Source organism: Myotis daubentonii, chromosome X (genome assembly GCF_963259705.1).
Source record: "Myotis daubentonii chromosome X, mMyoDau2.1, whole genome shotgun sequence".
Lineage (NCBI taxonomy): Eukaryota > Metazoa > Chordata > Mammalia > Chiroptera > Vespertilionidae > Myotis > Myotis daubentonii.
Genome location: NC_081861.1, coordinates 7,288,863 through 7,411,011, shown reverse-complemented (window position 1 = coordinate 7,411,011; position 122,149 = coordinate 7,288,863). Strand labels below are relative to the sequence as shown.

Below are 122,149 nucleotides of genomic sequence, written 5' to 3'. Positions count from 1 at the left end.
GCTTTATTGTGATTGTTGCTCATCTGGCAAACATGGGGCCCAGGTTGGGTTAGAACTGACTCAGGGTCACACAGCAACTCCAGTGCTGACTTGAGATCACAACCCAGAGGCCTCGGGCCTCCCAGGCCTGGGTACTTCCTGAGGAAGTGGCATCTAGGGTTCACAGCTCAGAGAAGCGCTCACTGCCGACTTCAGGTAGGGCCTCCCAAGGTAAAATTGATTTGACTTCCTTGGCCTCTGACCCTCCTCAAAGTCAACAGGCATGTATTCAGGTCACATCATCCCTCCCCACACCCCTCTTTCTTTGCAAGTGTGTGTGTCCTCCTGCCCATGACAATGCTGTTGCACAAAGGATAGCCCAGCCTCACTCCACCCTGGACCAAACACACCTGCCACAGGTCTCCACCTTCAAATCACCCACAAGGCTAAGCACTTCCGGGACACACTTTTATGTGATTCACTCCTCACAATTATCATTCTCTGTCTCCCCATTTACCAGGTGGAAACCTGAAGGACCAGAGGGCCCAAGGTCACACAGCGAGTCTTAGCCTGAACCCGTCCACCTCCAGGATAGTGCTTCTGCCCCTTCTATCCCGCACTGGTTCCCAGCACTCAGAGTCATCCGCCCCCAGCCCCGCCATTATCTTTGCCTTCATCACCCCCTGGGCACTTGTGCGATAGTTTCCTCTGTGTCCTCTGCCTTATGTGCAGCCCAAACTCCCCTTCTCTCCTCCTAGCCAGTCCCTCACCAAGTGCAGCTGATTCCCCTTTCTGTCCCTCAAATCCAGCTTCTTTCCTCATCCTCTGCCATTGCCCTGTTCCAGCCTCAACACCCCTCACATGAACGACCCCAAGTCCCCTTGCTGGCAAGTCCCCTTCCTGGCTTCCGGCTTCTGGACTGGCCATCTTCAACCTACCCCTTTTGCACAGCAGCAGTGAGAGGGGAGTCACTTCCTTCTGTGACTGCCCCCCCCACACACACACACAAGGATAAAGTTCTACTACTTTTTGGCAATTAAGGCTGCCCATAGATTCGGCCTCACCAAACCTCTCCAACTGCATCTCTTGCCACACCTGGTCCAACACACTGTGCTCTGCCCACTGAACTAACCACAAGTGGTTCCTACAATCTGCCAGCTCTCTCTTGTCTAGGTGACTTTGCAAGGTGCTCTGCCCTTCACAACTCCCCAGACCTTGTGAACTCACCAAGTGGCACTTCATCCAAGTACTACCTTGATCTTGTCCTCTGGGCTCACAGCCCCTAGACCTTCCTGCCCCTCCCCATGTGGATTTCATGTCCAGGGTTCCCTCTCCTGTCAGATCAGAAGTTCCCTAAAGGCAGGGCCTCTGTCTCCAGCAAAGCCCAGCACCTGGCCAGTCCCAGAGGAAGGGTCAGCAAATATTCATTGCATGGATTCAGGTGCATGAATGATTGAATAAAGAATGAAATTTGGGTTCAGATCTGTCCTTGGGCACTCCTGCATGAAGTCAGTTGTTGTCTGGCAGGTTCTTACCTGCTCCCTGTGGTGCTTTCTCTGGGAGGGGCGTGGCTTGAGTCAGCTGACAGAGGGTGAGGCCCAACCAGCTGAGTTGAGAGCATGTAGGTGGATGAGAAGGGGTGCAGTGAGGGATAGAAAATGGGTGTGCCCACTGAGGTGGTGCTGTGCTTTTCCCTCCCCCTTATAGGTAAGTGACCTGAGGCACAGGGAGGCTTAGGTCACTTGCCAAAGCCACACAGCTAAGTAAGGTCGTGGTGGGACTCCAACTCTGATCAACTTCAAGGCACTTTCCACATTGTCCCAGCCTCTCTCACCTTCCCTTGGGATAACAGGCTTGTGGTAATTAATGGTGGAGTTATGCTTGGAACCAGGGTCTTAGAGTAACAATTGTCAAGGTAGAAGAGAGAGAGGGAAGGAATCACATTCTGAATTCGTACTATGACCTTGGGCTGTGGGGACCAAAGGATTAGTGGGGTGGGGGCAGGATATGGAGCTTAAACATTTAATAAACTGCCCTAGCCGGTTTGGCTCACTGGATAGAGCATTGGCCTGGTGACTGAGGGTGATTCCGGTCAAGGGCATGTACCTTGGTTGCGGGCACATCCCCAGTAGGGGATGTGCAAGAGGCAGCTGGTCGATGCTTCTCTCTCATCGATGTTTCTAACTCTCTATCCCTCTCCCTTCCTCTCTTTAAAATAATCAATAAAATATATATTTAAACATTTAATAAACTTCTTTCTGTTATTTGCTCAGGACTCTATACATAAACTTTCAACGCTCAAAGCAGTCCCTTTATGTGGAAATTATTAATATCCAGTTTCATCTCTGAACAACAGAGGCTCCTAGAAAGGAAGTGATTTACATAAGTTTAGGCACCTAATAAGCACCAAGGGCAGGACTTAAATAGATGTGTCAGGCTCCACAATGAAAGGGGAGAGCAAAGGCTCAGATGCAAATTGGATCTTGGCTTCTGCAAGGGGGTTGAACAAGAGTGGCTGGGGTGAGAGTGGCTTGGCTACAGGAGGGACCCATGGGGACATGTTTTGAAAGAAAGAGCTGTGTTTGGCCATGGAGAACCCAGAGCTAGAATGTCAGGCCCAGACAGGGCTCTCTGTATTAAAAATAAATATAAGACGTTAATATTTGGCATACATAAGTACATAGTTTTCTGTATGATAAAGTGAAGGGATACATTCTGAGAAATGTGTTAGGCAATTTCATTGTTGTGTGAACATCATAAAATGCACTTACACAAACTAGATGGTATAGCTTGCTACACACCTAGGCTTTATGGCAGTGATGGTGAACCTTTTGAGCTCGGCGTGTCAGCATTTTGAAAAACCCTAACTTAACTCTGGTGCCGTGTCACATATAGAAATTTTTTGATGTTTGCAACCATAGTAAAACAAAGACTTATATTTTGATATTTATTTTATATATTTAAATGCCATTTAACAAAGAAAAATCAACCAAAAAAATGAGTTCGCGTGTCACCTCTGACACGCGTGTCCTAGGTTCGCCATCACTGCTTTATGGTATAGTCTATTGCTCCTGTGCAACAAACCTATACAGCGTGTGACTGTATAAAACAACACAAAATTAAATCAAGCATAAGAGAAAATAATGTAATCAAGAAACGTGGTAAACACGAGATGTATGAGGCTGCTGCCTGAGTGACATGCATACTCTTTTATAGTAAACCTTTTTTAAAAATATTTTTTGATTGATTTCAGAGAGGAAGGGAGAGGGAAAGAGAGACAGAAACATCAATAATGAGAATCATCGATAGGCTGCCTCCTGCACATCCCTCACCAGGGACTGAGCTCACAACCTGGGCATGTGCCCTGACAGGAATCGAACTGTGACCTCCTGGTTCATAGGTCAACGCTCAACCACTGAGCCACACTGGCTGGGCCAGCAAACCTTTTTTAATAAGTAGAAAGAGTACACCATTGACAACCAAATGCTCTTTATTGGACTGTTTGGAGATGGGCAATGTCTGCCTGTAAAAGTTGTTGGGTATTTGTGTCTTTTGAAAGCAAGTTGCATCTTGGGATGTGGTACCACAGAGATTCATGGGAAGGAGCAGAATTGAAGATGAGTAGCAGTGAGGATGGCTTGGCAGAGGAGAAAGAATAATAACAGCTAATAGCTTCTGTTTAGTGAGAACTTACTGTGTGCCAAACAGTGGGCTGGGAGCTTTATGAGCATTATTTCTGACCCTACAGTAATTCTAGAAGGTACGGTGAGGTTGCCAGACTAACTACTAACTGAGCCACAGTGAGAACCCAGAGAGGGAGGAAAATGTTAAGAAAGGCCATTGAAGGGAAAAGCACTCTGGTGTAACAGGCTAGGAATCTGAAGACTGGGTCTCTGATCTCAGCTCTGCCACCCTTTGATTGTGAGATCTGAGGTGGCCACGTAACCTCTTTGAACCTTAGTTTCCTTGCCTGGCTGCCTCACAGGGTTGTTATTAGAATTAAATTAATGGCTCCAAAAGCAGATGTATAAACCCTGAAGTGCTATGCATATGAAAATGGTTATTATTTACCTGGTCTAATGAGTCTGGAGTCTACCCTTCCAACAGAGACCACAATTCTCTTGAAAACACCATTGATCTAGGTCACGGGTGGGCAACCCCTGGCACGCGTGCCAAACATGGCATGCCAGTAACTTTTGCTGGCACGCGAAACCCTCTCTTATAATCTTTCATTTACAATGTTTTTCTTAATATCGACTTTTTTATTTTTCAGATAAATTCAGTGTAGGTGCATCTTAGATAAATAATTTTACATAACAAGTTATCTTAAAGACCATAGACATGGCTGACTTTGAAATGCAGTTGATTGAATTTCAGAGTAGCTCAATTTGGAAGCAGAAATTTATTGACCTTAGAGTTGACTTGGAAAACATTGAAAAAAAGCGATTAGAGACAGGAGTACCAGAGAGAAGTGTAGAAAACGAACCATTGAGGACTTGGAATGCCATTCCAGAAAATTTTTTCTGTTTAAAAAACTTTGCAACAGCATTACTCTCCATGTTTTCATCCACGCTTGTGAATCTTTGTTCTCAGTGATGAATTTTGTTAAGTCTCATAATAGGAGTAGCCTGACAGATGAAAGTAGTAGCTCATGCATATCTCTGAAGGTCACGAAATATAAACCTGATGTAAAATCTCTGTCATCAGTGATGCAGCAGCAAAAGTCCCACTGATAATATCAAACGGAGTCATAAAGTTTTCTGTTGGACTATCAGTGTACATGTATACATTAAAAAATAAATGTATTTTTCATCATCATATACTGTGTTTTTGTCACTCGAATGAATTTTATTATTTTTTTATCTTTTATTTTTTTATTAAATCTTTATTGTTCAGATTATTACATTTGTTCCTCTTTTTTCCCACCATAACTCCCCTCCTCCCAGTTCCCACCCCACCCTCCGCCCTCACTCCCCACCCACTGTCCTCATCCATAGGTGCACGATTTTTGTCCAGTCTCTTTCCACATCTCCCACACCCCTTCCCCCCCCCCAAGAATAATCAGTCCATTCCCTTTCTATGTCCCTGATTCTATTATGATCACCAGATTATTTATTCACTTGATTCTTAGATTCACTTGTTGATAGATGCGTATTTGTTGTTCATAATTTGTATCTTTACCTTTTTCTTCTTCTTCCTCTTCTTAAAGGATACCTTTCAGCATTTCATATAATGCTGGTTTGGTGGTGATGAACTCCTTTAGCTTTTCCTTATCTGTGAAGCTCTTTATCTGACCTTCAGTTCTGAATGATAGCTTTGCTGGATAAAGTAATCTTGGTTGTAGGTTCTTGGTATTCATCACTTTGAATATTTCTTGCCATTCCCTTCTGGCCTGCAAAGTTTCTGTTGAGAAATCAGCTGACAGTCGTATCGGTATTCCCTTGTAGGTAACTGAGTTTCTTTCTCTTGTTGCTTTTAAGATTCTCTCTTTGTCTGTTGCTCTTGGCATTTTAATTATGATGTGTCTTGGTGTGGTCCTCTTTGGATTCCTTTTGTTTGGGGTTCTCTGCACTTCCTGGACCTGTAAGTCTATTTCTTTCACCAGGTGGGGGAAGTTTTCTGTCATTATTTCTTCAAATAGGTTTTCAATATCTTTTTTTATTATTATTTATTTATTTATTTATTTATTTTTTAATTAAATCTTTATTGTTCAGATTATTACATTTGTTCCTCTTTTTTCCCCCCCCATAACTCCCCTCCTCCCAGTTCCCACCCCACCCTCCGCCCTCACTCCCCACCCACTGTCCTCATCCATAGGTGCACGATTTTTGTCCAGTCTCTTCCCACATCTCCCACACCCCTTTCCCCCCAAAAAATAGTCAGTCCATTCCCTTTCTATGTCCCTGATTCTATTATAATCAACAGTTCATTCTGTTCATCAGATTATTTATTCACTTGATTCTTAGATTCACTTGTTGATAGATGCATATTTGTTGTTCATAATTTGTATCTTTACCTTTTTCTTCTTCTTCCTCTTCTTAAAGGATACCTTTCAGCATTTCATATAATCCTGGTTTGGTGGTGATGAACTCCTTTAGCTTTTCCTTATCTGTGAAGCTCTTTATCTGACCTTCAATTCTGAATGATAGCTTTGCTGGATAAAGTAATCTTGGTGGTAGGTTCTTGGTATTCATCACTTTGAATATTTCTTGCCACTCCCTTCTGGCCTGCAAAGTTTCTGTTGAGAAATCAGCTGACAGTCGTATGGGTATTCCCTTGTAGGTAACTGAGTTTCTTTCTCTTGCTGTTTTTAAGATTCTCTCTTTATCTTTTGCTCTTGGCATTTTAATTATGATGTGTCTTGGTGTGGTCCTCTTTGGATTCCTTTTGTTTGGGGTTCTCCGCGCTTCTTGGACCTGTAAGTCCATTTCTTTCACCAGGTGGGGGAAGTTTTCTGTCATTATTTCTTCAAATAGGTTTTCAATATCTTGCTCTCTCTCATCTTCTGGCACCCCTATAATTCTGATGTTGGTACGCTTGAAGCTGTCCCAGAGGCTCCTTACACTATCTTCATATTTTCAGATTATTTTTTCATTTTGCTTTTCCAGTTGGGTGTTTTTTGCTTCTTCGCATTTCAAATCTTTGCCTTGATTCTTGCGCTCCTCTGGTCTGCTGTTGGGAGTCTGTATAGTATTCGTTATTTCAGTCAGTGTATGCTTAATTTCTAGTTGGTTCTTTATCACAACATCGAGGGTCTCATTAGATTTCTTGAGGATCTCACTACATTTATCGACGGCTTCTAGACAGTTCTTAAGAGACCTTAAAAGTGTGGTTCTGAATTCAATATCCTCCATTGACAGTTTTGTCCTGTTTCTTTGTCTCCGCATTTTTTATGCTTTCTTGGTGCACCCCCTAGTGGTCTTTGTGCGCAGTCTTGTTGTATTTAAGCCTTGATTGTTGTCGGCAATACCGGGGGTGATTTGACCTCCAGGCTAACTGGCTATGAGAGTCCGCTGTGTCTGCAGTGGGAGGGCTTCTGTGCTGGATCTCTAGGGCGGTGCTAATCTAGCCTTTGCATGAGGCTATCTGGCAAATGGCTCTGCACAGGGCTTGGGCAGGGCAGGTTCCTGGGGATCTACAGGGCGGGCCAGAGCGAGCAGTTATGGCTGCTCTCAGTTCCGTCCCTAGGGGCTCTGCCTCACAGAGTCCCAGCAATCGCTGCAAACCTCAGAGAGAAAGCTGCCTTCGAGTTCCGACCGAAGCCAGACAGTCCCGCTTCTCCCGTTTGAGTCTTGATCCCCAGAGACTCGCCCGGATCTGGAGCTCAGAGTCTGAAACTCCCTCCCAATTGAAAACAACAACCGCGCCCTCCGCCGCCAGCCCGCTCTGCGCGCACTCCTCACCTCAGTATTTCACTTCAGCACTGTGCCTCCTCTGAGTCTGGGTATGGTATTCTCTTTCCTCCTAGTTGTAGAATTTCCACTCAGCCAGCCTTCCTGTGGTTCTGGATAATGTCCGTTCCGCCTTTTAGTTGTAGTTTTGATTGGTTGTTCGAGGCAGCAATCTCCAGCGTTAACCTATGCCGCCATCTTGGTTTCTCCGAATTTTATTATTTCTTCAAGGTTCTTCACATACGTACACCTTAAGAGATATCAAGTAGGCATAACATGTTCTCAAAAAATTAGGGTTGGCATGCAGAAGAATTTTGAATCAGAGATTTTGCTGGTTTTGGCACACACTCACAAAAAGGTTGCCCACCCCTGAACTAGTTTATAGGAAAACCCTGAAATCTGTGTCCCTCCTTATCCCCATGTGCCAGGGAGCTTCATTCCTTTGGCACACTTTGAGTTAGCAAATGCTACCAAACCTACCATAACCTACATTTCTTAATAACTGTGGCAGGTAGTCTCTAAGATGACCCTCCCCGCAATGATCCCTGACTCAGTATTCCCACCCTTGTGTAATTCCCTCCCTTTGAGTGTGGCTGACCTAGGGACTTATTTCTAAACAATAGAATGGGGAAAAGGTGATAAGATATCACTTAGGAAATTGGCTACATAAAGCTGTGACTTCCATGTTGCTAGTAGATTTTCTCTCTTGCTGGCTTTGATGAAGTAAGTTGCATGTTAGGAAAGTCCATGTGTCAAGTAAGTGAAGGCCAGCATCAAGCCAGGAACTGAGTCTCTCAGTCCAACAGTCCTTAATGAACTGAAAATCTGTCCAGCAACCAGTTGATCTTGGAAGTGCACCCTTCCTCTATCAAACCCTCAGATGAGACCCAGCCCTAGCCCTAGCCAACACCTTGATTGCAGCCTTTATGAGAGGATTCAGCAGAGGACCTGCACCCAGCTAAGCCCATGGAAAAACATGAGATGAATAAATATTTCGGGACACTAAGTGTGGTTTTAGCTTTTACTCAGCAATAGATAACTAGTACAGTACCCACCTTTTACATAAGCTCTTCTAATCCTCTATTCTCTCTTATATTTCATACAACTCTTCTTTTCCTACCTTGAGCCAACCTTAGCCTGCCTCTCTTCTTCCATAACCTTTCCACTGTACCCTCTGAAAACCTCATTCTGTAGTTAACAAGCTCCCCTATAGAATATAAAATATTTGAATAAAGAGATATATTTGGTTCCTGGATGGGCAGATTCAAATTAATTTGTCAATGCAACCAAAATAAATTTTAATTCACATTAAATTTCTAACTGGTATCCCTAAAGAACATAACTATTAGCATAGAAAGTATATAGATAAACATCCAGAAATAACTAGGACAATTCTGAAAAAGAAGAGTGATGAGTACCAACCGGTACATCACTCATTGAAACACATTTTATGGTTATAGGAATTAAAATACAGTACTACTGGTTCAAAACTGGCAACTAGATCAATGGAACACTATAGAGAGTTCGGAAAAAACAGTCTATGGAGAATTTAACATATTGAAAGACATTTTTTCTTTAAAACTTTATTTTTAAAAGAGAGAGAGGGGGGTAGAAAGAGAGAGAAGAGAAGAGAAATATCAATTTGTTGTTCCACTTTATTTATGCATTCATTGGTTGATTCTTGTATGATTCCTGTCCAGCGATCAAACCCGTAACGTTGGTGTATCAGGATGATGCTTTAACCAACTGAGATACCAGGCCAGGGCCTTGAAAGATGATATTTTAATTCCTTGGTGGAAGATGTATTATGCAATTAATACTGTTGAGATAATTGGCTTGTGATTTGGCAAGAAAAGTGAAGTTGGATCTCGATCTTATTTCTTACACCCAAATAAATTCTAGATGTATGAAAATATTAATGCTCAAAAAATACTCATAATTTATTCATAATCACAGAAAAGCTGGAAACAACTCAAATGCCCATTGATAAGTTGTACAATCAGAGGTTCTCAAGAAGAAATGAACTAAAAACTTGATGTGGACAAAAAAGAAGATGGCGGCATAGGTAAACACCGAAATTGCTGCCTCCTACAACAACTTCAAAAATACAACAAAAAGACAAAACGGACTTCATCCAGAACTACAGGAAGGCTGGCTGAGTGGAAATTCTAAAACTAGAAGGAAAGGGAAAAGCACACTGAGAATCAGGAGCTGCAGAAGTAAAGTGCAAAGGTACAGAGGCTCGAGCACGCGCGGAAAGGGGCTGGCTGGTACCTGAGGACGCGGCTGTCTTTTTGAATCGGGAGGGAGTCACAAGCTCCCAACTGCTCTGAACTCCAGTTCCAGGAAGTCTCTGGGGACCCAGGACTCATACGGGGAGAAACTGGACTGTCTGGCAGCGGGCAGAACTTGGAACTCAAGGGTGGCTTTCCCTCAGAGGTGCTTGCAGCAATTAAATTACCGGGACACTGAGACATGTGGCCCCTTAAGGCAGGGCTGAGGATCTGCCATAGTTGCTAGCTCCACCCTGTTGATTCCTTGAGACCCCGCCCCACCCAAGCTGCGGCAGAGGCTTTTGCATATGAATGCCCTGGCCCTTTGCAACCTGAAAATTACATAACAAATTACAGCTGGGCCAGACAGACCCAGAACTTCCAAGAGAAGGCCCAAGACCCCACAGCAGCTTGCATTGCTTCACAGCTGGGCCTCATCTGGGCACCTCCAAACTCCAAAAAAGGAAGGGGAATCTGCAGATCTTTTCGTAGCTCCTGCTGGGTAACCTCAGGCAGAGGCTAAATTAGCACCTCCTTAGATCCAAGAGCCAGTGTACCCAGTGGTCAGAGTGGGACCATACAGATTACAACTCTTCAGATCCATAAGGGACACACTCAGGGGGCAGACTCAGTGAGCACCAAAACCCCACTGAAGCAAGTCTTGCCCCAGAAGGGTGTCTCCAGCACAAAAGTTCTCCCACTGTAGACACAGCTGATGCTCACTGCCAATTGGCCTGGAGGTCAATTCCTCCCAGTGATACCTACAACAATCAAGGCATAACTACAACAAGACTGTGCACAAAGCCCACAAAAGGGTGCACCAAGAGTGTCCACCTCAGGTAACTGGGGAGGCTGAGCCACTGGGCCCTATAGGACACCTAGCACACAAAACCACTCTACCAACACAGGGAAGCATAAAAAATGCGGAGACAAAGAAACAGGTCACAAATGACAGAAATGGAGGAAAGCAAACCACTGGATATAGAGTTCAAAACCACGTTTATAAGGTTTTTCAAGAATTTTATGGAAACCGCTGATAAATTTAGTGAGACCCTGGAGGATATGAAAAAAGACCAACTAAAAATTAAGCATACACTGGCTGAAATAAAGAATAATATACAGAGATCCAACAGCAGACAAGAAGATCCCAAGAATCAAGTCAAAGATTTGAAATACGAAGAAACAAAAAATACCCAACCGAAGAAGCAAAAAGAAAAAAGAATCCAAAAATATGAAGATAGTGTAAGGAGCCTCTGGGACAACTTCAAGTGTACCAACATCCGAATTATAGGGGTGCCAGAAGAAGAGAGAGGGCAAGATATTGAAAACCTATTTGAAGAAATAATGACAGAAAACTTCCCTTACCTGGTGAAAGAAATAGACTTACAAGTCCAGGAAGCGCAGAGAACCCAAAACAAAAGGAATCCAAAGAGGACCACACCAAGACACATCATAATTAAAATGCCAAGAGCAGGACCGAAACCAAGATGGCGGCATAGGTTAACGCCAGAGATTGCTGCCTCGAACAACCAATCAAAAATACAACTAAAAGGCGGAACGGACATCATCCAGAACCACAGGAAGGCTGGCTGAGTGGAAATTCTACAACTAGGAGGAAAGAAAATATCATACCCAGACTCAGAGGAGGTGCAGTGCTGAAGTGAAATACTAAGGTGCGGAGTGCGCACGGAGTGGGCTGGCGGCGGAGGGCGCGGTTGTTGTTTTCAATCGGGAGGGAGTTTCAGACTCTGAGCTCCAGATCCGGGCGAGTCTCTGGGGATCAAGACTCAAACGGGAGAAGCGGGACTGTCTGGCTTCGGTCGGAACTCGAAGGCAGCTTTCTCTCTGAGGTTTGCAGCGATTGCTGGGACTCTGTGAGGCAGAGCCCCTAGGGACGGAACTGAGAGCAGCCATAACTGCTCGCTCTGGCCCGCCCTGTAGATCCCCTGGGACCCGCCCCGCCCAAGACCTGCACAGAGGCATTGCTGGATAACCTCAGGCAAACACTAGATTACCACCACCCTAGAGATCCAGCACAGAAGTTCTCCCACTGCAGACACAGCTGATTCTCATAGCCAGTTGGCCTGGAGGTCAAATCCCCGCCAGTATTACCTACAACAATCAAGGCTTAACTACAACAAGACTGCGCACAAAGACCACAAGGGGGTGCACCAAGAAAGCATAAAAAAGGTGGAGACAAAGAAACATGACAGAAATGGAGGATACAGAGCTCAAAACCACACTTTTAAGGTCTTTCAATAAGTTTCTAGAAACTGCTGATAAACTTAATGAGATCTACAAGAAATCTAATGAGACCCTCGATGTTGTGATAAAGAACCAACTAGAAATTAAGCATACACTGACTGAAATAAAGAATATTATACAGACACCCAACAGCAGACCAGAGGAGTGCAAGAATCAAGTCAAAGATTCGAAATGCAAAGAAGCAAAAAACACCCAACTGGAAAAGCAAAATGAAAAAATAATCTGAAAATATGAAGATAGTGTAAGGAGCCTCTGGGACAGCTTCAAGCGTACCAACATCAGAATTATAGGGGTGCCAGAAGATGAGAGAGAGCAAGATATTGAAAACCTATTTGAAGAAATAATGACAGAAAACTTCCCCCACCTGGTGAAAGAAATGGACTTACAGGTCCAAGAAGCGCGGAGAACCCCAAACAAAAGGAATCCAAAGAGGACCACACCAAGACACATCATAATTAAAATGCCAAGAGCAAAAGATAAAGAGAGAATCTTAAAAACAGCAAGAGAAAGAAACTCAGTTACCTACAAGGGAATACCCATACGACTGTCAGCTGATTTCTCAACAGAAACTTTGCAGGCCAGAAGGGAGTGGCAAGAAATATTCAAAGTGATGAATACCAAGAACCTACAACCAAGACTACTTTATCCAGCAAAGCTATCATTCAGAATTGAAGGTCAGATAAAGAGCTTCACAGATAAGGAAAAGCTAAAGGAGTTCATCACCACCAAACCAGGATTATATGAAATGCTGAAAGGTATCCTTTAAGAAGAGGAAGAAGAAGAAAAAGGTAAAGATACAAATTATGAACAACAAATATGCATCTATCAACAAGTGAATCTAAGAATCAAGTGAATAAATAATCTGATGAACAGAATGAACTGTTGATTATAATAGAATCAGGGACATAGAAAGGGAATGGACTGACTATTTTTTTGGGGGAAAGGGGTGTGGGAGATGTGGGAAGAGACTGGACAAAAATCGTGCACCTATGGATGAGGACAGTGGGTGGGGAGTGAGGGCGGAGGGTGGGGTGGGAACTGGGAGGAGGGAAGTTATGGGGGGGGAAAAAGAGGAACAAATGTAATAATCTGAACAATAAAGATTTAATTAAAAAATAAATAAATAAATAAATAAATAATAAATAAAAAAAGATATTGAAAACCTATTTGAAGAAATAATGACAGAAAACTTCCCCCACCTGGTGAAAGAAATAGACTTACAGGTCCAGGAAGTGCAGAGAACCCCAAACAAAAGGAATCCAAAGAGGACCACACCAAGACACATCATAATTAAAATGCCAAGAACAAAAGACAAAGAGAGAATCTTAAGAGCAGCAAGAGAAAGAAACTCAGTTACCTACAAGGGAATACCCATACAACTGTCAGCTGATTTCTCAACAGAAATTTTGCAGGCCAGAAAGGAATGGCAAGAAATATTCAAAGTGATGAATACCAAGAACCTACAACCAAGATTACTTTATCCAGCAAAGCTATCATTCAGAACTGAAGGTCAGATAAAGAGCTTCACAGATAAGGAAAAGCTAAAGGAGTTCATCACCACCAAACCAGCATTATATGAAATGCTGAAAGGTATCCTTTAAGAAGAGAAAGAAGAAGAAAAAGGTAAAGATACAAATTATGAACAACAAACATGCATCTATCAACAAGTGAATCTAAGAATCAAGTGAATAAATAATCTGGTGATCATAATAGAATCAGGGACATAGAAAGGGAATGGACTGATTATTCTTGGAGGGGGGGCAAGGGGTGTGGGAGATGCGGAAAGAGACTGGACAAAAATCGTGCACCTATGGATGAGGACAGTGGGTGGGGAGTGAGGGCGGAGGGTGGGGCGGGAACTGGGAGGAGGGGAGTTATGGGGGGAAAAAAGAGGAACAAATGTAATAATCTGAACAATAAAGATTTAATTTAAAAAAATGCCAAGAGCAAAAGACAAAGAGAGAATCTTAAAAGCAGCAAGAGAGAAAATGTCAGTTACCTACAAGGGAGTACCCATACGACTGTCAGCTGATTTCTCAACAGAAACCATGCAGGCCAGAAGAGAGTGGCAAGAAATATTCAAAGTGATGAATACCAAGAACCTACAACCAAGATTATTTTATCCAGCAAAGCTATCATTCAGAATTGAAGGTCAGATAAAGAGCTTCACAGATAAGAAAAAGCTAAAGGAGTTCATCACTACCAAACCAGCATTATATGAAATGCTGAAAGGTATTCTTTAAGAAGAGGAAGAAGCCGAAACTGGTTTGGCTCAGTGGATAGAGCGTTGGCCTGCGGACTGAGGGGTCCCAGGTTCGATTCTGGTCAAGGGCATGTACCTGGGTTGCGGGCACATCCCCAGTGGGAGGTGTGCAGGAGGCAGCTGATCGATGTTTCTCTCCCATCGATGTTTCTAACTATCTATCTCTCTCCCTTCCTCTCTGTAAAAAATCAATAAAATATATTTAAAAAAAAAAAAAGAAGAGGAAGAAGAAAAAGGAACTCTTAGCATTTGCCACATCATGGATGGAACTGGAGAGCATTAGGCTAAGTGAAATAAGCCAGTCAGAGAAGGATAAATACCACATGATCTCACTCATTTGTGGAATATAATGAACAACATAAAGTGATGAACAAGGACTGATCCAGAGACGGAGAGGCATTGATTGGACTGTCAGGCCTTGGCGGGAAGGTAGGGGAGGGTGGAGATAAGGGGGAAAGATCAACCAAAGGACTTATGCAAGCATATAGGCCTAACCAATGGACACAGACAACGGGGGGGGGGGCATGAGCGGGGGGGGGGGGTAGGGGGTAACATGGGGATAAGGACACATATGTAATATCTTAATCAATAAAAAATATATTTAAAAAAACTTGATGTGAAGAGATTATCCTGGTTATTTGGGTAGAACCAATGTAATTGCAAGGGAGAAAGGTGATCAGAATCAGAGAGGGAGATGTGACCACACACAGATCAGAGAGAGGGAGAGAGAGAGAGAGAGATTTAAAGATGCTTTGCGACTGGCCTTGTAGATGGAGAAGGGACCATGAGCTAAGGAATGCAGGTGGCTTCTCAAAGCTAAAAAAGGCAAGGAATTGAATTTTCCCCTAAAGTCTCCAGAAGGAACACAGTCTTTGATTTTAGCCCCTTAAGCCTCATTTTAGACTTTTGACTTCCAGAAGTATAAGATAATAAATTCCTGTTGTTTTAAGCCACTAAGTTTGTGGTTATATTTTATGACAGCAATAGGAAATCTAATGCATATAATTACAAAAATCAAAACTGTATAAATAGGTGTACACTGAGATATTTACACCCTGTCCCTATCTACCTGTTCCCCCTTGAGCCCTATATGTAACCAGTATTATTAACATTTTTGTTCACCCAATGTGTCTTTGTACCAGTATGAGCAAGTATATTTATTCCTATTCCCTCCTTTCTTACAAGGAGAGTAATATACTATATATTTTTTTCTGCCCCTTGCTTTCCCCCCAAGTAACAATATAGGGATGAATTTAACTGTATGAAAATTTAACTTCATTTTAGTGAATGACACTATAAATAGTCATATAAAATAATATAGTTTTACAGTTCTATAAATATGTTAAAATTAATTGAATTGTATACTTAAAGCAGGTGAATTTTATGCTATGTAATTATACTTCAATAAATCTGGCTTTTTAGAAAATAATAACAGCACAGAACATTCTTAGGATAGATCATATGTTAGGCCACAAAACAAGTTTTAATAAATGTAAAAAGATTGAAATCATATGAAGCATCTTTTCCAACCACAATTTTATGAAAGTAGAAAGCAAATGAAAGAAGAAAACTGGAAAATTCACATATGTGTGGAGATTAAACAACATGCTATTGAATGAGTAATGGGTTAAAGAAAAAATCAAAACAAATTTTAAAAATCTTGAGACAAATGAAAATGGAAGTACAACACACTAAAACTTATGGGATGTAGCAAAAGCACTTCTAAGAAGGAAATTCATAGCAATAAACACCTACATTAAAAAAAGAAAGATCTAAAATAAAACAACCAAACTTTGCACCCCAAGAAACTAGAAAAAGAAAACCAAACTAAGCCCAACGTTAGTTTTCTAAATAGCAAATATCAGACTGGAAGTAAGTGAAGTAGAGACTAAAAAAGTCAATACAAGAGATAAATAAAGGCTAGACTTAGCAAGAAAAAGGGAGGATCCAAATAAAATCAGAAACGAAAGAGGAGTCATTACAATTGATACCACAGAAATACAAAGGATCATAAGAGACTACTATGAACAATTCTGTGCCAAGAAATTGAACAATCTAGAAGAAATAGATAAATTCCTAGAAACATACAACCTACCAAGTCTGAATCATGAGAAAAATAGAAAAACAGAATAGACCAATTACCAATAAGAAGATTGGATTAGTAATCAAAAACCCCTCAATGAAGAAGAGTTTGGGACCAGAGGGCTTCACTGGAGAATTCTACAAAACATTTAAAGAATAAATACCATTCCTTCTCAAACTCTTCTAAAAAATTGAAGAGGGGGAAACACTTCCAATCTTAGGCCAGCATTACCCTGATGTCAAAACCAGATAAGAACACTATAAGAAAGAAAAAATTATAGGCCAATGTCCTGAATTCAACAATATATTAAAAAGATCATACAACGTGATCAAGTGGGATTTATTCCAGGAATGTAAAGATGGTTCAACATCCACAAACCAATCAATGTGACACACCACATTAACAAAATGAAGGATAAAAATTATGTGATCATCCTAATAGATGCAGAAAAAACATTTGACAAAATACAACATCTATTTTATTCATAAATAAAAAACTGTCAACAAACTGGGTGTAAAGGGAATGTACCTCAACATAATAAAGGCCATATATGACAAGCTCACAGCTAACATCATACTCAAAGGTGAAAAGTTGAAAGCTTTTCCTCTAAAATCAGGATCAAGACAAGAATGCCCATTCTTGCCACTTTTATTCAACATAGTACTAAAAGTCCTAGCTGGAGCAATTAGGCAAGAAAAAGAAATCAAAGGTATCCATATTGTAAAGGAAGAAGTAAATCTGTATCTATTTGCAGATGACATGATATTATATATAGCGATTCCTAACGAATCCACAAAAAAAACCTGTTAGAACTCATCAAGAAATTCTATACAGTTGCAGGATACAAAATCAATATACAAAAATCACTTGCATTTCTATACACTAACAATGAACTATTAGAAATAGAAATTAAAAAAAATTCTATTTATAATTACATAAAAAAGAATAAAATACTGAGGAATAAATTTAACCAAGGAAATGAAAATAAGACATTGATGAAAGAAATTCAAAAATACACAAATAAATGGAAAGATGTTCTGTGTTCATGGGTTGAAAGAATTAATATTATTAAAATGTCCATACTATCCAAAGCAATCTACAGATTCAATGCAATTGCTATAAAAATGTCAATGGCATTTTTTACAGAAATAGAGCAAACAATCTTAAAACTTGTTGGGACCATAAAAGACCCTAAATTTCCAAAGCAATCTTGAGAAAGAACAAAGCTGGAAGAGTCACACTTCTTGATTTCAAACTATATTACAAACCTGTTGTTATCAAAACAGTATGGTATTAGGTCATAAAAGTTCTTGTCACAAGGAAAAAAACAAATTTTTGTAACTATATGAGCTGATGGATATTAACTAAACTTATTGTAGTAATCTTTTTGCAATACATGTGTGTGAAGCCATTGTGCTGCATACCTTGAACTTGTACAGTGCTGCATGTCAATTATATCTCAATAAAACTAGGAAAACCAGTATGGATTTTGGCATAAATACAGACACATTGATCAATGGAAAAGAATAGAGAGACCAGCATGCATATAAGGTCAACTAATTTACCACAAAAGGGTGAAGCATATACCGGTTTCCTCTTGCTCACTCTCTTAACAACCACATACAATGTATTCAGTAATCATGTTGATTTTTACTTCCAAAATATTCTCTTATTCAGAGATTCTGCACAGGGGTTCTTGGACCCTGGAGGGTTTCAGAGAATCCATGAACATGCTAAGTTGTAGGCAAAATTTTATATAATTGTGCATATTAGCATTTTTCTGGGGAAAGTATGTAGGCCATAGCTTTATCACATTCTCAGTCATGTCTGTGACTCAACAAAAAGTTAAGCCCCGTTGTTCTAACTACATTAATTTCTCTTTATCTATCCTCCCACTCTGACCAGATGTAGTGACTACAGAGGACTATCTCTCCATGTAACAGTTTCTCTGCTCTCTTAGGGCTGAAAATAAGGAAGGATCTCGCTGAGGACATGAGCTGAGGGGACTCCTGTGTGCCATTGTGGCCTGCTTCTCTCCCCCCTTTCTGCCAATAGATCAGTTATTCTTCTTTTTCTCCCCTCCTCCATATCTCCTTCTTTGCCTTCTCCTTTTCTCTTTTCTTCATTCTCCTTCCCTTCTTCTTTCTCTGCCCCAGCTTCTCCCTCATGCTTCATGAACACACTAATTATAGGGTAATCAGATCTTTGACATACATAGCTTGAAGCCTCTTAAAATCAAGACTGGAGGCAGCATTCACCCAGATCATTGGCTCTCACTTGCAGAGAGTCCCTGATACCCCTCCACAGAAAAGGAAGGGGAAGTGGGGGGCCTGAGCTTAGAGGTGTGGGGTCATTAAGAAGGGAGATCCCAGCCCCAAGTATAGCTCTTGTGGATCAGAAGAAATATGTGGGTCATGTCAAGGAATCATAGACTTCACAAATTTTGTATTAAAACTTACAGTTGGGAAGAAATTTAACAAGGCATCTAACCTAATCTTTCTCTATTTCATACAGATAGTCTTTTTTGATTCCTTTCTTTTCCTCACCCTGTACATCCATCAATAAGTTCTGTTGGCTCTGCCTCGAAATATATCCCATTCTGTTCCATTGATCCCTGAATCTATTCTTTCTTTAATACCACTCTCTTGTGTACTGTAGCTTTATAGTTCCGAGGCTGTCTTGAAATCAGGTAGTGTAAATCCTCCAACTTTGTTCTTTTTTTTCCAGTATCATTTTGGTTGTGTGAGGTCTTTTGCTACTCCACATAAACTTTTTTTGGTGAGTGTCAATACTTTATTTTTGTGTGAAGATAGGAAGCTTGAAAATAAATACACTGTATTTAAACATTTGGCACATAAATTTTAGAATTGCTTTGTCTATATTTACAAAACAGCTTGGTGAGATTTTGACTAAAATTACATTGAATCTATACATCAGGTTGGGAAGAAATGACATTTTTACAATATAGAGTGTGGCAAAAGTAGGTTTATAGTTGTTCATATGGAAACGAATACAATAATTAATAAATAATAACAGAAGAATAAACTGTTTCGCATACTCACAACTGTAAACCTACTTTTGCCACACCTTATAGTGAGTATTCCTGACCATGAACATGGACTATCTCTCCATTTATTTAGAACTTCTTTGATATATTTCATTTGTGTTTTAGAGTTTTCCACATTTAGATCCTGTACATATTTTATTATATTTATACCTAAGTATTTCATTGCAGCTATTGTAAGTAGTACTGCTTTCTGAAAATTCAAATTTTAATTGTTCCTTGCTGTTATATAAAGGGTGTCCCAAAATTCACGCAAGAAGTAATTTTGATAGAAAACACAGGTTTATAATTAAAAATTGTAAATTTTTTATTGATTCATAAAGTATATAGTATAGGGTTATGTATGGAATAGCATATCGGGTAAATGGCCTCCACAGCTTTGCTGGCACAAAATTTGTTGAAATTTTCCTTGACCATTTTGCATAAATGTGGCTGAATTTCGATGAGGCTCATTTTCATCCTGATGGCTTGGTTAATCGACAAAATTGTCGCATTTGGGGCTCAGAAAATCCACGAGTGATTGTTGAGAAACAAACGCATCCACAACGTGTCACTGTTCGGTGCGGATTTTGGGCCGGAGGCACCATCGGACCATTCTTCAAAAATGCGGCTGCTCAGGCAATAACAAAAGAGTGCGCATGTGCCAGCAAAGCCATGGAGGCCATTTGCCCGAAATGCTATTCCATACATAACCCTATATTGTATACTTTATGAATCAATAAAAAATTTATAATTTTTAATTATAAACCTGTGTTTTCTATCAAAATTACTTCTTCCGTGAATTGTGGGACACCCTTTAGGAAAGCAATTGATTTTTGTGTATTGACCTTGTATTTTACAATCTTGCTATATATATTCTTGTTAGTTACAGGAGGGCTTTTTTTATAGATTGGGATTTTATACAAACCCACCAATTTTTATTAATTGTATTTTCATTTCTATTTCACTCAAAATCTTTAAAAATTTCTCTTGAAACTTCTTATTTGACTCATATGTTATTTAGAAATGTGTTGTTCAGTTTCTAAACATTTGGGATTTCCCAGCAAATTATCTTTTACTGATTTTTAGTTTAATTACATTGTGTTCTGAGAGCACACTTTGTGTGATTTCTGTTCTTTTAAGTTTGTTAAGATGTGTTTTGTGGTCCAGAATATGATCTATTTTGGTAAGTGTACACTGTAAGCTAGAGAGGAATGTGCTTTCTGCTGTTGTTAGATGGTATAGTCTGTAAATGCCAATGAAATCAAATTGATTGATAATGTTCAGATTAAAATATAACCCAAATCTGTCCACTTATCTTTCTCCATCATCACTATCTTAGCCCAAGCTATCATGGTCTCTTGCCTGGACCTTCTAACTGGTGAACCCATTTCCAGTTTTGCCCCACTATAATCCATTGTTCACACATCAAACAGAGCAATCATAGATAATGTCACTCCCAACTCAAGACCTTCCAATGGCTTTTCATTGTACCTTGAATAAAATCTAAACATCTTCTCTAGTTGGTTTTGCTCAGTGGGTAGAGCGTCGGCCTGCGGACTGAAGGGTCCTGGGTTCGATTCCAGTCAAGGGCACATGCCTGGGTTGTGGGTTCGATCCCCAGTAGGGGACATGCAGGAGGCAGCCGATCGGTGATTCTCTCTCATCATTGATGTTTCTATCTCTCTCTCTCCCTCTCCCTTCCTCTCTGAAATCAATAAAAATAAAAAATATATTTTAAAAAATCTAAACATCTTCCCAGGGCTGACATGGCCTTACATAGTCTTGCTTCAGAACTTCTTTCCTACCTCATCTAATAACAGTACCTCCTGCTCTCTCCAGTCAGACGTCTTCCTGAAGTCCTTTGAATAAACAAGTTCATTCCCACCCTAGGGCCTGCTGTCTGAGATGACATGACTCTAGATCAGTGGTTCTCAACCTTCCTAATGCCACGACCCTTTAATACAGTCCCTCATGTTGTGGTGACCCCCAACCATAAAATTATTTTTGTTGCTACTTCATAACTGTAATTTTGCTACTGTTATGAATCATAATGTAAATATCTGATATGCAGGATGTATTTTCATTGTTACACACTGAACAGAATTAAAGCATAGTGATTCATCACAAAAACAATATGTAATTATATATGTGTTTTCTGATGGTCTTAGGCGACCCTTGTGAAAGGGTCGTTCGACCCCCCAAGGGGTCGCGACCCACAGGTTGAGAACGGCTGCTCTAGATCTACCTAAAATGACTGCTTCTTCTTGTCATTCAACAAGCCTCAACTGTCATTCCCTGGAGAGACCTTCCTTAACTATTCTATTTAATCTTAATCCCCATCCCCACCCAATCCTAATACCTTTGCATGTCTGTTTTCATTTATTTTCAAAGCACTTTTTAAAAAATATATGTTTTTATTGATTTCATAGAGGAAGGGAGAGAGAGATAGGAACATCAATAACGAGAGAGAATCATTGATTAGCTGCCTTCTGCATGTGCCCTACCGGGATCGAGCCCACAACCCAGGCATGTGCCCTGACCAGGAATCAAACTGTTGCCCTAACCGGTTTGGCTCAGTGGATAGAGCGTTGGCCTGCGGACTAAAGGGTCCCAGGTTCGATTCCAGTCAAGGGCATGTACCTTGGTTGCCGGCACATCCCCAGTAGGAGATGTGCAGGAGGCAGCTGATTGATGTTTCTCTCTCATCGATGTTTCTAACTCTCTAGCCCTCTTCCTTCCTCTCTGTAAAAAATCAATAAAATATATATTTTTTAAAAAACTAAAAACAAAACAAAACTGTGACCTCCTGGTTCATAGGCAAATGCTCAACCACTGAGCAACACTGGCTGAACTCAACACACTTTTGATTTTTTGAAGTAATCTTGTTCATGTATCTGTTGGTTGTGTCTGTCATCCTTTCTCTAAAATGTGAGCTTCAGGGGAGCAGGGACCTTCTTTGCCACTGAATTCTCAGCACCTAGAACAGAACCTGGCACGCACATATTTACTGAATGGCTGCACTTGTGCTTGAACATTTTCAGTGACTTGGAGCTGCCTACTTTGATCCACAAGGTGGCCAATGCCTCTTTGGATTTTTTTTTAATGTTATAAATGTCATATTTTTATTGAGCTAAATACTGCATTCTTTTTTTTAGAAGAGCATTATATATATATATATATATATATATATATATATATATGTAATTGATTTTTTTTTACAGAGAGGAAGGGAGAGGGATAGAGAGTTAGAAACATCGATGAGAGAGAAACATTGATCAGCTGCCTCCTGCACACTCCCTACTGGGTATGTGCCCACAACTAAGGTACATGCCCTTGACCAGAGTTGAACCTGGGACTCTTGAGTCCGCAAGCTGACGCTCTATCCACTGAGCCAAACTGATCAGGGCTATACTGCATTCTTGACCATATAAACAGACTAGAAGAGAAAAAAACTTATGATCATTACAAAAGATGCTGAGGAAGCATTTAAAATGTAACCCCTGTTTGTGATTTTTTTTTTAAAAAAAAGAGAAGTTATTAGCACACTAGAAATAAAAGGGAACTTCCTTAAAAGGATAAAAACCATCCTCCAAAGCCCTACAGCAAACATATATAATGGTGAAACATTGAACCGTTTCCCTTTAAGATCAGTAACAAGACAGGTTTGCCCTTTAACGCCCCTTTTTTTCAGCGCTGAACTGGAGATCCTGCACAGTATGAGAAGCAAATAAAAAAACAGGAATAAGGATTTGGAAGGAAGAGACAAAACTGTCTTAAATCTACTTTCTCATATCTTTCACTCACCAGTTCTCCTTCTGTTTCCTGGAGGCCCACAGACCAAAGCTATCCCCTCTTCCGTGTGACAGCCCAGGTGTTCCTCCCTCTCTGGGCTTCAGTCATCTCATCTGTGAAATGATGGGTTGGGCATGGTTACTCTAAAACAGTGGTTCTCAACCTTCCTAATACCGCGACCCTTTAATACAGTTCCTCATGTTGTGGCGACCCCCAATTTCATTGTTACAAATTGAACATAATTAAAGCATAGTGATTAATCACAAAACAATATGTAATTATATATGTGTTTTCGGATGGTCTTAGGCGGCCCCTGTGAAAGGGTCATTCGACCCCCAAAGGGGTCGCGACCCACAGGTTGAGAACCTCTGTTCTAAAAGCTCTTTGTAGTTCCATCCTTCCAAGATTCTCTGAGTCCATATCCTTTGTCTCACAGCCTAAACATCTCAACTTTCCTCAACAGTTTCTAACAGTGATGATTTCCAAAGTCCTCCTTTCCTATCAGCACACCCTATTTTATTTTTTAAAAATATATGGTTCCCCACCCCAGGGCAGAAGGTGTATTAAAAATAGGGCACAAAAAGTAGAGGGAGTGCCCTGGCTGGTATGACTCGGTTGGGCGTCGTCCTGTGCATCCTGGTCAGGGCACTTGCTCAGTTGAGGGCTCGATTCCCAGTGGGGGGCATGCAGGAGGCAGCTGGTTGATGTGCTCTCACATCCATGTTTCTCTCTCTTCTCTCTCTCTCTCTCTCTCTCTCTCTCTCTCTCTCTCTCTCTCCCTCTCCCTCTCCCTCTCCCTCTCCCTCTTCTTTCCTCTCTCTAAAAAATCAATACAGTGTTTTGTTTTAAGTAGAGAGAGTTATACTGAAAATAAAGCCTAAAAATGAAATGGTAGAGAGAGGCAGCAGAGAGAGTGGGCTGGGCAGGCAGGGGACAGCATCTGAGGGAGGAGTTGCCTGGCAGGAGAGAGCTCCTTGACTTATTTTCCTGGGATAGGAGAGGAGTTTGTCCCCTGCACGGTTTTGGGGACAGTGATGGAAACTGACTTTGTGGTTGGCCACAAACATTTAGTGGCTCGGTCAGTCCTTCCTTACAGCTTTCCTACCTCGGCTCCAGGACCCTCCCTCCTGTAGTTGGGCTGTGGGGAGGGATATTGACAAAAACCAGCTCCGGATGGGAAGGGAAGCTGCACAGAGCTAGGTCCCTGTCCAGGAGGCAGGAGCAGCCGCCACAGTGGGAGGGAGCAGCAAGCCAACAGCTGAGTGAGACAAGGCCTGGGTTATTTTTTTTCCAGTTTGTTGGCATGTGGGTGGATTTTTCTCCTTTTTTCTTCTCTCCTGCTCTCTGCCGTTTCCACAGAGATGTGGGAGTTTGCAAATTTGTCTCAGTGGAGGGGAGCGGCAAGAGCTGATTTGGGGGGTCCTCGTCAGGGACCAGGGGAGCAGGGAGGGACACTGCAATTCTGGTAGCAAGAAAACTAAGATCCTTTCCTTGATGGCATCACTGGGACGAGGAAGGCTCTCACTCACTCTCCTCTCGAGGCTGCAGGGCTGCCTTCTCGCCTCTGCTCAGCTCTTGGCTCTCAAATCAATCCCACCTGGTGATTGCAAAAGCCTCTCCTTTGCTTCTTTCCTCGCTCTGCGATGCCAAATGCCCTTTCCTCAGGGCCCTGGACAAACTATGGGCACACTTGAGACTCTTCAAGAGACTGTTCTCCTCCGCAGGACAGGGTGGGAGGGACAGGGAGGTTTGAGGTGGGGGGCTGAGAAGCTTTCCTTTCTTTCCTACTTATACATTTAAAAGATTTAAAAAAAACAACACCCAGTACCTATGGAACATGCTAAGTATCAAATGAATGTTTCAGGCTTTCAGGGTGGGAAACTTCTGAAAGGGTTAAAGGGTGGGTAGTTTGGGCAAGATTCTTGGAGGATGTGGGACCTAGACAAAATGATGGAGTAGGGGAGGACACACCAGGCAGAGGCCAAGGGCACTGACTGTAGATCAGGACACCTAGATTCCAGTCCTGCCATTGATTTACAATGTGATGTTTTTGAAGTATATGTATTTTTATTGATTCAGAGAGGAAGGGAGAGGAGGAGAGAGATAGAATCATCAGTGATGAGAGAGAATCATTGATCAGCTGCCTCCTGCATGCTCCACACTGGGGACTGAGGCCACAACCTGGGCATGTGCCCCGACCGGGAATCGAACCGTGACCTCCTGGTTCATAGGTCGACACTCAACCATTGAACCACACCAGCCAGGCTACAATATGATGTTGAACAAGGAAGTTCCTTCCCTTCTCTTGGGTTTTCTTTCTTCATCTGGAACATGGGCTGGATCTCTAAAGCTCTACAGATCTGTGGAGCCTGATATCTGATTCCTGGCCTTGGGGGTTATGAGCCATCTAATAAGATGGTGTTTATGTATATTGAGTTTGAATACCATCAAGGGGTAGGATGACCAACTGTCCCAATTTGCCTGTAGAGGCCCCCTGGGAGGCAGAACTTCAGTGCTGAAACAATCCTGGCCAGAATGGGATAGTTGGTCACCCTAACAAGGACCATATCCACTACCTATCATTATCATTATCATCATCATTATGATTATTATTACCACTAGAGGGCAACATTCTCTTATGCCTGGGAGTTAGGTCTAACCCCACCCAAAAGATGCAGAACTGTCCCAAACAATTCCTTCCATCTTTCTCTTGTAGGAAACACTGAAGAGTAGAACAATCTGTGGATCTCAAATATCAGGGGCTTCCTTTTGGCCTTGCCAGCCCCATGTGATCTGATTTTGCCAATTGTGCCAGAACCCCAATCGGCACTCACGTGCCCAGTCTGTCCTGCTCTGGTAGAACTGACCTGATCCTCAGGGAGCTGGGGACATAGAAAGATGCTGACATGTGGCTTTGGCTTGTGTGAACACAACAGGCACTTTCACAAGGCTGTGCTGTTCGGCCTTGTGATTGGCCGTGTACACATTTGCAGGACCAGCTCCATTGAGAAAGGAGTGGCTTCCTCCTTCCTAGAGAGCTGATTTCTCTATCACCTTATACCCCTGATCACATTGAATTGTAGTTATAATTTATCTATCTAGATAACCCATTAGAATGTTGATTTAGCCTGGCTGGTGTGGCGCAGTGTTTATTTGAGCATCCACCTGTGAACTGAGAGGTCACGGTTCAGATTCCTGGTCAGGGCACATGCCCAAGTTCTGGGTTTGATCCCCAGTGGGGGGCATACAGGAGGCAGCCAATCAATGATCCTCTCTCATTATTGATGTTTCTCTCTCTCTCTTCTCTCTCTCTCTCTCTCTCTCTCTCTCTCTCTCTCTCTCTCTCTCTCTCTCTCTCTCCCCCTTCCTCTCTAAAGTCAATTAAAATTTTTTTAAACAAGAATGTTGATTTTGATATTCAACAAACATGAATAATTTACTGCTTACCTACCATGTCCCAGGCTTTTACCAGACTCTTGCTACACTGGGGAGCAAGAGACAGAGAATCTGCCCTTGTAGAGCTAACAGTCTAGTGAAGGAGGCAGGAGGGAAGCAAACAAAGATCTGCACAAATCAATATATAATTACACACTTGCTAAATTCAAGGAAGAAGAAGGACTCACTAAGAGCCTGTATCAGAGGGATCTGCCTCATCTTGGAGTGAAAGAAGGTGCCACTGATGAAGTGACATTTGAACTGAGAACTGAAGGATGAATAGGCAGTAAGTAGGCAGCGAAAAGAGCTTTCCACGCCAAAAGAACAGCAGGTGCACAGGGCCCGAGAGGGGAAGAGCCCAGTTCCCAGGAGGAGCTGTTTCCTCCTTGAGGGCACAGCCTGCCTCTTGTTCATCTCTTGCTGTAGCTCCAGGCTTGGCACACAGAAACGCCAAATAAATTGAATTGGATGAATTTCTATCATGGAAAGCTTCACAGGCTATGGGTCAAAAAGCCTAGCTTCTAGCTCCAGCCCTTCCGGGCAATTCAGTCCAATTTTCCAACTGCTTACTGGGCACCTACCATGTGTAAGGGCCTGGAGCCAGGCCTGGTTGGGGGAGTGAAAGGTAAGTAAAACTGTCCTCCAGCAGCACATGGTCCAGTGAAGTGGCTGTCAGGTAGACAGGCTCCTTCCACTCTCTGGGCCTCTTTCTCTCCAGTTCTAAAATGAGGGGTTGGGATTATAGGATCTCTAAGGCCCCTTCTAGCTCTGTCTGGACCTGCTCTCCCTTGAATAACAGCCAGTTAGATGGCAATGGGAACAATGGAGCTGATTCTTCTATTTCTACTGTTCTGTAGGAGTCACATGGACTAGGGCTGGGGAAATGCAGGCTTGGATTCTGCTTATGGACCACTTGTCCTTTACGAGAGTCTCAGGAGCAATCAGGGTTCACTGCTTTGGGTTAGAATGTTCCGGCATTCCATGAACCTTTGTTTCTTTCCTGTCCTCTCTTCCCACTCCACCCCCAGCCTTCTTTTCTACATCTAGAACTGTTTTGCATATATCAGGGAGAGTGCTTAAAATCATCTTATCTAACCCTTCCATTCAGTTTTACATTCCCTGTGCAACAGACCCTCCAAATGAGGCTGTCCAGCCACTGTTTGAAGACCTCCAGTGTGGGGAACTCACCATCTTCACTAAGCTTTGCCTGTGAGAGGTTTCTTCCCTTTGGGAATCTGTCTCCCTGTGATTTTCACCCATCACTTCTGGCTGCACCCTTTGGAACTAAGCAGAATAATTCCACTACATTGCCCCCACCCCCTGACAGCCTATTGGATATTTGAAGCCAGTAATCACATCTTCATAAGCCTGCCCTCCTCTAGGCCAAATATCATCTGTTCCTTCTGATGTTCTTTATTGGTCATATCCCCTTCACAATTGTAAATATAGTTTAGTTTATGTAAGATTTATATTCTGCCTACTTTAAGGAGGGTATTAGGCAGTTCATCAGTTGCAGCATGAAAGAAAGACAATTAGGGATGAAAATGTGGAAGAAAACAGAGCTGAGACCATGTAAAGGAAGCACGAATAGATGTTGCCAGGTACCTAAAATGAACTGGATTATAATTGGACTCTGAATTTGGCTCAAAGTTTTATGGCAGCTAGGACAAAATTGGAAACACATTGGGTTATGTGGTTTTATGTTCTGACAGGATCAAGCTTACAAATCATCTTCAGAGAGAAAATTTTTCCTAAAACGAAACTGCAGACTAGCTTATTCGGCTGGCTTTCTGTGAGACTGTTCAAGACTGACAGGCGCTTTGGCTACGTCTTGGCCCTTCCCCAGGAGAGGGAAGAGGGCTGGGAGGATAATTAATTAATTAGACAAATGCTGTCTCAGTTTTAAGCACTGCTATCTCCTTAGGGATCCCCACAGAGAGGAGGCTTCCTTTTCCCTTCCTTCTCCTATGTTTCTCACAGATGGTCAGTTTCCTACCATTCTGCTCTTTAAAGTCTGCATCCTAAGACTCTTTGGAACACCAGACCCTAGAGAATAGGCCAAGTAAAAAATTATAGCCTAGTGGTCACACAGCAATTCTGTGCAAATCATTTCTCTCCGGTCTTCAGTCTCCTCATTTGAAAAATGAGTCTGCCTAGCCAGTGTGGCTCAGTGGTTGAGCGTTGACCTCTGAACCAGGAGGTCACAGTTTGATTCCCAGTCAGGGCACATGCCCCAGTTGTGGGCTCAATCCCCAGTGGGGAGCCTGCAGGAGGCAGCTGATCAATGATTCTCTCTCATTACTGATGTTTCTATCTCTCCCTCTTCCTTCTCTGAAATCAATAAAAATATATATATTTTAAAAAGAAACTAAAAGAGGAAAACAAGTTTGTCTCTAAGGTCACTTCAGCTCTGATAGTCTGGACTGTGAACTCTTCGAGGGAAAGACCAATTATTTCTTTTATTTAATATGATTTTATTGATTTTAAAGAGAAAGGATCAAACCTGCAACCTGGGCATGTGCCCCAACTGGGAATCGAACCGACAATCTTTTGGTGCATGGGATGATGCGTAACCAACTGAGCTACACCCACCAGGGCAATGATTTCCTTTTTTAAATTTGATTTTCCCATCTCGTGTCTGGCAGCTAACAGGTACAGAAGATCTGCTTATGAGAAGAGCTGTGAGAATCCAAAGGAAAAACCAATTTGAACAGATGTCACCTTTGCCTCTGAGGAAGATATTTCATGGCTCTCATTATCATGACAAGTTCTTGTTGACTGGATACTGGCGGTGCTGAGATGCGGGTTCTCAGGGCTCTAGGGTAAGGGGGATTGGAGCAATCACACCAGGGGCCGAAGCTCCTGGGAAATGCCTCCAAGAGGCAGTAGGCAGGGAGAGAAGGTAGTGCCAGTCTCTGCTGAACAAGGTACCAGCACAAGACTCACCTGGTAGTGCATACTATTCAGTATGTACAGCACCCACATGGACCCTCTCCCCTCCTACCATGTTATTCTCTTGCTCAAAAACCTCCCATGACTTTTCATTGTCTGTAAGAGAAGGTCCAGGTGCTCCAGTTTGGCAATGAGTCTCCTCCAAACTGAATCGAGCCATGTCTTCCCATCTCTTCCTATCCCTGGTACTGTGTGTGCGCGCGCACACACACACACAGCTCTTGTACTCTCTTCAACCAAACTATATGTGGTTCCCTAAATACACACGGTCTGTTTTCCTGACTGTTCCTTTCTTCCTACTGCACATGGCTCCCTTCAACAGGTACTTCACAGCTCTGCCATTTCTGCCTATAGAAATCTTAAGCTCAGCTCAAATACCTTCACATCCATAAAGACATTCCAGCACCCAGTGCCTCCACTCTAGCGCTTGCACATTCTGTCTTGTTGGTCCTGTTTTCGACTTATTGTTGTAGCTGTCTGACTAGATTGGGAGCTCCCTGAAGGCACAGGCTATGTCTGATGCACCCAGAGCTCTCCATCATCCCTCCCTGTTCTGCTTTTCTCCATCTGTGTTAGTTTCCTAGGGCTGCCGTAACAAAGTACAACAAACTGAGTGGCTTAAAACAAGAGCAGATATGTAGTCTCTCAGTTCTGGAAGCTAGAAGTCTGAAATCAAGGTGTCGCCAGGGCCATTCTCTCTCTCTCTCTCTCTCTCTCTCTCTCTCTCTCTCTCTCTCTCTCTCTCTCTCTCTCTCTCTCTCCTCTAGGGAATAATCCTTCATTGCCTCTTCCAGCTTCAGGTGGTTGCTGGCAATCCTTGGTGTTCCTTTTCTTGGCTTATAGACGCCAGTCTCTGCTTCCATCTTCCCATGATGTTCTGTGCGTGTGTGTGTGTGCGTGTGTGTGTGTGTGTGTCCAAATTTCCCTTTTCTTACAAGGATACCAGTCATTGAATCAGGACCCACGCCAATAGAATATGATCTCACCTTAACTTGATTACATCTGCAAAGACCTTTATTTCCAAATAAGATTACATTTACAGGTGGACAGCAAGTTTTGAGGGATATTACTCAACCCAGCACAACATCCAACGTGCTCTCTATAGTCTGTTTATTGTTTCTCTCCCCCTGTGAACTCTATGAGGTTAGGGATTGTTGTCTATTTTATTCATTGCTGTATTCTTAGAGTCCAGAACAGTGCTTGACACATAGTAGATACTCAGTAAATATTTTGTGAATGAATGAATCTTTGTACCCATCTGCCCTCTACCCCACAGTGAATCTGAATGAGAGAAGCAGGGATAAGGTACAATGCAAGTATTGCCTAGAACATAATAAATGCTTAGTAAATGTTCACTGGATGAATAGAATTTTGATGGATATAGTAATTTGACACTTATGGAGCACCAATTTTATACAAAGTATGAGGAAAGGTATAAAGAAGTGAGAAGGAAACATCTGAGCATCCTGGCTATGCCTCTGTGTGACCTTAGGCAAATAATTCAACCTCAGGGTTTACTTTCTCATCTGTAAGATGGAGGTAATAACAGTAGCTATCTCCTTGGTTTGTCCTGAGGATTTTCTGAGTTTGAACATGTAAAGACTTAGGCTGTCACATGATAAGCACTATAGATGTGTTAGTTATTATTATTGTGGTTGCTGGTATGTGCTAGACTCTGTCTGTGCAAGGCTTTTGAAAAAGCCAGCTTTATCAAGATATAATTCACATACCATAAAATTCTCCCTTTAAAAATATACAACTCAGTGGTTTTTAAATTGTTGACAGTATTACAGATGTCCCCCATTTTCTCCCCTCTACCCCCCTCCACCCAGCTCCTGCCCCACCCCAAGCCTTCCCCACACTATTGTGTCTATGGGCTATGCATATATGCATGTAAGTTCTTTGGTTAATCTCTTCCTGTCCCCACCCGCCCTCTCCTCCCCTCTGAGATCTGTCAGTCTGTTCCATGTATCCGTGGCTCTGGAACTATTTTGTTCATCAGTTTATTTTGTTCATTAGATTCTCCATATAAATGAGATCATGTGATATTCCAACTCAGTGGTTTTTAATTAACGGGGCTGTACAATCATCACCACAATCTAATTTTAGAATATTTTCATTCTCCTTCCAAAAACACACACACACCATACCCGTTAGCAGTCAGTCCTCTTTCCCCAACCCATGCCCCAGCCCCTGGAAATCACTACTCTACTTTTTGTCTCTATGGATTTACCTATTCTGGAATTTTATATAAAGGGAATCATATAATCTGTGTCCTTTTGGGTCTCTTATAGCAATATGTTTTCAAGGTTCATCCATGTTTTAGCATGCATCAGTATCTCATTCCTTTTTATGGCTGAATAATGTTCCACTGTGTGGATATGCCACCCTTTATTTACCCATTCATCAATACATGAACATTTGATTGTTTACACATTTTGACTATTACGAATAATGCTGCTATGAACATTCATATACAAGTTTTTGTGTGGACATGTTTTAATTTCTCTTGGGCATATGCCTAGGAGTGGAATTCCTTGATCATATGGTAACTCTGTGTTTAACATTTTGAGACACTTACACATTGTTTTCCAAGTTGACCACCCCATTTTACATTCCCACCAGCAAAGAATGAGGGTTCCAGTTCTTCACATGCTCACCAATATGTCTCCTGGTGTGTCCTTTTTACTTTAGTTCTCATAGTGGGTGTGAAGTGGCATCTCACTGTGTGTATATGTATGTGTGTGTTTTAAGAGACTGATGTTTATTTTTCAACAACCTTATTTCCAGTTTTCACTTAAGAGCCTGTGGAAGAACAGCTTAAGACCACCCAGTGGTTGTTTCTACCCATTCAGTAACCTCAGGCTGAGCAGCAGAGAACGCGGGAGCTGAGCAGTCCATTCACCCTGAAAATGCCTCCTTGGTCACAGCCTTTTCAGCAGCCGCCTGCTCTTCTTTTCCAGTCTCTTCAGGGTCTCCAATTGCAGTGGGAGAGCAGGCATGACCTCCCACAGATGCTCATGGTAGATGGTCCCGCACATGCATAGGACTTCCTGTACCAGCATCTGCGATATCAAACCCACTGAGCCAGCCCCCTTGTTGGATGGGATGGCAACGTCCACCTGGCGCAGAGGGGCATCTGTGTTACACAGAGGGATGGTGGGCAGGTTAACATAAGACGCCCCTGTGACAGGCTGGTGGTCAGCCCTGGGATCAGTAACCACCGGAAGTCTAAACTCCCAGAAGGATGCCTGGATCTGGTTAGTGAAGGTCCCAGGGATGAGGCAGCCAGCAATAGGAGTGTCCCTGGTGGCAGAAGCAAACTTTAGCACAGTTTACTGGCCAGTATTCCTGGACAATGTGATACTGACAGCAGGGTTTTCAGGGTCAACAAGGGCACGCACAAGCCACCAGCAGAAGATCCCCACATGTTCATTTCAGAATTCTGATGCAGACGCCATCACTTTTCACTTTGGAGATGAGCTCTTCTACTTGGAAGCCAACATTGGGGCCACCTAAGTGGGTTCCTGCTGCAAGGAATTTAAGGACAACCTCCTCCATCTGCAGAACAGCAAGGGCTCCGGACATTGTGAAAGTTTCCCTTTCAGTGACAACAGGCACCCAGAAAAAACACCTTGTGGGTAGCAGGGAAAGCTCACTGCGATTTGGGTCTGCATTTCCCCGATGGCTAATGATGAGAAGCATCTTTTCATCTGCTTACTGGTCATGTGTACCTCTTTTTTGGAGAAATGTGTATTCAAGTCCTTTGTCCGCTTAAAGAAAATTGCTTGTTATTTGTTGTTGACATGTAAGCGTTCTTTACATAATCTGGACACAAAGCCCTTATCAGATAGATCACTTACACAGATTTTTCTCCCATTCTGTGGGTTGTCTTTTCTGTGCCAAATGTTTTTGCCTGCCTTCTTCCAAGACCACCCCCGTGAGGTAGATGTTCTTGATAGGGAAATGAAAGTTCAGAGAGGAGAAGATGGAGTTTAAATCCAGTTTTTGTCAGACTGTAAAACTCTTGCTTTCTCCTCTCCCCCAACCTGCTCACCAAGATGAATGAAGACATGTTTCTGGCTTTGAGGAGTTCAGGCTGGCAGAGGTCTTCAAACAAGAACACAAACGAACGCACTACAAAGCAGAGTTCCACTTGGCCCACAAATGCCATGAGGGAAGTGTAGACCAAGTGCAGTGGGAGGTCAAGAGGAGAGGGAAAAGTGAGCACCCTGGCTTGGGAAAGCATTCAGTAAGGTGGCATTTAAATCTTGAAAGATGGGTACAGTTTCCCTGCATAGAGATGATGGGCTGAATAGAAGAGAGCATTTCCAAAGAAGAGCAGGAAATGAGGGTTGAAGGAATGAATACACGGAGCTTTGATCCTAACTCTGCGATGGCTTGTTAAGATGGAGATCCTGGGACTGTCTTCGTTGGCTTGGAGGACCCAGGCACTAGCTAAGCTGGAAGGTTTCTGACACTTGGGATTGGAAGATCCAAAGGGGATGGGGAGTCCGCGGGATGCCTGGAGCTGGCGGCCGCCGGGGATGGGGCTTCTTGGGATGTCTTAGATGAGGATCTGGGGCCTGGCGGACGGGGAATGCATTGGAAGGGACTGGGATGGAGGGCTTCATTAGACTGCTTTAGGTGAGGACACCGGACCGTGGACGGTGGAAGGGAGCGATTTCCGGCAGCCCGCGATGGGGCTGGCCCGGGTGCCTGGGGCGGGTCTCGCTTCGGACGCGGGTGGCTGTAGCAGGTGGGGCGCGCGGGGGCGGGCCGGGCGGGAGAGTGGGGGCAGGGGCGGGGGGCGGGCCGGCGGCCGGGGCGGTCCCGCGCGGCCGCGCTGCGCAGTGACTCCGCAGCGGGCGGAGCGCCGTGGGCCGCGTCCTCCTGAGCCGTGGCGGTGGCGGTGGCGGCAGCCTCAGCTCCTGCTCCCCGTGCCGTCGGACCACCCAGCGCTGTCTCCCGGGCCCCCCCGGGCCCCCGGGCCCTCGAGCCCGGTGCGCGCCCTCGCGTCCCGCCGGCCCCCTCCCCCGGCTGGGCCCGGGGGAGGGTGGCGCCGTGAGCGAGCGGGAACCGGGCTCTCCTGCCCCTTCCCCTGCCCCTGGGCCGCTAGGATGGAGGCGGGGTCGGGGCCCCCGGGCGGCCCGGGATCGGAGAGCCCCAATCGGGCGGTGGAGTACCTGCTGGAGCTGAACAACATCATCGAGAGCCAGCAGCAGCTGCTGGAGACCCAGAGACGGCGCATCGAGGAGCTGGAGGGCCAGCTGGACCAGCTCACCCAGGAGAACCGCGACCTGCGGGAGGAGAGCCAGCTGCACCGCGGGGAGCTGCACAGGGACCCCCACGGCGCACGGGACAGCCCCGGCCGCGAGAGCCAGTACCAGAACCTGCGAGAAACCCAGTTCCACCACCGCGAGCTGCGGGAGAGCCAGTTCCACCAGGCGGCCCGGGACGTGGGGTACCCGAACCGCGAAGGCGCCTACCAGAACCGGGAGGCGGTGTATCGGGACAAGGAGCGGGACGCCTCCTACCCGCTCCAGGACACTACCGGTTACTCAGCCCGAGAGCGCGACGTGGCCCAGTGCCACCTGCACCACGACAACCCAGCCCTGGGTCGCGAGCGGGGCGGGCGGGATGCCGGGCCGGCGCACCCGGGCCGCGACAAGGAAGGCGGCTATTCGGCGGCGGCGGTGGGCGTGGGGTCCCGGCCCCCTCGGGAGCGGGGCCAACTGAGCCGTGGCGCATCCAGGAGCTCCAGTCCCGGGACCGGCGGCGGCCACAGCACCAGTACCAGCACCAGCCCGGCCACAACCCTCCAGAGAAAGTAAGGAATGCGTGTTTGTACCCTCGGCTCTTCCCCTCTAGTTCCCTCTCCAACTTGTCCAGCCGGTAAAGTAAGAACCCCGTGCCTGATTCCAGGTCCTCCTCCCCTGCCCCAACCTGTTAGCAGAAGCCGGGTCCCCCTCCCGCCACCGCAGACGCCCCTTGTCTAGCCACCGGGGACTGGGTTGGCCCCATGAGAGCGGTTGGCCCTTGATGCCCAGAACCGTGACCCGTGGGAGCCTCCAGCAGTCATCACCCCTCCACTTTTTCACTCCCCGCCCGGATCCTTGCGAGAGGATGGCTTTCCACTTATTTATTTATTTATTTTGGACGTGTTTATTGTCTGTGAAGGTGCCAACTCAGAACCTCAAGGAAAAGAACACCCCCCTCCTTTTTTTTTTTTTTTTTTTTTTGCCGTTGTTGTTGTTTTGCCTGTTGGGGTCTCCCGTACAGGTCCTGCGTGCAGGCCTGCTCCCCCCTCCTCTGGCAGCCTCGGCTCTATCCTTTCCCAGGGAGGCAGGTGGGGAGCAGAATGGCTGCTGGAGGCTGAGAGATCCATGTGAGGGGAACTGCAGCACAGCCTGGCCTGGGGAGCAAAGATGGAGGCCTGGCCGTTGGCTAGTTCCTCTGAGACCACCCCTTCTCCACCGTCCAGAAAAACAACACCCAGTTAAAGAGGCCACAAGGAAGACCGGTCTACAGAGCTTCCCTCTTGTTGGATCAGTGCCAGTTTCTGTGCTGGGGTCTGCGTGTCCGCCTATCTGGGACACCTTGGCATTATCTGTTGGGTTGGTGGGACATGGGCTGGGCCTCCTTCTTCCATGCAGATACCACAGTTAGCTGGGCAGGCTAAATGTCAGGCTGAGAGTCAAGGGCATGCGGGCTCCCAGGGCTGCCCTCCAGGCTCCCTGCTTTCCCTTCTGCTTGATTGGAAAGAACACTGAGCTGGGAGTTAGGAGACCTGGGTTCCCCCTCCAGCTCTGCTGCAGATTGGCTTTGTGACCTTGACTGAGTACCTTCCTCTCTCTGCCCATCGGTTCCTTTATATCTTTTTCAAAGGCAAGGTCTGCCTTGAATGCTCTTTAAGGGCCACTCCAGCTTCAATTTGATGGTTCTATGACTAATCCAGCCACACTACAGAGCAAGTCTGAAGTCCTCTAGCGAATGGACAGCCTTCCCCCTCCTCTCACTGCTCAGCTGGTCCTACCATGTGCCACAACCAGTGGAGTGTCTCTCGGAGGCTGGGCTGGGGGTGGGGAAGCCTTCTGCCTCAGGAAATCTGCCGGGAGACAGCTCTCTGCAACTCCCCCGTGGTGAGGCAGCAGACTGGGGTGCTGGGTTGAGATGGCTGGGCCCCAGGAGCAGCAGCTGCAGCTCGAATGCCCGGCTGGGCTTCACTGCAGTGCACCCTCAGCTCAGTTTTGCTGTGGACTGTCCCAGAGCACTGGGGGTGAGGGAGAGGGGCTCTCCTGCCCCGGCAGGGCTGCTGGGAGGCCACTTCTGGAGGACTGGCTGCATGTGGTGTGGGGCCCCACACGGAGGAAGGGTCTGGATCCACCGAGCACGGTCTTGGTCTTCTTTCAGGACAGGGCCATGGTAGGGTGACTGCAGGGGTACACTGGGCAGGCACTGTGCTCCTCAAGCCTGGCTGCGGACTTTGCCAGAGTGATCAGGCCCGTGACAGGGGGCAGCCTCATTATGTGTGGCTCCAGGGAGCAGAACCAGGAGCAATGGGAAAATTGGGGATAAATCAGGAAGAACTTCCTAACCTGGCTGTCTGGTGATGCAGTAGACTGCCTCTAGGGGGGGGGGGGGGCACGGGCTGGGGGTCGAGGAGAGCTGGAGAAGGCACAATTCTTGAATCAGGTGTACAGCCCAATGAAATGACCCGAGCCTCCCCCAGTTCCAGGGTTCTCTGACGTTCAGTTTCTTCATCCTGCAGACGTAGGTTTGAAGCTCTTGGCTGGCTGGCAGCCCGTTTGCTCTTGAGCTCGGTGCTTCTGCCGGCCACGCCAACCAACCTCTTGATCCCTCCCAGTTCTCATTAGATCTCCTGGCTTCACATTTCCTACTGGATTCATAAAGGGGGTTGGATAGTTCTTTGAATTTCTCCTAACCACATATTAAATACAGGCACCTCCATTATTTCCTCTTTTGCTCCTCACAACAGGCAGTGAGCATTACTAACTCCATTTTAGAGATGAGGAAACTGAGGCTCCAAGATGAAGAGACCTTGCTCAAGGTTAGGCTGCAAGTTCCTAATGGACCTGGGACTAGAACCCAAGCCCACCTGTCTCTGACGCCTGTTATTTTTCCACAAGAGTTCTCCAAACCACAGGAATCTCTTGGCCTCAGAACCTGGCTGGGTCAGGAACTGGGAGAGGCCAGGAGACCCTTAGGTATCTAGAGGATTTGAATGGGATGAGTGAGGGAGTTGACAGGAAAGGGAAGAAGGCTGTGCCTCCCTCCTTTCCACTGTGCCTCCTGGCCAGACGTCAGGAGGGCCTGTTGATGCAGTTAGCCAATGCCGCCACCACAGTTGCTGCAAGTGACTCCCCTGCCAGGCCTGTTCTGGGTTTGCAGAGTGGGTGAGAAGGCTGCCGCTGGAAGCTGGGGCAGGCAGGGTGGGAGTTTAGCAGCAGAGGCTGCAGCATTGGGGGAGGATAGGTAGATGCTGGTACAGGCTGGGCGCTCCTGGTCCCCAGGCTCCCTCTGGTGGAGGAAGAGGGGAGAGAGGGGCCGGGGCCCAGCTCCGGCTTGTTGAGGCCCCCCCTCCTCCGCCAAGGGACTTACTGAGTCCTCCCAGCGACCCTGTGCGTCCGTGTACACTGCGCATTTTACAGCTGAAGCAACTGGGGGCTCAGAGAAGTGAAGTGACACAGCAGAAGTCACACTACCCATAAGGCAGACTCCCGATCCTGTGAACTTTCCCTCTACTGCAGTTGATAGCAGCTGTCATGTCCACCCCCACCCATGTCATCCCCCCAGGATTCCCACATCCTCCCGCACTGTCTCTTCTGGACAAGTTCCCGGATGCCAGTATGCCTTCTGCTGTGCTCTGGGTGTGGCCTTTCTAGTACAGCAGGGAGCGACATGAGGCCCGACCTCCTTCTGGCCACCGGTCCTCTGGACAGGAGGGCTTTGCTTGTTTGTTTTTTTAGTAGCTGCTGGGCGCTACCAATGCTTAGATCGTTTTCCTTGAAATCCCCCCCCCTCCCCCGCCAGGTGACTAGAGAAGCGCCCTGCTTTCTTTGTTGATCTTGGCCTGGCTCCCCCTTGCAGGTCAGGCACCTGGATGATTTACAGACACGCTGGGGAGGGGCGGGGGGTGGCCACTGCTGAGCAGCTCCAGGCTGAAGCCAGCTGTGTTCCCAACGCTGTGAGCAGGGGCCCAGCTCCGGCTTTGCTGTAGGCGGTGGTGAGCTGAAGCTGGTGTGGGGGGGAACTCTCCATCCTCTGCCCCCACCCCCTGCCCACCCACAAGCTGGCCCACACTAGGGACAGCAGCCAGACGGCTGGCCTGGTGTTCTCGACAGCCAGAGCAACATCTGGTCTACCACGCAGCTGTCTCCCACAGGCCCTGGGGTGTCAGCACGCTCCCCATGCTGCCCACAGGGGCTGAGGGCACTGGGAGGGCAGGAGCAAGCCCAGGGAGAGGCCCCAGGGAAGTCTGTCTCCTGTGGGGTCTCCGGTGCTTTTCCCAGGGGGGGTCTTTCCTTTTTCTCAGGAGGGAAAACCATTTATCTTCCCCCTACTGTGTTGAGAGCATTATACTCGTGTGGGAGGAAATGATATTGTCAAGTTGAATGAGAATTAGAGGAATCTTCCTTCTCTGTCTAGATCTGGGACAAGAATGGGGTTGTTGTCATCCACAAACATTTCTTAGCTGCGTGCACACAGCAGGAGGGGCCACCAGGCTGAGCCAACGCCGGGATCTCTGCGCTTGAGAGCCCCGTCCCCTACCCCCAGCCAGACACACAGCATTCCGTGCAGGCGCCCCATCACAATGGTGCCCAGAACAAATGCACATAGCAAGGATGGTGAGGAGTGGGGGGTGTGGGGGAGCTTTGAAGAGAGTGGGTGTCTCCTGAGGGGGGTGGGAAGAAGACCGATGCAAGCTTGCCCTCCACTGCTCTTTGATCTGTCCCACCCCTGCCTGCTGTGGCTTCTGAATTGCTGGGAGCATAGTAAAGGCCTGTAGCACAGAGAAGGGGCCATGCGTGTGCTGAATGAGTCTCAGCTTTCTGCGTGCCAGACAGCACCCTATGTGGCTTTATGTAATAATAGCTATCATCTTCTTCCTGCATGCACTGTGTGTGCCAAGAACTATTTGTTCTAAGCCCTTTGCATGTATGAATTCATTCAGTCTTCAACCGAATCCTTTGATGTGGCTATTGTTATTAAATCCATTTTACAGATGAGGAAACCAAGGCCCAGAAAAGTTGGCTCACCTACCCAGGGTCACTCACTGAGTAAGGGAAAGAACTGAGAAGGAACTAGAAAGAGCCTTGGTGGTCGGGCTCCGGAGTTCATCGACAGTGTTCTTCCCCATCAGGCAGTACTGCCTCTTCTCTCATTTGCACAGAGGGAGTCCCTGCCAGGTGGGTATTGGTATTATCCTCATTTTTCAGACTAGGTAACAAGGATCAGAGAGGCGTGGTCACATGCCGGAGGTTGCACAGCTGCATGGAGCCCAGAACCATCTGACTCCTGAGTCTGTGGTACAGCTTTGCCTCCTGCAGGCAGGCGGGGTGTAAAGCCATCACTCTAGCTGCGGCTCAGGGCTTCCCCCAGCAGAGCTCCTGGGACCACTACCCCAGTCAGGCTCCCTCTCCTGGATAGCCTCGTAGTTTTTGCCCTAGTCTCCGAATAGATACCCCTCCTGCTCTTGCTTCGTCAAGCCTCTGATGAAGTGCAGCCAGGCCAACCTTTCTACAGGGTTCCAGTGGTTTCACTTTCTCTTCTGCCTGCAGGGGAATGTTCAAACTTTTCTGTCTGCCGCACACGGTCCTCTTTGGATGTGCCCGCAACTCTCTTCTCATCTTTTTACAGTGCCCTTCACACAGACCGCACTCCAGCCAGACTGGCCCGTGTGCCCCTTTGTTAGCCCTCACTCAGCCTTCTGCTAGCCTCTGGGTCTTTGCTCATGCTGTTCCTTTCTCCTGGGCTGCTCCATCCAGTTCCCAGGCTCGGCTCTGCTGTCATCTCTCCCATGTTTGTTCGCTGGTCCCTCCTGATGTTTGGTCTGTCCATGACCCTTGAAATGAGCACTTTGCCCCGTTTTATACCTTGATGGTTATTTGTTTACATCTTGTGCCCTCTCTACTAGATTGAGAGCCCCTGCAAATTTATTGAGTGCATGTTGTATCTAAGTGAGGTGCTCTGGGCATGAGTGAAGGAGCTAGAGGCTTGGGAACACATAGCATAGCATATAGTAGCTGCTCAATAAATGTGGAGTAGACAAATGAATGGCAGATTAAGTCTTGGTGCACTAATGGCCACAGGTGCCTACGTTTTTCTTCATTCCAGGACTTCTATAGAGAAAGATGACTCAACTTCAGAATTCTCTTGGCTTTTGGGTGGCTTTTTCCTCATGCTCCCGGAAGCTGTTTGACCTCTGATCTCTGTTCCCCTCATACTCACCAGTCTCCCAGTTCATAGAATGTCAGGGTAACAGAATCAGACAGGACTTGTAGATATTTGGGCACATCTGCCCATGGTTACCTCTTCATCCCATGCTATGGCCATGTCACGCCATGGTCTTGACCCTCAATGCAAGGTATTCTGTTCTAAAAGGACCAAAGAAGCTGCATAGGACCCCTGTGCAGTCCTCCATAAACTCTTTATTGGGCTCAGACTCTGGGCCAAGCACAGTGTGTTGGAGTCAGAATAAGATTCAGCCCCTCTGGCTCATTTCCTGCTTTATTTCCTGGAAGAAGAATAAACACTGGTCACAGGGAAAAAATGACGAATTAAATGACTTATTTCCTCTTTTGAGGTACCTCTTTTGAGATAAGATCATTTGCTAGTCACTCTCACTTCATAATGGCCTTGGGTCTCTCTCCAAGCACCCATGTCAAAAGCCCATTCTCACACCCTTCGGAACTGAAACTCTCTGGCAGCTTAGCATTCGGATAAAGTGTGGTGCTGGGAAGGAGGACTGAGTGACTCTAGGCACTTCGCATCACTTTCAGGGCCTCTGTTTTCTCAAGTAGGAAACAGGGATAAAACTGTGTTTTTTGACATGTGAGATTCGTGTTGCCCGTTACAAACATGTATCCGAAAATTTCCTGGCTGTCTAGCACACCCATCAGGTTTCTGATCAGGATAGAAAGCTGAGGAACAAGGATGGAAAATAATATGTGAGGCTACCCTGCCCCCTAGAGGTGGAGCGTAGCAATCAAAACAACCTAGCCAAGATCGACATCGCATTACAGCCTTTTCAAAACAAAGATGACAAGCCGGAGGTACGCTGCTGACAGGGTGACTCCTCTGACATTTTAGGAGGAAATCTATCACAGTTACCACCAGATATGTGCCATTTCAAATGCACTTATTTGTAGCTATGTGATTTTTCTGCCTTTTTTCCCAGAGATAATACCATTGCATATCTGGGCCTCGTGATTTCCTACAGGACTCCCGAATGCAGTAAACTGCGTTCACTCGAATGAAACCAGTATTTTTCTTTATATAACCACATTAGAATTGTTGTCATTCTGTCAATAATAAAAAGCACCTAATTTCTCCCTTCCCCCAAATTTCCTTATAAAACTGAAAGGCATCTCACACAACTGTACACATCTGATATGCGAGCCAATTCATAAATAACCTATCTTATGGTGTTTGGTGTGAGAATTAAATAGGATGACACATATGAAGTGTTCAGCACATAGTGTGTGTTTACTCTACGCAAACACACACTATGTGTTTGCAAAAGGGAGGTCTAGGCATTTTTATTATTAATAATAATTGCAAAATTGTGCCCTGGAAGGGCAGGCGGGAGAAGTCACATGGGAAGTTGCCACTTTCTGAGAGGCCGGTCAGTGAATTTTGTGTGCCTACTATGTGGCACACCCTTATGCTCCTGCAGGCGGGGAGTTCTGTGATGAACATTATACAGTTCCTGGCTTCAGGGTGCTCGCGGTTGGATGGAGAGGACGGTCATGGAAACAGATAATTGCAGTGGGGTGTTCTGTGTGCTGTGCCAGAGGGGAGCTAGAGGGCATGGGTATCCAAAAGAGGAACATCTATCCTGACTGTCAGGGAGGGCTTCCAAGAGGAGGTGATGTCTGTGCTGAGGCTCCGAGGATGAGTAGGAGTTAGCTAGGTGAAGAAGGATGGCATGTGGGTTGGTGGGAATTGGCAAAAGGGAGGTTAAGGCAGAGGAGACAACATGAGCAAAGGTAGAGAGGCATGGGAGCAGCAGGGTACCGGGAGAGGATGGGGCCTTTTTTTTTGAATCCTTATCTGATGATATTTTTTCCATTGATCTTTTCGAGAGAGCGTGGAAGGGATAGAGGAGGGGGAGAGAGAGAGGAACATTGATGTAAGAGAGGCACACAGACCCATCAACCGGTTGCCTCCCACACACACCCCAACCAGGACCTGGGATCAGACCTGCAATTTAGGTACGTGTTCTGGACTGGGAATCAAACCCACAACCCTTTGGTCCATGGGCCGATGCTCTAACCACTGAGAAACCAGCCATGGTGGGAAAAGTAGTTTCATCAAGTTAGTACAAACTGGAGCACAACAGGGAGGCAGGGAGCATCTGGAGAAGAGTCTGAAGAGTTGGCCAGCCTAGATCATGAGGACACTTGAATAGCAGGGTCGGGAGTTTTATCCTATTAAAAATTGAGAACCAACGTAGGTTTTTAAGCTGAGGGAAGAGGTGTGCATTGTAGAGTATGGGGTGACCTGGTGAGAGCGTGTTCTGGAGAGATCCCACCAGAGGGCAGTTTGGAAGATAGTTTGGAGGCATCCCGTCAGGAGGCTCATGTGACAGTCTCGGTGAGGGATGATAAGGTCTGAGCTTGGGCAGAGAGAGTAGAGATCATCTATTGGGGGGAGGGGGGGAGGTAGTGACAACACAATGACAGTGCTGTGACAGAGGGGAATACAGCCTACTGCGGGAGCTCAGAGGAGCAGCAGCCGTTCGTGACCAGAAGGGTTTTAATAATACCAGAATAAGCCAGGTTGGTGTGGCTCAGTGGTTGCACACTGAACTATGAACCAAGTCAGGGCACATGCCCAGGTTGCGGGCTTGATCCCCAGTAGGGGGTGCGCAGGAGACAGCTGATCAATGATGCTCTCTCATCATTGATGTTTCTCTCTCTCCCTCCCCCTTCCTCTCTGAAATCAATAAATAAAAAATAAATAAAACCAGCATAAGAGTCAAAAAAACTTGGAGCTGAAAGGGCCCTTAAAAAAATCATCCAGTCCAGACTGTTCAGTTTATAGAGAAGACGGAGGCCCAGAGAGAGAACAGACTTGTAAAGGGCCACTCAACGGGTGAGCAGAGGAGCTCTGATTAGAAGAGCCACTCTCACATGAATGCCAGTGATCAAAGCATCGTTCCTTAAACGATTCTTTTATGCCTTGAAATCTTATGGAGGTTGCAGGGATCATTATCTTTGTGTTGTACAGATTAAAAAAACTGGGGCTCAAGGAGGCTGGGTGTCTTGTGGGGGAGGAAGCGATGAAGAGGAGGCATCACCGAAATAAAGGCTTTCTTGCTTCCACGGCAGACAAAACTCTCTGGTCTGGTTCTGCCCTCAGACATCAGATCTGCTAGATTCATGAGGAAACTGTGGTCTCATTTCTTCAACTCAGGTCCAGCCTTCTTTCTGCTTCTCTCTGCTGGAGGGGTCCTCACTTAATGTAATGGAGGCAGCTCAGAAGCAGTTTCTGGCCCGACAGCCAGGCCTGTCATCCTGCCTGAGGCCCCGTGGTATGATACGTACAGAATGAGCTTTGGAGACAGACACACCTAAGTTTGAATCTAGGCTCTGCCCAAATCCACTGGATGACCTCAGCTAGGTCATTTTGCCTTCTCTGAGCCTTAGTTTCCTCATTTGTAAAAGGGGACAACAATGCCCAATTCTCAGGATTACCCAAGATCATCGGAGGGTACTCCCTGGTACTTTCAGATGCTCAATAAAGAATCATTTCTGGGGGGAAGAAAACCAGTGAAATAATCCTTGATGGTGCCAAAGCGTATGCTCTTATACCTCATTTTGTAATCATGATATTACCAGGGATTCTTCAGTTTTGTTTTTTTAATCCTCACCTGAGGATATGTCTTTATTGATTTTAAAGAGCAAGGAAGGGGGAGAGAGAGAGAAAAAAAATCAATGTGAGGGAGAATAATTGATCCATGTCCTCCCGTACACACCCCAACCAAGGATTGAACCCGAAACCTAGGTGTGTGCCCTGACCAGGGCTTGAACCCACAACTTTTTGGTGTCTGGGATGATGCTCCAACCGACTGAGCTATCCGGCCAGGGTGGATTCTTCATTTTTTTTATAGGCGATAACATCCAAATATTTAAATAGCATATCATTAAAATAAGACGAAGTTGAAACAAAACAAAATAAAACAGTCATTTCCTTCTCCTTCATGAAATCTCCCATGGACAACGAATTGAAGAATTTAGTGCTCGGCAAAGATTTGCTTCTCTTGAAAACTGGTACATTTCCTCCGTCCTAATGTGAGGCTGTCATGGCTCACTGTATCTTGCTTTCTGCATCAGCTACTGGTTAATTTGAAGAACAACTCTAGTATCTTGTTGATCTTTTCTGAGTTCTTATTTTCTAGTTTAATTTTTTAAATATATTTTATTGATTTTTTACAGAGAGGAAGGGAGAGGGACAGAGAGTTAGAAACATTGATGAAAGAGAAACATCGATCAGCTGCCTCCTGCACACTCCCCACTGGGGATGTGCCCTCAACCAAGGTACATGCCCTTGACTGGAATCGAACCTGGGACCCTTGAGTCCACAGGCCGATGCTCTATCCACTGAGCCAAACCAGTTAGGGATCTAGTTTAATTTTTATCCTTCCCTTATCTGTGTTATTGGAGTAAGCTCTCAAATCCTTTCTGACTCAGGCGGGTATAAATAACTAATGGGTGTAAATAGTTGAATGAATGGAAGGCAGGAGAGGCTGGACTGGCCATGGAAGTGTTGGAAGAGGACCAGAGGGCGGTGCAGGCTGGGGCAGCTGAGAGTCTGCATCTGCATGGATGACTGTGGTCCTGTGAGGAGTTGAAGGATTAGTTAGGGAGGAATCAATCCTTCACTTGCCTGCCTTGCTACTGCTGTAAAAAGAAGCGTGGATTGGAGAACAGGTTCTCACGTCACCTCTCCCCGGAATCATCAACCTCCCCCTTAAATATGTGCCATGTGGAAGACTGAGGTCCAAAGAAAGAGGAGGGACTTGTTTTTTAAATTAACCCGGCCAGTGTGGCTCAGTGGTTGAGCATCCACCCAGGAACCAGGAAGTCACCATTCAATTCCCAGTCAGAGCACATGCCCGGGTTGTTGTTGTGGGCTCAGTTCTCAGTAGGGGGCATGCAGGAGGCAGACAGTCAATGATTGTCTTTCATCATTGATGTTTCGGTCTCTCTCTCCCTCTCCCTTCTCTCTGAAATCAATAAAAATATATTTTAAAAATACGTATTTAAAAAAAAAAGCCCTAGCCAGTTTGGCTCAGTGGATAGAGCGTCAGCCTGTGGACTGAAGGGTCCCAGGTTTGATTAAGTTCAAAGGCACGTGCTTGGGTTGCAGGCTTGAGCCCTAGTGGGGGGCGTGCAGGAGGCAGCCGATCAATGATTCCCTCTCATCATTGGTGTTTCTATCTCTCTCTCCCTCTCCCTTCCTCTCGGAAATCAATAAAAATATATTTTAAAAATAAATAAATAAAATTAAGTCAAAGCAGTACATTTACACAATTTTAAAAGGCAAATAGTTCACAAGGACATATATAGTAAAAAGCCAGTGTCTCATGCGCCCACTTCTCAGCCCCCAGCAGGAGCACTTTTACCATTTAGGATTTCTGGTGGTAACTTCATATCTCTAAATAACATGCCCCAATGGTCATTTCTTAATTTATCAGCTTTAAACATGATCTATTGACTTCATCCTAGCATGACAAATGAGAATTTCACTTATTTATAACACTTGGCTCTTGTCCCCCTCCTAAATTGTCATAATATTACTATTTTGGTTCCTCTAGTTACCTTTATAACTTTATTAATACTATTTTAAAATGTGATTTCTTATTCCATCAATTTTCCACAGTGTCTCTTGACCACTCAGTTGGTAAGATGTGGTTACTAGTGCCCCATCCTTCCTCCATCTCGTGTCTGCCCTTTTCCTCCCACTTTTCTGTATTCAGTCATTGTTTGTGTTTTGTTAATCCTCACCCGAGGATATTATTTTTCCCCCATTGATTTTTAGAGAGAGTGGAAGGGACAGGGAGAGACAGAGACAGAGAAAGAAACATTGATGTGAGAGAGACACATCAACTGGTTGCCTCATGCACCGGCCCCGTCCAGGGCCAGGGATCAAGCCTGCAACTGAGGTACGTGCCTTTGACCAGAATCAAACCTGCCACCCTTCAGGTATGACCTGGCTGACGCTCTAACCACTTAGCAAAACCAGCCAGGCCTATGTTCAGTAGTTTTGGTTTCCAGTGCTTTATCTAGACAAATTGGTTTTAAAAGCTGACCACCGACACACTGTATGTGATGGTGACTATGTCAATAGTATTCATTGCAGGACCAAATAGTGTACTGTAATTGCACATCACTTCCCACAGGTCCTTGTCACAACCTCTGTACTCCCGGGAAAATGTTTCTAGCTTCAAGAGCAAATGAATTTTCCTTTTTTATGCTCTACAAATTGCTCACAATCATGCCACTTTTTCTTTTCTTTCCTATTTGGACCAGAACTTTCTTTCTGCCCCCTTCCCACCCTCCTTCCCTTCCTTCCCTTCCTTCCCTTCCCTCCGTCCCTCCCTCCTTCCTTCCTTCCTTCCTTCCTTCTTTCCTTCCTTCCTTCCTTCCTTCCTTCCTTCCTTCCTTCCTTCCTTCCTTCCTTCCTTCCTTCCTATTTATTTGCTTGGTTGCTTACTGTTGTGTAGAGTTCATGAATCCACAAGATAATCATAACACATCTTCTGGGGACATTTGACTTGGACATTTTTAGGAGAGGTTTTTGGGGTTTTTTTGTAAATTCATACTGAAATATGCATATAGAAAAGTACTCAGATCACATGAATAATTTGGTCAGTTTTTACAAGCCAAACATTCCTTATGTAACCAGCACTTAGCTCAAGGTCTGTTTGTCATTCACCCCACCTGGTACTCAGCGAGCCCTTGCCATTTGATGCACTATTTTTTCTTATATAATTTCTTGAATCGTTTCCTCCCCCTCATTTTCTCTGTTTTCTCTTTCTGGAATGCCTGTTAGTTGGATGTTGAACTTCCTGGATGGGTCCTCCAGGCCACTCATCTTTTCTCTCATCTTTTCCATTTGATAGTTTATGAATGAGTTCATAGATGTTCTGAACGAGATGTCTGTCTATCCAAGGCCGGTGTGTTCACTCACTGGCTTTATTTTAGAAATATATTTTTTATTGATTTCAGAGAGGAAGGGAGAGAAAGAGGGAGCTATAAACATCAATGATGAGAGAGAATAATTGACCGGCTGCCTCCTGCACGCCCCTTATTGGGGATCAAGCCTACATCCCAGGCATGTGCCCTGACCAGGAATCAAACCGTGCTCAACCACTGAGCCACTCTGGCTGGGCACTGGCTTTATTTTAGGTGAACCACCAGGGAGCTGGCTGTTAGAATGGGTGTCCCCCAAAGGGCAAAATAAAAAGCACTTTATTGGGGGGAATCAACGTGTGACTAGGTGCCTTAATCCATCCCAGATAGTTTAATTTCTTTAGGCAAAAGCCCTCTGATATTTTGCCTAAGGGTGAGTGCCAGACAGTCTCTGCTCTGGGCAGGTGAGGAGTCTTGGGGAACGGGGTGGGGGCGATTTCATGTATTTACCTTCAGATTATCCCCATTTTCAGCCCTTTCCTCCTACCTCCCATCTCCAAGTCTGCAGTCTCTCTGGGCCTCTGGTGACCCGACTGGCTCCCTCCCCAGCTGCAGCTCCCTGAGTGGTGTCCTTGGCTCTCCTGCCACTGTGAACACTTCCTGTTGTTTTTTGCTTCCAGAAATTTGTGGAAATTTCTCACCCATTGACATCACCCTCTCTCTTACATCTGCTTCACTGTTATGAATTTATACCTTATTTTATTCCTTTATTCCTTCACTTTCATGCTAGAGATCCTGGGAAAGAGGGGAGATATAAACATATGTGCTCTTGAGGTCCAAACCAAGCTAAAGCTCCTTTTTTTGTGTGGTTAATCCTCACCCAAGGATATTTTCTCCATTGATTTTAAAGAGCGTGAAAGGGAGCAGAAGAGACACACAGAGAGAAACATCGATGTGAGAGAGACATTGATTGGTTGCCTCCTGCATGTACTCCAACATGGCTGGAGATAGAACCTGAAACCTAGGTACACGCCCTTGACTAGAAATCAAAGCCACAACTCTTCAGTGCTCGGACCAACACTATAACTACTAAGCAAAACTGGCTAGGGCACTACTTTTAAAAATAGTTGGTTTCCTCAAACCAGATTGAGAATGGAAATTATTAGTAAACCCCTCCCCCCAAATACCCAACTCTGGATGGCCTCATTTTGGCATGTGTTGCCCCTGGCTCCAGCCCTGTCCTGAGCATTCCCGTGGCAGCCTTTGGAGCACCCCTTTTTCCTTTTCAGCTGTCTAGAGCAGTGGTCGGCAAACTCATTAGTCAACAGAGCCAAATATCAACAGTACAACGATTGAAATTTCTTTTGAGAGCCAAATTTTTTAAACTTAAACTATATAGGTAGGTACACTGTTATTAACTTAATTAGGGTACTCTTAAGGCTTAGGAAGAGCCACACTCAAGGGGCCAAAGAGCCACATGTGGCTCGCGAGCCGCAGTTTGCCAACCACTGGTCTAGACCATGCAGTCAAGAGAGTCTTCAACTGCCCAGCCAGTGTGTCTCAGTGGTTGAGCATCAACCCATGAACCAGGAGCTCACAGTTCGATTTCCAGTCAGGGCACATGCCTGGGTTTCAGGCTTGGTCCCCAGTGTGGGGCATGCAGGAGGCAGCTGATCGGTGATTCTCATCATTGATGTTTCTATCTCTCCTTCTCTCCCTTCCTCTCTGATATCAATAGGTAAATATATATAAAGAGAGTCCTTAACTGAGGGACTAGAGATCCGCATTCTGACCCCTGCTTTGCCACTGCCTCCTGCTGCCCCCCCCTGCCCCCCCACCCCCACCCCCACCCCCGGCTCAGCCACTCCACCTCTCAGGATGTCCTTGCTGTGATGGGGCTGCTGTGAGCTGTGCTTTGGCAGGATTCGGGTGGGTGCTTGGAGAGCAGCCCAGCCTCCTTCCTCAGGCAATGGGGAGCAGGTGGGCCAGCGATGGGCCCCTAGTGCAGAGGAGGGGGATTTGAGGCTGAGCTGAGGCTTCTGCAGCAGCAGGCTGCTCTAGCTGCTCCCCCTTCCGCCCACTCTCTTCCCATCATGGCTGAGCCTCCATCCCTCTTCCTCCAGCAGAGGGAGGTAAGAAGGGATGGCTGCAAAGCCAGTTCCATCCTCCTGTTCTCTGTCACAGTGCTAAGCTGTGCTGCGCTGCAGTACCTGTGCCTAACTCCACCTTGTCCTTCTTGTGCTCTCCTCTCCCATCCTTGAGTGATTATCTCTTCCAGAAGCACTCCCTGAATGCTCATGGCGTGGGGGGCCTTGGGTTGCACTGTGTGGAGGAGCGGGGAGGGAAAGAGGCCAAGCTTATGGGCTGATATGGAAGATGAAGTGCCGTTTAGCTCTGGTATGGTAGAAGGAAGCCACAGCTGTAGTGATAAAAGCATTGGTTTTGGAGTCAGACAAAAACTCAGACTTGAATCTCAGCTGCACAACTTATTAGCTCTGTGACTCTAGGTAGATCACATTGCTACTCTGAGCCTCAGTTTTCACAGTTATACAGTGTGAAGAATAGTAACTACCTTGTACAGCTCGGCCAGTGTGGCTCAGTGGTTGAGCATTGACCTCTGTATGAACCAGGAGGCCGTGGTTCAATTCCCCATCAGGGCACAAGCCCGGGTTGTGGGCTTGATCCCCGGTGTGGGGTGTCAAGAGGCAGCCGATCAATGATTCTCTCTCATCATTGATGTTTCTACCTCTTTCTCCTCTCTGAAATCAAAATAAATATATTTTTTAAAAAATTACTACCTTGCACAGCTGTTATGAAGATAATACAAGCCTGGGACCATTGTAGGTGCTTAATATATAGTCACTTAATTCTTTTTGGGTTATTAGAAGGCAGAATATGCTAAGGACCAAATAAACCCTGCTTTGGTGATTGAAAGGAATTGGGGTTAGAGAAGACAGCATTTGGCCTTATCACCCCTTGGGCTGAGCCCCCCAGAGGCTCCCCAGCAATTACACAATGAAGTTCACACTCTTGCCTGGTGTTGAAGGCTCTCTTCGTTGTAGTCTCTGCCTGTCTTTCTTCTCTTTAAACGGAAAATTTGAAGTGATACTTGCCTCTTTATTTCCTGAAAGAGAAATTTAAAAAGTGATAGAAAGATCTTTCCTTTGAAGTATGGAGCAGTCATTATCATCATCATCACCATCCTTTCCATCCCTGAACTTGTCCAATGAGTCGTGGTAACAAGCACTATAGGAAGAGTAATCAGAAGCAAAAAGCTTTTGAGTCATAATCATGATTCCATTATATTCTGATTGACGTCCTGAGAAAAATGGTTCCCTTATCCATAAAATGGAGATGAATATACCTATGTATTTTGGGTGACAAAAATAAAAGGAGATTATAGACACAACGTGCTTAATACATATTAGATTTTTCCATAGATGTTGGTTTCTTCTTTTGGTATATGGATAATCAAGAATTAAAAGTTTTAAATTGGAGCGCACCCGGAAGGCCAGGCCTGCGGGGCAAGATGGAGTTCCTGCAGGTCCTGAGGCGAGGACTGCAGCAGGTCAGCGGCCACAACGGCCTCCGAGGCTGGCTGCGAATGCTCTTCAGGGCAAATGATGTGAGGGTTGGTACATTAGTGGGGGAAGACAAATATGGAAACAAGTACTATGAAGACAACAAGCAGTTTTTTGGCCGTCACCGATGGGTTATATATACTACTGAAATGAATGGCAGAAATACATTCTGGGATGTGGATGGAAGCATGGTGCCCCCTGAATGGCACCGTTGGCTTCACTGTATGACTGATGATCCTCCAACAACAAAACCACCTACTGCTCGTAAATTCATTTGGACAAACCATAAATTCAACCTGAGTGGCACTTCAGAGCAATATGTACCTTATTCCACCACTAGAAAGAAGATTCAGGAGTGGGTCCCACCTTCAACACCTTACAAGTAAAGACAGTGAACAATTTAAACATGTAAAATATGAGGCTTTTCATGTCATTGCACTTTTGCTGCCTACTGTTAATTAAAGTTATTTGATTAAACAAAAAAAAAAGTTTTAAATTGCAAAAAAAAGGAAGAAAGAAAAAGAAAGAAAGAATGAATGAAAAAAAGAAAGAAGCAAAAAGCTAACCAGTAACAGAAACTCCCTTTGTAATACTTTAAGCAATAAAAAATAAAAAATAAAAAGAAAGAAACAACTGTGGCCTTCATTTTGCATCCCCACCACCATCTTGGCCTTGATGTGTGGATCCATTGCTGAAAGCAGTTACATTATCCAATAAGCTTTTTGATTTGTCCTGCGGTTCATCTAGTTATTCTTCCCTTTTAATAAATCTTTATAAGATTTTCTTGCATGTCACCATTACCTCATCCATCTGACTTCACTACCTGCCTACTTGTCATTTCTAGGTCTGATTCCTGATTCAGATGGGCCCCTTAGAAAAGGTTTTTACTTTCACCTTCCACATGGTTGTGATTTAGGTGGCACTTGAACTTGGGAGGCAGCTTTGCTTCTCCTCTAGTGCTTTTCCACTTCCTAGCGACCATGAGTAGGTCTCCACAGCACTTATGGTCCAGGAATGCTCTTATGTGCACCTTTGGGTCAGACCACAGTCCCACACACCTTCTAGCCATTCTGTTCCCTTCCTGACCTTGCACTCCAGTTGTACTGATCTGTCTAGGGTTCCCTAATCATAGTGGACTTCTTTATGCTTCCATGATTATGGAACAGTCCCAGCTGTTCTCCTAGCCAAGGATGCCTTTGTACCCCTATCTACATGGCAGATAGCTGTTCCATTGCTGAAGAACATCTTCACACTGTTCCAGGCACTGGGACACAGTGAACAAAACCGACAAAACCTCTGCCCTGAGGAGCAGACATTCTAGTGTGTGAATGTAGGGGGCAGGGACAGAAAAGAAACAAACAAGAAGATACAGAATATGTCGAATAGTGGTAAGTGCTATGGAGACAAATAAGGCTGGATGGGGGCCGGGGGGGGGGGAGGGCGGGAGTGCAGAAGCCCAGTCAACTCCACCATAGTCAGTATTCACAAGATCATTATTAAGCAGCCTTTTCTCATTTAAGCATTTTCCAATGTTATTACATATTCATTACAACCATAATCCTTTCAACAACTTTATCGGATTAGTGGTTTTATTACCTCTATTATATTGATGAACAAACTGTGCCTTAGAGATGTAAAGCACATAGTTAGGAGGGGCAGAGCTGGGATTTAAACCCAGCCTGTCTGACCCAATGCCTGTACTCACAGCCACTAAACCATTGTGCCCCCAGCAAGCCTCACAACAACTCTGTGAAGTTGGAATTACTATACCTATATTATAGTTGGGGAAATTGAGGGGCAGAGAGGGGAATGGACTCATCCACAGTTACACAGCAAATAAGTTGATTTGAACCCAAATCTGTCCACCACTCAAGGCTAGGCCCTTCTACAGACCCTGAGGCTTAGGAGGGATCCATGGACTTGCCTGCCTCTGTATTTCTGGGTCCCAGGCAAGGTACAGTTGAGGCCCTTGGTCCTTCACCCTTCTCTTTCCACATGTGCTTCATGTGAAACTTTGAAATGTGTATGGACACCGTAGGCCACATCCAAGCCCCATCTATTTCTCCTTCCACTTGGCCACCCATTAGGCCTAGCATATGGACCTGGGTAGTAAGACCATACAATTCCTACAAGTAAGCTCAAGAACTATAGACAGGCAATTCTGTGGTCCTGGGTACCTGGAGTGCAGTCTGGAAGAGAGACGGCCAAAGATCCTGATGGACATATTCCCTTTGTCCCACAGATCCTTTACCTCATGGAGGAGGGCCTCCAAAGTTTGGGGTCCAGTGTAGGGGCCTCTGTTTCCCAATACAGCCTCTGACATTGTGACTTGTCCTAGGCTGGGCTCCATGAGCCTCTTTTAGCTTCCTGCGCTGGGTCCTGCTTTGCAGTGAGGATGGGGGTGGTGTTCAGGGTCTCTGGCCAGTGAAGAACGGAGCCTTCCCAGCAAGCACTGCTAAATGTGCACACATACCCTTAGGTCCCCTTCACAGTAATTTTTGTTCATAGCACTCTCAGGATAGTTATCTTCCTTTTTTAAAAGAGCCTTTCAAAATTATAATTTAATGTATTCTTCCATTAGAAAATTTTAAAAATCTTGGAAAAGTGGAAGAGAAAACCATTACCCGTCATTACAACACACAAAGGCAGCCACTCTGAACATTTGGTGTATTTCCCTTGTTCTCTGCATTCTTTTCATATAGTTGAAATGATTCAGCATTCAAGAAAAAAAAATGATTCTTGCTTTTTTTGTTTGAGCATTTCTCTTTGTCACTGCATATTCTTCAAAAGTAATTGTTTTTAATGACATTTTTAATGGCAAGGATATACCATATGTACTTAACCATCCTCTGAATGTAGTCTGCAGAAGATGAACCCATTTTTTTTTTTACTAGTTTAAATCAGGCTACAGTGGGCATCTTTGCACGTACAGCTTTTCAGGGACTTACAACTTTTAGGGAACTGGCCTTGTATAGGAACAATTGCATTCAGCTTATTTCTCTTTCTAGATAGTCCCTCTGGCTGTTCTGATTCATTCTTATAGTCGTTCATTTATTCATTCATCCCATCGCCTCATATTTGCTCTGTACCACTGTGGACCAGATGCTGGGAACTGAGGATATGGACATGACATAAGACACAGCCCCAAACCAGCAAGAAGAGTCTGCAGGGAGAGTCAGGCATGGAAATGGACACTTTCAGAACAGTTTGATCAGAGCTGTGATAGAGTCAAGCAAAGGATCCCATGGGAGATCAGAGGAAGGGCTCCTCGTCCAGCCTAGGGACATTAAGACAAGCTCCCTGGAGGAGGTCCAAATAAGTCACTGGAGGAAGAGTAGCAGTTGGCTGCAATAAGAAGGGGAACTTCCGCCCAAACCGGTTTGACTCAGTGGATAGAGCGTCGGCCTGCGGACTCAAGGGTCCCGGGTTTGATTCTGGTCAAGGGCATGTACCTTTGTTGCGGGCACATGATCGATGGTAGGGAGTGTGCAAGAGGCAGCTGATCGATGTTTCTCTCTCATCGATGTTTCTAACTCTCTATCTCTCTCCCTTCCTCTCTGTAAAAAATCAATAAAATATATTTAAAAAAAATAAATAAATAAAAGGACATACACAAAAAAATCAAACAGATTAGTAATATGAGCATCTACTTTAGAAATATGAACACAAATTCTGAAAAAAATAACTAAAACAGTTGAAAAAAAGGCCATTATTTTTGTTAAGATCCTTTTACAATTTGACTTGTCAAGCTACTTCACATGTCACTTTAATAAAATTAAAAATAATTTTGAAAGTCATAGAGAGGGCCAAGAGTGTTCCAAGTAGCAAGTACCAAATGCACTTAAAAAAAAAAAAAAAGTGGCCCGTCTGTGTGACTCAGTGGTTGAGCATCGACCTATGAACCAGGAGGTCACAGTTCGATTCCCTGTCAGAGCACGTGCCAAATTTGTGGGCGCAATCCCCCAGTGTGGGGCATGTAGGAGGCAACCGGTCAGTGATTCTCTCTCATCATTGATGTTTCTATCTCTCTCTCCCTCTCCCTTCCTCTCTGAAATCAATAAAAATACATATTTTTAAAAGCAGATGGAAGGGCAGAGTGAGATTTAGAGCTTTGGAGAGCCTGGGCTTGACCAGCAGTAATGTTGATGGGAAAATTACTGAATGACAGAAGTAGAAGAACCCTATCAACTGGTTTGCACTTTAGAGAAGGGAGTCGTCCATTGAAGAGACTTGCAGTTAGATAAACTGATGTTTGGAAGAGGAGCCTGGCTGTCCCCAGGACTGGATCTCAGCTTTTGGAGAGACCTACATGATTCCTGGGTCAGTCTACCCACTTCTTTCTCCTCGGGATACTTCTGGGAGGAGCCCTGTTCACAGTTGCCTTTCAAGTCTCCTTTAAAAAAATCTACTGTCATTGGTGTCCGATCTCCTTTCACGTTTTTTTAGACATGTTACTCAAATCTTGGCTTAAGGACCAGTCTCCAGTCTGTTTCTTTAAAAAAAAAAAAGTTTTTATTGACTGCAGAGAGGAAGAGAGAGAGAGAGAGAGAGAGAGAGAGATATCAATGATGTGAGAGAATCATGGATCGGCTGCCTCCTGCATGCCCCACACAGGGGACCAAGCCTACAACCCGGGCATGTGCCCTGACGGAATGAAACTGTGACCTCCTGGTTCATAGGTTGACGTTCAACCACCGAGACACACTGGCCAGGTCAGTCTGTTTCTTTCAGGTAACTTTGCATATCTTGTTTCTGAGGCATTTTATGTTTTTTTAATAAATAGTTTAGTTCCCAGTGGACAACCTTATTTATCTAATTCCAGAGGGCCTTATAGTTTCCCCAGGTGCTGCTGATAAATTACTTAGAGGATCACAAACCAGAGACAGGGAATCCAGCCAGGAGGTGAGGCCAGAAACCCCAAAATGAATATTGAGGGCCTACATTCTGCCCTTGTCATCCCCGTAAGTTCCCAAAAGGTTCAGGAACTTTCTATATCTTGCCATTTATTCTTCCATCTTCCAGATTGTCCCTTGTACCTGGAAGCAGCAATATCAAAATCCTTGGTCAGGTTACATGCCTGAGTTTTGGGTTCAGATAATACAGTCACTATACTTATAGGCTTCAATATGTTACTGTTCAGTGAGCATCACTTCTGAGGATGAGAATTCGCATAGCTGAGTTTTGAGAAGGCTGGGGTCCTAAGTGGCCTTTCATTAGAGAAGTGTGTTGGACTAGCAGGAGAAATCCATTTCTCCTGATGTGGATTGATAAAGGGAGGCCTGCTACCTGGGTCTTTGCTTTATGTACACAGCTGACCATGTTGATAAAAGAGAGAACTTTGGGATTCTGAAGAAACTGAATGTTTTAGGTCCTGAAAATTGTTCAGAACTCAACTAACACAGCCCCATTGTTTTGTAGACGAGGAACCAAGGTCCAGAGAGCAGGTGACTTGTCAAGTCTACGTAGGCTGCCAGTTAGGGAAGGAGCCATAATAGAACCCAGTATTCTTTCTATGAGTCTGTGCTGACCCCCAAAAGAATGGCAGCCCAGCCCTAGCCGTTTTGGCTCAGTGGATAGAGCATTAGCCTGCGGACTGAAGGGTCTCAGGTTCCATTCCGGTCAAGGGCATGTACCTTGGTTGCAGACTCCTCCCCGGCCCGGACCCTGGTAGGGCTCGTGCAGAAGGCAACCAATCAATGTGTTTCTCTCACATCGATGTTCCCCTGGTGTGGAAGCACCCCACATTGAGGGTCATATGACACCATATACCCCCAAACTAATAAAAATCAGTCCACAGTGAGGAGAAAGAACTGGCTAATTCACTGTGCGTCACTGCTGGAACGGAGATCTTTTGCTCCCCCTAGCTGCCATGTTGAGGACTAGCATCTCTCAGAAGAAAGGGCCCTGGAGAGGAAGGGTCTATCTTGACATTGGGGAACCAGGATAAAGAAAGCCACCTTAACTGCACGCAATTGCCCAGCCCTGAGCTACTGGTACAGTGGAGCCTGGTGGTAAGAGCACAAGCTTTGGGGTTCACGCCAAGCTCCCCTTACTTGTGCGACGTGGGGTGAATCATTTCAACTTATTTTAGTCTCAGTTTCATCATCTTAAAATTGGATGGGTAACTCCCATTTTGCAGGATCAAAGGAAATAGTGTACAAGAAGAGACAGACACCCTGCCTGGTATGCAGTAGGTGCTGAGTGTTCCCATGAGAGTGGAGATGAGTACCTACATCGCTCTACAATAGATTGGGGCAGGGGGCCAGTCTGTGAGCTCCTTGAGTGTTTGTATTCCCGGGTCAGGACCTAGTTACAGTGGACTGCATAAGTGTGTGTTGGGGTGGGATAGCGGGGAGACCGGCCTGCCTGGAGCAGAGGTTTAATGTTAGGGACAGAGGCTGAGGGGCTTGGCTTCCATTCTGTTGGTAGTTGGGGAGTCACCGAAGTGATGCTTACCTGATACATGCAAATAATTGGACCAGGGCTCAGAAGCAATCTTGTTGCTGCAGAGTCAGATGAAAAGGTTTAGTGTAAAAAGATGCTCTGTGGTCCTGGCCCTCCATCCCTTTAAAAAGCTGTGAAAGCTAAAGGTTTGACCCATGGTCCTGCACCCTGTACCTGGCACTGCACTAGGCCTAGCCTCACAGCTCCACCCACAAGGGGCGGGAGTCTTATCATCCCCACCCCCATTTCACAAGTGAGAAAGCTGACGCTGGACAGAGGGAGTGCCTTCCCAGGATTTTGTGGCTAGTAAGTAGCAGAATGAAGTACTGAACTCACCCACTCTCTGAGCTCCGGCACCCTGATGCTTGCCTACCTCACCTCGCTGGGTGGTGTGCCATTCACTCTCCCAACAAATATTCTCTTCTGAGGTCTACCTGCTTCCTGGGGGTCCCTCTCTCATGTTATTTATTTTTTAATATATATTTTTATTGATTTCAGAGAGGAAGGGAGAGAGAATCACTGATCAACTGCCTCCTGCACGCCCCCAACTGGGGATTCAGCCCACAACCCCGTCATGTGCCCTTGACCTCCTGGTTCATAGATCGACGCTCAACCTCGGAGCCACGCTGGCCGGGCTCTCTCATTTTATACTCAGCATAGCTGACGCTCCCCTCACTTAAGGTTGCATCATGGTTCTCTCACCTAAGGACAGAGCCTGCAATGTGTTCATCTCTGTCCCCTCTGCAGTATGTCATGGTTGGGCGAGGAGGTAAAGAAGGAGAAAGAAGACAATAGGGGATGAAGAAAACACTTCCCATACTGTCCCACTTTTTCCAAGTTCCCTGGTCCTTCTTCCTGCCCTTCCCCACCCCCAACGCATCAATGCACTATGTTCCTTCCTAACTCCCTTCCCCTGCACATAGGCGAGGAGGAGCAGCGGAAGGGTGTGGTTCAGATTTCACTCATCCCCTCATTTCCCTCAAAGCTGTCCCCACTCCATTCTCTTTTGTCGCCCTTCCGTTGCCTCTGAGGGGGCCTCACAATGAAGAAGGCAGACCAATGTAGTAGAAAGGAGCTCAGCAGCTGACTCACCCTCTCAGCCTTATTCTCTTCATCTGGAAAATAAGCAGGTTGGACCAAGCAATTGGCAAAGCCTTTTCTATGTTGTTAATAATACCTGGCATTTGTCTGCTGGGTTCTAAAGGGCTTAATCATCCCAACAGCCCTGTGAGACTTGGCCTCATGTTACAAGTGGGGAGACTGAGGCTCAGATTCCGAGAGGGGAAGGGCTGGTACGTGGCAGAGCTGATATCTGAAGCTCAGTCTATTGTTCAAAGCTTGGACTTTGCCCCTGCCCACAGCTGTGGCTGCCACTCAGCCACTCTGAGGAAGGCCTCACTCCTCACCGTGACCCACCAGGCCCACATGGTTGGTTCCTGGCATCTCTCTCTCTCTCTCTTTTTTAATGTTTTTATTGATTTCAGAGAGGAAGGGAGAGGGAGAGAGAGATAGAAACATCAATGATGAGAGAGAATCATTGATCGGCTGCCTCCTGCATGCCCCCTACTGGGGATCGAGCCCACAACCCGGGCATGTGCCCTGACCAGGAATCAAACCACTGAGCCATGCCAGCCGGGTGGTTCCTGGCATCTCTTTGACCTCACCTCCAACCACTCTTCCCCGTACTCACTCCACCTCAGCCACACTGTCCTCCTCCCTGTCTCAACAACTGGCCAGGCCCTTTGCCATCTCAAACCCTTTGTACCGGCTCTTTGCTCTTCCTGAAATACCTTACTCCTCATTTTCATGATGCATGTTAGCCTTCGAGGACACTGCATAGGGCAGAGGGAGAAGAGGTGAAAGCATATGCTGACTGTCATTTTCTTTCTCTGTTTCTCTTTCAGATCGGATGGTGAGAATTCCAGAACAGTCAGGTCAGTACCTCCTTTCTTTAATAGTGATTGGGACATGGGACAGGGACTGGGGTGGGGGCCTTTGGTTTGTTACTTCGGGATCCATGGGCAGAAGTGGGGACCAATTCCAAGGGTTTTGTCCTGTTGGTATTAGAGGTGCTGTGGAGTGGGGTGGAGGGCTGGCAGGTATGGGGAAGGGGTTGAAACTGTTCGTCAGACTTTCTAACCCTAGCTGATTCAGGGCTGGGCTGAACCCCCAAGGGGTTCATGGGAGCTGCCCAGATGGGAAAGTTGACCCGCAGAGAGTTCAGCTCTGGCCCTGGGACCTTCTCAACCTTCTCCTCCCCGGAGAAGAGGGCACAGTACATGTGGGGCTTCCCTGGTCTGGCTTTCATGCTCCACCCTGAACAACTCCAGCCCTGAGTTAGTGGCATTTGGATGGACTTTTGATGTGACACATTTGACATATTAGAAATATACATTATGGTGACAAGCGCACAGTGTGTGTGTGTGTGTGCGCTTGCTAAAAAGGTTTGCAAGCTTCAGTAAGTTCTCAGGTGTGATAAATCTGCCACTTCAGTAGGTGGGAGTAAAACTGGGTTAGAGACAAGGGCTATTTGTGCATTTCCCAGGCCTTAAGCCATCAGAAGCTTCATGAAGACAAGTGTTAAGTGAAGGGGCTAAGTGGGAATGATGGGGGTTTCAGAGGAGGGCCCATTACTGTTAGTATTCAGGTAGGGAGTGATGGGGTGGGCCTCTGAGATGAGATGGGCCCAGATGACAGAGGCATGGATGGGCACTCCAGGTCCCAGTCAGGGCTGTGACCAGCATATATAACACCTTTGGGAAGAGTAGAATCCACTGAGTGGATCAGTTGGAGGAATGTTCCCTTTCCACGGGGCTACTTTGGCCCATCACCAGGATTTCTGGCTCAGTGAGCAGAGCACAGATTGGATTCAGCCCCCACTCATGCCCTCTTGGCTGTGAACCCTTGTGCAGGGCACAGCTTGCCCAACCATATGCAGCAGCCCTGGCCTGGCATCCAGGCAGTGGATGTGGGAGAGGGCAGAGGAACCTAGCATACAGACAGAGGTGCAGAAGAACACACTGTTACTTAGTATCCCAGGCAGAACGGGGGGGGGGGGGGCGGGGTGGAGTGAGCACACTGATGCCCAAGGCCAAGGCCGGGGCTGTGGAATGGGACAACACTTGGGCCATCAGGAAATCAAGGGGAATGTGATGTCTGCAGTCGGGCCCAGTGAATATGACAAGACACACTTAGCCCTGACTGGTTTGGCTCAGTGGCTAGAGCGTCGACCTATGGACTCAAGGGTCCCAGGTTCGATTCCGGTCAGGGGCATGTAACCTTGGTTGCGGGCACATCCCCAGTAGGGGGTGTGCAGAAGGCAGCTGATCAATGTTTCTCTCTCATCGATGTTTCTAACTCTCTATCCCTCTCCCTTCTTCTCTGTAAAAAATCAGTAAAATATATATTTTTTAAAAAGACACAGTTAGACTCTGCAGTGCATGCAGTGAAGGATATGGCATGGGCATGGCCTATCTAAGCATTTATTATTATTTTTTAAACATATTTTTATTGATTTCAGACAGGAAGGGAGAGGGAGAGAGAGATAGAAACATCTATGATGAGAGAGAATCATTCATCGGCTGCCTCCTGCACGCCCCACACTGGGGATCGAACCCACAACCCGGGCATGTGCCCTGACTGGGAATTGAACCATGACCTCCTGGTTCATAGGTCGATGCTCAACCACTGAGCCACACCAGCCAGGGGCTCCTAGCATTTAAGAAGGCACTGGTCTCAGAAAGGAGCCGGGTCCCACTGTCCCACTGTGTGCTTAGAGAAAGACAGTTTGGGCTTCCTGTTGATGTGCCTGCTTACTTGTTGAGGGACAGATTGACAGTGTCTCTCCCTCTGCTCTTCCCAGCAGGGGAGTTCCCGGGATCTGGAGCTCAGGGTATTTAGTAATTATCATAATCATAAGTCATATGGTGATATAAGTTGGGCCTTTACAGCTTACTGAAGTTGTCAACGACTTTCTTTTGTTTGATCCTCCCAGTGACACTGTAGGCGGAACCTGAGCTGGCCTTATCATCATTGTTTTACAGTTGAGGCAACTGTGGCTCAGCCTGGTTTGCCCAAAGCCACGCCACTAATATTTGGCTGAGCCTGGATTCAAACCCAGGTCTGCCTGGCACATAGCCCAGAGCCCGGCCCACGTCGTCCCTGCGGGAGCTGTGGGAAGCCTTGCAGATCATAGTAATCCTCCTCAGCCTCCTCCTAATATTAAGAATAATAGCAGTTATCATTTGCTCTTCGCATACTAAGAAATCTGAACATGTTCTTATTTCATGCTCACAACAGCCCTATTAGACATGGATTAGGATCCCTGGTTTACAGATGAGGTTCCCGAGAGGGTCGGTGATGCCCAAGGAAAGAAGAGCAATGGGGCTGGAAGGCATCTCTCTGACTCACACCCTGGGCTGTCTGGTTCCAAAGACAGCGCCTGCATTTGGGCCCACAGTCAAGGAAGCTACAGGGCCCTTGAGGACTCAGCAATTGGAGAAGCAAGGGTCAAATCTGGGTTGTCTAAGGGACCTGAGACATAGCATTTGTGGGGCATGATGATGCAAACACAGTGGGAGCCGGGGCTAGGTGGGCTGTCTGAGGATGCTCTCAGTACCTGCATGTCAATTTTTTAAAATATATTTTATTGATTTTCTACAGAGAGGAAGGGAGAGAGATAGAGAGTTAGAAACATCGATGAGAGAGAAACATCGATCAGCTGCCTCCTGCACATCCCCCTACTGGGGATGTGCCCGCAACCAAGGTACATGCCCTTGACTGGAATCGAACCTGGGACTCTTCAGTCCACAGGCCGACGCTCTAGCCACTGAGCCAAACTGGTCAGGGCTGCATGTCAATTTTTTAAAAATATGTTTATTGATTTCAGAGAGGAAGAGAGAAGGGGAGAGAGAGAAAGATAGAAACATCAATGATGAGAGAGAATCATTGATCAGCTGCCTCCTGCACACCCCACACTGGGGATGGAGCCCACAACCCGGGCATGTGCCCTGACCTGGAATTGAACCAAGACCTCCTGGTTCATAGGTTGACACTCAACCACTGAGCCACACTGGCTGGACCTGCATGTAAATTCTTGAGCTCACTTCAGTTATGGGTCAGGGATGGCTTCCGGGAGAAGGTGGCTTCTAAGCTGGGCTGTGGAGGACAGACACGCAGACTCTGCATATAGAGGCATTGCTGGCGCTGGAACCAGCATGCCCAGGAAATGAGGGTGGACTTACAGAAGGTGGCAGTCAGTTGGGCTAAAACAGATCTGGGCAGGAAAGGCTTAAATGTTCAAGATCAGAACGCTGGTCAGGGCTGGGTCACAGACGCCTTCTGTCACCAGTGAGGAGCCGGGGAAGTTTGGATAAGAGGCTGGGCTCCCCAGCAAAGCAAGGGAAGCAAAGGGCTCCATTTATGGTCAGGTCACTTTATAAATATGTGACTTCTTTTTTTGTTTTTTTATTCTGCACCCGAGGCTATTTTTTCCATTGATTTTTGTTTTGTTTTGTTTGCTTGTTTTTAGAGAAAGAGAAGGGGGAGGGAGGAAGGGGGAGAGAGAGAAACATTGATGTGAGAGAGAGACATCGATTGGTTGCCTCCCACATGTGCCCCCCCTACCGGGTCCTGGGATCGAGCCTGCAACCGAGGTATGTGCCCTTGACCAGGAATCGAACTGGTGACCCTTCGGGGTCTGCAGGCTGATGCTGTAACCACTGAGCAAGTGCGCCAGGGCTAGATACGTGACTTTGGACTACTCTGTTCATCCCTTGGAGCCCCAGTGCCCTCCTCTAATGAGCAGTGTGTGCGTGTGAAGGGGAAAGGTTAGGAGGATAGCAGGAACACCGAGGAGAGGGATTAGGCCGCGGCTTTGTTGAAAGTAAAACAGCAAGGAATGAGCAGCATCTGTGGATTGAAAACACCCCACACACACACACCCTGTGGCAAGGCTCAGGCCTGAGGGCTTCCAAGCACAGAGTGCCAGAGGAAGTGTGGAGTCTATCTAATTAGAGCTGAACAGCTGGTATCTCGGGAGGGCTGTGGGTAGAAGGTGCCTGGACTTCCTGCAGATCAGTGAGAAGTTGTCAGACCTCCAGGCACCTTAATAAGCCAAGGTCCAGAGAGGGACTGGCGATGGCTCAAGTTCCTGAAGCTAGCTCTCAGCAGAGCCTGCTTTCTTGCTGTGTGTTCTTTGTGAAGCCACTGAACTTCTCTGGTCCTTATTTGTTTCCTCAACGGTGAAATGAGGATAATGATTCTGACTTCCTTGGGTTGGTGAGGGAACTTACAGTAAAGCGATGCTCAGCACCAAACAGTGGCTAACACATTGGAGTGCCCTCTGCCTTTTCCTAACCTAGTCCACTGTCAGTGCTGAATAAGGAAAAAGGTGAAGTGTAGAACTTGAAAACAGAGGGGCAGGAGGGGCCCCAGGCCTGGAGGCACTGCCTCTGCACTTAGGGTCAGACTGGAATTGGGGAGTGAGGGGGGGGGAGATCAGGGACTAGGCTGGGGTTGCTAGGCACGCAAGATGGAGAGCTGGAGGAGGTGGCCTGTTGCTAAGGAAGGAGGGAGGGGGAGGGGAGCTGCTGACACCCTTGGAGCTGGGATGTCCCCATGGCAACAGGAGCCGCTGCAACCTCGGGGAGGAGAGGTGGGAGGAGCAGCCATTGCTGGCTCTGCTCCCAGAGGAGTCCTCCCACTCTGGGCCTCAGTGCCCCCATCTGTCCAGCGGGACTTTGGATTAGATTATCTCTAAAATTCTTCCTTGTTTTGACCTCCTGGTAATCTGGGGTGGCTGAGACCTCACAGAGGACTTTCCGTGGTTCCTGCATTCACAAGTGCAAGACAGCGCCAGTGCCCAGAGCTGCGCTGCCTCTTCCCTCTCATGCTGTCTGCTGTTCGCTGCTGCCTGGGTGCCCGCCCTGTCCAGCTGTCTCTTCCCACTGCTTCCTTTGCCTGGAATCTTGTCACTTACTGCCCCACCCGCCCAATGCGCTCTGGGGCCCAACTCCAGTCCTGCCCATTCTGGGAAGCCCTCCCTCCCTGCCTCCTCCCTCCTGGGCTTCTTCGGGTTGAGCTCCTGCTGCCATCCCTAGCAATCACTGCTGCAGCTCATCAAGCCGCTTCTAGGAGCTGGGCTCCACGCAGGACACTTGACAGGCTAAAGCCTTTACAGTAGATTGATGGTGTCATATGGCAGATCCCATTTTACATGAGAGACAGTGCCCTGAGAGCTTGTGACTTGTCTGCGATTCTCTGGGTGCTGTGTGATGGAGCCAGGCCGGGAATTTGGCTCTGTAAGTGCTGCCACCACCCTCCCCTCCCGCCCCGTTTGGCTTCCCCCTGGGCCTGAGGTGGGTGTTAGCAACAGCACTTTCTAGGTGATCGCTAAAGCTGTGCTGGGCACCATGCTGGGTATTTCATCTATTCTCTCATTGAATCCTCACAACAATCCTATAGGGCACATATTCCTGTCATTTTACAGATGAGGAAACCGAGGCTTAGAGAACTAAAATGATTCTCCCCATGCTAGAACTAGAATAGGAATCCAGACCATCAGAGTTGCAGCAACCACACTGTACTATAGCGGGGTTAACCCAGTCATGTTCCAGAAGCACCGCAGAGCATCCCCTATGTACCAGGCCTGTGTTGTGGGATCCTTGGGGTGAGAGAGAGAGGGTTACAGAAGTGGGGTACAGACACAGATGAGCTGGCTCTGGCAAGCCCCAATGGGAGTGTGGTGCCCAGGAGAACCCGTGGTAAGGATGAGAGTCTGGAGGGGGCAGAGTTAGAATCTGACAGTGGGACAGAAGAGGAGGGAGGTGGGGGAAGTTGGGAAATTTTCCCAAAGAAGGCACCTTTCCAGGAAGCTCACAAGAAACAAGAACGGATAAGAGGGTCCTCCCCCCGCCCCCCCCCCCGTTCCTGTCTGCATTCCTGTGCCCCCGCCTGGCCCAGCTCCAGGAAGTGGGTGACCCCTAAACTGGCTGCGTGCCTGGTTGGCACCAAAATAAACCTCTCTCTTCCCCTCCCCTCACTTCTGTCCCCTCTGTCCTGGCTTTAATTAGCAGCCCTGGGGATGAGTCACTTGGTAGTTGGGGAGGGAGGCTGCGCAGCACCCAGTCAAACCTCCAGTCCTGGCCCCAGCCTTTCGGGCAGCGCCACTGCGTTCATGCATGTGGGTGCTCCCTGCCCCTGCGTTCCTGCATGTGGGTACTCCCCGCTCCTGCGTTCATACATGTGGGTGCTCCCTGCCCCTGCATTCATGCATGTGGGTGCTCCATGCCCCTGCGTTCATGCATGTGGGTGCTCCATGCCCCTGCGTTCATGCATGTGGGTGTTCCCCGCTCCTGTGTTCATACATGTGGGTTCTCACTGCCCCTGCATTCATACATGTGGGTGCTCCCTGCCCCTGCATTCATACATGTGGGTGCTCCCTGCCCCTGCGTTCATGCATGTGGGTACTCCATGCCACTGCGTTCATGTGCATGGGTGCTCCCTGCTGGCCGGCCGGCCCTGTCCATATGATGTGAAGAGTGCAGCGGCAGTGCTGCATGCTAGCACAGCCATGCATGTGCGGGTGTCCACATAGGAGCATATTTGGTTGTCGCTGCCTTTGTTTCTGTGTGCCACTGGACGTCAGTGTGTGCGTGTGTGTGGCTTCAGCGTTTGTCTATGGTAGAAAGTGTCAGGAAATGAGGGAGCATTAGGGTGAACAAACACAACTGCTTTATCATTGCATTCACCCCGCCCTACATAAGTGTTCTTTTTTAACATATATTTTTATTGATTTCTGAGAGGAAGAGAGATAGAAACATCAATGATGAGAGGGAGTGAGTCATTGATCAGCTACCTCCTGCATGCCCCACACTGAGGATAGAGCCCGCAACCTGGACCTGTGCCCTAACTGGGAATCGAACTGTGACCTCCTGGTTCATAGGTCGATGCTCTACCACTGAGCCACGCCGACCTGGCCATAAGTGTTCTTTATGCGTTTTTGCCTGTGCAAGCCCTGCACTTATATGCCCAATTTTCCCTTCTCTTGACCTGGGTACATTCTGTTGCAGGGAACAGAAACCCACTCAGACTCAGTCAAGAATAAAGGGTAGAGGGACCTCTTGCAAAGCTACATCTCACGGAATCTAAGAACAGTATATGAAGTATACATGAAGTATAGCCAGGCCACACGCCAGCTGGAAGTGGGTCCAAGAAGTCAAGGACCAAGATTGTGTGCTCTCTTTCTGTCTCTCTCACTCTCCCTTCTATCTTCTCTCTCTCTCTCTCTCTCTCTCTCTCTCTCTCTCTCCATTCCTGGGGCCTGTGTCTTGGCTCTCACCTCTCATGGCTTGCCTGGTCCCTGTCATCTCTTTGTCATTGACTCCTCTCTCTGGCCTGGCTTCCTCTGCTTTCACACACAACCTTCCAGCTTCAGGGTCCACCCCCATATGACCACAGCATGTCTAGTCTATGGTCACACGAGGTGGCAAGGGGCTGTAGGTGGGAGTCAGTTCTCTTTGAAGTGGGTAAGGGTAGAGAGATCAAATGCTCGATACTTGGTCTTCTACAGTGACCACAGCTTTTATGTGTCCACAGTGAGATTGGAGCCTGGGTAGCAGTCAGCTCAGGGACCCACCCACAATATAAGATTGCTCATTCATCAGGGTTTGGGTTCCTACTGTAATGCAAATAGATCTGTGCTCACTACGCTTTCACATAGCATGCTTTTGCATCAGAACACCCTGTTTCACCAAAAAATTTCCCCTTATTACCGCGGCTCCCAGTATGTGGTGATTTTCATAGCCTCAGAATGATGGGCATAATGTTACCCATGGTACAGCTGCTACCAAGTTCTTGGTTGCTTCAGGAATTTTTATATTTTATTAGTGCAGGGACTGAATTTATAGTTACCTGCAGTATATAATTACAAGCGCACATTATCAATATTATCAGCTTGATGCTTGAGTTTAGTTTTCCATGAATACAAACCCTGCAGTTTTTGCATTAATTACAGAGGGAATTAATGACCCCTTAGACAAGTTTTCACCTATGAGTAAAGAGTTTGGAACCAGCGGTGCCTGTAATGACTGGTCTCCAGACGCTGGGGCAATGCCTGCAGCTCTGACCTCGGCCCTGGCCTCAAATTCTCTGGCTGAGGCTAGAGGCTGCGCACCTCCTCCTTGGGAGCCTCCTGTTTCTGCTCTGTCACATAGCAGATGCTGTCATTATTTCTAGTAAAAATGATACTGTTTGCCCGGTTGGTGTTGCTCAGTGGTTGAGTGTCAACCTATGAACAAGGAGGTCACAGTTTGATTCCTGGTCGGAGCACATGCCTGGGTTGTGGGCTCAATCCCCAGTGTGGGGCGTGCAGGAGGTAGTGGATCAATGATTCTCATCATTGATGTCTCTCTCTCTCTCTCTCTCTCTCTCTCTCTCTCTCTCTCTCTCTCTCCCTTCCTCTCTAAAATGAATAATAATAATAACAAAACAAATGAACTAAGAAAACACAGTGAACATTAAAAAATGATACTTTTCTTATTGTTGTTAAAACCATCTTTCACAAGTAAATGGTAAACACGAGTGGGTGAGATCATCCCCAGCTCCAGGCAGAGTCTCCTTCCCTCCCTTTTTTCACTATTCCAAATATTAACAATTGTTTTGATTCCAGAAATGTCTACTATGTGTCAGGCCCTGTTAGCACTCAACACATATTATCTTTAATCTTCCTGGCCGCCCTACTAAGTTGTGGCGATCACATCCACTTTATGAATAGGGAACGAAAGAAAACTAGAGAGGTAAAGTCACTTGTTAGAGGTCATCCATCCATTCATCCATCCCTTTATTCAATCATTCACTTAAGGATGATGTGCCAGGCAGTAATGTGCTAAATTAAACGCAGTTGGTCACAATGATGAGTAATAACAGAGTCCAGAGTCCTCCTCTGAGGAAACTCACTGTCTTGTAGGGAAACAGGCAAGGAAACAGACAATTACAGACAATTACAGGGAAGGGCAGGATGCTGTGGGAGCACCTCGGAAATATACCCAACCCAGCCTGAGGGTCAGGGCGGTTTCTCCAAGCTGACATCTAAGCTGAGCGTTGGAAGATGAGTAGAAGTTAGCCAGGTGAGCTGTGGGGGTGGGGGTGGGGTGAGGTGAAGTGGCCAGGGTTGCAGACAGAGCAAAAAATGTATGCTAGGGCTGTGGGAGGGGTACTTGGCATTGCGTTTGTGAATTATAAAGGTTGTGTGTGCAGTGGGATGGCCCTGCCCTGACAAGTGGTGTGGAAAGGGGGAAGAAAGTGAATCGGGGCTGGAACGGGGACCCTGATCAATGAGGCCCAGAACTGAGGAGCAGCAGAACCCAAGAGCAGTTTCCGTGCTTCAGGGTTCCTAGAGACAGGAAGTTTGCATACCAGGCCCTGGAGCCCCGCCTCGCCAGCGTCAGGCCTGGATTCCAGAGGCCACAGTGCCCTCTAGTGTCCACAAGCCCATCTTGCAGCCTCCATCTCTGTGGATTGTGTCTCCTACCAACACCTTACTGACTTGTGTGTCTGGGTGCCCTGTGTTAAACTATGGGGACACAGATGAATAAGACAGAGCTCCTGACCCAGAAGAGGTGACAGACAGTGCTGAGAGAAGTACAGGGTGGGAAGGACACAGGGGAGGGGTCAGAGCAAGTTCCCAGAGGACCACAACGTTGGAGAACATGGGGGAACTAAAGAGGTGGGGCGGTGGCCGTGGGGGCGGGGTGGTGGGGAAGGGCCTTTTGAGTGGAGGGAAGGCACAGGCAAGGATAGGCTGACAGCGGAGTGACAGAGAATTGCAAGCACTCCTGTCTGGGTGAAGCACAGGGTGAAGATGGGGGAAGGCTGAGACTAGCTGGAGATGGGAGGTAGGGGCCGGCTCACAGAAGGTTCTAGGATGCCTTGCAGTTGCTCAGCTTAGGCACTTTTGAATATTCTCATAGAAAGAGCTTCTCTGTTCTTTGGGGATCACAAACCCATCTGGGATCTGATGAAAGCTATGCTCTCCCTGGAAACATGCTGTTACGCATTAATATTTGTCATACAGCTTCAGGGGCTTCTGGGACACCCGTATGCCTATCCATGAACCACAGGCTGCCAAACTGTTCTTAGCATACATACTAAAACTTTACTGTGGCCTCCTGCACGATTGGGCCCTTGCCCACATCTCTAGTCTCACCTCTCTTCTCTTTGCTTTTTCCATTCAGCCCCTTTGGCCTCTTTGCAGTTCCTGGAAATACCCCCTCAGGTCCTTTGCCCAAGTTGTTTCCTCTGCCTGGAACATTCTTTCCTGCTACCTCCGTTTTTGCCCAGCTTAACTCCATTAGTTGTTGAACATCTGTTTCCTCTCACTCGAATATAAGCTCCATGAGATCAGGACACTGACTACCCTTAGTCACTGCTTGTCCAGCCCCCAGCCCAGTGCCTGGTCCTCAGGCTCTGTGAACAAGTGAATGAAGGCCTGGCCAGTGCCCTGTGGCCAGGTCAACGTCCTCACCCGTAATTCCTTCTTCCCTTCAGTCTCTGGCGGGTCATCACAAGTCTACCCAACATGTTCACATAGTCTGAATTCCAAGAGTGGCCTGGATTAAGAGAGATTTCCCCAGCCATTGTCCCACCCCCGAAACAAACAGCCTTCCCATGGGTCTCTCTGGCGTCTCTGGGAGAAGGGTCAGTCTAAGGCTTGAGCTGAGTTACTTCCTCATGTGCTAATTCATCTCATAAGAACCCGTGAGGCAGAAATAGCCACTTGTCTTTTATAGATGAACTAGGGGCCCAGTGCATGGATTCGTGGACCAGTGGAGTCTCTCAGCCTGGCCTGCAGGGATTGGGCCGAAACCAGCCAGGTGCACGGATTCGTCCAACACATGTCTGGCCTGTCTTGCCCAGTCCTGATCAGCCAGACCCCAGCATCAAGCTAACCTACCAGTTGGAGCATCTACTCCCTGGTGGTCAGTGCACGTCATAGCAACTGGTTGAACGATCAAACGAACTGTCAGACACTTAGCATATTAGGCTCTTATTATATAGGATAAATTGAGCCTCAGAGGGGTTACCAGCTGAAAAGTGGTTGACCTGGGACTTGTACTCAGCTCTCCCAGGCACCAAAATGAAGGCTCTTGGCCTCACCAGAGAGGGGAAGGGACTTGCCCAAGGTCACACAGCATCAGCTTTAGGGCCAGGACTGCAATATCTTTCTCTCAGCTCCTGCTAGGCCAAGAGGCGGGTTGGGCCAGAGGTGCAGCTCTTAGCACAGTAACTGCAAATGGGCACCAGGTGCAGCTACGTCAGGAACTAGAGTTGCTGAAGGAGAGAGAAAAGAACAGACACTGAGTCCAGAGAACCAAGGATCTTTAGGGGTGGGCAGAGGAGGCCACAAAGGGCCTATAGATGCCAACTTTGTGGTGGTTTGGAGGGCCTATCTCTCTCAGCAGCTTTGGCTTTCTTGAGAGGAACCAGCTGCCCCAGCAGGGAGGCAGGAAGGCTGGCCTGTTGCCTGTCAGCTCCTATTCCTTCTAGATCACTGGCCCCCTGGCCCCTCCCAGGGCTGCCTTCTGCTCAGAACAGCCAGGGGCCTGGGCTCTGGGGCAGTGAAAGGACAGGGATACTCTGAGCTGGATCTGGGGTGCTCCTCAGGAGCCCCGCATCCTTCAAATCCTCCACATTCTCTCCTTTGGCCAGCCCCGCCCATTCTGTGGTAGGTAATTGGGGAGTCAGGGCCTAGCTCAGTGATGGCGAACCTTTTGAGCTCGGCGTGTCAGCATTTTGAAAAACCCTAACTTAACTCTGGTGCCGTGTCACCTATAGAAATTTTTTGATATTTGCAACCATAGGAAAAGAAAGACTTATATTTTTGATATTTATTATATATATTTAAATGCCATTTAACCAAGAAAAATCAACCAAAAAAATGAGTTCACGTGTCACCTCTGACACACGTGTCATAGGTTCGCCATCACTGGCCTAGGTTCTAGTCTGCCCAGCTGTGGGAACGTCAGTAAGACTCTTTCTTCCCCTCCCCAGGCCTCTTCCCAGACCAGGTGGGGCCACTTCCTTGGAAAAACAGCCTCTTGATTGTGAAGGGCATTTCTTCTGATTTTTGTCCTTCTGTGCAGGGAGCTTTTCTCTCAGCCAGCCCAGAAAGCAACACCCAATGAGTGAGGACTTATTGCAGTGGTCAAGAATATTGGCCAGGGCCAGTCCGATTTCCCAAAATGAGTGATTTGAATTTTACGTGATCCGGAGCATCCCAGAACAACCAAATGGTCTCTTTAGCTGTGCTCAAGATGAGGGTATGGGAAAAGGCCTCTATGGAAAGGTTGCTGTGTTCACAAGGCAGCAATATGGCTGAAGGGACAGATTCCAGGTTTGGAAATGGCCAAACCAGGTCCTGATCTTGGGATTCTGCCACCTCCTGGCTGTGTGACCTGTGCCGTGTTGCCATCTCCATTTTCTCTTCAGAACAGTACTGTTGACACATACTTGACAGGGTACTTGGGTGGAGGTGCACATAGGGAGCCCAGCCTGGGGTTTGGCCCATCGGAGCCACTGTGGGCTCGCAAACCTGCTTCCTCTTACCAGGACTTCCCAGCCCTCCTGGGGAAGCAAGGGAAGGAGCAAAGTTTCCAGTTGCAGTCTGGCCTACAGCCCAGCTGGCCTGGCCCCGCCTCTTTGGTTCCTCCTTCTAGGGAAGGGCTGGGGAGGAGGGTTTGGTGACACGGTGGAGGCACCGCCCAGGGCCAGGGGGCCTGCCCTCCGGACAGGTCCGGATCCATGGAGCCCCCCGGGAAGAGTAGCAGGTAGGAACCTGGGTCCCCGCAACCCCTGCAGCCTGACGCCGTCCCTTCCTGCTCAGGCCTGGACCTGGTTCCTGGGCTGCTGATTCAGCAGCCTCCTGGCTTCCTGGTTCCTGGCTCCCCTCTTGGACTCTTGGAGGCCTTTGGCTTGGGGGAGGGAGCCAGCTCCAGTGGGTAAGCCCATGGACATCAGGGTGCCCAGCACCCTAAAGACCCTGGAGGCCCATGCAGCACAGTCTGTGGCCGGGAGGGGTGTGATTGGTAGCTGATCTGGGGTGCTAGCCTGGCCCAGCACTGCAGGGCTCCAGATAACTGCTGAGATTCGTTGATAGCAACATTCCAGCAGCTGAAGAGTCTCTGAGTCTCAGGATTAAGGAGATAAGGAGCCGAGAACTTGGGCGGGTGACTGGCACATGGGTAGCAGTTGAGACTGTCATTCTGGCGCTGACGATGATTCAGAGTCTCTGATAAGAAGAGTCGCAAATTCCAAGATTCTAAAGGTTCTAAGATTTGGGTGTCCTCCAATGTGCAGCAAGTGAGATAGTGGGCAGCTGGCCTAGCCTGCAGCCACATCTTCAGGCCTTTATTTGGGCTCTTGAATGCCAAGCTCTGACCACAAGCAGCCTCCAGGGACTTATGGGGGGCAGGGGCTGGCTGACCAGGAAAGGCCAGCTCCACTACCAGCATCTGCCCCATGCTGGGTAGGGGCGGGGCCAGACCCTCAGCCTCACCACTCCTCTCTTTTCATTCCCTGGACTTCAATCATGGGAAGCAGGAGGCAGAGGGGCCTTTGGACCCTGCTGTAGGGGTGGGGACACAGTGCTGGGGGGCGGAGTGTGGGCCCTGCCCAGGGCTGGGGGTGCAGCACTGGCCTGGGAAGCTAAGACTTCTGCTCCTTGGAACTAGCCTGTCCTCTGGCTAGCTGGGCCCCACTCGCCCGCTCACCCCCTAGTCCCATCCTGTCACCAAGACCACTGAGACCTTGTCAGCTCTCCTCCGCCCTCTCCTCTCCTCTCCTCTCCTCTGGCGCTCTCTGCCTCTCCCTGTCTTCTCTCTGTGTCCTTTGTCTCGCCCTTTCTCTGTCTTCCTCTTTCTCTGTCTTTCTCCAGTTCTGTCTCACCCTTTCCTTGTCTCTTTCGGTTTCTCCCTCTGCTCCTACAGTGTTTCCTCCACCCACCTGGCCTGGGCTCTTCCCCCTTTGGACCCAGAGCTCCTCCTCTCTCTATCCCTCCCCTTATCGTGAGGAGTACCCTATAAGGGGGAGCCCCCCTACATATTTTGCCTTTCTCTTTCACCCCCCTCCCCCTCCCCCTCTTTCCTACTCGTGTGGCGTCTGGTGTGAGGAGGGCTCCCTTCCCCCTTCCCTGCTGTGGTGTGCCAGTGTCTCCGTGGCCAAGGTCCCCACGGAGTCACCTGGAACACAGGAGGCCCAGCCCAGCTCTTTTGTCTCTGCTGCCCCCTGTTGTCGTTGTGTTCTGTTTGTGGTTCGAGTGCCGTCCTCTCTTTCTTGACTTTGTGGTTTTTTCTTTTTTTCTTCCTTCCTTCCTTCCTTCCTTCCTTCCTTCCTTCCTTCCTTCCTTCCTTCCTTCCTTCCTTCTTTCCCTCCCTTTCTCCGTTTCCTCCCTCCTTTCCTCCTTCTTGCCTCCTTCCCTCGCACCCTTCCTCTTCCATCCCCTATCCTCCATCACCCATGCCTCTCATCTTCCCTTTCCCCCTCCCCCACTCACTCACCTCACTGTCCCCATTCCCCATCCTGCCTCTCCCCCACCCTCCCTTGTCTCTCTCTGTCTCTCTTTCTCTGTCTCTTGCTGTCTCTCAGGTCCACAGCGTCTCATACTCTACACCAGTATTGCTGTCCTACTCAGGTCCTTGACTCCATGAAGCTTACCCCCTCAGGCAGGCTGGCAGAGAGCAGGTAAGAGCTAGACCCATCCCTCCCCCAATCCTTCACGGTGCAGACAAATAGGCAAAAACATTGCCACACCCTCCCCTTATCTCCCTCTAGCCCCTGGAGTGACTGTGGCATGGGTGGCAGAGCGCATGTGAGGAGAATGATTGGGGGACCAGGTTAGGAGACCAAAGAGGACATTCAGCACCTGTTTATAGTTTGTCCTGCCTTAAAAATTCTTCCCTAGATACCTGTCACCAAAAGCGGGAGTGTTTGGCCCTAGAATATATAACATTTGAACTGTTTTCAAAGGATGAGTAAGAGTTTGCCATTTGGATAAGATAGGGAAGGGTATTTAGGCAGAGGGAACAATCTGCCCACACCTTGGGAGAACATTAGTTCCAAGTTCATTGGAAAACACATTTTATGTTTTCTAATTATAATGCAATAAAATGAGATATTAATAGCAATGGCAAAAAGGCTAGACCCATTTGAAAGTTTAAAAATAATTATGTTAAAGAGTAAAGAAGAAGGGAATTTATGGACTATTTAGAATAAATGCCAATGAGAATACTATATATCAAGGCCTATGGGATATGACTATGGGGTTCCCGGAGGAAAATGTGTGGTCTTAAATGTTTTTACCAGAGAACAAGACAGTTTAAATTGAATGAGCTAATTATTCCACTCAAGAATGTAGAAAAAGAACAACCAAGTGAAAGCAGAATAAAATAATTACTGTAGATAAAAACCAGAAATTAGTGAAATAGAAAACAAAAGATTTGATTGACTAAGAGGTAGGATTTGAAAAGGCCAGTAAACTGGACAGATTGTCCTCTGGCAGATATGTTTGAGAAAAGGCAAGAAAACATAAACTAATCTATGATAAAAGCAATTTAACCACAGATTCTGAGGAGACAATAAATGTCATAAGAAAATGCTTTGTATAATTTTATGCCAGTAAATGTGAAAATCTAGATGAAATGGGTGGTATTGTAGGAAAATATAAATTACCAAATGACTTAAGAAGTGGCAGAAAACCTGAGCAGAATAGAATAAGTTTAAAAGATGGCCAAAAAGAAGTTTTCTCCTCAGAAATAGTACCAGGCCCAATTGGTATGGAAGTTCTATAGAATCTTGAATGATTGAATGATAATAGGAAAAGACTGACAGCTTCCCAGTTCATTCCAGAAGGGTGTGTGTGTGTGTGTGTGTGTGTGTGTATGTATGTATATATGTATACACATACACACACACACACACACACACACACACACACACACTCTAGAGGCCCAGTGCATGAATTTGTGCACCCGTGGGGTCCCTCGGCCTGGCCTGTGGGATGGGGCCTGAACTGGCTCTCCGATATCCCCCGAGGGGTCCCGGATTGCGAGAGGGTGCAGGCCAGGCCGAGGGACCCCACGGGTGCACGATTGGGGCCAGAGAGGGACGTGGGAGGTTGGCCAGCCAGGGAGGGAATGCAGGAAGGCTCCAGGGTGTGTCTGGCCCATCTTACTCAGTCCCAATCGGCCGGACCCCAGCAGCAAGCTAACCTACAAGTCAGAGCATCTGCCCCCTGGTGGTCAGTGCACATCATAGTGAGTGGTTGAGCAGCCTTAACATATCATTAGCACATTACATTTTGATTGGTTGAATGGCCTATTGGTCAACCGGACACTTAGCATATTAGGCTTTTATTATATAGGATATAAAAATAATAAACAAATAAAAATAAAGAGAAGGCTAGTATAATTGGACAGGTTTAGACAAAAAGAGGAAAACTATAGTCTAATCTCACATATTAATAGAGTAACAAATATTTTAATTATCAAACTGAATCCATCAGTGTATTAAAAAAAGAATGTGTCATGACAAAGGAAGGCTTGTCCTAGTAGTGCAGGGATTGTTCAACATTGGGCAAGATGTTATTGTAATTAATTGCATTAATAGATTCAAGAGGGAAGATCCTATAGCTATCTCCATAAATGCTGGGAAAAATCATTTGGTAAAATTACATATTCCTTCCTTCCTTCCTTCCTTCCTTCATTTATTTATTTATTTATTTATTTATTTATTTATTTATTTATTCTTTATTGATTAAAGTGTTACACATGTCTCCTTTTCCCCCCATTGACCTACATATTCATTCTTGATTTAAAAACTCATAGTGTCTTAGTTATCTTGTTGTATTGGGGTAATTTGTTACACAGTAATAGATAACTAGTACAGTAAGCTAGGAATCAATTAAAACTTCCTTAACTTGGTAAAGAATTTTTGTCAGAAACCAAAGACAATCATCAAATGTAACAGGGAAGTACTAGGTAAATTTCCATTAAATTCAGGAACAAAATAAGGATGACTGCTATAACTGTCATTAGCCATTGTTTTTCTGGAAGTTAAACCAATGGGATTTTTAAAAAATAAGTGGTATAAATATTAGAAACAGAGTTGTCGTGATTTGAAGATCATATGGGCGTCAACTTAGATAAACAGAATAAAGCAAAAAATTATTATAACTAATAGGAAAATTCGGTGAGATAGGTAAGATACAGGATAAACATACACCTAAACCACTTCTCTGAATACTAACAATAACTGATTAGAAGACATAATAGAAAAAGACACAATAGCAAAAAAAATTTATAAAATCCCTAGGAATTTACAAGAAATGTGAAATCGTTTTCTATAGAAAACTATAAAATTTCACACATACACCAAAAACCCCCCCAAAAAAACCAAAAAACCCCACAAAACTATAAAATTTCATCAAAGGCTGTAAGGAAACTTGAATAAAACAAAAGTCCTATCCTATTCCTGGATGGAAAGATTCAACACAGTAAAAATCACATTTTCCCCACAATTTGGTCAAAAGGTTCAATGCATTTCTCATTCAAATTTCAGTGGTATTTTCTTTGAGAATTGGGCAATTGGATTTTGAAGTTCATTTGGAAGAGTAGATGCCCATGAATTACTAAGAAAAGTTTTTAAAAAGAACAATGAGGGGGCACTTGCCCTAGTTGATACAAAAAGTTCACCATAAAACTGCAGTAATTAGAAATATATCTTCACAGAAACAGAAGAATACATAAATGGAACAAAATAGTTTAGAAACAAATCCAAATGTTTATATGGGAATTTAATTTAGGATAAAGAACACATTTCAAATCAGTGGGATGAGTCAGTAAATGGGATGGGATTATTGGCTACCACTTGGAAAAAATTAAATTAAACCCTTACCTCATACATAAACAAATACAAAAAATAAAGCTGTAAAGCTGCCAAAGGAAAATCCAGATTTTTTTTTCACATTTTGTCAATGTAGGGATTTTATTTTTTGCCTCCATGTGTTCTTTTTTTAAAAACTTATTTTTATTGTTAACTCCACCCAGCCGCCACCCCACCCCCTTACCCCAGGCATTCAGCGCACTATTGTCTGTGTCCCTGGGCTATGCATATATGCATATAAATTCTTAGGTTAATCTCTTCCCGTCCCCCCCACACACACACACACACCCCATTTCCCTCTGAGATCTATCAGAATATTTAGTATCAGCGTAGAAAAGCCTTTCTGAGCATGACTTAAAAACCCATAAGCCATAAAGTGAAGAGCAGTAATTTCAACTACATTAAGGCTAAGAACTTCTGTGTGGAGAAGGATGCTATATACAAAGTTGAAACATAAAAACAGGCTAGGAGAAAGTATGTGTTACATAGATATCAGGCAAAGGTTCCTATTTGTCTGTATCTATATTGTCTCCTGGAAATCAATAAGAAAAAAGGTGTGGAACCCATTTAAAATGGAGAAATAACATGATTTGAAAATTCAGGGAAGAAATAGACCATTAGCTAATGAATGAGAAAGAATGTTCAAGCTTACTGAAGCCAAAGAAATGTAACTAAAACAACAATGAAGCGTCAATTTGGAAGGGCTAAAATTTAAAATATTGAAAGGGTTGTGAGGAAACAGAACTTCTCACCTTGATTGGAATGCAAACTGGTACCATTGTTTTAATGGGATAATTTTATTAGTTGCTACCAAAATCCTAAATGTCATATACTTCCAAGCTAGGAACCATGTCTTAAAGCTAGATTTCTCTAAGGTTTTACTACTGTATGGACCCAAATTTGGCTAGCAGAGAGAGGCCTTTCCTGAAATACCTCAATTCCAACTGCAACTCTAAGCCATACTTTATCATATACCCTTATAGGATAGCATTCTCAACCAACTCTTTTTAATTAAAAAAAAAATGTTTTTCTATTGATTTTGAGAGAGGAAGGGAGAGGGAGAGAAAGATAGAAACATCAGTGATGAGAGAGCACACTCCCTCCCCCCCACTGCCACTGGGGATTGAGCTGCAGCCAAGGCATGTGCCCTGACCAGAAATTGAACTGTGACCTATTGGTTCATGGGAAAACGCTCAACCACTGAGCTACACCAGCCGGGCTTAACCAACTCTTAATGAAAAGCTTGCATGACATATGCTTCTCAAGATAAAAACTGGCTTATATTAGCAGGAATACTCTATTTGTATTTAGTCTGTAAAAGTGTTAAAGCAACAGAAATAACTTTTTATCTACATTTTAAACAAAATGTTCATTCCTTTGGCCCAGCAATTCAATGTTTAGGAACCTATCCTTCAAAACTACTTCCAGACATATGCAAAGATATTCATTGCAGCATTGTTTATAATAGCGAAAAATTAAAACAACCTGAATGTCCATCACTAAGGAACAGCTTTTCCTTCATGATCCATCCATATTATGGATTACTCTGTAGCAAATCAAAAGAAAAAGATATATCTCAATATACTGGCATGGAAAGACCTCCAAGATTTATTATTATATGAAAAAAGCAAGTTGCAGAACAGGGCTTATAGTATGTTCCCATTCTTGTAAGGAAAACAAAATCCCCATAACAACAATGACAGCATGTTATACGCACCCTGTCACAATTTCAAAAGCACTGGACTATTTCTTTGGTGCCATTTCCTTGCTTTTACTAATTCATTTCCCTTCTCCTCTATATCTTTTTCCTATATCCACTGTTCAGCTCTTGCTTCTCCTTTTAATAACTAGCTGAAAGACCACCTCATTCATTTAGCAAACGTTTGTCCTGTCTGACCTTGGTTAGGCCTTGTGCTGAACCTTGGTTGGATATGGGAGTGAACTGTATCTAGTTCTACCGTTAGGGAGTTCAAGTTTTAGGAGGGAGAGAGACACATAGACAATTACAGTGGAGTGTGGTTTGGGATGGGACAGAAGTAGGCTTAGAGGGCTGCCAAAGGATGGGCACCTAACCTTTCTATGTCCTACAGGAGGGGACATGTATATTGAGTGTTGAAATAGTAATAGCTTTCCTTCCCCCATCCCTGCCAAAAATAGTTGCCCACTTTTGGCTCTTCCAAGTGGGATGACCTAATGGGGGAAAAATGGTTGAGTCAGTACCTTTATTCAAGTCCAAGTTTGGCCACTTACACCAACTCTATGACTTGGGGCAAGACATTTAACCTCTGAACCTCTGTTTCCTCGTCTGTGTAATGAGGATAATGCCTACTTACCTCTCAGGGCTGATTGGAGATGATACAAGTAAAACTCCTGGGTGACTATCAACTCTTGAAGGGCAGAGACTATCTGTGTCTTGTTTTCCTCATGGTCAAGTGTGTAGCATTGGATTAGAATGGATCTAAAATCTGTATGTGTCTGGGGATGGTTCTGGAGAAAAGGATGGCCTGACCATACTGGGGCTTTGGAATGAGGCTGAAAATAGTACATGGGATGGAGGGGATTGTGCCAAAAGATGAAAGAACCAGGTACCTGGCCTTGCATGAAGGTGACACAGGAGGGAAAGTCAAAATAGGTGGCTCTGGGAAATGGAGCCCAGGCAGGGCATTCTGGCCTTGGGTCTTGGTCCTGTTTTGTTGTTGTTGTTGTTGTTGTTTTAATATATTTTTATTGATTTCAGAGAGGAAAGGAGAGGGAGAGAGGGATAGAAACATCAATGATGAGAGAGAATCATTTATTGGCTGCCTCCTGCACACCCCACACTGGGGATCCAGCCCACAACCCTGGCATGTACCCTGACCGGGAATGGAACCGTGACCTCCTGGTTCATCGGTTGACACTCAACCACTGAGCCACGCCAGCTGGGCTGTTGTTTTTTGTTTTGTTTTTTCTTTGCTGATGCCATCTCTCAATCTCACAGTCCAGGGCAGGGAGGCATGGTGGACCAATACTTGCATTGGTGCCAACACATCTCAATTTCAATCCCAATTCTGTCACTCACTAGCTGAACCACTCACTTCACATCTCTTAGCCTACCTCCTTATCTGTTAAAAAGGACACAATACCAACAACATCATGGGGTTTGTTTATTGAAGAGTAGATGAGATCATAAATAGAACTCACCTTGCTGAGTGCCTGGCACACAATGGGTACTCAAAACAGCATAGCAGTTGTTAGTATTCATTTCAGTAGACACTTATGGAGTTCTGCTGTGGCTACAGGCTGTGCTGGGTAATGGTTCTTGCCTCCCACAAGTTCCCAGTCAGTTGCGGAGACTGAGAAGGGCTATAAGAGAGGAGAGCACAGGGGGCTGTGGAAACCCAGAGGAAGGGATCTGGCTCCAGCTAGGTCTGGTGCAGGTCTACTCAGCCTAAGAGCTAAGCCTTAGAGGATGAGTAAGAGTTAGCTAGGGACAGAAGGGTGAAGTGTGGAAGAACAGTCCAGGCAGAAGGAACAGTATATGCTAAAGAACGTGGATGTTATTGGGTAGAGCCAGAGGTTCTTAACCTGGAGTGTATAGACCCCAGATGGGCTTCAAGTGGCCCATGAGCTTCCTGAAACTGAATGAAAAATGTTGTGTGTGTATACCTGTGTGTGTTTTTTGTCAGGAAGATGGTTAATGACTTTCATTAAATCCATAAAGGGTTTGTGTTTCTCCCAAAAGGTTAAGAATCCGTGTTTCTGGTGACGAACTGTCATGTGAATGGATTATAAATAGGAGAGGAATTTAGTAACATTTGTCATTTCGAAACATCACATTTGCAGTATGAAAAATGGATTCTGTGCATGGAGGACAGCTGGAAGGCCCAAACTGGAGTGTTAGCATAGAAGAAATGGATTTGAGCAGGGTTACTGTTGCACTACTTCAGTGAGCACCATTCACACAGAAGCATTTTAACCTCAAATTATGGAATCTAAATCCTTTGAGAGTTATTAATGAAATAGCACCAATAGAAGTTGAGGGAAAGAGACGAGTCAAGGATGAATCAGTGTTAGCAGAGGTCCATGGGGACAGAGTCCAGGTAATAGTGCAGGAGAAAAAGGGAACCCCTAGTAGTGTTAACCCAGCCACAATAGTCTTCGGTCCCAGACACAATTACTACCTCCCATCCTACTCCTGATACTTGGAGATCCTGAGGGACATTGGAGACACTTCTCTATGGATTTTGGAGAGGAATTACTTCTGGTTTGTGAATTTTCTGAAGAAAGTAGTGTTTGAGCCAGTCATTTGAAGTTCATAAAGATTGTGAGAGTGCCCTAACCGATTTGGCTCAGTGGATGGAGCGTCAGCCTGCGGACTGAAGGGTCCCAGGTTCGATTCCGGTCAAGGGCATGTACCTTGGTTGCAGGCACATCCCCAGTAGGGAGTGTGCAGGAAGCAGCTGGTCGATGTTTCTCTCTCATCGATGTTTCTAACTCTCTATCCCTCTCCCTTCCTCTCTGTAGAAAATCAATAAAATATATTTTTAAAAAACAAACAAAAAAAAGATTGTGAGAGAGGTAGAAGTGGGAGAGGATGCTCTGAGCATGTAAACCAAGACCTGGAGGTAAGAAATGGTGAAACTAAACATTGGCGTGTGTAGAGATTAGACATGCTTCAAACAGCTGTCTGGGGAAGCCAGGCTTCTTTTTTGTGGTAGGCAGCTGGAGAGCCATGAGCAGTTCTTGAGTAGGGAAAATGACATGATCAAATGAATACTTTAGAATGAAGGGAAACTAGGGAGGAGGCTGTTGAAGTAACCCAAGAGAGAGAGAAGCTAAGGTAGTGGCAATGGGGAAGGTGCAGAGGAGATGGATTTGAGAGGTAATTGGAAAGAAGAGAGGACCAGAGTTAAAGACTAACAAGATAATGGGTGAGGGTTGGAGGTGGAGATGACTGAGGGTGGAGTTCAGTTGTAGTGTTCAGAAATGGCAATGCATTCATCCTTTTGACAAATATTTATTGAGCCCCAGGCACTGTGCTGGGGATTAGGGATATAGCACCGAACAAAACAGATGGATGCCTGTCTTGATAGATCTTACAGTGGGTGAGACAGATAATTCATAAGTAAACAACTAAATATATAGTAGGCTGTGTCTGGTGCCACACCTATCTTGGGGAAGAATATCAGTGCAAAAGCCCTGAGGCAAGTGCGCTCATTATGTTTGAGAGACATAGAGAGACCAGTATGATTGGAGAATGAACAAGGAGCAAGAAGAGTAGAAAATGAGGTGGTAGGGAGCAGGTGATGTATTCATAGCTTTTGGGATCTATTTAGCAGGTAGAATAAACAGGATTTGGTCACTGGAATTGCTGAGGGAGCAGGAAGAATCTAGGGTGACTCCCAGGTGTGTTCTGGGCTTGGGCAACTGGATGAATGGTGGTGCCTTTGGCAAGGTGGGAAATGCAGGAGGATATGTTTGCAGTGGTAAGATGGTGAGTTAGAGGTGAGCTCTGAAGGCCCTAAGGGCCATCCTGGTGGAGCTTCCAGCAAACCTTAGGCAAGATGGGTCTGGGACCCAGGAGAGAGACCATGCTAGAGAGAGAGCAAGCTGCAGGGGTCCTCAGCGATACCTGATGTTATGCAATAGAATGAGATCAGTGACAGAGTGTGGAATGAAAGAGAAGAGCACCAGAGCAGAGCTGGGTAAGAGGTACTAACACATAAGGAATGGGGAGAGGAAGAAGAGCTGGGGTGGGCAGAGAAGTAGGAGGAAAACCAGCAGGGAGTGGGCTCACTGAAGCAGAGGAAGGAAAAAGCCCTCTGTGCACTGGAGGGGCTTGTTAAGAGTGGCAAATGTTACAGTTGGGGAAGTAAGATGAGGGTGGAAGAGAGTCTGTTGGCTTTAACCACTAGGAGGTCCTGGGCGACCTTACTAAGAGCAGTTTCCATGGCGTGGTGGGCGCATGAGGCAGATTGCAGTGGGTTGAAGAGCTTGTGGGAGGTACTGAAATGGAGATGGCCAGTGTAGACGAATTTCTCAAGAAGTTTAGCTGTGAAGAGGAGAGAGGGGCAGTAAGTGCTAGAGGGAGATGTGGGGGCAGATAGAGAGTTTTTTATTCCCAGATGGGAGAGACTTGAGCTTCTATAAATGTTGGTAGGAAGGAGGCACCGAGAGGGAGAGGTTGAAATAAAGAAGGGAGAGGGGATGATTGCTGCGGAGGAGGTAGCAGGGGTGGGCTCCAGAGCCCAGGTGGAGGGACTGGTCTTAAATAGCATAGGGAAGGAAAGCAGAGGTGGTGGTGATAGTGGGGCGGGGGAATACAAGGGCATTGAGAGAATTGGTGAAAGAAATGCTTCAAGAAAGTTCAAAGCAATAAATGGAGATTCCTGGACAAGGACATGGATGCTAGAGCTAAGAGGAAGCAAATACTTTTGGTTGGGAGTCAGGGAGGGCTTCCTGTAGGAAGCAGCATTTGAGCTGGGCCATGAAGTTCAGATGGGATTTCAATAGGCAAAGATCTGGGCAGAAGGAAGAAATAGAATTAGCAAAGGCATAGAGGTGAGAAGAGACGGGGCATACTGATGGAATCATGAACAAGCTAGTTGGATAAAGGCTGGGCATGAGTGAGCAGGATAGCGTTGATGTCACTGATAATGACAGTAATAATAAGTTACCATGTATGAAGCACCAGACCTAGCCTGTGGTAGTGCTTTACATACTTGAATTTATTTAATCCCACCAAGCCCTGCAGGATAGCTATTTCCTCATTTTGCAGACAAGGAAAATAAGTCCTAGAGAAGTGAAAAAATAGACCCAAATTCATCCAGCTAGAAAGTGGTGGGCTGATAATTAAAACTCAGGTCAGTCTGACTTTAAAGCCTGAGCAATGGGGAGCCAAGGTAGGTGTCTGAGCAGAGGAGATTCATGGTCGAAGGTGGGCTTTAGGAAGGCTAATGTGGTCCAAGAGGGTAGGAAGAAGAAATCAGGAAATGGCTGCAGTGTCAGGGGGAAGGGTAGCAGGGGTGTGGCCTGGATAGGAGGGAAGTGAGCAGAGGGCCTGGAAGATGATTTGTTCCTCATGACAGCCTTGAGAGATGTGGAGCCTGCTTCTCCTTTTATAGATGAGGAATGGGAGCCTCAGAAAGGGGGAGCTATGTGCTCGGGACTTGAGCCCTGGTTCATGTGATTCTGTTGACTCAGGGGCTCTGTGGAACAATGTGTCAGAGGGAATTCTGACTACAAGGAGGGTGTGTGTGCCTGCGTGCGCATGTGTGCGTGTGAGCGTGCTGCGTGTGAGTGGGTGCGTGCCTGCGTGCGCATGCTTGTCTGTCTGTGAGATGGACAGCAGTGCCTTCCCTTGCCTATCCTCTTTCCTTCCCACCCCTTCCCAATCCTCCAATTTCCTGGATTCCATACCTACTGCCTCTCCCAAGCCAAGGGGTCCGGGAGTGGACTCTCCACAGATCAGGCTTTTCACTCCCAAGGCCCTGGGTCTCACAGCCCCGGCCCCTAGCCTTCCTGTCTGTCCATCCACCCCTTGAAACTGTCGTGCAGCTCCAGTGACTGCCACATGCAGACTGGCCCCTGGGACCACTCCGCAGTGCTCTCAGGACAGGCGTTTATTCCTTCAATGACTCCTCCCTGTCCCTGTGGCACTTCTGTGTGGGTGCAAATGGCCACCCTGGGAATTACATTCAGCTCATGAGCAGTGAACAACCACCACCACCACATCCCCATTGCTCTTCTTTGCCAGGCACTTGACGTATGTTCCAGTCCTTTCAACAAGGCAGTGGGGTTGGCCTATGAGCCCCGTTTTTTACAGATGAGAAAACTGAGGCTCCAAGAGGGGCGATAATATGCTTGAGGACAGTCTGGAAGCACTTGAAGAGCTAGCATTGCACCCAGGTCGGTTTGCATTCAAAGCTGTGAGCTTTCCACACTCCATTTCTAAGCATCTCCCTAGTTTCCCAACTCTGAGCCTTCAGGAAATACAAATCTTGTCCTTCAGGGGCAGGGTGGATTTCTAGAGCTAGTGCCAAATTCATCAAAGGCCCTAGAGCAGGGGTGGGCAAACTTTTTGACTCGAGGGCCACAATGGGTTCTTAAACTGGACCGGAGGGCCAGAACAAAAGCCTGGATGGAGTGTTGGTGTGAACTAATATAAATTCAAAGTAAACATCATTACATAAAAGGGTACGGTCTTTTTTTTCAATAGTTTTATTCATTTCAAACGGGGCGGCTGGCCGGCCGTAGTTTGCCCACGGCTGCCCTAGAGGGATGAGTCTGAGGCTTAGAACTCCAGGTTTACATCCCTACTGTCTGACATCCTGACACTAACTCACATCCAGGTATGTGGCCTGGGGCAGGTAATCTACCCTCTCTGAGCTTCAATTCCCTTATCTCTAAAATGCAGAGTTGTTGCAAGGGGAGGTGGGGGGAGTTAAATGAGGTGAAGTACTGCAAAGTGCTCCAGAGGGCAAATTGCTCTATTTATATTCAAATAAAAGTTGGGTGTCAGTCTGGTCTGCATTGGAGTTTGTATACTCTTCCTAAAACCTGAGACTGAGCCCTAAGGGTGTGGCCAAGCACAGTCCGTCTGGCTGGCCTCCCCATTCTGACCCTCATCCTTGCCCCACCTCCCTGGTTCCAGCCCTTCATGTATCTCCCCTGCTCTGCAAACTAATGCCTCTGCCTCTCTCTGTCACCCGCCGCCTGTGGCCTCTACCCTGCCCTTCCTGGTCCCAGGGAAGAGGAGGAGGAGGAGACTGAGGAAGAGGAAGAGGAAGACGCTCATCAGTTCTGCTGTCCAGCCTCCGAGTGCAGCAGTCCCTCCTCTCGGTAACTGAGAGGACAAGGGCCATTTTCTATGCAGAAGCAAAAGCCTTAACCAGCCCCCTTCCCCCCTCCCCGCATCCCCCATGGCACCCCATTCCTGCTGCAAGAACCAGATGGGCAAGCATAGTGCCCCTTCCCTCCCCTACCTCCTTCTTGGAATTTCTACCCCCACTGCTGTCTCCCCTGGACTCCAGCCCCCCGAATTATAAAGGCTGGAGCCTTAGATCTGACTAAAATGTGGGAGCAGCAGAGCTTGGAGCTTGGAACCCGGACCCTCCCACACCTGCACCCCCCTTCCCAGGCACCCTGGAGCCTGCCACTCCTGGAGAGGTCTCCAAATGACATCCCAAGGACCTACCTCTGTCCTCTGTGAGCACAAACAGAGATGCAGGGTGCCTAGGGCTCAGAGGACCAGACGGGGGCGGGCCCGGACCTGACGGGGGACCTGCCGGGGAAGGGACCTGCCGAGTTCCCCGTCGCTCTCCCTTGCTGTGGCCATTGCTGCCATCTCTTCCACTGCTTGAGGGCTTTGTTTCATGCCCCCTGCCACTCCCATAGTGCTCTGTAAATATGATCAGGAAGAAAAGGCCTTTCAGAGTGGGTGTTGCTGTGTACAAAGGAATTTCCATCAATAAAAGCTGATCTCTTCTCTCTGTCTGATGTATGTTCCACCCCACCCCTGCTTCCCTCTCCCTATCCTCACCAGGGCCTTACCTGCTTTCTTATCCAAGGCTGGGAACAGTGGCTGGGAGAGAGAATAGGGTTTAATTTGAGGTATTGTCAACACCGCAATCATGAATGAATGGTGTGGTGTTCTCATCACGTGCAAGCCTATTGCCTTCTCCAGCCCCTCAACCTGAGGAAGAGTGAGCTGGCCAACTTAGATGTGTCACTTGGCCTCTCTGCTACCTAATTTCCTCATGTGTAAGAGGAGGAGAGAGGTTTGACCAGAGGATCTCCAAGGGCTTCTCCAGCCCTGATATTCTGTCAATCTGAGATGCCACAATTATAAGAAACTGTGAATTGAAGATATGATCATTCAGTGATACATTTCATGCAATCCTGTAGTTTCTATTCCTACAGCAATTTTGGATTCTCCAGTCTCCTGTGGTTTTAAAATTTCATGATTCTGACATTTCAAAAAATTTCTGATGGTGGGATTTAAATATTCTGAGCTGTTCAGAGTCCTTGATTCTATACTTTCAAGATTTTGATTCTACAGTTTTAGGGATCTCTGGATCTGGGGGGAAGCCATTTCCCCCAGGATACAATGATCCTAAATGTTTCCTGCATCTGCCAGAAGCTGATTCTAAGAATCCCTGGAGGCTGTCAGCAGGAGGATGAAAGGTGTCCTTTATGGGATATAGGACCCACATCTTCTATCATGTGTGTATGTTAGGAGCAAATCCAGGAGATCCCCAAGTGGGCACATACCCCAAGACTTTCCCTTTCTGTGCCTTTGGCAGTAGATGACTCTGAGTTTACCTCTGGTTCTGCTGCTTATTCTCTGTGTAAACTGGAGCAAGGATTTTCTTCTTGTGCTTCATTTTCCTCCTGAGTACAGTGAGAATATACCTCTCTGGGTTGTCATGCAGATTAGCAAGAAAACACAAGGAGCCCAGCATGGGGTCTGGTGCATGGTTGGGCAAGTGTGCAGTGATTGGTAGCTCTTGTTTTGATTAAGGCTCAGGTGAGAATCCCTCCTCTCCTTTCTTTCCTCCTTCCCTTCAGCATCTCGGAACACATTGATCCCATAGTTTTTCCAGAGGCTTACCTCATTCTCTCACTCATTGCTTCACTCAGTCTCTCAACTCATCTATTCATTTATTCATTCATACTCTCATTTATTTCTTCCCCCCTCTCTTCCTCTCTCCCTTGTTTATTCTTCCACCTATTGTGTGCAAGGCTTCAAGCTAAATACTGAGAGGGATCAAAAGTAAGACAGTAGCTGTGTTCTCCATAAGTTCTCTATCTCCCAGAGTAGATGAAAACTCTTTTGGGAAAATAGGCAGGCTGTGAAGAGTTGAAATGATTGAGCACATATGGCTTCAGTAATGAGCTAAATATGTTCTTGGCCCAAAGAGAGAGAGATGTCAAGGTGGGCGAAGGGGTGGTGTCCGAGAGAGCTTGCTGGAGAAAGAGGGGCAAGAGTGGAAGGCTGGGAAGAGTTTGAATAGGTGTAGAGAGGTGAGAAGGCATTACAGGAGAGAGAAACCGAATGGACAAAAGCCTGGTGGAGAGCTCTAGGGTTGTGTTGGGGAATGGTGAGTAGATTGCTCTGTTTGACTGACTCTCCAGGGCATGTGGGCCTAGGTGACCCATATCTGGGAAGTGGGAGAACATTTGATTGGATATAGAAGGAAGTAGGGGGGCTAAGGGTCCAACTAAATGAAGAGAAGAGGCAAGTCAAGGTCAGATGGCCAGCGAGGGAGGTATGGTGTAGACTCGTGTGGGCGACTGAATTGGCTGAGGTCCTGTGCTGTGGAAAGGGGGTAGGTTTCTATCAGTTGTGATGGAAATGTGTGTGCCTATGCATATGTGTGCATGTCTTTGCATGAGGTGGCAGGTCTAACAGGAGCAAGACATCTGAGGGAATGTGATTGTGTGAGGCTGGGTGTGAGGAATTCTGAGTGTGTGAGGTCCTTTGTGTGAGGTGGCGACTTTCTGTGCCTGGTGGAGATAATCACAAGACTGCATGTGGGTGGCTTTTGTGCATAATGGGCTGTGGCTTCTAGAGGGATAGTCGTCAGGCAGAATGGTCACATGGACACACATGACTACCACCTGTGCTCTTAGGGTACCAAGGTGGCTGCTTGCTGTGTGCTGGGCCTGAGCCTGGAGTGCTGGGGTCCAACCCCAGCAGGTCCAGGGGTCCCCAAAGGTGTGGACGGAGTCGGCGAAGAAGGAATGACACGGAGACAGCGTTCAGTTGATCAGCAGCCTAGCCAGGATCTCCAGCCAAGTTCTGTTCAGGATCTCCAGTGAAGTTCTGGTGTTTATTGTCTTGTTACATCTGTATTTATACTAGTTGATTTTAATCCTGTCAATTTCTATTGCAAAAGTTAGGGCGTTTCTTATCTCCATTCCAGGGAGCAAAGATTATGTAGCTTAAGCATGATTGTTCGTAGTTAAAGTGATTAACTACCCACCTGGCACTTAGTTAAGGAGTTTTATTCCCTCCCTAACTTCAGGGAAAAATCCTTACCTGGGGAAACAACCTTTCTCGGAGAGGTGACCTTGGTTAAAACACATAGTGCTAAGGGGAGCAAACATATTAAGAACAGTATGCTATATACGCCAGGTCCAGCAAGGATGGACCGGCTCCCGGCACTGGAGGATCCACAGAGGTGACTCACACAAGCCAGTGCCCTTGGGAAAGAGGAGCAGGGTGGGTGGTGGACACTTCAATAGATAACCACAAGTTAGCTGGAGATGAGGACCACTGTGACAGGAGTACACAGGATACAGGGGGGAGTAGCTGACCCTGTCAGGTACTGAGTCAGAACCAACCTCCCAGGAGGGCTCGCCTATGTGGGGTGCTGCAAGATGCAGATGAGCTTCCCCAGACCAATGGAGTCTGCAGGTAAAGGGGAGAGGGAGGGCACCCCCAGTGGAAGAAACCAAGGAAGAGCATGAGCACAGGTGTGGCGATGCCCATCAGCTCGATGCCTAGGAAATGCAAGTAGCCTGCTATTGCCTACTGTAGGAACTTAAAGGTTGGGGAGGGGGAGGCTGGACAGATTCAGCTAAAAAGCAAAAAAGGGGACTTGGTTTTTTGTGGTTGTGTAACGTGGTTTATTTCCCCTCATGCAGAGAAGGGGACTTGGATTCTCATCCTGTGTGACCCTGGGCAAGTCACTTTGCATGTTGGGACCTCATTTTGCATCTGTGGGATTGTCAGGTTCATAAAGTCCATCCTAGTTCTGTGGATCTTCTACCCTCAACCAGCCCAACCCATGAGCCATTGCTTTCACAGCTGGCACTTCTGCTTTCTCACCTCAGGCTTTCCTTGTTCCTCCTGGGTTGTTTCCTCACTCATGCACTCCACAAATATTTCCCAGCCTCTAGCCCTCCGCATGCCCCTGTGGGAAGGCAATGGAAGCTGGAAAATGCAGGACTCTATCTTGGAGGAGCTACTCAGTGCGTGGTGGTAATAGCAGGAGCCTTGATATGATTCCTGGCTCCACCACTGCTGAGCTTTGAGACTGTGAGTAAGCTCCTTCATCTCTCGTTCCCTCAGTTTCCTCATCTGTGTTATCCCCTTCAGGAGAACAACCCAGACCTTGCGGGGTTGCTAGGTCTAGCAAAAAGTAGCTACTCAGCACATGACAACTATTATTTTTAGGGCTGCAAAGAAGCGGAGCTGGGATTCATACCCAAGTCTGTGTGCTTGCCAGCCCGTGTTTGCCACTCTCTATCCAGGCTTCCTTCTCCCCTGCCAGCCCCTATGCCAAGCCAGGCTGGCCTCAGGTTTGGGATCTCTGTGTTGCTGGGATTGGACACACAGTTTGCAGAAGTCTTCCTCCAGAGACCGGTGCCCCTGGCCTCATCTAGGTGCACTGACCTCCTCATCTTGTTTTCTCGTCTCTCACTTCCACGCCCCCCTCCTTCCAGCCCAAGTTGTCATGGGGATAGTCTTCAGCATCCCTGGCTTCCTCTTGCCCTCATCTTATGGTATCTATAGCAACAGCCCCCATTCATTTCCATGGCAACTGCATCCTGATCCCATCCCCTGCTGGCTGCCTGGCTCCGGGCAGTGCCAATAAAGGGAAGGAGGGAGAGAGACCTCCCATTCGTAGCAGCAACCCGGGAGGGTTGGCACTTCTGCCACGGGCAGGCTACCATGAATCCACACAGAACGTCCTTCCCGGTTTCTCCCCATCTTAGTGCCTTGACTCACAAGGTCCTTCACTCCTCATCTCTATCACCTCCCCTTAGCCAAGTCCCCATTCAATAGCTTCTTCCCCCAGGAGGCCTTCAGGCAGCAGAGGAACTAACAGGGCTCTGGGCTTGGAGTCCCTGTTCTGTCACTTGCTGAGTGAGACCTTGGGCAGTCACTTCCGCGTCCAGAGCCTTTTTGCTCACATTCAGAATAGGGATCCGAATTCTTCCTTCACGTTTGCCTTGCAGATTAAATAATGTGCAGAAAATGCCTGACACAGGGAAGGTGCACTGTAAGTGCGAGTTTATTTTTATTCGCTCAGCCACCCCCAAACAGAAGGAATCTTTCTCCTGAGCTCCCCCAGCACTTCCTCTGTTCACCAGCCCTGAGAACTTTCAGCTTTGTACTGTGGTTATTTGTGTAACGTGCTTTATTTCCCCTGATGCAGAAGATGCTTTCAGTTCCCCCACAGAATAGCCCAGCAGAGAGTGCACATGGGGCACAGGTGTGTGTGTGTGTGTGTGTGTGTGTGTGTGTGTGTGTGTGTGTGTGTGTGTATGTGTGAGAGAGAGAGAGAGAGAGAGAGAGAGAGAGAGAGAGAGAGAGAGAGAGATTTTCCATCTGATCAGCCTGTCTGAGAGCAATGCCCCCAAGCATTGCCCTTTTTGCCAGGCCCTCTAGGGGGAGCCTGAGCTGACAGCCTGACCTCCCTGCCACTATTCTCTTTGCAACCAAAAGAGGGTGTGGAGCTCCCAAGGGGGTAATTGCCAGAGAGTGGAGAGTCAAGGGCAGCACCGAGCTAGAAGTGGGGAGAGACAGCGAGATGTCATGAAAAGACAGCCTGGGCACAGCCATTGTGGCTCAGAGGTTTAGCATCAACCTATGGATCAGGAGGTCATGTTCAATTCCCAGTCGGGGCACATGCCCAGGTTGTAGGGCGTGCAAGAGGCAGCTGGTAGATGATTCTCTCTCATCATTGTTTCTATCCCTCTTTCTCTTCCTCTCTCTGAAAAAAAAAAAAAAGAGTCTGGCCCCTAGATTTGCATCCTTTCTCACTTAATAGCTGTGTGACCTTGAGCCCATTTACATCACCTCTGAGCCTCAGTGTCCTCATCTATAAAATGGTGCCTGCCTCAGTAAGTTATGAGGCTTCAATGCACTAACTCAGTGGTCGGCAAACTCATTAGTCAACAGAGCCAAATATCAACAGTACAACGATTGAAATTTCTTTTGAGAGCCAAATTTTTAAAACCTAAACTATATAGGTAGGTACATGGTTATTAACTTAATTAGGGTCCTCCTAAGGCTTAGGAAGAGCCACACTCAAGGGGCCAAAGAGCCGCGGTTTGCCGACCACGGAACTAATGCCCTTGTTTTAAGGATTGTGGTGACTAGAGGGCCCTATGGCAGCACAAAGAAGGGGCCTGTAAGCCAACCTGTGTGGAGGGCGCGGGCAGGCATGGAAGGGCAGACCTGAGCTAAATGTTGGAGGGTGAGCAGGAAGTTGCCAGATTGGAGTATTGGGGGCAGTGGGCACAAGAGGCAGAGATCGGGTCAGGAGAGCCATTCCATGGCTATGGTGAAGAAGTTGGAGGTTGTCCCATGGTTGATACTTCCTGAAACACCTGTTAGATCATGTCCCTCCTCCGTGCATCTCAATCAGAGCAAAAGCCAATCTTTATTGCCTCAGTGGTCAGAGCATCAGCCCGCACACTGAAGGTTTGTGGGTTCAATTCCCAGTCAAGGGCATGTACCTGGGTTGCAGGTTTGATCCCCAGCCCCGGTGGGGATGTGTGCAGATCGATGTGTCACTCACATCAATCTTCCTCTCTTTCTCTCTGTCTGTCTCTCCCCCTCCCTTCCACTCCCTCTAAAAAAAAAAAAATCAGTGGAGTCCTAACCAGTTTGGCTCAGTGGATAGAGCATCGGCCTGTGGACTGAAGGGTCCCAGGTTTGATTCCGGTCAAGGGCATGTACCTTGGTTGCGGGTACATCCCCAGTAGGAGGTGTGCAGGAGGCAGCTGAATCGATGTTTCTCTCTCATCAATGTTTCTAACTCTCTGTCCCTCTCCCTTCCTCTCTGTAAAAAATCAATAAAATATATATTTTTAATAATCAGTGGAGCCTGCTGGCATGGTTGAGCGTCAAACTATGAACCAGGAGATCATGGTTTGTTTCCTGGTCAGGGCACATGCCCAGGTTGTGGGCTCAATCCCCAGTGGGGGGCATGCAGGAGGCAGCCAATTGATGATTCTCTCTCATCATTGATGTTTCTATCTCTCTCCCTCTCCCTCTCCCTTCCTCTCTGAAATAAGTAAAAATATATTTTTTTAAATGAATGAAAAAAATATCCCCGGGTGAGGAGTAACAGCAACAAAAAGTCAGTCTTTATTGCGGACTCAATGCCCTCATGATTTGGCCCCTTGTTACCTCTCTGATCTTATCTCCTATCACTTTCCTTACTGTCACTCTGCTCCAGCTACACTGTTCCTCAATCAATCATGCCAGGCACAGTTCTACCTCAGGGCCTTTGCACTGGCTCTGCCCTCTGTCTGCACTGCTCTTGCCTCAGACAACTGCACAGCTCACTCTTTCACTTCCATCAGGGCCCTGCTTATATGCCCTTTCTTCAAAAAGACCTTCCCTGGCCACCACATCTAAAACAGCACCTTTTACTATTGTGCTGCAGCTTCCTTCCTAGCATGTATCTCTACCTGAAATGATAGTATATATTTATAGTGTGCTTCTCCCGCTACAGTGTCATTTTCCCGAGGGAACAAATCTGTGTCTTGTTCGCTGTTATGTTTGCAGCCCCCAGCACTGTGCCTGGCACAGAGAGAGTGTTCGTTCAGTCATTGTTTGCTGGTTGAGTCATGAGGAGCCACGGAAGTGTTTTAGTGGGAGAGCAAAATACTCGGGTTTGTACTTGGGAAAGCTCTGTGTGGCCACAGGATGGAGAAAGGATTGGACATTGTGGTCAAAATTTAGGTGAGCCCTAGCTGGTTTGGCTCGGTGGATAGAGCATCAGCCTGCGGACAAAAGGGTCCCAGGTTCGATTCCGGTCAAGGGTACCTGCCTGGGTTGCGGGCTTGGTCCAACCTGCAGGAGGCAGCCAATCAATGATTCCCTCTCATCAATGTTTCTCTCTCTTCCTCTCCTTTCCTCTCTGAAACCAATAAAAATATTTTTTAAAAAATTTAGGTGAAAGGCCCTAGCTGGTTTGACTCAGTGGATAGAGTGTTGGCTTACAGACTGAAGGGTCCTGGGTTCGATTCCAGTCAAGGGCACATACCACTTGCGGGCCCAATCCCCCGCCCTTGAGCCTTGGTCTGGCGCATGCGGGAGGTAACCAATGGATTTGTCTCTCTCACATCGATGTTTCTGTCTCTCCCCCTCCCTTCCACTCTCTCTAAAAATCAATGGAATAATATCCTTGTGTGAGGATTAACAAACAAAAAATTTAGGTGAAAGGATTTACCTGTCCTCACAGCTAATAAGCCTGCCAGAGCTCATTCACTAACTCCCTTACTCTGGAAGTTTTTATTGAGCACCTACTCTGCTCCAGGCCTTGTACTCTATGTTCGTTAGGAGATTACTAAGTTCTCTTCTTGGGCTGGGATTCTGGGAGTCATGACCATAAGTAGCTGTCACGCTTTGCCAAAACTAACCTGCACCATAAAAAGGGGGAGCTCAGCCTCACCAGTTTGGCTCAGTGGCTAGAGTGTCGGCCTGTGGACTGAAGGGTCCCAGGTTCGATTCCAGTCAAGGGCATGTACCTTGGTTGTGGGCACATCCCCAGTGGGAGTGTGCAGGAGGCAGCTGATCGATGTTTCTCTCTCATCAATGTTTCTGACTCTCTATTCCTCTCCCTTCCTCTCTGTAAAAAATCAATAAAATATATATTTTTTTAAAAGGGGGGGGGGGGCTCAGAACAGGATTAGGCATGGTTTCTGGCTGGAGGCGGGCTCCGGGAGGGCTTCTTAGTGGTGGCATATGACCCGAATCTTGATGAACGGGGTTGTGGGGGGGGGGGGTTCTCAGATTGCAGATGGCGGAGATGATAGGGCCTGCATTCCAGGTGAAAGGTACTGTATGCGCAGCTTTGGCGGTGGGAAGCAGAAGGGTATTGGGGAGAAACAGGATCCGGGCCAGGCTGGAGGGAGGGGTGGCTGGGGGAGGGGACTGGCAATCAACTCTGCATGGCTTAATGTTGAAGAGTGAGCTCTGGAGTCTGACTGCCTGGACTTGGATCCTGGCTCGGTGAATAGCTGCGTGTGATCACAGATATGTTCCTTAACCTCTCTGGGCCTTGGTTTCTTGATGTGTAACATGAGGATAAATAACAATACCTATTGCATAGAGTTGTTTGGAAGAGTAAACAAGTTACTAAATGTGAAGTCGTAAGAACAGTGGCTGAACATGCTCTGAGCTCTCTAAGCATTAGCTGTTACCTTGGGAGAGAACTCCAGTGCCACAATAAGGAACTTGGGCTATCTCTTGTGAGCAGTGGGAGCTATGGATGGTTCATGAACAAAGGCAACAGTTTATCGGAATTGAGCTGGGGTTGTGTACTGGGAGACAGGGGTTTGAGAGGTGGTGGGCAAGATTCTACAGTCCTAAGGGGGAGGAAAGGAGCATCTTAGATGCCTGGGGTAGGAGCCAGGGGCTGGGCAGAGTCTGACTCCTGGAGGGGGACTTCCCAGGCCCCTGAGGTCCAGGAGGAGAGAGAATTTGGGGTAAAAGGCAGCCCCCCAGTTTGTTTCCTCCTGGCCCCTAGTAGTGCTGCAGACTGCTGCTTGGGAGGGAGGAAGGTAAACAGTGGGCGGGAGCTAAACCCCTGCAGCCCAGGACCTGGCCTCGTGGGTGCAGCTTCCCCACTGAGCCCAGCACCCAGCCCAAAGTGCTCTTCTGCGGAGCTGCCAGGCCTGCTGCAGCTCCAGCTCCTGCACTGGTAGGGAGCCTGCCACACCCACCTCAGCTCTCCTCAGCCCTGTACCCTGGCCTTTGCCAAGTAGGGGCTGGGGAGTAGCCCTTTCACCAGCCAAGAGCCCCCTCAACCCTGTGCCTGCCCAAATCAGACCATTACCTGGGCCCAGCCACACCCATTTCCCCCAACCACGACCCTCTCCAGGCCTCACCAGATCTTACTCTTAATTCTCCCCCGTGTTGGCCAACCTCTGTGGCTCCTCACAGTGTCCTCTGGGCTCTGAGCGGCTGGGCTCTGTCGCCACCTGGGTTCCCTGGCAGCCTGGTTGTCATGGCACCATGGAAGCAGGTCTGGAGGAACAACAGCTCTGGGTAACCAGGGCAGGCAAGGCCCAGTGCCTAGCTCCTGCCACTCTTCCGCCTTGAGACCCCTGTGTCCCTCCCCCAGCTGAGCAGAGAAGGCCATGAGGAGAAAAAGGAAGCTGCCCCGGAGGGCAGCTCTTTACCTGTGAGGATGCTGCATGGGAAACGACTCCCACTGTCACTGAGCCCTGTGCCCTGGCAGCCAGGAAACTCTGGGAACTGGCCAGGCCCAAGTCCAGGCCTCTAAGGGCAGGGGTGAGGCTTCAGGGGGCGGGGCGGGGCAAGGAGGGGAGAGCGTGGATACCTGGATGCCAGGAGTGGGCCTGGGGCTGGGACAGGGCTGATCTGGGGTGGTGCTGAGGACAGACCTGTGAGGGGAAGAGGTCTGGGGGGAGGGGAGCTATAAGGGAAATGGCCCATCAAGGTGGATTTGGAGGTGGAGCTGTTAGGATAGGATTATTAGGAAAAAAGGGGGCTTATGGGGACAAGACCAGGAAGAAACAAGTCTGGTAAAAAGTCTGGGGGGGGGGGGGTGGACGTGGCCCTGAGGGGACCAGGCAGTGAAGGGTGAAATGGGACTGCAGACAAGACTGAGAAGACCACACCCTAAGGGAAAGGAGTCGAGGATGGAGCTGTGAGCGGGGATAGGGGCTGTGAGGGGAGAGGGCCCCTGAAGATAGAGCTGTGAGCAGATGGGGCTGAAGTGGAATGAGGACAGGGCTGTGAAGGCAAGGGGGCCTGAAGGGAAGGGAGCATGAGGGCAGTGAGGGGCAGGTAGGACTGCTTTCTGGCCTTTAAGTATTGGGGTCCCTGTATCTGAAGAAGCCGAGGGGGATGGGGTTGCGGAAGGGATTTGGTCCACATGCTCAGTCTGGCCCAGCAGGCATCCTTTGTTCCCACATCCTGGCTTATCTTATCTAATCCCCACAGTGTGGAGGGTGATGCCCCAGGCAGTGACCTGAGCACAGCGGTTGATAGTCCTGGGAGCCAACCCCCCTACCGGCTGAGCCAGCTGCCCTCCAGCAGCAGCCATATGGGGGGTCCCCCTGCTGGGGTGGGCCTTCCCTGGGCTCAGCGGGCTCGCCTCCAGCCAGCCAGTGTGGCCTTGAGGAAGCAGGAGGAGGAGGAGATAAAGCGCTCCAAGGCCCTGTCGGACAGCTACGAACTCTCCACGGACCTGCAGGACAAGAAGGTACAGAGGACATGGGTCTGCTTGGGAGTGGGAGTAGGAATGGGGCTATGAGGGGACCAAGGGAGGGGTTGGGATGTGGCACTTGAGGGCGATATGCTTAGAGGGATAGTGAGACTGGAGGGGGAGAAGACTGGCTCCAGGACCCTTCACCCTATTGGGGGCTCATTCACCACCTATTCACCAATTTCTACACCCTCAGCAGATACTGATTCAGCTCCCTGCTGGGCACTGGAGATGTAAAAATGAATGGGACCTGGATCCTGTTCTCAAAAATCTGTCTGATGGGAGAAGCACACACTTAAGTTGACAAATTTCAGAAGAATATGCTACAATATATCACATATACCACACAAGGTATTGCTTAGCTAAAGGGAAGGGCACAAAAATACTACATATAGAAAAAAAAAAACCTGGAAGGACATATACTAAAATCTTATTTGTGTTTATGCCTAGGTGTTGGGACTTTAAGTGAGCCAGCCAACCTTCCTTCCTTCCTCCCTCCCTTCTTCCCTCCCTCCCTCCCTCCCTCCTTCCATCCCTTCCTCCCTTCCTTCCTTCCTTCCTTCCTTCCTTCCTTCCTTCCTTCCTTCCTTTCTCCCTTCCTTCTTTCTTTCCCTCTCTCTCTCCCTCCATATCCTCCCTCTCTCTCCTCCCTTCTCGTTCTCTCTCTCCCTCCTTCATCTCCTTCTTGCTCTCAATTTCTTTCTTTCTTTCTTTCATTTTTATTGAATTTATTGGGGTGACACTGGTTAATAAAATTATAGAGGTTTCAGTTGTACAATTCTGTAATACATAATCTGTGTGCTATATTATGTGTTCACTACCCCAAGTCACGTCTCCTTCCGTCACCCTTTATCCCTCCTTTACCCTCTCCTATCTCCCCCAGCCTTTCCCTCTGGTAATCACCATGCTGTTGTTTGTGTCTATGAGTTTTTTTGTTTTTGCTTTTTGCTTAATCCCTCTTCCTTCCCTTCCCTTCCCTTCCCTTCCCTTCCCTTCCCTTCCCTTTTCTTCCCTCCCCATTCCCTTCCCTTTTCTTCCCTTCCCTTCCCTTTCCTCCTCTTCCCTTTTCTTCCCTTCCCTTCCCTTCCCTTTTCTTCCCTCCCCTTCCCTTCTCTTTCCTTCCTTCCCTTCTCTTTCCTTTTTCATTCCCTTCCCTTCTCTTTCTTTTCCTTCCCTTCTCTTCTCTTTCCTTCTCTTTCCTTCCCTTCCCTTCCCTTTCCCCCTCTTCCCTTTTCTTCCCTTCCCTTCCATTTTCTTTCCTTCTCTTTCCTTTCCTTCATTCCCTTCCCTTCTCTTTCTTTTCCTTCCCTTCCCTTCTCTTTCCTTTCCTTCCTTCCTTCCCCTTCCCTTCCCTTCCTTTCCCTTCCCTCCCTCCCTCCCTTCTTTATTCCTTCCGTTTTTGGCTTCTCTGTTTTTTCTAACTTTTTGGTATACTGACTGTCTACTTCTTGTAAATAATAAAAGAAAACCACAACCCAGTCCCATGTGACAAGCAGTATCTGAGATTAGAGTGGAAAGGATACTGAGCGCGCAGCCTGGTGCCTTCAGGCAGCTGTAAGCAGTTCGCTGTGTCTCCGTAGTGGTGTGGTTGAGGTCCAGGAACATGAGGCTTTTGTGAGTCTGACCTTGTTCCCCTCAACCCTCCCCTGCCAGGTGGAAATGCTGGAGAGGAAGTACGGGGGCTCCTTCTTGAGCCGTAGGGCTGCCAGGACCATCCAGACGGCCTTCCGCCAGTACCGCATGAACAAGAACTTTGAGCGGCTCCGCAGCTCAGCTTCGGAAAGCCGCATGTCCAGACGGATCATCCTTTCCAACATGCGGATGCAGTTCTCCTTTGAGGAGTACGAGAAGGCCCAGAACCCTGCGTACTTCGAGGGCAAGCCTGCCTCGCTGGACGAGGGTGCCATGGCTGGTGCCCGGAGCCACCTGCTAGAACGGGGCCTCCCATATGCAGGCTCCTGTGGAGGGGGCATCGATGGTGGGGGAAGCTCAGTCACCACATCGGGAGAGTTTTCCAATGACATCACAGAGCTGGAGGACTCCTTCTCCAAACAGGTCAGCATCCCTGAAAAGGGCCTTTCCTCCCTATCCCTATGCTCTGGCTACTCCTCCGACTTTTTACCTATACTTCAAACTGAAACATGTGGCCCGACAAGTATTTAAGAACCACTCGCTGCCATGAGTAGGGTCTGTGAGAAGAACGACAAAGAATTGGCAAGACAAAAAATTATATTGTAAAAACAAGCAAGTTAAAAATCTGGGTTTATAGAACACATAAGAACTTGATGCACTGTCAAACTAAGGCCTAACAAACAGTGATGAGCTCCTACTGTGTGTGCTTCATAATGACCTGTGAGATGGGTGGGACACCCCAACTTCACAGAGGAGGCAACTGAGGCTTTGGGACCCTGAGAGGTGGAGTGACTTTTCCGATATGGATTGGAACTCAGCTTTGTCTGGTTCCAAAGCCCACGCCCTTTCACTTACTTCACACTACCACGGGCCAGGCTCTGTGCTGGGCGCCATGAGGGAGACAGCTGAATCACCAGGATCCTTGTTCCCAAAGATCTTCCAGCCATTAGCTCTCAAGGATCTAATGGCCGACACACAGGCACACAACTGTCTTCGGAAATAGAGTGTGCTCAGAGCCATGAGAAAGGATCACATCTAGTACCATGGGAAGCCAGAAGAGGGAGGAGAAACTTTCTTCTGGGGGGATCAGAGAAAGGTTTTTTGAGAAAACAGACAAATAACATTTAGCAAGTTAGAGCTAGTTGGCAGGGTGTTGCTTGCATAGGCATTGCATCAGCAACAGCCTGGAAGGGTAGGAATGTAGCAGGCACTGAGGGTAGTGGGTCATCATTCTAGGCTTGGGTAAGTCAGCACAGCTATTCACGTGCACATTCCAGCTCTGCCATTTCCCAGCTGTGGGACTTTGTACAAACTGTTTAACCTCACTGAAACATGACAAATAAAATAGAGGTAAAACTTTCCTTTTAGAGTTGTTTCAGAGATTCAGTTCAGCTAGGTAATGTATATGGAAACACCTAGTATGTGGTAGCTACTAAGTCCATGTTAGTTTCTTTCCTAAAAACCAAGAAGGTAAATTGTTTAATGAATTAATGAAGCTTTATAAGAGAAGAAATCACTCTGCTCTAACCTCTGTGATGTGGCCCTGTCATCAGCCTGGGTATGCCTCTCTGGAGCTAGCGAAGGCGGGTGTGTTGGGTAGGGTGGGTAGAGGGAAAGAAAGAAGTATTAAAGAAAAATCTGAATCACTCATCAATTCACTCATATAACAAACATTAATTGAACATCTCTTCTGTGTCAAGAAATGTGTTGAGCTAAGTTAGAAAGACAGAAACTAGGCCTGGACCCATCCTTCAAGGGGGAGTGGAGGGAAGAGGTTCATAGTCTGGTAGAGAGATCAAAGAACCAGGCCTAGGCCCAGCTCTCAGTGTTATCCAAGTCTGATGGGGAAGTGTATTAGTTACCTATTGCTGCATAGCAAATGACTCGGGGTCTCTCATAAGGCTATAATCAAGCTTAAGGTGGGGTCGAAATCTCAGAAGACTTGACTGGGGCTGAGAGGTCTGCTTCCAAGCTCACTCCCTTGGCTGTTGGCAGGAGGGTTCAGGTTCTCGCTACATGGGCCTCTCCATAGGACTGCCCATGGCTTCCTGCAGAGCAAAGGGTCTGAGGGAGAGAGAGCACAAGCAAGCGGGCGTACTCAGGACAGAAGCTGTAGTCTTTCATAACCTAATCTCGGAAGTGACACTCATCACTTCTGTCATATGCTATCAGTCCCACAGACCAACCCCAGGACAGTGTGGTACACAAGGGTGTGAATACCAGGAGGCAGGAATCATTGGGGGCCAGTTGAGAGGCTGAATACCACAGGGAGGTAGAGTTACCAGCCATGGTCTGGCTTTTCACGGCTAAATCATATGGGTTTCCTAAGGTAGAAGGAGACAGGGTTCTGGAAGCCTGGAGGAAGCTGGGGCTTTGGTTCACCCAGGGGATGGCAGAGGCAGAAATGTGGATTGAATGAGAGTGGGTGGCATTTGACTTAGGTCTACATGGGCATTGAGGAGGTATTGGGATATCTGAGAGGGGAGCTTGTGGGCATGAGTCCCACTTCCTGTGAGCTCACAATGGCTCCCTGGGAGTTATTTCATATACTGCAGAGAACCTGTGGGGGGAGGGGAATCCCTTTTCTTGGCTGACCAACCAGGAAGTGCTCCCTATTCCCTTCCCCCTCCTCCCTCATTCCCACCCTTCTTCCATCCCTCCAACCCTCCCTTCATCTTCCCTTCCTTTCCCTTTCTGTCCCTCCTTTCCTGTCCCTGCAAACACAGGTAAAGTCTCTGGCTGAATCCATTGATGAGGCCCTGAACTGCCACCCATCGGGGCCCATGTCTGAAGAGACAGGGTCAGCCCAACTGGAGAAGCGAGAGTCGAAGGAACAGCAAGAGGACAGTTCAGCCACGTCCTTCAGTGACCTTCCCCTCTACTTGGATGACCCAATTCCCCCACCATCCCCTGAACGACTGCCCAGCGCAGAGCCCCCACCCCAGAGCCGGCCTGAGTTCTGGGCACCAGCCCCTCTCCCGCCAGTTCCTCCACCAGGGCCACCAGGGACCCGGGAAGATGGGAGCCGTGAGGAAGGCCCTCGAAGGGGGCCTGGGTGCTCGGAGTGTCGGGATTTCCGGCTGCGGGCCGCTCACCTTCCCCTGCTCACCATTGAGCCTCCTAGTGACAGCTCTGTGGACCTGAGTGACCGCTCAGATCGCGGCTCTGTCCACCGCCAGCTGGTGTATGAGGCCGATGGCTGCAGCCCCCATGGAACCCTAAAGCACAAAGGGCCACCAGGCAGGGCCCCAATCCTACACCGCCACTACCCAGCCCCAGAGGGCCCAGCCCCAGCCCCACCAGGGCCCCTGCCACCAGCCCCCAACAGTGGCACTGGGCCCAGTGGTGTGGCTGGGGCTCGGAGGCTGGGGAAGTGCGAGGCGGCAGGCGAGAACTCTGATGGTGGCGATAACGAGAGCCTTGAGAGCTCCAGCAATTCCAATGAGACCATCAACTGCAGCTCTGGCTCCTCTTCGAGGGACAGCCTGAGGGAGCCTCCAGCCACCAGCCTGTGCAAGCAGACTTACCAGCGAGAGACAAGGCACAGCTGGGACTCACCAGCCTTCAACAATGACGTGGTGCAGAGGCGGCATTACAGAATCGGCCTCAACCTCTTCAATAAGTATGTGCTTCCTATTCCTGCCCCCCTTGCCCCTTCCTACCCTGCCACGGGGCACTTCGAATCCCTGGGGCTGAACTCCAAGCAGTAATTTGCTTCTGCCAGCTTTGCATTTTGTGGATGGTGCTTCTCCCCAGCTGTTTAGTGAAGAAGATTGGCAACAGGGTGGCAGAGGAGAGAGTCCCCCAACACACCCATCAGAGGCACTTCTACTCCTAGCACTGCCTCTTACTGGCTGTGTAATCTTGGGTGAGATGCTCCCTTCTCTGGGCCCCAGTTTGCTATCTATAGAATGGATTCTGAACTTGGGGTCCTTAGCCTCCCCTATTTGGTGGGGAGCCAATGTGGTATATAAAGAGCCCTGCTCTGAGAAACAGGACACTGACTTTATCCAGACTCACTGTGTAGCTCTGGGCCAGGTGGGTTCCTTCTTTGGGCTTCAGTGTTTCCATCTATCCACTAGCAGGGTGTGTATATTTGTGGCACTGTGGGGCAAGGTGGAATGCTGGACTAGTCAGTAAGCAGGACCAAGCTCTTTCTAGATATCTGGTCCTGGGCCTGGTCCTTAGGAGTGAGGGGTGAGTGCGACATTTGATTTGAAAACAGTTAGAAAATAAATGCCTTTCATGTGTAGCCTATTAGACACTGCCACCTATATTTAGTTCTCAGAATAACCTGGCAATCTGGGTGGGACTGTCCCTATTTTTTAGAGAAGTAACTGAGGCTTGAAGAAGCAAAGGGAATTGTCCCAAGTCACGCATGGTAAGTGATGGGTGTGAGACTCCTGTCACGCTAAAGTCTCTTCCAATTTTAGCCTCGTGAGGTCTTAAGGCTCTGAGATTCTGAATGTGGGATAGTTCAGACCCAGAGTTGGCCCAGTGGGAAGTAGGAAACACCATGTCTATGGAAACGCTCAGAGGCTGGGTGATGCCTGTACAGGTGGGCCTGGGCCTGGGCCTTGGAAAGGAGGGCTTAGCCTGGAGCTCGGGCCCTCTTCCAGGACTCCTCAGTGCCTGCTGGGAATAGCAAAGCTCCTGGCATAGAGCAGGCTCTCACTAAATTTTAATTTTCTTTCCGTTGTAGTGTGGCTCCAGTGAAGGAGGAAGTTGGGTTGAGGATGCCTTGGAATTTTGAAACTGTGAAATGGGAAAGTGGCCTCAGTTTTCTGAAGGGATTGGACCAAATTATGTATTTGACTTCCTTGGTTCTCCGAGGTCGTGATTGGGCCCAAAATTAGTTCAAGCAATGGGACAGAGGGCCAAGTTCTAAGAGGATGGTCATCTCATCTACCTCCCTTCTTTCTGCAGGAAGCCAGAGAAGGGCATCCAGTATCTGATTGAGCGGGGCTTCCTGTCAGACACACCGGTGGGAGTGGCTCATTTCATCCTGGAACGGAAAGGCCTCAGCCGGCAGATGATAGGGGAATTCCTGGGGAACCGGCAGAAGCAGTTCAACAGAGACGTATTGGAGTGAGGACCCTGGCATGGGGCAGGCTGGGCCAGGGATTCCTGGAAAAGGAGGGCTGGAGGTGGGGGGCAGCCTGTCCTTTCTGCTCAAACTTGCAAAATGGGATGAATGGGCCTTCCTTATCCCATAACCCTCTGCACCAAAAAGGCCTGATCTCTCGGCCCTATTCCTAAAGGCTTCTGCGTGGCCCCAGGTAAGGCACGCTTTTCCTATGGTCTTTGGGTCTCAGTTTTCCCATCTCTGAAATGAGTGCGTAATGGAAAGAACTCTTAGTAGCCACGTGTCTGGACCTGATTTTCTGGGGTGGATTCAATTTCAGATGTTCTGCCCTCACATGTACTTACTTGGGCCATGGGTCCATATTTTGTGGATGTCTATCAATGGAGGAGTTGGTCCATTTGAGCAGGCCAGGGTGGGTCAGAGGTTTTGTGCAGAGGAATTGAGAGTGCCACACTCCCTCCCTCCTCAGCTGTGTGGTGGATGAGATGGACTTCTCCTCCATGGATTTGGATGATGCACTCCGGAAGTTCCAATCCCATATCCGGGTTCAGGGCGAGGCCCAGAAAGTGGAGCGACTCATCGAAGCCTTCAGGTGCGCCTGCTTCCCACTAAAGCTACGTTTCCCTATTTCAGGGGGCAGCATAGTGTGTCTACAGATCACCTCTCTCAGCTTCATACTTTCCTCATCAGAAAATGGCAATTATAAATCTTACCTTGTGAGGCAGTTAAGTTGTGAGGATCCGAGGTAATGTGCTAAAAGTATCTAGCTTGGCATCTGGGACGTGGGACTCCCATAAGTGATGACAACATCAGCAACAATAGCTAGTGTTTGTTGAGCTCTTACCAAGTATCAGGTGCTGAGCTGGGCACTTTATATTATTATTTCACTGAATGCTCACAACAACCCTATAAGGTAGGTGTTTCTATTATTATTTCTGTTTTACAGATGAGAAATTAGTAGTTTAGAGAGGTTAAATAACTTGCCCAGAGTCATACAGTGAATACACGGTGGAACCAGGATTTGAACTTCAGTTTGTCTGACTCCATGTCCCTTAACTCTTTTTTTAATCATCACCCAAGGATATGTTTTTATTGATTTTAGAGAGAGGAAAGGGAGGAGAGAGAGAGAGATGTGAGAAACATCAATCAGTTGCCTCCTGTATACTCCCCTATTGAGATGGAACCCGCAACGTGGGTACATGCCCTGACTGGGAATTGAACCTGAGACAACAGGACAACACTTCAACCAACAAGTCACACTAGCCAGGGCATGACCCTTAACTTTTATAGTCTACTATGAATGCTGCGGGGATCAGGTAGACCTGGGTATAAATCCTGGCCCCACCACTTTGGAGGTATTTAGAGGAGAACGAGAGTTGTTGAGAATTTGTTTCCCATAATGGGTGAAGTTTTCTTTGCAGTCAGAAAGATATAGATTTTCATGCTGGCTTCCCCATTTACCAGCTCTATTACTTTGGGCAAGGTACCTTTCCACTGGGGGTCTCAGTCACTTCATCTGTAAGATGGGGCTGCTAATAGCTACCTTGCAGGACTGTGATAGGACTACATAGGACATGTACATAGACCCTCTGTAGGGTATTTATGTATGAAGCTGAGAGAGGTGATCTGTGGAGTTCAGTAAAAGGTAGTGATTGTGAATTTTACATGCTAGTCTTGGGGAAACTCTGAAGAAAAAGGACACACCCAAAGGGTTTGGGAGTACTTGTTAAAGGAGAGAGTTGGTGGTACCAGACTGGGAGGATGGTGGGTAGGTGGAGATTCCTGGTGCCTGACCCTGGCCCTGGCCCCTCCTGCCCTGCAGCCAGCGGTACTGTGTGTGTAACCCAGCCCTCGTGCGCCAGTTCCGGAACCCAGACACCATCTTCATCCTCGCTTTTGCCATCATCCTCCTCAATACTGACATGTACAGTCCCAGCGTCAAGGCTGAACGCAAGATGAAACTAGATGACTTCATCAAGAACCTGAGAGGTGACCCCAGACCTCCCTGTCAGCTTTTCCTGTCCTTCCCCTGAGAAGGGAATGTGGGCAGGATGGGAGGGTGGGTGAGGAAGGTTCCTTGGAAATTAACCTGTGATGCTCTCACTTTCTACTAAGGCTGGATATTTCTGGGGCATTCATTTATTAATTCATTCGGTCGTTTGGCCATCTACTCATTCCCACACTGAATATTGACTGAGCAAGTCCTAAACAAGAGAGATAAAAGCCCGAGCGTATACTGGCACCCATTCATTCATGTGTCCATTCACCCATCATTCCCTCCTTTTCTCTCTTCTTTATTTATGCCCATAAATACTCAATTATTTTAGTGTCCTTTCCTCTCTTTATGCTTTTATTTTTTTAAATATATTTTTATTGATTTCAAAGAGAGAAAGGGAGAGGGAGAGATAGAAACATTAATGAGAGAGAATCATTGATCGGCTGCCTCCTGCATGCCCCCTACTGGAGATCGAGCCCGCAACCCAGGCATGTGCCCTGACTGGGAATCAAACCCTGACCTCCTGGTCCATAGTTCGATGCTCAAATGCTGAGCCACACTGGCCAGGCTATGTATTTATTTTTTATCTCAACCAGTCAGCCAGCAAGTTGACACTAACCGAGTGCCTCGTGTGCCAGGCACTATAATGGGTGCTAAGGACAGTGGAAGGGCTTCTGCAATAGTCCCTGCCCCAAAAGAGCTCCCCGTTTGTGGGAGAGACTGACTTACAGCACCAGAAACACGACACAAGGAAGAAAGCAAGTGGTGATGTCAGCCTATGATGTCAGGCAGGTCAAAAGGACAGTCAGAGCTCAGGGGAGGGAGAGCTCACCTCCAGAGTGCTTGCTGGAGAATTCATTTTAAGGTGGACCTTGCAGACACAGATAAAGTAGGACTTGACTTACCTGGCAGTAAGAATAACAAAGGCACAGAAGTAGGAAAATCTAAACTTGCCTGGAGAATAATCGAGATGGGATGATCCAGTTGGAAAGGTCAGCTGGAACCAATATACGAGGGCCTTGAGTGCCAGATTAAAGGTTTCACCTTGACCTTTTGTCTTGGTTTATTGTATTGATGTCAGGCCCTGCCTCTCACCAAAGGGCAGCCTCCTAAAAATGGCTCATATGTTAGGATTATTGAAACACAAACAAAAGAGGGAAACAGAATTGTGGCAAAACAAGCAGACAAGACAAATTTGCTGACCTTCGGGGTTTGCACAGTCGATGAGCTTAAATCACTCTGACAGCTGAAGTCAAAAGGCAGTGTGAGGAAGGATGTTCCTTTAGCACCTGGAAAACATTTTCTCCAACAGAAGGTTTAGAGAGAAGAGTGAGTGGGTTTGCTCAGCAGACAATCAGAAATGGAGAAGGATGGTAAACGGGAGGAGCGAGACAGATCAGAGGCCATCTGGAGCTGTCTCCCAGAATCCTTCATTAGTCATTTGTTCATTCATTCATTTGCCTCTCTCTCTCTCTCTCTCTCTCTCTCTCTCTCTCTCTCTCTCTCTCCCCCCATATGTGTGTGTGTTTATATGTACATATGTGTGTGCTTATATATATTTTATATAAAATACATATAAAATATATTTATAAATACATATTTTTATAAATATATATAAATATACATATATATTTTATAAATATATATTATTATATAAAAATATATATTTATTATATATTTATTATTATATATATTTATTATTTATTTACCTATTAAGTAAATAAATAAATGAAATGAATACCTGCTCACTGCAACTTTGGAAAGTAGAGAAAATTAGAGCATTTCTTTTAATTACCTAAAATTCTGCCCCCTGGAGGCAACCATTGTTGATATTTTAGGGTAGTCTAGTGTTTTTTCCTATGCTTATGTAACTTTTTATAAGGTAAAGATCATATATGCAATGTATCCTGCTCTTTTCACTTAACTTGCTACAGTAATGTTTTCATGCTTTTTATAAACATCCGGTTTTTAATAGCTGTAAATTATTTTATTAAACAGATATACTCAGCTCTATTTAGCTGTTCCTCTATTGTTAGAACTTAGGTTATTTTAAAAATTTCCCCTCAGTAGCACTTGTACATATGCCTTGTACAGATTTCTGAGTAATTCCTTAGGGCAGATTCCTACAAGAGGAATCACTGAATATTTATGCTCTTGCCAAATTACCTTCCAAAATATTTAAGTTAATACACTTGCCCGCTTCTTTGCACTCTTAATAACACTGGATATTACTTAACATTATTTTTGCTAGTTAGAAAGGCAAAAAAAGCGTCTAATTGTCTTAATCACAGTATGATCTGAGTTTAGATAAAATCCCCACACTGGGGGTGAGGGGAGGGGTGGGAAAGCAACTGGTTATCTGGTTGAAGGATGCCTCTTGTGGCTGATGCTGACCGAAGGGTTAAGGGCTCCCACTCCTTCTAGACCTGGCTGTTGTTATGACCTAGGCCTGTGTGTGGGGTGCTGTGGAGAACCCCTGCCACCCACTCCCCACATTTATGCCATATATCTTTGTTATTCCCCCCAACCAGGGGTTGACAATGGTGAAGACATCCCTCGAGACCTCCTGGTGGGTATCTACCAGCGAATCCAGGGGCGTGAACTTCGGACCAATGATGACCATGTGTCCCAAGTGCAGGCTGTGGAGCGCATGATTGTGGGCAAGAAGCCAGTAAGTGATTTGTGAAGCTTCAGAGGGGACAGGGTTGGGTCGGCCTCTGCCACCAAGTGGTAAGTCAGTGTCCCTCTCTTGAGCTCTATGCCCACCTCACTTGCTGAAGAGAGTGGGTAGAATGCGTTCCTCAGGGGTCCCGGTGCACAATGAGTGTGACCTCTATGGCAGTGCATCTAGCACACTGCAAGGTACACAGTGGGGTGCTGTATAAATCTCAGCATCCTTCCCGCCTATTTGCCTGTCCATCCCAAGTGGGGAGCCAAGCCAATCGTTGATAACCAAAGTCAAGAACATATTCTAGTCTTTTAGTCAACAAACATTGATGGATGCTTTCCACTGAGCCCAACATTTCACTGGGCACCAGGGATGCAGATATGAATCAGATGTGGTCTCTATCCTTGGGGGCTCTTACAGAGCCTGGGGGGGGTGGTATCAGACACAGACACAATACTTCTGCCTTCCAGTTAGTTTAGGGGCACACAAAGGAGGGAGAGGTCATTTTCAGTCCGTGGAGAGCAGGAATGGCTTATTGGAAGAGATGACACTGGAAGAGTGGAATGTGGCCATATGGAGCTGAGCAGGAAACGCATTCCAGACAGGGAGCTACCAGGACAAAGGCAAGGCAGCAGACAAGCCCAGGCCTTAGTTTCTTAGGCTTATTGTATCTGAGCGACAATGATATGTATCCGAGATAAACATCCTCTTGCGGTCAATGTTAAGGTGCCTGAAGCTGCTGTGCTGGTCTTGCTGACACCTATTTCTTTATATATTTTTTTAATGCTTTTATTGATTTGAGAGAGAGGAAGGGGGAGGAATAGATAGAAACATCGATGAGAGAGAATCATGGATCAGCTGCCTCCTGCATGCCCCCTATTAGGGATGGAGCCCACAACCCCGGGCATGTGCCCTCACCAGGAATCCAGCCATGACCTGCTGGTTCATAGGTGGATGCTCAACCACTGAGCCACACTGGCTGGGCTGACACCTATTTCTTTTTTTTAAAATATATTTGTATTGATTTCAGAGAGGGAGAGAGAGATAGAAACATAAATGATGAGAGAGAATCACTGATCGGCTGCCTCCTGCACTCTCCACACTGAGGATAGAACCTGCAACCTGGGCATGTGCCCCTGACAGGAGTCGAACCCAGTACCCTTCAGTCCACAGGACGATGCTCTATCCACTGAACCAAACCAGCTAGGGCCTGACATCTATTTTTTCATGCCTATCTAGGTACTGTCTCTTCCTCACCGTCGACTGGTTTGCTGCTGCCAGCTCTATGAGGTGCCAGATCCAAACCGCCCCCAGAGGCTAGGGTTGCATCAGCGGGAGGTCTTCCTCTTCAATGACCTCCTTGTGGTAAGAGCGCTGTGAGAGGCGATGGAGAGGAGGTGGTGAGCTGGGCCCCTGTGTGCTTTGAACCATGTTAACATTAGTGGTGGCAATATGGTAGGTGAAGTGTTCTGCCACGTGATCTGTGCGGTCTTGGACAGGTATAGGCCACCCCTGCCCTTCCTTTACCTCCTGGATCCTTTTGGAGGTAATGACAGCCACATGGGGGCAGAAAATGTGAGGAACATTGGAGATGATAGGCTTACAGCCTGGGAAGTGGTAGGAATGTCCTGGTCCACTTCAGTAGCCTGGAGGGTTAGGTGGAGGGAGGTGAACCTATGACCCTGGTTCTGTCTGGAACCTTTGGGTGGCCAGGGTGCTTATGATTTTTAAAACCAAGTTTATCACCAGTGTCCATATGCATGTTTCAGAGCTGGGACTCTGAGGAGTCTGCAGGTGGGAAGGGAATTTCAGGGTCTCCTGTCCAGCCTCTCACCCACAGCAAGAACTGGCTTCCTACATGGCCCCCTGCTTGTGTGACTTCCAGGACAGAAGGCTGCTAAAATCTGTCTCGCAATGGGTTTCTTCCAGCAATTGTCACTCAACCCTTGGGATCACAGGGAAAAGATCTCTCTCTGCTCAGGGATTTGAGGACAGTGATCCCCCTTGATCCTCTCTCCTTCAGAGCAGGGTCTCTCAACTTTGGTGCTATTGACATTTGGGGCCAGATAATTCATTGTGGTGGGAGCTGTTCTGTGCATTGTAGGATATTTAGCAGCATTTGGTCTCTATCTACTAGATGTCTGTTGCATTTCTTCAACCAAAAATGTCTCCAGACATTGTTAAATTTCCCCTGGGGGTGGGCAAAGTCACTCCCTGTTGAGAGTCGCTGCTTTAGATGAAGTCCCTCCAGTGCCCTCTCTGAGCTTTAATTTCCTACTCTGTGAAATGGTGCTACTCCCTATCTCATATGGTTGTCCTAAGGATGAAATAAGAGGTCAGGTATGGAATAGCGTAGCCCAGAGGAGTTCCTGGCCCATACAGTGGTTGAATAAATGTTTCAACATCCATCACACACTGATCCTTGTGTGTGTCCAGCCCCATGCTAGGTACTGGGTGCACAGAGATGACTGAGACTCAGTCCTTGTTCTTAGGGAGAGAGAGAGAGAGAGAGAGAGAGAGAGAGAGAGAGAGAGAGAGAGAGAGAGAGAGAGAGAGAGAGAAACATCGATTGATTGCCTCCCATACGCACCCCAATGGGATGGAACCGCAACCTAGTTATGTGCTCTGGACAGAAATCGAAACTGCAACCTTTTGGTGTGCAGGACGACACTCCAACTGACTGAGCCACCAGGCCAGAGCCAAATAATTTGCTTTTAAACACAAAGTGCAGATTGCTCTGCTTGAATCTGTGCGACGCATTCACAGCCTACGTTAGTTGAGGCCAGAGTGCCCAAGTGCTTGATAAAGACCTTGGGTGGTTGAGAGGAAGGTGTTAACTGTATACATTGGGTGCTGGGGCCCATGGGTGGGTGAAATACATGAAAACCAGACTCCTCTCTCTTGGTGCTCCTGGTCCAGCAGGGGGCGATCACACACTCAGAGTGCTCCCCTCAAGCCTGATGATAGTGAAGGCACAGAATCAGCAAGCACTCTGGAGGTGGGGGTGGATATGTGTGTGGGATGTTAGGACATGCTTCCTGGGGGGAGTAGCATTCAGTTACTTCCTGTGAAATTGTAAACACCTGTTTGTGCAACATCATTACATCAGGAAGTTGTATTTTCTCCTGTGTCTCCTGTTGTGCTCCTCAAGCTTCAGTTCTCCCCAGTTTGTGGGCATGTGTGTTTGTGTGTAGATGTCTATCAGTGGCAGTGGGAGGGGCGGGAGGTTATGAGAAATAGGTGCCGTTTGGAAATCCCCCACCCCAAACCCTGCCTCTCGTCTTTTTCCCATCCCTACCAAAGGTCACCAAAATTTTCCAGAAGAAGAAGATCTTGGTGACGTACAGCTTCCGTCAGTCTTTTCCCCTCGTGGAAATGCACATGCAGCTCTTCCAGAATTCATGTGAGTCCCTCCTTGGATCCCATCATCCCAAGAGTCTATGCTATGGTCCCCATGCTCATCCTTCATTCACTCTGACCTCCAGTTTGGGGAGTCCTTTATAACTGCACTGAGGTCACCTACTTGGTCCTGGGATGTAGGGCCGGCCAAGGTGGAGTATGACTTGGGTCTGTGCCCTAGGGAGCTCATGGTCCACAGTGTGTATGTTTTCTGGTGGGCCGAGGAGATGGTGATAATGCTGCACTTTGAAGGACTGAGCCAGAGGAACTTTGTTGGGTGGCCTTCTGGGCAGAAGAAACAATGTGGGTAGAGGTAGAGGATTAAAGGAAGGGTTCTAGAAGGCAGCTAGAGTTCAGTTTGCCCTTACATCCCAGAGTAGAGGGAGTAACATGGCCGTGACTCCCAGGAGGCTCTTGGAGACATTGGGGACCAAGGGGAGCCAGAGTTGGACATTAGAAATATTATTTTGCATATGAGCCACCTTGCTTCAGTCCTGACAAAGGGGCCCCACTTCCCCTTGCCCCACAGATTACCAGTTTGGAATCAAGTTGCTGTCTGCAGTACCTGGTGGGGAGCGGAAAGTCCTCATCATTTTCAACGCCCCCAGCCTCCAGGATAGGCTGCGCTTTACGTCTGACCTGCGCGAGTCCATCGCTGAAGTGCAGGAGATGGAGAAATACCGCGTGGAGTGTGAGTAGCCCCGCCATGTCGCCTATTTCCCATCCTGATACGGTGCCCTGTCGACACCAAGCATCCTGTCCTCTTAAAAAATCTCAGAGTTGAGGGTTAGCTTGCCCAACCTTCCTACTCTCATTCCAGGAACCCTTCAGCCTCTGCTTGAATACCTTCAGTGACTAGGGGCTCATTACCTGCCAAGCTCTGATTATTATTCCAAGCCCTAATTATGAGCAACTCTTGTTTCTAATGAAAGGCATCAGGGAGAAGAATCAGGGTATTGGAGGCAGGACGCTAGTTTCAGATCCCAGGTATGCTACTTATTATCTGGGTAAGCTGGAGCAAGTCGTTTGACTCTCTGAGTCCCAATTTCTTCCTACGTGAATTGAGATAATGAACTCCTTCACAGAGCAGGGGAGATTCAATGAGATAAGGCCGATGTAGTGTCCTCCATGCTAGTAGGACACAAGTGTTGAACATCCTAAGTGACCAACCAGTGTTAGCCTCCTTCCCAGCCTTTCCTCTCCTGTCCCCACATGCTAGCTCCTTGGCTGATTCCAGTGTCCCATCCTCCAAGCTCCAGCGACCACACCAAATCATTTTGATTGTATATAATGGAAAATAGTGATTGCATCTCATTCGTCTCAATGCTGTCCACGTTTTTTCTCCTCCAGACTAAGCAGTTACAGTTAAGTAACATGGTATTAAGGAGAGAGAGAAACATTGATGTAGAGAGAGAAACATTGATTTGTTGCCTCCCATATGCACCCCAACTGGGGATAGAACCCACAACCTAGGTATGTGCCTGGATCCTTGAGACCCTGGGACATTCAAGGAGAGGGATACGTGTACCAAGATGGGGTGAGGGGATAGAAGGCTTCATGACCTCCGCAAGGGGCAGGGGTATAAGGAGGCCAAAGAGCACGGGCTTCGGACTCATGCAGATCTGCTTCCAGAATGTTGGCTCCCCCGTTTACAGCTGTATGACCCTGGGCAAGCTCTGAGACTTCTCAGACTCTCAGTTTCATCCTCTGAAACTGTGGATGATAACATTTACCTCGGAACTCTTGTGAGGATGGAGAGAGATCAGGGACATGTAGTGCCCAGCATAGTGTGGGCACATATCAGAGGGCACGATTCCTGCCCTTCCAGGAACCCTCTGCTCTGGAGCAATGTATCTGAGAACTGAGCGGACTCTGGAACGATTGCCCTTTGCCAACATCTAGAAGGGCCTTTGTGCCCCTCCTGCAAACCAGCCATTGGGAAGCTCTGTTTGGAAGGGCAGGGCTGGTTTAGGAGACCAAACTGAGAGCGGGCAGGGCCAGGGAAAAGTAGGAAGAGCAAGAGGAGGAGGAGCAGGAGCTGAGAGGGAGGAAGGGAAGACCAAGCCAGCGGAGACAGCATAAGACAGGACTGGAGACTGGGCGCTGCAAGGGGCTTGGGAGATGTACCTGAGGGTTGTGGGGCCGTGATGGAGGTCCAGGGGTGCTGACATTGGATTGCTGTCTCCTCCCTGCCACCCAGCGGAACTAGAGAAGCAGAAAGGTATGATGCGGCCTAATGCTTCACAGCCCGGCGGGGCCAAGGACTCAGTGAATGGCACGCTGGCCCGCAGCAGCCTGGAGGACACGTATGGCGCAGGCGATGGGCTCAAGCGGGGCGCACTCAGCAGTTCCCTGCGAGACCTGTCAGATGCAGGCAAGTGTCCTGGGGCCCTGCCCTGGCTGGGGAGACGTGGGACCTGGAGTCCTCTTCGCCTCCTTTCACTGACCACCAGCCTTCCCTGCACCCGCCACACATGCACACCCCCTGCCTTCATCCAGGGCCCTGGGTGCTGCGCTGCAGGGGGGCCTGGGAGCCAGGTCAGAACAGGTGGAGCCCAGGGTTTGGGCCAGGGAGTGTGAAGTGGGGCCACAGTCTTAGCCCCTCTCTGCTGCTCCACCTCTCCTCCTCTCTTTCCTCTTCTATTTCTCTGGCACCACCTCTCCTCCTCCTCCATGTCTTCCTCCTTCTGCTCCTCCTTCTCCACCTCTCCTCTTCCCCACCCCACCCCTCTTCAACGGGGGAAAGGGAATAGGGGTGTTGGTCCCCGGGAGGGGCCCAGGCCTGGTGCCCAGCTCAGGAGCCCAGCAGGGTGGGGAGCGGGGGTTGCCACTCTGACGCTGGGCTCCTTGCTTGTGGGTGCAGGGAAGCGGGGGCGGCGTAACAGCGTGGGATCGCTGGACAGCACCATCGAAGTAAGTGCCAGCTCCCACCCAACTCGTCCTCTGCATGAGCCCTGCCCTGCGTGCACCCCTGCACCCCGGAGGAGGAGGGGCCCTATTGCTCCCCCTTCCCTGCTGGGAACCCTGCGGCTGCCTCTCCCAGCCAACTACTCTCTCCATCTGTCCTCAGCTCTGTCTGTCCTCACTCTGCCTGTCTCTCAGTCTGTCTCCCACACTCCCGGGCCCCTTCTCAACCCCTGGGCCACCTCCAAGTAGCGAGGCCCTTGGAGTTGGGCCTCGAGGAGCTCCTACCTCAAGTCCTGCTCTTGGAGCCTGAGCGAGTCACTGTCTCTCTGGGTCTAACACTGTCTCCGCCTACAAAAGGGGGATGAGATGGAGGGCCGCTCACTCCCTCTCCCAGCGGAGGCTCAGAGGAGATAGTGGATGTGATGCACCTGCTGGGGGCACCGCAGGCACAAGGACAGGACTGTTATGTGATCGCTTTCCATGATGCTGCGGGGGCTTCCTGTCTCCCCAGCTCCAGCCCTCAGGGCCCAGGGGAACTTTAGGGTTGGGGATTTAGGGCATCTAGGCTGGCCTGACTCGCCCCCCTCCCCCTTCCAGGGGTCCGTTATTAGCAGTCCGCGCCCTCACCAGAGGATGCCACCTCCGCCCCCACCCCCGCCGCCAGAGGAGTACAAGAGCCAGAGGCCCGTCTCCAACTCCTCATCCTTCCTGGGCTCCCTATTTGGAAGCAAGCGGGGCAAGGGGCCCTTCCAGATGCCACCGCCGCCAACAGGCCAGGCCTCTGCCTCCTCTTCATCTGCTTCTTCCACCCACCACCACCACCACCACCATCACCATGGTCACAGCCACGGGAGCCTGGGGGTGCTGCCCGACGGGCAGTCCAAGCTCCAGGCCCTGCATGCCCAGTATTGCCAAGGACCAGGCCCCGCCCCGCCTCCCTACCTTCCACCCCAGCAGCCCCCTCTGCCCCCTCCTCCTCAGCAGCCCCCACCCCTGCCTCAACTGGGCTCCATTCCACCACCTCCCGCCTCAGCCCCACCTGTGGGGCCACATCGCCATTTCCACACCCACGGCCCAGTCCCAGGCCCCCAGCACTACACGTTGGGCCGGCCAGGCAGAGCTCCCAGACGGGGCGCTGGAGGACACCCTCAGTTCGCTCCACACGGCCGCCACCCCTTGCACCAGCCCACGTCCCCATTGCCCCTGTACAGTCCTGCTCCCCAGCACCCTCCAGCTCACAAGCAGGGCCCCAAGCACTTCATCTTCAGCCACCACCCACAGATGATGCCAGCAGCAGGGGCCTCTGGGGGCCCAGGATCCCGGCAACCAGGGGGCTCCTACTCCCACCCGCACCACCCGCAGTCACCATTGTCACCACATTCGCCCATCCCACCGCACCCCTCCTACCCACCCCTGCCCCCTCCTTCTCCCCACACCCCGCACTCACCCCTGCCACCCACCTCGCCCCATGGCCCCCTGCACGCCTCTGGGCCCCCTGGCACGGCCAACCAACCCTCTGCAAACCCTAAGGCCAAACCAAGTCGGATCAGCACCGTGGTCTGATGCATGGAGAGAGGGAGCTGGGGCCCAGGGAGGTCCGGGGCAATCCACAGGAGAGGGGCCTTGCACCCTCTCTGCTTCCCCAGTTTTTCCAAAATACACACACACAGAAGTGTCCTCCTCCCCACTTCCTCCCTGCCTTGGGACCCCTCCTCTAACCCCCAATGGTTGCCATGGGGTTTCCTTCCAGATTCGAGGATCTTTGCCACTTGAAGCCTGGGCATGGCTCAAGCTCTGGGGAGTGTTGAGGACCTTTTGGAGATCCTCATGCTCCTTCTCCTCTCCTCATCCTCCCTCCTCCCCCAGGTCTAGCTGGGTGACCTCAGACCTCCCCGCCAGTGTGAGCTTCCTGGCTGGTAGGGAGGGCCAGATGTCAGGGGCTCGGAGGGAGCTCCGTAGAGTTGTGGCCAAACCTTAGTGCTCGGCCCTCTCTCTGACCTCAGGGCCTGGCTCCACATTTCCATGTGACTCCGCCTGCCCTACCGGAGGACACGGACTGTCCGCACACTAGGTGGATGGGCCCCCACTTATGCTGCCCCCCCAACGGGGCAGTGCTTCCTCTCCAGAGCCAGTCTGTGCCCCAGCCCAGACGCTCAGCTTCAGGACCTTGCCTCTTCTTGCAACGTTCTTATCCTGATCAAAGTCCAGACAGGTTGGGCGGGGGGCTCAGGTCTGGGATGAGAAGGGCACTGCCCTCCCTCACCCATATTGCATGCCCCCCCCATCCCTTACACCTCTCCCACCTACAACCGAAGACAGTGCACTTTACAGATATGACCCACACACCTCGCTGGGACAGAGCGCCCAGCATCAGCCCTGGGGAGAGGCTCCCAGAGAGCCACCATGAGCCCAAGATGTCCTTCCTGAGGCAGAGATGGAAGCCATCAGAGTGGGGGCTGGGAGCCAGGATGCCCAAGTCCTTCTGTTCATCAAAATCCTCTGCTGCCTCTCCAGCCCCTTTCCAGCCCTGTTTATTTATTATAAATATATTTTTTACAAACTCCAGCTCCTCCTCTTGCCCTGCAGATCCAGCTCCTTTCACAGCCCCTCCCACCCTCCCACCCCCCTCTCTACCATGGGCTGCAGTGGACAAACAGGCCTGGCTGGCTGAAGGGCCAGGGACCGTGGAGCCTGGGGGCAGGGGAGGGCAGCAGCGGGAGGGGCTGTATGGAGAGGAGCTGGGGTTTAGGCATTGTCTTTTTTCCTCCTTGTATATAAGAATGTATATTTGATGCCTCATAAAAGACCTTGTGCTCACCTCCCGCCTCTGCCTCCTCCTTATGCCCCCTCCCCCAAGGTGAAGCCCAGGAGAGAGAGGCCTTAGCCTGGGTGAGGTGCTTCAATTGGGTGGGAGGTGGGGATGAGGGAGGTTTTCCTATCACATTAACAGTCTGCATGAGAGAGTAGTGAGACTCGGTGGTGGAGTTGATCCAGTTCAAATGCTGGGGGGGTTTCCTTGCTGGGTACGCACTCTTGGGAAAGATACCCTCTCTGAATTGTTATCGCAGTTGAAAACTTGGGGTGATGAGCCCTTGCCACACAGAGGTAACATGTCAAGCGTGGAGTAGATGCTCAGCAAGTGAGTTCCCCTCTCTTCCGTTCCCAGGCTGGGTACTTCCTTCTCTTGTGGCATCTGTACTCACCCTTCCTGTGGCTGGTTTGGCTTTGCCCTGGATCCTCTCCCCTCCCCACAGCCGCCTACATTTCTGTTCTGGAAGGGGGGTGGTGACTTGGGCCAGGAAGCCAGGCGCTAGATACATTAGAAGAGCTCTGTGTATATACTTAGGATGTTAGATAACAAATAGCAGGACTCCCTTTAGTTTACAGAAGAGGAGGCAGGCCCAGGCAAGCAAAGGATATTTCCCAAGGCCATAAAACAGTCCCTCAAACAGCCTCCCTATGAAATGGAGTTTCCAGCACCACTGATTATGTCCTGGGCCACACCAGAGCTCAGGAGGAATGGGGTTAGCAGGGCCCCAGAAGCAGCAGTCAGGAAATATTTTTGGTGCCTTTTTAGAGTCTGGAATGGCCTTTAAGAAGGCCTGGTTTAGATGGCCCTACTCTTTAGCATCTTTAAAATACATACACACGTGTGTGTGTGTGTGTGTGTGTGTGTGTGTGTGTGTGTGTGTGTGTTGGTTTCAGGGAGAGGGAGAGAGGGATAGAAACATCAATGAGAGAATCATCAAACAGCTGCCTCCTGCAACCCCCCACTGGGGATCAAGTCTGCAACCTGGGAATGTGCCCTGACCGGGAATCCAACTATGCCCTCCTGGTTCATGGGTTAACACTCAACCACTGAACAACACCTGCTGGGTTACTCTTTAGCATCTTGAATCAATGTTTTCTTCCTCATATGCACATTTAAGCAAAAGCTGCAGCTGGGGCCATTTAAGCATTTGATGCCTCTCTGAGGACCAGACCTAAGCGTTTGAAGAGCTTAGACCCGGAGGGTCAGGAATGAAGTCCAACCAGCACATTTTTGTTTCTTTCCTTGTAGACCAAGCTGCACTGCCTTTAGTCATGCCCCTCTTCTCCTACCTTCAGTTTGGTGCTGGTTTTACCTTCCCAAAGCTCAGTTTTAGCACTCAAATCCTGGCTCAGTCGCAGACTTGACTGTGTTGCTTTTGGCAAGTCACCTACCCGGACACTCAAAGCTTGGTGTTTCCCCTGTAAAATAGGGACAATAATTTTTCAGGGCAATTGTTAATAGATGCATGTGAAATGCCCACCTCCTGCCAGACACACAGTAAGCTATTTTCAACCACCTACAGAAAGATGTGTAAACTTGTCTTGATGTTGGAGATTCACCATGTGGCGCCAGCCGATCTCTGGAGTCCTCTCATTCCTCGCCCACATTGTGGATATCCACTCACTCCTCCCTGAAAAGGCCTGTAATTTCCAAACTCAGTACAGTTGACCATTGAATAACAAGGGTATGAACTGCATGGGTCCATTTCTATGTCGATTTCTGATCTACGGTGGGTCAGCACCCTTACCCCTCTCCTTAACATTGTTCAAGGGTCAACTGTTTTTTACCTGTGCCTTTCCCCTTGCCAGGCATGCTCTCCCCAACATCTCTGATGAAGTTTTTCTCTCTTCTGTAAATTGGGCTTAAAGGACCCATCCCTCACAGAATGTGCCCTTGGTCACATCTTCTGAGATGCCTCAGATCATTATCTATCTCCCCCCCTCCCTAACCTCCCTCAGGGTATAAGTGGCTCAAGAGTGACACTGGTCTGAGTGATCTCTGTTCAGAGCATTGTCCCCGGCAAATGCTCGGTACATCACAGATGACACTAAAATATGGCTAATTTGAATGAATAGTTCTTTCTATGCCAAATCTTAGAGTAAGTTGTCTTTGGTTGAGTTATTGATTGATGTTCCTGTGCCCCAAACTTTGGGGCCCCCTTGGAACATCCTCCTGTTTCCTTCAGCTCTTTCTGATGTTCTCCTCCTCCCCTCCTCATTGCAGTCCCAGCACTGGGTTGTCCGGGCCCCACCTTCCCACTCTCCCCTGGAGGCTTACCAATCAGAGCGGGGAGGGGTAGTTCAGCTCCTCCTCTGAAGGGTTCTACTGCCAGTCTTTCTAAGGATGTGAATGGGGAGGGACAACACATAACAAAGGACAAAGGTCCTAGAATCTCACAGAGTTCTTACCATTGTCCTAGACCGGTGCTGTCCAATAGGTCTTTCTGTGATGGTGGAAATGCCCTTTAACTGTAACACCTAGCCACATGTGGCTACTTAAAATGTGGCTAGTACCACTGAGGAATCAAATTTTTACATTTAAATTTAAATAGCCACATGTGGATAGTGACTACCATATGGGACAGGGCCGGACAAGACCTTGAGGAGTCGACAGCCCGGTGGGGCTATGTCAATACAATATAATAAATACGGGCCCAGAAGTAAGCATAGCATGCCTGGGGGCACAAAGAAGGGGCAAACCCAACTTGGGGTGGGGTAGAGTGGGTCAGGGAAGTGTTTCTAGAACTGCCCCTTTCACTGAATTTTGAAGGATGAGTAGGAATTGGCCTGGGAAAGAAGGGCATTTGTCAGAGGGAGCAGCATATGAAAAGGAAGTGTGGGAGTCTGCAATGTATCGGTGAAATAATGAGAAAGAAACAGGAGCCAAAACCGGTTTGGCTCGGTGGATAGAGCGTCGGCCTGTGGACTGAAGGGTCCCAGGTTCAATTCCGGTCAAGGGCATGTACCTTGGTTGCGGGCACATCCCCAGTAGGGGGTGTGCGGGAGGCGGCTGGTCGATGTTTCTCTCTCATCAATGTTTCTAACTCTCTATCCCTCTCCCTTCCTCTCTGTAAAAAATCAATAAAATATATTAAAAAAAAAAAAAAAAGAAACAGGAGAGGGCAGCTCGGGGATGACGGCACAGAGGTGGGCAGTCCATGTATCTTCATTCCTCTGTTGCCACAGGTTTTCTCACCTGGGCCTCAGTAGGAGCTAAAGTAAGGTGATACATTGGGCCACATAGTGTCTCCAAGTCACCATTTTCCCCTTTGTAATTGATGAGCATCTTGTGGAGAGATGTATTGAAACTATGTAAATATCCTATTACTCCTCAAACTTTCACCCACCAGTTTTAGCATTTACGGATGATTCTCCAGGTAGCCAAATAGTGATTTTCAAATACCATCATTCTTTTTACTTGTATTAGTTGGCTTTCCACTATAACGGAGAGCTCTCTCCTCTCCTACATTGATTTATTTATATCCTCATGGACTCGTGGTTGCCTATTTTACTCAATGGGTTATATATAACCCATTAATGCCATTCTTTATTTTGATGCTCATATATCCCAGGTTTGGCCATCCAGAGGTGCTCCAAGCTGGCGCCTGTGTCCTTTTGGCAGATCCTCATCTTTCCTCGAACACT

General features: G+C 47.6%; 2 protein-coding genes, 1 long non-coding RNA gene and 1 pseudogene across 8 annotated transcripts; 3 read left to right on the top strand and 1 right to left on the bottom strand.

Annotated features, from left to right (window-relative positions):
* Positions 1-31,650: 31,650 nt before the first annotated feature.
* LOC132223960 (small ribosomal subunit protein uS2B-like) lies at positions 31,651-34,187 on the bottom strand (annotated as a pseudogene).
* Positions 34,188-34,336: 149 nt separating this feature from the next.
* IQSEC2 (IQ motif and Sec7 domain ArfGEF 2) lies at positions 34,337-118,510 on the top strand. Of its 6 annotated transcripts, XM_059679156.1 has the most exons (16): positions 34,337-35,309; positions 59,792-59,821; positions 74,529-74,624; positions 97,741-98,002; positions 99,659-100,060; positions 102,364-103,259; positions 104,564-104,725; positions 105,193-105,315; positions 106,546-106,712; positions 109,251-109,390; positions 110,627-110,752; positions 112,691-112,790; positions 113,316-113,477; positions 114,987-115,160; positions 115,650-115,699; positions 116,291-118,510. In XM_059679156.1, exons 1-16 carry the CDS (start codon positions 34,600-34,602, stop codon positions 117,254-117,256), a joined length of 4,566 nt encoding a protein of 1,521 aa, XP_059535139.1. In that variant the 5' UTR covers positions 34,337-34,599; the 3' UTR covers positions 117,257-118,510. The 6 variants fall into 6 exon arrangements, with proteins under 6 accessions (XP_059535139.1, XP_059535140.1, XP_059535143.1 ...); XM_059679157.1 differs by lacking the exon at positions 74,529-74,624; XM_059679160.1 differs by lacking the exon at positions 115,650-115,699 and having other exon boundaries at positions 34,340-35,309; positions 116,291-116,447.
* Positions 51,365-51,931, top strand: LOC132224077 (NADH dehydrogenase [ubiquinone] 1 alpha subcomplex subunit 12). The gene has a single exon (XM_059679167.1). The coding sequence runs from the start codon at positions 51,392-51,394 to the stop codon at positions 51,827-51,829; it is 438 nt and encodes a 145-aa protein (XP_059535150.1). The 5' UTR covers positions 51,365-51,391; the 3' UTR covers positions 51,830-51,931.
* Positions 86,053-87,290, top strand: LOC132224079 (uncharacterized). Its single transcript, XR_009450591.1, has 2 exons — positions 86,053-86,152; positions 86,550-87,290. It is a non-coding gene; the product is annotated as an uncharacterized LOC132224079 (long non-coding RNA).
* Positions 118,511-122,149: the final 3,639 nt, after the last annotated feature.

Bases quoted from the DNA above. Each gene is read 5' to 3' on its own strand.
- IQSEC2 (XM_059679156.1), top strand. From the start codon at position 34,600: ATGGAGGCGGGGTCGGGGCCCCCGGGCGGCCCGGGATCGGAGAGCCCC. The intron at 103,260-104,563 runs GTATGTGCTTCC...TTCTTTCTGCAG, and splicing joins GGCCTCAACCTCTTCAATAA to GAAGCCAGAGAAGGGCATCC. The intron at 115,700-116,290 runs GTAAGTGCCAGC...TCCCCCTTCCAG, and splicing joins CGCTGGACAGCACCATCGAA to GGGTCCGTTATTAGCAGTCC.
- LOC132224077 (XM_059679167.1), top strand. From the start codon at position 51,392: ATGGAGTTCCTGCAGGTCCTGAGGCGAGGACTGCAGCAGGTCAGCGGC.